This window comes from Taudactylus pleione, unplaced genomic scaffold, assembly GCF_031769625.1.
Source record: "Taudactylus pleione unplaced genomic scaffold, aTauple2 ptg001691l, whole genome shotgun sequence".
Classification (NCBI taxonomy): domain Eukaryota; kingdom Metazoa; phylum Chordata; class Amphibia; order Anura; family Myobatrachidae; genus Taudactylus; species Taudactylus pleione.
In genome coordinates, this window is record NW_028286088.1 from 63441 (window position 1) to 207619 (window position 144179).

General features: G+C 46.3%; 1 protein-coding gene across 6 annotated transcripts; it reads right to left on the reverse strand.

Annotated features, from left to right (window-relative positions):
• Positions 1–3985: 3985 nt before the first annotated feature.
• On the reverse strand, positions 3986–119599 carry MEIOSIN (meiosis initiator). 6 transcript variants are annotated; one of them, XM_088464569.1, is made up of 12 exons: positions 119520–119599; positions 101676–101751; positions 80561–80654; positions 55257–55352; positions 48989–49031; positions 30567–30706; positions 28373–28498; positions 24571–24620; positions 22313–22543; positions 13195–13367; positions 13035–13124; positions 3986–4182 (listed from the first exon to the last, which is right to left on the reverse strand). In XM_088464569.1, exons 1-12 carry the CDS (start codon positions 119570–119572, stop codon positions 4041–4043), a joined length of 1314 nt encoding a protein of 437 aa, XP_088320695.1. In that variant the 5' UTR covers positions 119573–119599; the 3' UTR covers positions 3986–4040. The 6 variants fall into 6 exon arrangements, 5 of the variants coding, with proteins under 5 accessions (XP_088320695.1, XP_088320696.1, XP_088320698.1 ...); XM_088464570.1 differs by having other exon boundaries at positions 119535–119581; XR_015876200.1 differs by having other exon boundaries at positions 4094–4182; positions 13035–13107.
• Between the last annotated feature and the right edge of the window lie 24580 nt (positions 119600–144179).

The window sequence follows — 144179 nt, forward strand, 5'->3', positions numbered from 1 at the left end:
ATGCTGTAACCAATGTAATCAGGGGGCTAGTCTGACTGGTGTGTATATTACTATGCCAGACTCCATGCTGTAACCAATGTAATCAGGGTGCTAGTCTGACTGGTGTGTATATTACTATGCCAGACTCCATGCTGTAACCAATGTAATCAGGGGGCCAGTCTGAGTGGTGTGTATATTACTATGCCAGACTCCATGCTGTAACCAATGTAATCAGGGGGCTAGTCTGAGTGGTGTGTATATTACTATGCCAGACTCCATGCTGTAACCAATGTAATCAGGGGGCTAGTCTGACTGGTGTGTATATTACTATGCCAGACTCCATGCTGTAACCAATGTAATCAGGGGGCTAGTCTGACTGGTGTGTATATTACTATGCCAGACTCCATGCTGTAACCAATGTAATCAGGGGGCTAGTCTGAGTGGTGTGTATATTACTATGCCAGACTCCATGCTGTAACCAATGTAATCAGGGGGCTAGTCTGAGTGGTGTGTATATTACTATGCCAGACTCCATGCTGTAACCAATGTAATCAGGGGGCTAGTCTGACTGGTGTGTATATTACTATGCCAGACTCCATGCTGTAACCAATGTAATCAGGGGGCTAGTCTGAGTGGTGTGTATATTACTATGCCAGACTCCATGCTGTAACCAATGTAATCAGGGTGCTAGTCTGACTGTTGTGTATATTACTATGCCAGACTCCATGCTGTAACCAATGTAATCAGGGTGCTAGTCTGAGTGGTGTGTATATTACTATGCCAGACTCCATGCTGTAACCAATGTAATCAGGGTGCTAGTCTGACTGGTGTGTATATTACTATGCCAGACTCCATGCTGTAACCAATGTAATCAGGGTGCTAGTCTGAGTGGTGTGTATATTACTATGCCAGACTCCACGCTGTAACCAATGTAATCAGGGTGCTAGTCTGACTGGTGTGTATATTACTATGCCAGACTCCACGCTGTAACCAATGTAATCAGGGTGCTAGTCTGAGTGGTGTGTATATTACTATGCCAGACTCCACGCTGTAACCAATGTAATCAGGGTGCTAGTCTGAGTGGTGTGTATATTACTATGCCAGACTCCACGCTGTAACCAATGTAATCAGGGCGCTAGTCTGAGTGGTGTGTATATTACTATGCCAGACTCCATGCTGTAACCAATGTAATCAGGGTGCTAGTCTGACTGGTGTGTATATTACTATGCCAGACTCCATGCTGTAACCAATGTAATCAGGGTGCTAGTCTGACTGGTGTGTATATTACTATGCCAGACTCCATGCTGTAACCAATGTAATCAGGGCGCTAGTCTGAGTGGTGTGTATATTACTATGCCAGACTCCATGCTGTAACCAATGTAATCAGGGCGCTAGTCTGAGTGGTGTGTATATTACTATGCCAGACTCCATGCTGTAACCAATGTAATCAGGGTGCTAGTCTGAGTGGTGTGTATATTACTATGCCAGACTCCATGCTGTAACCAATGTAATCAGGGTGCTAGTCTGAGTGGTGTGTATATTACTATGCCAGACTCCATGCTGTAACCAATGTAATCAGGGTGCTAGTCTGAGTGGTGTGTATATTACTATGCCAGACTCCATGCTGTAACCAATGTAATCAGGGTGCCAGTCTGAGTGGTGTGTATATTACTATGCCAGACTCCATGCTGTAACCAATGTAATCAGGGGGCTAGTCTGACTGGTGTGTATATTACTATGCCAGACTCTGTGCTGTAACCAATGTAATCAGGGTGCTAGTCTGACTGGTGTGTATATTACTATGCCAGACTCCATGCTGTAACCAATGTAATCAGGGGGCTAGTCTGAGTGGTGTGTATATTACTATGCCAGACTCCATGCTGTAACCAATGTAATCAGGGTGCTAGTCTGACTGGTGTGTATTACTATGCCAGACTCCATGCTGTAACCAATGTAATCAGGGTGCTAGTCTGAGTGGAAAGTGTCTCAGGCTCTCCAGGTGTGCAATGCACTGATCAGATTCATATACAAAATGGGCCTCAGACTGCACACCCTGAACATATATATATACAAAAAATGTAGTGTTGTAGACAAGCGATTTACAGTCATCACCCTGAGGCACCTACTGCGCCCATCAAAACGACAGCAGACCTGTTTGTTCTAGTGTGCATGGCAAAAATGCTTCCCACACTGGGGACCGTCCTGCTGAAACGTGAACATTAGGTTTAAAGGCTCCTTAATCGGAGCTGCTTTCTGTGGAATGGAACCAGGGGCGTTTCTAGAGAGGGGGCCCGTGTGCAGTCTGAGCGGTGCACGGCCAGCACCGGAGTTATAGACTCTGGGCACTAGAGTGTGCCCGGAGTCTATAGTGTATGCACAGGGCACTGGGAAAATGGCAGAGGTGGCCATTTTCCCTGTACTGTGCATGCGCAAACGGGAAAATGGCCGCCGCGGCCATTTTCCAGTCGTTTTGACATCGCTGGACCCCCGTGCCAACGTGGGACTCCTGAGAGGTAAGTAATATTATGGGTGCAGGGTGTGCGTTTCGGGGCCCCCCTGGATCCAGAGGCCTGTGTTCCCCGCACCCATTATAAATACATCCCTGAATGGAACATTTCACAATGGCCTCTTATTAACACCATTGCCCCCACCCCACCCCGCATAGGAAAACTGTCCTTCCCCCAGTTATTGGTCTGTATATCAGCCTTAGATAGGGAATGTTGGGGTACCAGTGAACCTCTCGATTCTGCTAGGTGAGAGGAGCCTTTCCCACGTGCCATCCCATGTAATGGTAGTATTAGCAGAATGTAATGGTAGTATTAGCAGAATGTAATGGTAGTATCAGCAGAATGTAATGGTAGTATCAGCAGAATGTAATGGTAGTATCAGCAGAATGTAATGGTAGTATCAGCAGAATGTAATGGTAGTATTAGCAGAATGTAATGGTAGTATTAGCAGAATGTAATGGTAGTATCAGCAGAATGTAATGGTAGTATCAGCAGAATGTAATGGTAGTATCAGCAGAATGTAATGGTAGTATTAGCAGAATGTAATGGTAGTATTAGCAGAATGTAATGGTAGTATTAGCAGAATGTAATGGTAGTATCAGCAGAATGTAATGGTAGTATCAGCAGAATGTAATGGTAGTATTAGCAGAATGTAATGGTAGTATCAGCAGAATGTAATGGTAGTATCAGCAGAATGTAATGGTAGTATCAGCAGAATGTAATGGTAGTATCAGCAGAATGTAATGGTAGTATTAGCAGAATGTAATGGTAGTATTAGCAGAATGTAATGGTAGTATTAGCAGAATGTAATGGTAGTATCAGCAGAATGTAATGGTAGTATTAGCAGAATGTAATGGTAGTATTAGCAGAATGTAATGGTAGTATCAGCAGAATGAAATGGTAGTATCAGCAGAATGTAATGGTAGTATCAGCAGAATGTAATGGTAGTATTAGCAGAATGTAATGGTAGTATTAGCAGAATGTAATGGTAGTATTAGCAGAATGTAATGGTAGTATTAGCAGACCCTGCTACGTAGCTGCAGCTCATGTGCCCTCCTTTGGTGTGTACCCCAGACCAGACAGCTGATGTGTGATGCAGACATTGTGTAAGGAGTCATTCATGGTGATACAATGTATCCAGTACTGAGCAGATGACGCACAGCTTCCTCTGACGCTAAGGTGCATAATATAATAAACCATTCTAGAAGCCCCCATCACCTTCCACCAACAGACGGCTGGTGCCCCCTGGTATATGACATCGTACTGCCCTTGCAGCATATAGGGGGTGAATTTATTGTTGTTGCTGGGTAGCAGGAGGCGGTTTATTCAGCATATCAGCGCTGTTATCAACTTCATGTCTGCGCCTTTGGTAACCCGGTGATTGAACACGCGTCTGTCTGTGTGTGTGTCACGCCCGGGGCCTCAGTCTCTAGTGTTTCTTACAATGGCCGATGCTTATACCTTAGTGCTATGGAGTTACAGACAACTTTATACCAGGAAGTAACATTTATTGAGTAACAACAAGTAACTGAGCTATTATGATGAACAGCGAGCTTAGCGGGCGGGGGGATAGTCAGCCTTCTCCGCCAGCAGAACAGACAGGGGCTTGGGTGGTGAGACCGCCTCGCTTGGAATCTCGGGGGAAGCACATTTCACCGAGCGGTTGTTCAGCAGACTGAACTGCAGAGCTTTCATACTGAGAGGCAATGAGAGACAGACATCAGGATAACAGGGGCGCAGTATGCAGGCAAATTACTCTCACTTTTAAATTGTTCTAATTACTTTGATTAGACTTTGTTTATATATATTTAAATAGTTAGACATGTATGTAATAATAACTGATGTTATAGCTAGAAAGATATACTATTATCATTATATGATCCCATGGATCCATAGATAATTGCTGGATGACGTCATCTGTGGAAATGCTGTATATATTGGAGCCTTTATCAGCTCAGGGAGAGACTGGGGATCGCAGCTCTAGGATGAGATGCAGCTGCAACACGTAACTATAAATGTTTTCTGTCTATTATCTTGAATTTGTACTTTAGTTATTTAAGTATAAGTAAAATTATAATTATTATCATCTAATTCTTGACTGGACATGGAGTGTATCTGTATGGGCCAGCCTTTACGGAGTCTATGTGAGGTTCTGAATTTGTTGTGGACCCGGGGTGGTGATAGGAGCAGACACAGAAGCAGATTTAAACGAAAAAGTGGAGTTTTTAATAAGTGACTGAGAAGACATGGGAATGGCAAACAAAAAGTCCAGGTATAGCACTAAAGTGCACTTAATAACTGTAGTGGGGGTTAATGAGAAAATGTCCAGATAGTGACAGGCAGGAATAGCCCAGTATAAGTATGGTGAGCTAAAACAGAATGCGGGTATGGTGAGCTAAAACAGAATGCGGGTATGGTGAGCTAAAACAGAATGCGGGTATGGTGAGCTAAAACAGAATGCGGGTATGGTGAGATGTAACAGAATGCGGGTATGATGTGGTGTAACTGAATACGGGTATGATGAGGTGTAACAGAATGCAGGTATGGGGAGCTGTAACAGAATACGGGTATGATGAGGTGTAACAGAATGCAGGTATGGTGAGGTGTAACTGAATACGGGTATGATGAGGTGTAACTGAATGCAGGTATGGTGAGCTGTAACTGAATGCAGGTATGATGAGGTGTAACTGAATGCGGGTATGGTGAGGTGTAAAAGAATGCAGGTATGGTGAGATGTAACAGAATGCAGGTATGGTGAGGTGTAACTGAATGCGGGTATGGTGAGCTGTAACAGAATGCGGGTATGGTGAGGTGTAACAGAATGCGGGTATGGTGAGGTGTAACAGAATGCGGGTATGGTGAGGTGTAACAGAATGCGGGTATGGTGAGGTGTAACAGAATGCGGGTATGGTGAGGTGTAACAGAATGCGGGTATGATGAGCTGTAACAGAATGCGGGTAGGATGAGGTGTAACAGAATGCGGGTAGGATGAGCTGTAACTGAATGCGGGTAGGATGAACTGTAACTGAATGCGGGTAGGATGAGCTGTAACTGAATGCGGGTAGGATGAGCTGTAACTGAATGCGGGTAGGATGAGCTGTAACTGAATGCGGGTAGGATGAGCTGTAACTGAATGCGGGTAGGATGAGCTGTAACTGAATGCGGGTAGGATGAGCTGTAACTGAATGCGAGTATGATGAGCTGTAACTGAATGCGGGTATGATGAGCTGTAACTGAATGCGGGTATGGTGAGGTGTAACAGAATGCGGGTATGATGAGGTGTAACAGAATGCAGTGAAGTCCAGCTGGAAGTGAAATGAAGCAAGGTGCAGGGAAACAGCAGGTTCAGGTACTCAGGCAGGTAAGAAGGTATATGGAGGGTGTAGGGTAAGTCCAGCAGTTTGGAGCAGGCAAGGTTCAGGCTAGAAGTGTATACAAGCAGGCAGGTAAGGCACAGGTACTCTCTCTCAGCCGCTGCTGAGAAAAACGTTTCACTGGTAAAGGAAGGAAGGCTCTGGACCTTAATAAATACTCAGTGCCGTGCTGTGACTGGCTGGAATGAGCACATGACCTACCAGGATTGGACAACCGGAATCACATAGCCAGGGGCAAAATGGTGGCGCCCATGCCAACGGAACAGAAACATCGCCAGACCTCACCAGGCCTAGTGACAATGTGCCCGCACAGGACCACGCGCAGCCAATGTCCCTCGCCAAACACCAGCACCGCTGCCAGAGACCCCCCCGCCACAACGACCTCACAGGTAATACCCGGCGGGTACCATGCTGAGTAACCCTGGCCATGACAGTATCGCCCCCTTATGGGTGGCCTCAGGACACTCACCAGGCTTCTCTGGATGGGCAGCATGGAACCTCTTGATGAGTGCAGGAGCATGGACATCTCGGGCATCGGTCCAACAACGTTCCTCTGGGCCATAGCCCCTCCAGTCTAGTAGGTACTGCAAATGTCCTCTGCGGAGACGGGAATCCAAGACCTGGGAGACCTCAAACTCTATGCCCCTCTCAGTCTGGACACGGGGAGAAGCAGGCAGGACTCTGTAGAACTTGTTTAGCACCAGAGGTTTCAACAGAGATACATATGAAAGGAATTGGGGATTTTCAGATGAGGGGGTAGCTGAAGGCGATAAGCCACGTGTAATGTTCTGGTTTAGTTGTGGACCCGGGGTGGTGACAGGAGCAAACACAGAAGCAGATTTAAATAAAAAGGTAGAATTTTTAATGAGTGGCTTAGAAGACATGGGAATGGCAAAAGCAAAAGTCCAGGTTTAGCACTAAAGTGCACTTGATTACTGTAGTGAGGATAATGGTAGAATGTCCAGATAGTGGCAGATAAGAACAGTCCAGGTATGCAGGTTAGTGAACTGAAATAAACACAGGCAGAGGTGATGAGTCCAGCTGGGAGTGAAATGGAGGCAGGGTGTAGGGTGCCAGCAGGCTCAGGCACTCAGGCAGGGGAAAAGGCAGTGGAAGATGCAGGGTAGTCCAGCAGGTTATTTGGAGCGGACAAGCAGGCTGGCAGATAGCGTATACACAGGAACAAGAGGTAAGCACAGAGTACTCCCTCTCAGCTAGGCTGAGATACACGTTGCACTGGCAATGAAGGAAGGCTCTGGACCTTCCTAAATACTGCCAGGCCTCACCAGCCCCAAGTGACTATGTGCCCGCACAGAACCACGCGCAGCCAAAGCCCCTCGCCAAACACCAGCGCCACCGCCAGACCCCCCCCCGCCATAGTGACCTTACAGGTAATACCCGCCGACCACCATGCCGAGAGACCCTGGCCGTGACACCACGAGGTTAATGACCTCTATGATGGAGAAGGGCCCGATGAAGCGTGGAGCAAATTTCATGGATGGCACTCGACGTCGTAGGTTCCGGGTGGACAACCAGACCTAGTCTCCAACTCGCATATGTGGTACTTTCCTACGCCTCTTATCAGCTTGAAATTTGTAACGGGAGGATGCCTTCTCCAGGTCAGAACGAACTTGAGACCAGATTGAAGCAAATCTCCGTACAGTGGGCCTGATTCAGAGCCGGAGGCCCTGACAGAGTGCTCGCTCTGAATCAGGGCCGTCCCTGTTTTTTTAGAGCGGCCTCCTTGCCGCTTGCATAGCTGTCTGTGACCACCCACAGCTATAGCGAGCGGCCAGGAAGATGGTCGCGATGGTCAAGAAAATTCAGCTTTACTTGCAATACAGAACATAAGGCTCTCCAAAATTTTGCTGTGTACTGAACACCACGGTCAGAGACTATATCAGCAGGAAGACGACCATGGAGACGGAAAATATGTTGAATGAACAAGTGAGCCATGTCAGGAGCAGAAGGAATTTCTTTAGTGGTATGTAATGAACCATTTTAGAGAATCAGTCTACTACGACCCAGATGGTAGTGAACCCTTGAGAGTTCGGCAGATCTGTGACGAAGTCCATGGAGAGATGCATTCATGGACACGATGGAATAGGCAGTGGCAATAACTCACCAGCCGGTGCCTGACATGAAGATTTATGCTGGGCACACGAAGAAATAAATTCCAACACGTCTGCTTTCATGGATGGCCACCAATAGCCTCTCTTTAAAAACTCCAAGGTCTTCCGAGTACCTGAGTGACCTGCAAAGCGAGAGGAATGAGCCCAGGTGAGGAGCTGCTTCCTTAACTCCGGGGCCACAAAGGACTTCCCTGTAGGAGGCTGTAACTGTACGGTGGCAAAGACTCTTGACTCCAAAACAGGGGCATCTTGTTGATTCTCTGACTTGTCATCACAGAGGAAAGATCTGGACAGGACATCTGCCTTTTGATTAAGGGCTCCAGACCGGAAGGTCAGGGTGAACTGGAACCGAGCAAAAAATATTGCCTATCGGGCCAAACAAGGACTCACGCACTGAAGATTCTTGAGGAAGAGAAGATTTCTGTGGTCCGTGAAGACAGTGAAGGGAAATTTGGCCCCTTCCAGCAGGTATCTCCATTCTTTTAATGCTAATTTTACTGCTAGAAGTTCTTGTTCACCAATGGCGTCATTTCTCTTGGCAGGAGAAGCTTCTTAGAGAAGAACCCGCAGGGATGAACTCGATTATCATCATAACGCTGGGAGAGAACTGCACCCACGGCCTCTGATGACGCATCCACCTCCACTAGAAATGGCCTATCCAGATCTGGTTGTCGGAAGACTGGAGCTGAAATAAACACCTGTTTTAAAAGTTGGAAGGCAGTCTCTGCCTTAGGTGACCATTGGGCAGGGTTAGCGTCTTTTCGGGTCAATGCAGTAATGGGAGCCAACAATGATGAAAATTCTTTAATAAAACGTCTGTAGTAGTTGGCGAACCCAAGCAATCTCTGGAAGGCTTTTAAAGTTTGAGGACGGGACCAATACAAAATCGCCTGCACCTTCTTGGGGTCCATTTCTAGGCTGGAGCCAGAGATGATGTAACCAAGGAATGGTACACTGGGAACCCCAAATACACATTTCTCTAGTTTGCAATAAAGGTGGTTCTTTCTCAGACGGGACAATACTTCCTTCACATGTTCATGATGTTTAGTTACAGATGACGACAAAATATATATATATCGTCCAGATACACTACAACCAAGACGTACAACAGGTCCCGGAAAATCTCATTAACAAAGTCCTGAAACACGGCAGGGGCATTGCACAACCCAAAGGGCATCATAAGGTATTCAAAGTGTCCATCTCTAGTATTAAAGGCGGTCTTCCATTCATCGCCAGCACGAATGCGGATAAGATTATAAGCCCCTCTCAGATCCATCTTAGAGAATATGATGGACCCTTTAACTCTGTCAAACAATTCTGTGATCAGGGGAAGAGGATACAGATTCTTAATCATTATATCATTGAGGCCCCGGTAATCTATACAAGGTCTTAGGTCTCCGTCTTTCTTGCCAACAAAAAAGAAGCCTGCTCCAGCGGGAGAAAATCTGGTACTGCACGGGTATAGCTGGAGATGGTAACGAATCTGTCTTTCTTACAGGTCGTATTTTGGGAAGACAGGATTTCTGACAGTCAGATCCCCATGAAAGAATCTGCATTGAGCACCAGTCTATCCTGGGATTATGTTGGCGTAACCAGGGTAGTCCTAAGATTATTTCTTGAGCAGCCTCTGGTATCACTAAGAACTTTAAAGACTCGGAGTGGAGTGCCCCAACTCGAACTAATACTGGTTGAGTTTCCTTGGTGACCCTTTAGCTAGAGGACGTCCATCTACAGAAGTCAGGGAAATTGCTTGCTTGAGAGATGAACAAGGAATCTGTAGTTTATCAACTAGGCTGGAAGTCATGAAGTTTCCGGCTGCTCCAGAGTCTAATAGAGCAGAGACAAAGCTAAGGAAATCTTGAAATCTTTAGTATTTGGGGACGGGCAAATAACTCCTAACTTGATGTCCCCAAGGTCAGTTAGGAACAGGCATTTCCCAACTTGCAGGAGGCCACCAGGTGACCCGAATCTCTGCAGTACAGACAGAGGTTTTCTAACATCCTTCTGTGACGTTCCTCTTTGGAGAGATGAGTTTGGTTCACCTGCATGGGCTCCTCATCTATAGGAGGATGGGGTGGACGGGTAGGCAAGGGAGATGTAAATGACCTTTGCTGGTCAGTTCTGTGCTTTTCAGCCTGACGTTCTCTGAAGCGTAGATCAATTTTGTTGCAGAGTGAGATCATATCATTTAATTTGGTAGGAAGCTCACGGGTAATCAGATCATCTTTTAATCGGTCGGACAGACCATGCCAAAAGGTTGAGGTGAGGGCCTCCTCATTCCACTTAAGCTCTGATGCCAAAATTTGAAATTGTACGGCATATTGGCTGACAGGACGGGTTCCTTGTCTCAGGGTCATGATGCTGACACTGTGCGTCCAGGTCCATCGAAAATCCTCCTGAATGAAGATACAAAGTCTGTATAATTATCCAGCAGCGAGTCTGAACATTCCCAGAGTGGGGAGGCCCAATCTAGAGCCGAGCCGGTCAGCAAAGACACAATGTATGCCACTTTGGTTCTAGCGGTGGGGAAGTTATCAGGCTATAACGTAAAGTGTATATCACACTGATTTAAAAAACCATGACAGAGTTTAAGATTGCTGTCAAATTTGCTTGGCATGGGTAGATGTAGACGAGGGGATACCCTGGTCCCTGTATTACCAGGCACAGGAGGAGGTGAAGTTGCTGATACCCCAGGGGTGATTAACGAGGTTTGCAGAGTATCTTGGCGTTTAGACATCTCCTGTAGGAACTGGGCCATTTGATGTTGCATAGCTTCCAGGTTTTCTAAACGACCAGCAATACAGCGAAATAAATCCACTCCAGACTCCTGTTCCGTGGCCGGATCCATGGGGCCAGTGCAAACTGTGAGATTCTGAATTTGTTGTGGACCCGGGGTGGTGATAGAAGCAGACACAGGAGCAGACTTAAATGAAAAAGTGGGGTTTTTAATATGTGACTGAGAAGACATGGGAATGGCAAACAAAAAGTCCAGGTATAGCACTAAAGTGCACTTGATAATTGTAGTGAGGGTTAATGAACAAATGTCCTGATAGTGACAGACAGGAACAGTCCAGTATAAGTATGGTGAGCTAAAACAGAATGCAGGTATGATGAGCTGTAACTGAATACAGGTATGATGAGCTGTAACTGAATGCAGGTATGGTGAGCTGTAACAGATGCAGACAGAGGTAGTGAAGTCCAGCTGGGAGTGAAATGAAGCAAGGTACAGGGAAACAGCAGGTTCAGGTACTCAGGCAGGTAAGAAGGTATATGGAGGGTGCAGGGTAAGTCCAGCAGGTTGGAGCAGGCAAGGTTCAGGCTAGAAGCGTATTACAAGCAGGCAGGTAAGGCACAGGTACTCTCTCTCAGCCGCAGCTGAGAAACACGTTTCACTGGCAAAGGAAGGAAGGCTCTGGACCTTCCTAAATACTCAGTGCCAAGCTGTGACTGGCTGGAATGAGCACATGACCTACCAGGATTGGACAGCCGGAATCACATGGCCGCAGGCAAGATGGCGGCGCCCATGCCAACGGAACGGAAACACCGCCAGACCTCACCATGGCCTAGTGACAATGTGCCCGCACAGGACCACACGCAGCCAATGCCCCTCGCCAAACACCAGCACCGCTGCCAGAGACCCCCCGCCACAACGACCTCACAGGTACGGGTACCATGCCGAGAAATCCTGGCCGTGACAGTCTACACGTGTATGGGCCAGCCTTTACGGGGTCTATTTGTGTACAGGCCAGCCTTTACGGGGTCTATTTGTGTATGGTTCAGCCTTTACGGGGTCTATTTGTGTATGGGCCAGCCTTTACGGGGTCTATATGTGTACAGGCCAGCCTTTACAGGGTCTATTTGTGTATGGTCCAACCTTTACGTAATCTATTTGTGTATGGGCCAGCCTTTACGGGGTCTATATGTGTATGGGTCAGCCTTTACGGGGTCTATTTGTGTATGGGCCAGCCTTTACGGGGATTATTTGTGTATGGGCCAGCCTTTACGGGGTCTATTTGTGTATGAGCCAGCCTTTACGGGGTCTATTTGTGTATGAGCCAGCCTTTACGAGGTCTATTTGTCTATGGGTCAGCCTTCACGGGACCTGTGTGGGATAAGGTTCTGAATTCAAGTATTACTTTGGTTAACGCTTGAAGGAGGAATAGTTACAAGTCCCAAGTGAAAACACAATATAACACTATAGCACCTTAGATAACAGTGTATGAAACACATGTGAGAGACTAAGGTGGTTGACAGGAGGTACAAAAGGGAAGGATTAATACTGTATAAATGTTTTAATTTTGACAAAGGAAACATTGGACATTATCATAAAGCATAGGGTTTATTTTCCTGTTGTTAGTGGTAGATAATACCGTCACAGGCAGAGGCTGAGCTGGGATTAGTTCTGGGCTACATCCGTCATTCCCTGGAAAGGGATTAGTTCTTTTAGACTCGTTGATTATTTTAAGGATCAGTAGATTAGGGGACATAGGACCTGATTCAGAGCCGCTCGCAAGCGGCTTCATGGTCCCCCACTGCGCACGCGCCGCGTCCGGCGTGCGTGAGCCCCATCCAGTGACTGTAGATCAGTCGCTACGGGGCTCGCTACAAGCCAGAACGGCTGTTGATGGTGAGTGACAGCTCGCCCCGTTTTGTAGGAGGGGAGGGGGGGTGGCTGCACAAATGCAGGCATTCCCTTAGGAACGCCTGGCGTTTGTGGGAGGCCCTACTGATATCATTACTGATGTCAGTAGTGGACTTTCTGCTCTATTAGAGCAAGATGTCCACTTGGCCTTGCAATAGCCGAGACCCTACCACAGGGTCTCATCACAAGGCCAATGGTCGCGATAATCGCGACGGCCTCCTAGCCGCTCGCACAAGCTGAGGGAAGTCTCCCACAGCTTAGCGAGCGGTCAGAGAAAAAACGAGGCTCTGAATCAGGCCTATAGTACAAAATCTTATCCCATGTCCAAAATAACAGCAACCACATCGGTCTTCCGGAGAGGCATATCGGACTATGCGCTTAGCCTATACCCCTCTCTCACCAGTAGGGGCGCTTGTCCGCAGCTGACATGACTCTCCACAGCTCGGCCAGATCCTTAGTGGCAGTGGTAGATGCTTTCCCAGGATGAGTCCTAAACATAAAACAAAATATTCAGTGACTTCCTCCCCAATCTTACCCCATGGCTCTGTCCCCCCAGCTACCTGAGGTAAAGTCGTCTGTTCATTCTACAGAACATGATGAATCCATTCACACACTTCTTTCTGAGACGCTGCAGCTGGGAGAGTCCGCGAGGCTGGTTTGTCAGCTCCATCCCTACTCTGACACCATGACTGGGGCTCTCCGTACTGGAGTCATCACTGGATGAGGAGCGTGCCTAGAGGGGACATTCCCTAGTAAATACATGGCACATACTGAACAATGTATAGCCACTCACACAGCACACCCACGTCTAACACTCTCTATGTACTGTGCATATAACAGCCACTCACACAGCACACCCACGTCAAGTACTCTCTATGTACTGTGCATATAACAGCCACTCACACAGCGCACCCACATCTAGCACTCTCTATGTACTGTGCATATAACAGCCACTCACACAGCACATCTACGTCTAGTACTCTATGTACTGTGCATATAACAGCCACTCACACAGCACATCCACGTCTAGCACAATGTACTGTGCATATAACAGTCACTCACACAGCACACCCACGTCTAGCACACTCTATGTACTGTGCATATAACAGCCACTCACACAGCGCACCCACATCTAGCACTCTCTACGTACTGTGCATATAACAGCCACTCACACAGCACATCCACGTCTAGTACTCTCTATGTACTGTGCATATAACAGCCACTCACACAGCACATCCACGTCTAGCACAATGTACTGTGCATATAACAGTCACTCACACAGCACACCCACATCTAGCACTTTCTATGTACTGTGCATATAACAGCCACTGACAGAGCACACCCACGTCTAGCACTCTCTATGGAGCCATATACTTTGCATATAACAGCCACTCACACAGCACAACCACGTCTTGTACTCTCTATGTACTGTGCATATAACAGCCACTCACACAGCACATCCACGTCTAGCACAATGTACTGTGCATATAACAGTCACTCACACAGCACACCCACGTCTAGCACTCTATATGTACTGTGCATCTAACAGCCACTCACACAGCACACCCACGTCTAGCACTCTCTATGTACTGTGCATATAACAGCCAATATAACAGCCACTCACAGAGCACACCCACGTCTAGCACTCTCTATGGAGCAATATACTGTGCATATAACAGCCACTCACACAGCACACCACGTCTAGCACTCTCTATATACTGTGCATATAACAGTCACTCACACAGCACACCCACGTCTAGCACTCTCTATGTACTGTGCATATAACAGCCACTGACAGGGCACACCCACGTCTAGCACTCTCTATCTACTGTGCATATAACAGGCAGTCACACAGCACACCCACGTCTAGCACTCTCTATGTACTGTGCATATAACAGGCAGTCACACAGCACACCCACGTCTAGCACTCTCTATGTACTGTGCATATAACAGCCAATATAACAGCCACTCACAGAGCACACCCACGTCTAGCACTCTCTATGGAGCCATATACTGTGCATATAACAGCCACTCACACAGCACACCCACGTCTTGCACTCTCTATGTACTGTGCATATAACAGGCAGTCACACAGCACACCACGTCTAGCACTCTCTATATACTGTGCATTTAACAGCCAGTCACACAGCACACCCATGTCTAGCACTCTCTATGTATTGTGCATATAACAGCCAGTCACACAGCACACCCACATCTAGCACTCTGTATGTACTGTGCATATAACAGGCAATATAACAGCCACTCACAGAGCACACCCACGTCTAGCACTCTCTATGGAGCAATATACTGTTCATATAACAGCCACTCACACAGCACACCACGTCTAGCACTCTCTATATACTGTGCATATAACAGCTACTCACACAGCACACCCACGTCTAGCACTCTCTATGTACTGTGCATATAACAGCCACTCACACAGCACACCCACATCTAGCACTCTCTATGTACTGTGCATATAACAGCCAATATAACAGCCACTCACAGAGCACACCCACGTCTAGCACTCTCTATGGAGCCATATACTGTGCATATAACAGCCACTCACACAGCACACCCACGTCTTGCACTCTCTATGTACTGTGCATATAACAGGCAGTCACACAGCACACCACGTCTAGCACTCTCTATATACTGTGCATTTAACAGCCAGTCACACAGCACACCCATGTCTAGCACTCTCTATGTATTGTGCATATAACAGCCAGTCACACAGCACACCCACATCTAGCACTATGTACTGTGCATATAACAGCCACTCACACAGCACATCCACATCTAGCACTCTCTATGTACTGTGCATATAAGAGGCAGTCACACAGCACACCCACATCTAGCACTATATGGAGCCATATACTGTGCATATAACAGCCACTCACACAGCACACCCACGTCTTGCACTCTATATGTACTGTGCATATAACAGGCAGTCACACAGCACATCCACGTCTAGCACTCTCTATGTACTGTGCATATAACAGGCAGTCACACAGCACACCCACGTCTAGCACTCTCTATGTACTGTGCATATAACAGTCAGTCACACAGCACACCCACATCTAGCACTATGTACTGTGCATATAACAGCCACTCACACAGCACATCCACGTCTAGCACTATATGGAGCCATATACTGTGCATATAACAGCCACTCACACAGCACACCCACGTCTAGCACTCTCTATATACTGTGCATATAACAGCCAATATAACAGCCACTCACAGAGCAAACAGATGTCTCCAACACTCTCTATGAAGCCATATACTGTGCATATAACAGCCACTCACAGAGCACAAACGTCTAGCACTCTCTATGGAGCCATATACTGTGCATATAACAGCCACTTACAGAGCACACATATGTCTCTTTACTTTCTATGGAGCCATAAACTGTGCATATAACAGCCACTCACACAGCACTCACACATCTCCAGCACTCTCTATGGAGCATAAAAGAAGTTGTTTTACCACACTGAATGGCAAACACAACATTGTTACTTACCATCCATTAAGAAATATTCCTCTGACTAAGGAATCATTAAGTAACGTCATAAAACATGGCCGTAGTGTTGGTGATGACATCATACTGAGCTACAGGTGCTGATGATCAGCAGAGGATACAGATACAGCCATTACTGATAGCACACCGTGTATGTGTAAGGTCAGTGCTGTGTATATATATATATATATATATATATATATATACCTCGCTGTACTGGTGGTGGCATTATACTGAGCTATAGGTGATGATCAGCACAGGATACAGATACAGCCATTACTGATAGCACACCGTGTATGTGTAAGGTCAGTGCTGTGTATATATATATATATATATATATATATATATACCTCGCTGTACTGGTGGTGGCATTATACTGAGCTATAGGTGATGATCAGCACAGGATACAGATACAGCCATTACTGATAGCACACCGTGTATGTGTAAGGTCAGTGCTGTGTATATACAGTTATGTCCATAAATATTGGGACATTGACAGAATTGTCATATTTTGGCCTCTATTCACCACCACAATGGCTTTGAAATGAAACAAACAAGATGTGCTTTACCTGCAGACTTTCAGATGTAATTTGAGGGTAATTACATCCAAATCAGGTGAACGGTGTAGGAATTACAATGGTTTCTATATGTGCCTCCCACTTTTTAAGGGGCCAAAAGTAATGGGAATATCAACTCAAAAGCTATTTCATGGACAGGTGTGGGCTATTCCCTCGTTATTTCATTATCAATTAAGCAGGTAAAAGGTCTGGAGTTGATTCTAGGTGTGACATTTGCATTTCGGAATCAGTTGCTGTCGACTCTCAATATGAGATCCAAAGAGCTGTCACTATCAGTGAAGCCATCATTAGGCTGAAAAATCAAAACAAACCCATCAGAGAGATAGCAAAAACATTAGGTGTGGCCAAATCAACTGTTTGGAACATTCTTAAAAAGAAAGAACGCACCGGAGAGCTCAGCAACACCAAAAGACCCGGAAGACCACGGAAAACAACTGTGGTGGATGACAGAAGAATTATTTCCCAGGTGAAGAAAAACCTCTTCACAACAGTTGGCCAAATCAAGAACACTCTCCAGGAGGTAGGTGTATATGTGTCAAAGTCAACAATCAAGAGAAGACTTCACAAGAGTGAATATAGAGGGTTAACCACAAGATGCAAACCATTGGTGAGCCACAAAAACAGAAAGACCAGATTAGAGTTTGCCAAGCAACATCTAAAAAAGCCATTACAGTTCTGGAACAACATCCTATGGACAGATGAGACAAAGATCAACTTGTACCAGAGTGATGGGAAGAGTATGGAGAAGGAAAGGAACTGCTCATGATCCAAAACATACCACCTCATCAGTGAAGCATGGTGGTGGTAGTGTCATGGAGTGGGCATGTACGGCTGCCAATAGAACTGGTTCCCTTGTATTTATTGATGATGTGACTGCTGACAAAAGCAGCAGAATTAATTCTGAAGTGTTTCGGGCAATATTATATGCTCATATTCGGTCAAATGCTTCAGAACTCATTGGACGGCGCTTCACAGTGCAGATGGACAATGACCCGAAGCATACTGCAAAAGCAACCCAAGAGATTTTTAAGGCTAAAAAGTGCAATGTTATGCAATGGCCAAGTCAATCCCCTGACCTGAATCCGATTGAGCATGCATTTCACTTGATGAAGACAAAACTGAAGGGAAAATGCCCCAAGAACAAGCAGGAACTGAAGACATTTGCAGTAGAGGCCTGGCAGAGCATCACCATGGATGAAACCCAGCGTCTGGTGATGTCTATGCGTTCCAGACTTCAGGCTGTAATTGCCTGCAAAGGATTTGCAACAAAGTATTAATAAGTGAAAGTTAGATTTAGGATTGTTTAGTTTGTCCCATTACTTTTGGCCCCTTAAAAAGTGGGAGGCACATATAGAAACCGTTGTAATTCCTACACCGTTCACCTGATTTGGATGTAATTACCCTCAAATTAAATCTGAAAGTCTGCAGGTAAAGCACATCTTGTTTGTTTCATTTCAAAACCATTGTGGTGGTGAATAGAGGACAAAATATGAAAATTCTGTCAATGTCCCAATATTTATGGACCTGACTGTGTATATATATATATATATATATATATATATATATATATATATATATATATACACCTCGCTGTACTGGTGGTGGTGACATTATATTGAGCTATAGGTGCTGATGATCAGCAGAGGATACAGTCTAGAGCTCAGACACCAGCAATATAATGACTCATTGCTGGTCTGCAATAACAGCCCCTTCCCTCTCACAGTCTCTTGCTATTCCCTCTCACTTCTCAGCACTTCCCTTCCCCTCTCTCTATGGGCTCCTACATACACTGACTGTGCTCCAAGCTCGCCCTCAGGAGATTACAGTGACTTGGACATTACATCGGGATATTAGCTGGACACCCTGTCTAGGCCCAATCATCCCCTTGTCACCGCACATGCATGAATCCATGGAGCAAAGGCACGTGTTGGAGAGACAGCATAGGGCAGGCAATGAGCACCACCTGCATACAGACTAAGGCACTAGTGCTAATGACTTCAGCAGACAAATCTGATGCAGCAATTTAGGGTTACAGGTGGCAAGTGCAGGATTACTGTGTCCTGGCATCTCCTGTATCAGATTCCCTGGCTCTATGTCCGACTCTCTGCCACTTACATCCTGGCTCTATGTCTGACTCTCTGCCACTTACATCCTGGCTCTATGTCTGACTCTCTGCCACTTACATCCTGGTTCTATGTCTGACTCTCTGCCACTTACATCCTGGCTCTATGTCTGACTCTCTGTCACTTACTCCCTGGCTCTCTGTCACTTACTCCCTGGCTCTGACTGACTCTGAAACTTACTCTCTGGTTCTGACCAACTCTCTGCTACTTCCTCCCTGGCTGACTGACTCTCTGCCACTTACTTCCTGGCTCCATGCCTGACTCTCTGCTACTTACTCCCTGGCTCTATGCCACTTATTCCTTTGCTCTGACTAACTTTCTGGCACTTACTCCCTGACTCTCTGCCACTTATTCCCTTGCTCTGACTGACTCTCTGCCACTTACATCCTGGATCTGACTGACTCTCTGCCACTTACTCCCTGGCTCTGTCTGACTCTCTGCCACTTGCTCCATGGCTTTGACTGACTGTGCCACTTACTCCCTGGCACTGACTGATTCTCTACCACTTACATCCTGGCTCTGACTGAGTCTCTGCCACTTCGTCCCTGGCGCTGACTCTCTGGCACTTACATCCTGGATCTGACTGGCTCTCTGCCACTTACTCCCTGGCTCTCTGCCACTTCCTCCCTGGCTCTGTCTGACTCTCTGCCACTTCCTCCCTGGCTCTATGTCTGACTCTCTGCCACTTCCTCCCTGGCTCTATGTCTGACTCTCTGCCACTTATTCCTTTGCTTTGACTAACTTACTGGCACTTACATCCTGGATCTAACTGACTTTCTGCCACTTACTCCCTGGCTCTATGTCTGACTCTCTGCCACTTCCTCCCTGGCTCTGTGTCTAACTCTCTGCCACTTCCTCCCTGGCTCTATGTCTGACTCTCTGCCACTTCCTCCCTGGCTCTATGTCTAACTCTCTGCCACTTCCTCCCTGGCTCTATGTCTGACTCTCTGCCACTTCCTCCCTGGCTCTATGTCTAACTCTCTGCCACTTCCTCCCTGGCTCTATGTCTGACTCTCTGCCACTTATTCCTTTGCTCTGATTAACTTTCTGACACTTACTCCCTGGCTCTGACTGACTCTTTGCCACTTACTCCCTGGCTCTGACTGACCCTCTGGCACTTACATCCTGGCTCTATGTCTGACTCTCTGCCACTTCCTCCCTGGCTCTATGTCTGACTCTCTGGCACTTCCTCCCTGGCTCTATGACTCTCTGCCACTTTCTCCCTGGCTCCATGCCTGACTCTGCCACTTACATCCTGACTCTCTGCCACTTCCTCCCTGGCTCTATGTCTAACTCTCTGCCACTTCCTCCCTGGCTCTATGTCTGACTCTCTGCCACTTATTCCTTTGCTCTGACTAACTTTCTGGCACTTACTCCCTGGCTCTATGGCTGACTCTCTGCCACTTCCTCCCTGGCTTTATGTCTGACTCTCTGTCACTTACTCCCTTGCTCTGACTGACTCTGAAACTTACTCTCTGGTTCTGACCAACTCTCTGCTACTTATTCCGTGGTTCTGACCAACTCTCTGCTACTTTCTCCCTGGCTGACTGACTCTCTGCCACTTACTTCCTGGATCTGACTGACTCTCTGCCACTTACTCCCTGGCTCCATGCCTGACTCTCTGCCACTTACTGCCTGGCTCCATGCCTGACTCTCTGCCACATACTCCCTGGCTCTATGGCTGACTCTCTGCCACTTACTCCCTGGCTCTGACTGACTCTCTGCCACTTATTCCCTTGCTCTGACTGACTCTCTGCCACTTACATCCTGGATCTGACTGACTCTCTGCCACTTACTCCATGGCTTTGACTGACTGTGCCACTTATTCCCTGGCTCTGACTGATTCTCTACCACTTACATCCTGGATCTGACTGACTCCCTGCCACTTACTCCCTGGCTCCATGCCTGACTCTCTGCCACTTACTGCCTGGCTCCATGCCTGAGTCTCTGCCACTTGCTCCCTGGCTCTATGGCTGACTCTCTGCCACTTACTCCCTGGCTCTGACTGACTCTCTGCCACTTACTCCCTTGCTCTGACTGACTCTCTGCCACTTACATCCTGGATCTGACTGACTCTCTGCCACTTACTCCATGGCTTTGACTGACTGTGCCACTTATTCCCTGGCTCTGACTGATTCTCTACCACTTACATCCTGGATCTGACTGACTCCCTGCCACTTCCTCCCTGGCGCTGACTCTCTGGCACTTACATCCTGGATCTGACTGGCTCTCTGCCACTTCCTCCCTGGTTCTATGTCTAACTCTCTGCCACTTCCTCCCTGACTCTATGTTTGACTCTCTGCCACTTATTCCTTTGCTCTGATTAACTTTCTGGCACTTACTCCCTGGCTCTGACTGACTCTTTGCCACTTACTCCCTGGCTCTGACTGACCCTCTGGCACTTACATCCTGCCTCTATGTCTGACTCTCTGCAACTTCCTCCCTGGCTCTATGTCTGACTCTCTGCCACTTCCTCCCTGGCTCTATGACTCTCTGCTACTTTCTCCCTGGCTCTATGCCTGACTCTGCCACTTACATCCTGGCTCTATGTCTGACTCTCTGCCACTTCCTCCCTGGCTCTGTCTGACTCTCTGCCACTTATTCCTTTGCTTTGACTAACTTTCTGCCACTTACATCCTGGCTCTATGTCTAACTCTCTGCCACTTCCTCCCTGGCTCTATGTCTGACTCTCTGGCACTTCCTCCCTGGCTCTATGACTCTCTGCCACTTTCTCCCTGGCTCCATGCCTGACTCTGCCACTTACATCCTGACTCTCTGCCACTTCCTCCCTGGCTCTATGTCTAACTCTCTGCCACTTCCTCCCTGGCTCTATGTCTGACTCTCTGCCACTTATTCCTTTGCTCTGATTAACTTTCTGGCACTTACTCCCTGGCTCTATGTCTGACTCTTTGGCACTTATTCCTTTGCTCTGATTAACTTTCTGGCACTTACTCCCTGGCTCTATGTCTGACTCTTTGGCACTTCCTCCCTGGCTCTATGCCTCTCTGCCACTTTCTCCCTGGCTCTATGCCTGACTCTGCCACTTACATCCTGGTTCTATGTCTGACTCTCTGCCACTTCCTCCCTGGCTCTATGTCTAACTCTCTGCCACTTCCTCCCTGGCTCTATGTCTGACTCTCTGGCACTTATTCCTTTGCTCTGACTAGCTTTCTGGCACTTACTCCCTGGCTCTATGGCTGACTCTCTGCCACTTACTCCATTGTTCTGACTAAGAAACTCTCCAGCTCTTACTCCCTGGTTCTGACTAACTTTCCGGCTGTTACTCTCCAGCTCCGACTGACTACCTCTTTGGCTCTACGTCTCTGGCTATTATTTCTGACCATTCTATGAACTGCATCATTGGCATCCAGGCATTGGAAACCAGTACAGTCAGATCCAGTTTCCATTCTGCCATGACACACCATACATTCACTAGCATTGGGCAAGTATCATTTACCATCAGCCTCTTGACACTGCCTTTAGTTGCAGATACTTGGGGACGTCTGATGAGACTAGACGTGTTGAGTTCAGCCAATGGCCACTGGTTTTGCCTCTTACATTCCGCCACCGTCATGACTTCATTCCGTGGTTGCTGGGTGTGACTCCAAAGTCCAGGAACCCTGATGCCACTCTTACCCTGTGACTGGTAGCTGTGATCCAGCGAGAAGGCAGGGGGAAGAACAGGATCCTAAAAAAGAAGGAGCCAAATGGAAACCACGTCGGTCAGGTGAAATGGGCCCTGAGTATTATGGAATAAACTAATCACAAACACTGCTCGTAGGGCTCTTCCTGCTGACACGTGTTATTACAGTATAATTGTGAGGAAGAACGCCAATGATCGCCACCTACAGACAGTAAGGATGTACTGCGCTACTACAAGTAATATCTGAAAGAGAGAGGACAGGTGCCTGAAGGCTACACGGCAGCGTGGGAGGGTGCACAGGTCGTGTGCAACCGGGGGCAAGAATAGGGAGAGACGGGGGGAACAGGGACAAGTATAGGGAGAGACGGGGGGAACAGGGGGCAAGAATAGGGAGAGACAAGGGGGAACGGGCAAGAATAGGGAGAGATGGGGGGAAGAGGGGCAAGAATAGGGAGAGACGGGGGGAACAGGGGGCAAGAATAGGGAGAGACGGGGGAACTGGCGGCAAAAATAGGGAGAGACGGGGGGAACAGGGGGCAAGAATAGGGAGAGACGGGGGGAACAGGGGCAAGAATAGGGAGAGACGGGGGGGGGACAGGGGCAAGAATAGGGAGAGACGGGGGGGGCAGGGGCAAGAATAGGGAGATACGGGGGGAACAGGGGCAAGAATAGGGAGAGACGGGGGGAACAGGGGCAAGAATAGGGAGAGACGGGGGAACAGGGGCAAGAATAGGGAGAGATGGGTGGTACAGGGGCAAGAATGGGGGAGGTGAGAAGAATGGGGGGAGGTGAGGAGAATAGGGGGAGGTGTGAAGAATGGGGGGAGGTGAGAAGAATGGGGGGAGCTGAGAAGAATGGGGGGAGGTGATAAGAATAGGGAGAGGTGAGAAGAATGGGGGGAGGTGAGAAGAATGGGGGGAGGTGAGAAGAATAGGGGGAGGTGAGAAGAATGGGGGGAGGTGAGAAGAATAGGGGGAGATGAGGAGAATGGGGGGAGGTGAGGAGAATAGGGGGAGGTGAGAAGAATAGGAGGAGGTGAGAAGAATGGGGGGAGCTGAGGAGAATGGGGGGAGCTGAGGAGAATGGGGGGAGCTGAGAAGAATGGGGGGAGGTGAGGAGAATAGGGGGAGATGAGAAGAATGGGGGGAGGTGAGGAGAATAGGGGGAGGTGAGGAGAATGGGGGGAGGTGAGGAGAATGGGGGGAGATGAGAAGAATGGGGGGAGATGAGAAGAATGGGGGGAGGTGAGAAGAATGGGGGGAGGTGAGAAGAATAGGGGGAGGTGAGAAGAATGGGGAGAGGTGAGAAGAATAGGGGGAGGTGAGAAGAATGGGGAGAGGTGTGAAGAATGGGGGGAGGTGAGGAGAATAGGGGGAGGTGAGAAGAATAGGAGGAGGTGAGAAGAATGGGGGGAGGTGAGAAGAATGGGGGGAGCTGAGAAGAATGGGGGGAGGTGATAAGAATAGGGAGAGGTGAGAAGAATGGGGGGAGGTGAGAAGAATAGGGGGAGGTGAGAAGAATGGGGGGAGGTGAGAAGAATAGGGGGAGATGAGGAGAATGGGGGGAGGTGAGGAGAATAGGGGGAGGTGAGAAGAATAGGAGGAGGTGAGAAGAATGGGGGGAGCTGAGAATGGGGGGAGCTGAGGAGAATGGGGGGAGCTGAGAAGAATGGGGGGAGGTGAGGAGAATAGGGGGAGATGAGAAGAATGGGGGGAGGTGAGGAGAATAGGGGGAGGTGAGGAGAATGGGGGGAGGTGAGGAGAATGGGGGGAGATGAGAAGAATGGGGGGAGATGAGAAGAATGGGGGGAGGTGAGAAGAATGGGGGGAGGTGAGAAGAATAGGGGGAGGTGAGAAGAATGGGGGGAGGTGAGAAGAATGGGGGGAGGTGAGAAGAATAGGGGGAGGTGAGAAGAATGGGGAGAGGTGAGAAGAATAGGGGGAGGTGAGAAGAATGGGGAGAGGTGTGAAGAATGGGGGGAGGTGAGGAGAATAGGGGGAGGTGAGAAGAATAGGGGTATAGCACTGCACTAAATAAAAGTTTTATTTTCGGGATAGTGTCACCAGTTTTACCTCAACATCCAGAGAAGACCAGGAGCCAATATGGACATCCTGAAATAAATCTGATATAAGAAAGTCACAAAGTTATTCCAATAAACATTCATTGCAACATTCATCCTATCCCTGACCCCCATGTATACTGATGTACTTTATCCCCATATAATGCTATCCCTGACCCCCATATGTACTGATGTCCTTTATCCCCATATAATGCTATCCCTGACCCCCATATGTACTGTACTGATGTCCTTTATCCCCCATATAATGCTATCCCTGACCCCCATATATACTGATGTCCTTTATCCCCCATATAATGCTATCCCTGACCCCCATATATACTGCTATCCCTGACCCCCATGTATACTGATGTCCTTTATCCCCCATATAATGCTATCCCTGACCCCCATGTATACTGATGTCCTTTATCCCCATATAATGCTATCCCTGACCCCCATATATACTGATGTCCTTTATCCCCCATATAATGCTATCCCTGACCCCCATATATACTGCTATCCCTGACCCCCATGTATACTGATGTCCTTTATCCCCATATAATGCTATCCCTGACCCCCATATATACTGATGTCCCTGACCCTCATATAATGCTATCCCTGACCCCCATATATACTGATATACTTTATCCCCATATAATGCTATCCCTGACCCCCATATATACTGATGTCCTTTATCCCCATATAATGCTATCCCTGACCCCCATATGTACTGATGTCCTTTATCCCCATATAATGCTATCCCTGACCCCCATATGTACTGTACTGATGTCCTTTATCCCCCATATAATGCTATCCCTGACCCCCATATATACTGATGTCCTTTATCCCCCATATAATGCTATCCCTGACCCCCATATATACTGCTATCCCTGACCCCCATGTATACTGATGTCCTTTATCCCCCATATAATGCTATCCCTGACCCCCATGTATACTGATGTCCTTTATCCCCATATAATGCTATCCCTGACCCCCATATATACTGATGTCCTTTATCCCCCATATAATGCTATCCCTGACCCCCATATATACTGCTATCCCTGACCCCCATGTATACTGATGTCCTTTATCCCCATATAATGCTATCCCTGACCCCCATATATACTGATGTCCCTGACCCTCATATAATGCTATCCCTGACCCCCATATATACTGATATACTTTATCCCCATATAATGCTATCCCTGACCCCCATATATACTGATGTCCTTTATCCCCATATAATGCTATCCCTGACCCCCATATATACTGATGTCCTTTATCCCCATATAATGCTATCCCTGACCCCCATGTATACTGATGTCCTTTATTCCCATATAATGCTATCCCTGACCCCCATATATACTGATGTCCATTATCCCCATATAATGCTATCCCTGATCCTCATATAATGCTATCCCTGACCCCCATATATACTGATGTCCTTTATCCCCATATATACCGATGTCCTTTATCCCCATATAATGCTATCCCTGACCCCCATATATACTGATGTCCTTTTTCCCCATATAATGCTATACCTGACCCCCATGTATACTGATGTCCTTTATCCCCATATAATGCTATCCCTGACCCCATATATACTGATGTCCTTTATCCCCCATATAATGCTATCCCTGACCCCCCATGTATACTGATGTCCTTTATCCCCATATAATGCTATCCCTGACCCCCATATGTACTGATGTCCTTTATCCCCATATAATGCTATCCCTGATCCCCATATATACTGATGTCCCTGATCCTCATATAATGCTATCCCTGACCCCCATATATACTGATGTCCTTTATCCCCATATAATGCTATCCCTGACCCCCATGTATACTGATGTCCTTTATCCCCGTATAATGCTATCCCTGACCCCCATATATACTGATGTCATTTATCCCCATATAATGCTATCCCTGACCCCCATGTATATTGATGTCCCTGATCCTCATATAATGCTATCCCTGATCCCCATATATACTGATGTCCTTTATCTCCATATAATGCTATCCCTGATCCCCATGTATACTGATGTCCTTTATCCCCATATAATGCTATCCCTGACCCCCATGTACTGCTGTCTCTGACCTCCCGTATTCTGCTGTTTTTGACCATTATATACTGCTGTCCTTGAACCACATATACTGTTATCCCTGACCCCCATGCAATACAACCCCATGCCCCCATATTGCAGTCCCTGACCCCGATATACTGTACTGCTGGCCCTGACCACCACATACTACTCATATAGTGCTGTACCCGACCCCCATATAATGCTGTCCTGATCCCCCCCGTATACTGCTGTCCCTGATTCCCATATACTGCTGTCCCTGATTCCCATATACTGCTGTCCCTGACCCTTCGTATAACGCTGTCCCTGGCCCCCATATACTGTTGTCCCTGATCCCCCGTATACTCCTGTCCCTGACCCTCCGTATAACGCTGTCCCTGATCCCCTGTATACTCCTGTCCCTGGCCCCCATATACTGCTGTCCCTACACCCTACACCCTTATCCCCATATAATGGTATCCCTGACCCCCATATATACCGATGTACTTTATCCCCATATAATGCTATCCCTGACCCCCATGTATACTGATGTCCTTTATCCCCATATAATGCTATCCCTGACCCCCATATATACTGATGTCCATTATCCCCATATAATGCTATCCCTGATCCTCATATAATGCTATCCCTGACCCCCATATATACTGATGTCCTTTATCCCCATATATACCGATGTCCTTTATCCCCATATAATGCTATCCCTGACCCCCATATATACTGATGTCCTTTTTCCCCATATAATGCTATACCTGACCCCCATATATACTGATGTCCTTTATCCCCATATAATGCTATCCCTGACCCCCATATGTACTGATGTCCTTTATCCCCATATAATGCTATCCCTGATCCCCATATATACTGATGTCCCTGATCCTCATATAATGCTATCCCTGACCCCCATATATACTGATGTCCTTTATCCCCATATAATGCTATCCCTGACCCCCATGTATACTGATGTCCTTTATCCCCGTATAATGCTATCCCTGACCCCCATATATACTGATGTCATTTATCCCCATATAATGCTATCCCTGACCCCCATGTATATTGATGTCCCTGATCCTCATATAATGCTATCCCTGATCCCCATATATACTGATGTCCTTTATCTCCATATAATGCTATCCCTTATCCCCATGTATACTGATGTCCTTTATCCCCATATATACCGATGTCCTTTATCCCCATATAATGCTATCCCTGACCCCCATATATACTGATGTCCTTTTTCCCCATATAATGCTATACCTGACCCCCATGTATACTGATGTCCTTTATCCCCATATAATGCTATCCCTGACCCCCATGTACTGCTGTCTCTGACCTCCCGTATTCTGCTGTTTTTGACCATTATATACTGCTGTCCTTGAACCACATATACTGTTATCCCTGACCCCCATGCAATACAACCCCATGCCCCCATATTGCTGTCCCTGACCCCGATATACTGTACTGCTGGCCCTGACCACCACATACTACTCATATAGTGCTGTACCCGACCCCCATATAATGCTGTCCTGATCCCCCCCCGTATACTGCTGGCCCTGATTCCCATATACTGCTGTCCCTGATTCCCATATACTGCTGTCCCTGACCCTTCGTATAATGCTGTCCCTGGCCCCCATATACTGTTGTCCCTGATCCCCCGTATAACGCTGTCCCTGATCCCCTGTATACTCCTGTCCCTGGCCCCCATATACTGCTGTCCCTACACCCTCATTTATGTATTACCAGTCTCCATGCGCAGAGCTTGTGGGGATTTCCCCTGTAGAACATCAGCGGCAGGAGAGGACAGGAGGGATGGGCTGAGGGCCAGCCATGGGCCTGCTGATGTACAATGTTGTGGGCTCCCGGTTCCTACAGCACAAACAATCTGACTGACTATGAGGCAATTGCGGCAAAATACGGCAGGTGATCATTTCACGTCCTGAAAATCCCCCTCTGTGGAAACTATACTGCTGCTTTTGGAATAGTAAGCATAAAGTAAATGTTTCTAACCTATATACTAGTGAGCTGAGTGTAATAGTCAGGGCTGTCGCAGTCCTCCTTATTCTTATTCTGAGCGCGGTTATTATGTGTCAGTCACCTACAGACAGTGGGGGCCATCCCCACTGTCTGTAGGTGACTGACACATAATAATGTGGCCTATTGGCCATAATAGGAGCTCCGGCCAATCAGGAACCTGCGCCTCATCAGTACTAATCCTGCAGTGCCTCTATGTAACCAGCTGGCTCGCACTTTTATTTCCAACAGTACAGTGGGGCAAAAAAAAATTTGTACAGCCACCGATTGTGCAAGTTGTTGCACTGTAAAAGATGAGAGAGGCCCTTAATTTCCATCATAGGTTACACTGCAACTGTGAGAGACAGAATCAGAACAAAAAATTATTAAACAATTTATTTGTATATTCTTTCGGAAAAAAAATATTTGGACAATCAAAAAGTTTAACTCAATACTTCGTAAAGTAACCTCGTTTGGCAATTACAGAGTTCAAACGTTTCCTGTAGTTCCTGACCAGGTGTGCGCACACTGCAGCAGGTATTTTGGCCCACTCTTCAATGCAAATCTTCTCTAGATGGGTCATGTTTTGAGGCTGTCGCCGGGCAACACGGACTTTCAACTCCCTCCACAGATTTTCTAATGGGTTGAGGTCTGGAGACTGGCTAGGCCAATCCAGGACCTTGAAATGCTTCCTACAGAGCCACTCCTTAGTTGCCCGGGCGGTGTGTTTGGGGTCATTGTCATGCTGGAAGACCCAGCCACGTTGTATCTTCAATGCTCTTACTGAGGGAAGGAGGTTTTTCCCCAAAATCTCACGATACATGTCCCCATTCATCCTCTCTGTAATACGGATCAGCCGTCCTGTCCCCTTTGCAGAAAAGCATCCCCAAAGCATGATGTTTCCACCCCGATGCTTCACAGTGGGTATGGTGTTTTTGGGATGCCACTCATTCTTCTCCCTCCAAACACGGCGTGTGGAGTTTATACCATATAGTTCTATTTTGGTCTCATCTGACCACATGACATTCTCCCAATCCTCCTCTGGATCATCCAGATGGTCACTTGCAAACTTTAGACGGGTCTGGACATGTGCTGGCTTAAGCAGGGGGACCTTTCGGGCGCTGCAGGATTTGAATCCATGACAACGTAGTGTGTTACTAATGGTAACCTTTGTGACTGTGGTCCCAGCTCTCTTGAGGTCATTGACCAGGTCCCCCCATGTAGTTCTGGGCTGATCCCTCACCGTTCTAAAGATCATTGATACCCCACGAGGTGAGATCTTGCATGGAGCCCCTGGTCGAGGGAGATTGTCAGTGATCTTGTATTTCTTCCATTTTTTAATAATTGCGCCAACACTTGATCTCTTCTCACCAAGCTGCTGGCCTATTGTCGTGTAGCTCATCCCAGCCTTGTGCAGGTCTACAATTTAGCCCCTGGTGTCCTTAGAGAGCTCTCTGGTCTTGGCCATGGTGGAGAGGTTGCAGTCTGACTGAGGGTGTGGACAGGTGTCTTTTATACAGGTAACCAGGTCAAACAGGTGCCATTAATACAGGTAACAAGCGGAGGATAGATGACCTTCCTAAAGAAGAAGTAACAGGTCTGTGAAAGCCAGAATTATTGCTGGTTGGTAGGTGTCCAAATATTTATTTTCCGCAAGAATATACAAATAAATTGTTTAAAAATCATACAATATTATTTCTGCAACTTTTTGTTCTGATTCTGTGTCTCACAGTTGCAGTGTAACCTATGATGGGAATTACAGACCTCTCATCTGTTACAGTGCAACAACTTGGCACAATCTGTGTCTGTACAAATACTATTTTGCCTCACTGACAATTACTAATAAGCACATTCTTTTTATCAAAGCAGACTTTAGTTGACTGGAAACGACATCTACGGCAATTAATGCATAGAAGCTACTTACCCTGAGGAGAACCTGGGGAGACCGACACAGAGACCAGCCACGGCCCCGTGTCCCCATTATCAGAGGACGAGGACGACACATAGGGGACCAGCATCTGTCTGCGATCAACGGGAGAGGAGAGGAGACACAAACCTAAATCCCTAACAACGACACGGAGACAGCGGCAATCAGGGATCATCAAACGCTTCACCAGCTCCTCCTCCTTCTATGTATGTATAATGTATGTATCTCACCAGCTCCTCCTCCTTCTATGTATGTATAATGTATGTATGTATAATGTATGTATGTATCTCACCAGCTCCTCCTCCTTCTATGTATGTATAATGTATGTATGTATGTATAATGTATGTATGTATCTCACCAGCTCCTCCTCCTTCTATGTATGTATAATGTATGTATGTATCTCACCAGCTCCTCCTATGTATAATGTATTTATCCATCTCACCAGCTCCTCCTCCTTCTATGTATGTAAAATGTATGTATCTCACCAGCTCCTCCTCCTTCTATGTATAATGTATGTATCTCACCAGCTCCTCCTCCTTCTATGTATGTATAATGTATGTATCTCACCAGCTCCTCCTCCTTCTATGTATGTATAATGTATGTATCTCACCAGCTCCTCCTCCTTCTATGTATGTATCTCACCAGCTCCTCCTCCTTCTATGTATGTATAATGTATGTATCTCACCATCTCCTCCTCCTTCTATGTATGTATCTCACCAGCTCCTCCTCCTTCTATGTATGTATAATGTATGTGTGTATCTCACCAGCTCCTCCTCCTTCTATGTATGTATAATGTATGTATGTATCTCACCAACTCCTCCTCCTTCTATGTATGTATAATGTATGTATCTCACCAGCTCCTCCTCCTTCTATGTATGTATCTCACCAGCTCCTCCTCCTTCTATGTATGTATAATGTATGTATGTATCTCACCAGCTCCTCCTATGTATAATGTATGTATGTATCTCACCAGCTCCTCCTCCTTCTATGTATGTATAATGTATGTATCTCACCAGCTCCTCCTCCTTCTATGTATGTATAATGTATGTAACTCACCAGCTCCTCCTCCTTCTATGTATGTATAATGTATGTATGTATCTCACCAGCTCCTCCTCCTGCTATGTATGTATAATGTATGTATGTATCTGACCAGCTCCTCCTTCTATGTATGTATAATGTATCTATCTCACCAGCTCCTCCTCCTATGTATGTATAATGTATGTATGTATCTCACCAGCTCCTCCTCCTTCTATGTATGTATAATGTATGTATCTCACCAGCTCCTCCTCCTTCTATGTATGTATAATGTATCTATCTCACCAGCTCCTCCTCCTTCTATGTATGTATAATGTATGTATCTCACCAGCTCCTCCTCCTTCTATGTATGTATAATGTATGTATGTATCTCACCAGCTCCTCCTCCTTCTATGTATGTATAATGTATGTATGTATGTATCTCACCAGCTCCTCCTCCTTCTATATATGTATAATGTATGTATGTATCTCACCAGCTCCTCCTCCTTCTATGTATGTATAAATCTCACCAGCTCCTCCTCCTTCTATGTATGTATAATGTATGTATGTATCTCACCAGCTCCTCCTCCTTCTATGTATGTATAATGTATGTATGTATCTCACCAGCTCCTCCTCCTTCTATGTATGTATAATGTATGTATGTATGTATAATGTATGTATGTATCTCACCAGCTCCTCCTCCTCCTATGTATGTATAATGTATGTATCTATCTCACCAGCTCCTCCTCCTTCTATGTATGTATAATGTATGTATGTATCTCACCAGCTCCTCCTCCTTCTATGTATGTATAATGTATGTATCTCACCAGCTCCTCCTCCTCCTATGTATGTATAATGTATGTATGTATCTCACCAGCTCCTCCTCTTTCTATGTATGTATAATGTATGTATCTCACCAGCTCCTCCACCTTCTATGTATGTATAATGTATATATCTATCTCACCAGCTCCTCCTCCTATGTATGTATAATGTATGTATGTATCTCACCAGCTCCTCCTCCTTCTATGTATGTATAATGTATGTATCTCACCAGCTCCTCCTCTTCTATGTATGTATAATGTATGTATGTATGTCACCAGCTCCTCCTCCTTCTATGTATGTATAATGTATGTATCTCACCAGCTCCTCCTCCTTCTATGTATGTATAATGTATGTATCTATCTCACCAGCTCCTCCTCCTTCTATGTATGTATAATGTATGTATGTATCTCACCAGCTCCTCCTCCTTCTATGTATGTATAATGTATGTATGTATCTCACCAGCTCCTCCTCCTCCTATGTATGTATAATGTATGTATCTATCTCACCAGCTCCTCCTCCTCCTATGTATGTATAATGTATGTATCTCACCAGCTCCTCCTCCTTCTATGTATAATGTATGTATGTATCTCACCAGCTCCTCCTCCTTCTATGTATGTATAATATATGTATGTATGTATCTATCTCACCAGCTCCTCCTCCTTCTATGTATGTATAATGTATGTATGTATGTATAATGTATGTATCTATCTCACCAGCTCCTCCTCCTTCTATGTATGTATAATGTATATATCTATCTCACCAGCTCCTCCTCCTTCTATGTATAATGTATGTATCTATCTCACCAGCTCCTCCTCCTTCTATGTATGTATAATGTATGTATGTATCTCACCAGCTCCTCCTCCTTCTATGTATGTATAATGTATGTATGTATCTCACCAGCTCCTCCTTCTATGTATGTATAATGTATTTATGTATCTGACCAGCTCCTCCTCCTTCTATGTATGTATAATGTATGTATGTATCTCACCAGCTCCTCCTCCTTCTATGTATGTATAATGTATGTATGTATCTCACCAGCTCCTCCTCCTTCTATGTATGTATAATGTATGTATGTATATATCTCACCAGCTCCTCCTTCTATGTATGTATAATGTATGTATGTATGTATAATGTATGTATCTATCTCACCAGCTCCTCCTCCTTCTATGTATGTATAATGTATGTATGTATCTCACCAGCTCCTCCTCCTTCTATGTATGTATAATGTATGTATCTATCTCACCAGCTCCTCCTCCTTCTATGTATGTATAATGTATGTATGTATCTCACCAGCTCCTCCTCCTTCTATGTATGTATAATATATGTATCTATCTCACCAGCTCCTCCTTCTATGTATGTATAATGTATGTATCTCACCAGCTCCTCCTCCTTCTATGTATGTATAATGTATGTATCTCACCAGCTCCTCCTCCTTCTATGTATGTATAATGTATGTATCTCACCAGCTCCTCCTTCTATGTATGTATAATGTATGTATGTATCTCACCAGCTCCTCCTCCTTCTATGTATGTATAATGTATGTATGTATCTCACCAGCTCCTCCTCCTTCTATGTATGTATTATGTATGTATGTATGTATCTCACCAGCTCCTCCTTCTATGTATGTATCTCACCAGCTCCTCCTCCTTCTATGTATGTATAATGTATGTATGTATGTATCTCACCAGCTCCTCCTTCTATGTATGTATAATGTATGTATGTATCTCACCAGCTCCTCCTCCTTCTATGTATGTATAATGTATGTATGTATCTCACCAGCTCCTCCTCCTCCTATGGATGTATAATGTATGTATGTATCTCACCAGCTCCTCCTCCTTCTATGTATGTATAATGTATGTATCTATCTCACCAGCTCCTCCTCCTTCTATGTATAATGTATGTATCTATCTCACCAGCTCCTCCTCCTTCTATGTATGTATAATGTATGTATGTATCTCACCAGCTCCTCCTCCTTCTATGTATGTATAATGTATGTATGTATCTCACCAGCTCCTCCACCTCCTATGTATGTATAATGTATGTATGTATGTATAATGTATGTATGTATCTCACCAGCTCCTCCTTCTATGTATGTATAATGTATGTATGTATCTCACCAGCTCCTCCTCCTTCTATGTATGTATAATGTATGTATGCATCTCACCAGCTCCTCCTCCTTCTATGTATGTATAATGTATGTATGTATCTCACCAGCTCCTCCTCCTTCTATGTATGTATAATATATGTATCTATCTCACCAGCTCCTCCTTCTATGTATGTATAATGTATGTATCTCACCAGCTCCTCCTCCTTCTATGTATGTATAATGTATGTATCTCACCAGCTCCTCCTTCTTCTATGTATGTATAATGTATGTATGTATCTCACCAGCTCCTCCTTCTATGTATGTATAATGTATGTATCTATCTCACCAGCTCCTCCTTCTATGTATGTAAAATGTATTTATCCATCTCACCAGCTCCTCCTCCTTCTATGTATGTATAATGTATGTATGTATCTCACCAGCTCCTCCTCCTTCTATGTATGTATAATGTATGTATCTATCTCACCAGCTCCTCCTCCTTCTATGTATGTATAATGTATGTATGTATCTCACTAGCTCCTCCTCCTCCTATGTATGTATAATGTATGTATGTATCTCACCAGCTCCTCCTCCTTCTATGTATGTATAATGTATGTATCTCACCAGCTCCTCCTCCTTCTATGTATGTATAATGTATCTATCTCACCAGCTCCTCCTTCTATGTATGTATAATGTATGTATGTATCTCACCAGCTCCTCCTCCTTCTATGTATGTATAATGTATGTATCTCACCAGCTCCTCCTCCTCCTATGTATGTATAATGTATGTATGTATCTCACCAGCTCCTCCTCCTTCTATGTATGCATAATGTATGTATCTCACCAGCTCCTCCTCCTTCTATGTATGTATAATGTATGTATCTCACCAGCTCCTCCTTCTATGTATGTATAATGTATGTATCTCACCAGCTCCTCCTTTATCTATGTATGTATAATGTATGTATGTATCTGACCAGCTCCTCCTCCTTCTATGTATGTATAATGTATGTATGTATCTCACCAGCTCCTCCTCCTTCTATGTATGTATAATGTATGTATGTATGTATCTCACCAGCTCCTCCTATGTATAATGTATGTATGTATCTCACCAGCTCCTCCTCCTTCTATGTATGTATAATGTATGTATCTCACCAGCTCCTCCTCCTTCTATGTATGTATAATGTATGTATCTATCTCACCAACTCCTCCTCCTTCTATGTATGTATAATGTATGTATGTATCTCACCAGCTCCTCCTCCTTCTATGTATGTATAATGTATGTATGTATCTCACCAGCTCCTCCTTCTATGTATGTATAATGTATTTATGTATCTCACCAGCTCCTCCTCCTTCTATGTATGTATAATGTATGTATGTATCTCACCAGCTCCTCCTCCTTCTATGTATGTATAATGTATGTATGTATCTCACCAGCTCCTCCTCCTTCTATGTATGTATAATGTATGTATGTATCTCACCAGCTCCTCCTCCTTCTATGTATGTGTAATGTATGTATCTATCTCACCTGCTCCTCCTTCTATGTATGTATAATGTATGTATGTATCTCACCAGCTCCTCCTCCTCCTATGTATGTATAATGTATGTATGTATCTCACCAGCTCCTCCTCCTTCTATGTATGCATAATGTATGTATCTCACCAGCTCCTCCTCCTTCTATGTATGTATAATGTATGTATCTCACCAGCTCCTCCTTCTATGTATGTATAATGTATGTATCTATCTCACCAACTCCTCCTCCTTCTATGTATGTATAATGTATGTATGTATCTCACCAGCTCCTCCTCCTTCTATGTATGTATAATGTATGTATCTATCTCACCAGATCCTCCTTCTATGTATGTATAATGTATTTATGTATCTGACCAGCTCCTCCTCCTTCTATGTATGTATAATGTATGTATGTATCTCACCAGCTCCTCCTCCTTCTATGTATGTATAATGTATGTATCTCACCAGCTCCTCCTTCTTCTATGTATGTATAATGTATGTATGTATCTCACCAGCTCCTCCTTCTATGTATGTATAATGTATTTATGTATCTGACCAGCTCCTCCTCCTTCTATGTATGTATAATGTATGTATGTATCTCACCAGCTCCTCCTTCTATGTATGTATAATGTATGTATGTATCTCACCAGCTACACCTCCTTCTATGTATAATGTATGTATCTCACCAGCTCCTCCTCCTTCTATGTATGTATAATGTATGTATGTATCTCACCAGCTCCTCCTCCTTCTATGTATGTATAATGTATGTATCTATCTCACCAGCTCCTCCTCCTTCTATGTATGTATAATGTATGTATGTATCTCACCAGCTCCTCCTCCTTCTATGTATGTATAATGTATGTATCTATCTCACCAGCTCCTCCTCCTTCTATGTATGTATAATGTATGTATGTATCTCACCAGCTCCTCCTCCTTCTATGTATGTATAATGTATGTATGTATGTATAATGTATGTATGTATCTCACCAGCTCCTCCTCCTCCTATGTATGTATAATGTATGTATGTATGTATATATCTCACCAGCTCCTCCTCCTTCTATGTATGTATAATGTATGTATATATCTCACCAGCTCCTCCTTCTATGTATGTATAATGTATGTATGTATGTATAATGTATGTATGTATCTCACCAGCTCCTCCTCCTCCTATGTATGTATAATGTATGTATGTATCTCACCAGCTCCTCCTCCTTCTATGTATGTATAAGGTATGTATGTATCTCACCAGCTCCTCCTCCTTCTATGTATGTATAATGTATGTATGTATCTCACCAGCTCCTCCTCCTTCTATGTATGTATAATGTATGTATCTATCTCACCAGCTCCTCCTCCTATGTATGTATAATGTATGTATCTCACCAGCTCCTCCTCCTTCTATGTATGTATAATGTATGTATGTATCTCACCAGCTCCTCCTCCTTCTATGTATGTATAATGTATGTATCTCACCAGCTCCTCCTCCTTCTATGTATGTATAATGTATGTATCTCACCAGCTCCTCCTCCTTCTATGTATGTATAATGTATGTATGTATCTCACCAGCTCCTCCTCCTTCTATGTATGTATAATGTATGTATGTATCTCACCAGCTCCTCCTCCTTCTATGTATGTATAATGTATGTATCTATCTCACCAGCTCGTCCTATGTATAATGTATTTATCCATCTCACCAGCTCCTCCTCCTTCTATGTATGTATAATGTATGTATGTATCTCACCAGCTCCTCCTCCTTCTATGTATGTATAATGTATGTATCTCACCAGCTCCTCCTCCTTCTATGTATGTATAATGTATGTATCTCACCAGCTCCTCCTCCTTCTATGTATGTATAATGTATGTATGTATCTCACCAGCTCCTCCTCCTTCTATGTATGTATAATGTATGTATGTATCTCACCAGCTCCTCCTCCTATGTATGTATAATGTATGTATGTATCTCACCAGCTCCTCCTCCTATGTATGTATAATGTATGTATCTCACCAGCTCCTCCTTCTTCTATGTATGTATAATGTATGTCACCAGCTCCTCCTCCTCCAATGTATGTATAATGTATGTATCTGACCAGCTCCTCCTCCTATGTATGTATAATGTATGTATCTCACCAGCTCCTCCTTTATCTATGTATGTATAATGTATGTATGTATCTGACCAGCTCCTCCTCCTTCTATGTATGTATAATGTATGTATGTATCTCACCAGCTCCTCCTCCTTCTATGTATGTATAATGTATGCATCTCACCAGCTCCTCCTCCTTCTATGTATGTATAATGTATTTATGTATCTCACCAGCTCCTCCTCCTCCTATGTATGTATAATGTATGTATCTCCCCAGCTCCTCCTCCTTCTATGTATAATGTATGTATCTCACCAGCTCCTCCTCCTTCTATGTATGTATAATGTATGTATGTATCTCACCAGCTCCTCCTCCATCTGTGTATGTATGTATGTATGTATCTCACCAGCTCCTCCTCCTTCTATGTATGTATAATGTATCTATCCATCTCACCAGCTCCTCCTCCTTCTATGTATGTATAATGTATGTATCCATCTCACCAGCTCCTCCTCCTTCTATGTATGTATAATGTATGTATCTATCTCACCAGCTCCTCCTCCTTCTATGTATGTATAATGTATGTATCTCACCAGCTCCTCCTCCTTCTATGTATGTATAATGTATGTATGTATCTCACCAGCTCCTCCTCCTTCTATGTATGTATAATGTATGTATGTATCTCACCAGCTCCTCCTCCTTCTATGTATGTATAATGTATGTATGTATCTCACCAGCTCCTCCTCCTTCTATGTATGTATAATGTATGTATGTATGTATAATGTATGTATGTATCTCACCAGCTCCTCCTCCTTCTATGTATGTATAACGTATGTATGTATCTCACCAGCTCCTCCTCCTTCTATGTATGTATAATGTATGTATGTATGTATGTATCTCACCAGCTCCTCCTCCTTCTATGTATGTATCTCACCAGCTCCTCCTCCTTCTATGTATGTATAATGTATGTATCTCACCAGCTCCTCCTCCTTCTATGTATGTATCTCACCAGCTCCTCCTCCTTCTATGTATGTATAATGTATGTATGTATGTATCTCACCAGCTCCTCCTCCTTCTATGTATGTATCTCTCACCAGCTTCTCCTCCTATGTATGTATAATGTATGTATCTATCTCACCAGCTCCTCCTCCTTCTATGTATGTATAATGTATGTATGTATCTCACCAGCTCCTCCTTCTATGTATCTATAATGTATGTATGTATCTCACCAGCTTCTCCTCCTATGCATAATATATGTATCTCACCAGCTCCTCCTCCTTCTATGTATGTATAATGTATGTATCTCACCAGCTCCTCCTCCTTCTATGTATGTATAATGTACAGTATATATGCATCTATCTAGCCCATGGTATCATGCATTGTGCAAACAGCTATCGCCTATTATCTTGGATCTCTAACTCTTTGGTGAGTGATCTCAGAGAAGTGAATGTCATGAATAGTGAAAAGACATAATTAAGAAAAGGGTGATACACGAGCGTGTTTCGCCGATGTCTCTGGCTTCCATAGTGGCCAAATGGCATCACTGCTAACAGAGAAGTATATTTCTTCATCCATCTCAGAGAATGTGGAACATGTTATCACATATATTTGGCAGCATTCGGTCACCAACTTCTGAATAAACCTTTTCTGTCATTAAACAAATGCAATCAGTAGCCTGTGATTAGCTATATTTAACCACCACAACGGACAAGTTTTCTATGGCTTTTTTGAGTGAATTAGCTGATGAACATGTGCTTCAACTTATCCAAAATGATTTCATCAAAAATATTTGTAAAAAATATGAGATATGGTAAGAACTTACCTTTGTTATCTCTATTTCTACGAAGTCCATAGGGTTCCACAGGATACCTTGGGGTATAGGTGATGACGTCAGGCATCGGGCACCATAGAGTTAAGTTTTCAGCCTCCCAGGATGCACTAGGGTCCCCCTCCTATACCCCGCCCCTGAGCCAAGGCATCTCAGTTACGTACCAAGCCATAGGCCGGAGGAGGAGAAGGAAGAGAGAGAAAAAAGATCTGGACACACACAAGAATCACATTCTCACCAGAGGGAGACGGAAAAACCGGTGACCAGAGTAAAGCCCATCTGCAGCACAGGTGCGACAGGGCGGGAGTCCTGTGGAACCCTATGGACTTCGTAGAAATAGAGATAACAAGGGTAAGTTCTTACCATATCTTATTTTCTACTTCAGGGTCCATAGGGTATCCACAGGATACCTTGGGGATGTCCCAAAGCAGTATCCTTTAAGGGTGGGGACGCTCCTGTGCTGAAAGGAGAATCCGCCGCCCGAAGGAAGCAACCTGAGAGGCAAAGTTGTCAAACGCGTAATACCTCACAAAGGTATGGATAGAGGACCACGTGGCAGCCTTGCAGATCTGGACTGCAGAGGCACCACGTCGAGCTGCCCACTAACGACCCACAGACCTAGTGGAATGAGCCCTCACAAAGGATGGAAGCGGAAGGCCCTCATGAAGATAAGCTTCTGAAATTGCCATACGAATCCAACCTGCCAAAGTTTGCTATGAAGCAGGCCAACCCTTTTTACGGAAGCCATAGAGGACAAACAAGGCGTCCGACTTCCTAAACGAAGAAGTGTGGTCAACATAAATCCTTAAGGCCCGCACAACGTCCAAAGTGGCCTCACCCACTGAAAGATCAGGTGAGTTAAAAGCCGGCACAACGATTTCCTCGTTGATATGGAAACGTGAAACAACTTTGGGAAGAAATTCAGGACGAGTGCGCAGCACTGCCCTGTTCCCATGAAAAATCAGGAAAGGGGGTCTACAGGAGAGAGCCCCTAAGTCAGAAACACGTCTGGCCGAAGTGATGGCCAGAAGGAAAATTGTTTTAGCTGTCAGCCATTTAAGGTTCACTGAGCCCAGTGGTTCAAACGGCGGTCCCTGGAGAGCCCTCAGGACCACAGCTAAATCCCAAGGCGCCACAGGTGGAACAAAGGGCGGCTGAATTCGAAGAACACCTTGCATAAAGGTGCGCACATCAGGGATTGTAGCAATCCTACGATGGAACCAGACGGACAGGGCAGACACCTGCACCTTCAGAGAAGCAAGGCGAAGCCCATGGTCTAGTCCCGCCTGTAGGAAAGCTAACACTCTAGACAGACGGAACTCCCAAGGTGCATAACCTCTCAGTCGACACCACTGGAAGAACGTATGCCACACACGATGGTATATCCTTGCAGAAGATGTTTCTGAGCTGCTAGCATAGTTCGTACTACAGAGCTGGAAAAACCCCTGGACCTTAACATGGCCGTCTCAACAGCCACAACGTCAAAGACAGCAGAGTCAGGTCCGGGTGAAGACAAGGACCCTGTGACAGTAGGTCCGGTCATAGTGGCAACTGCAGAGGAATGTCCACGGACAGACCCTGAAGGTCTGAGAACCAGTGCCGCCTGGGCCACGCGGGAGCTATCAACAGGAGCGTACCTCCTTCCTGTTTGAATTTCCGGATTACCCGTGGAAGAAGGGAAAACGGAGGAAAGAGATAAGCAAACCGGAACGTCCACTGGACGGACAGAGCATCCACCAGAGACGCCTTTTCGTCTCTTGTGCGAGACCCGTACAACGGCAACTTGTTGTTGTGCCGTGACTCCATGAGGTTGATCTCTGGAAGACCCCACCTATCCACCAGAAGTTGAAAGACGTCCTGGTGCAGAGACCACTCCCCCGGATGAACGTCCTGGCGACTGAGAAAGTCCATCTCCCAGTTTAGGACTCCCGGGATGAATACTGCTGATATGGGCGGGAGATTGCGCTCCGCCCAGACCAGAATGCGGGACACCTCTACGAGTGCCACCCGACTTCAGGTTCCTCCTTGCCGATTTATGTAGGCCACGGTGGTGGCGTTGTCCGACTGGACCTGCACGGGGTGACCTTGGAGAACCCGATGTGCCTGCTGGATAGCATTGAAAACCGCACGGAGTTCCAAGGTGTTTATTGGAAGCTCCTTTTCCGTCTGAGTCCATCTGCCCTGGAACAAGTGTGGACCCGTGACCGCTCCCCAGCCCCGGAGGCTGGCGTCCTTTGTCCTTGTTGTGAGGGGTCGTCTGCAACCGCCAGGCTAGGGCCAGGCGAACCTCCGGAGTGAGCACCATCGTCTGGGACTTTAGACTCTGAGGCAGTCCATTCCATTTGGACAGGATCAATTGCTGCAGAGGTCTGGAGTGAAACTGGGCATATTCCACCATGTCGAATACGGACACCGTGGAGCCCAGTAACCTCATCGCCGAGTGCAGAGACACACGGCGACTCTGCAGGCAACTTCGCACCCTCAACTGTAAGGCAGAGATCTTTTCCCCCGTCACAAAGATCCTCTGCTGTCTGGAGTCCAATAAGGCTCCGAGTTGCAGAATCCTCTGAGACGGGATCAGGGTGGACTTTTGCCAGTTTATTAACCAGCCGTGCCGTTGCAGTACTGCAATCGTCAGATCCAAGTGGAGTAGAAGGAGCTCTGGAGACCCTGCTACCAACACAAGGTCGTCTAGGTACGGCAACATGCGGACTCCGTGCAGCCGCAGGAACGCCGCCATGACCGCCATAACCTTGGTGAACACACGTGGTGCTGTCGCCAGGCCAAAATGTAGCTCCCGGAACTGAAAGTGATCGTTGCGGATTGCAAACCTGAGGAACTGTTGATGACGCAAAAGAATAGGGACATGCAGGTAAGCGTCCTGTATGTCCAACGACACCATGTAATCCCCAGGTTCCAGCGCCAGAATGATGGACCGCAGGGTCTCCATCCGAAACCGCGGCACCCGCAAGGAATTGTTGAGGACTTTGAGGTTGAGAATCGGACGGTACGACCCATTGGGCTTCTGCACCAAAAATAGATTGGAATAGAAACCCTGGCCCCTCTGGGAGACTGGAACAGGCACTATAACTCCAGCCTGGAGCATAGTGTGCAAAACCTTCCGCAGTTCCATGGCTTTGTTCTGGTCTAAGGGAAGACCCGTGGTGAAGAATCGGGATGGGGGCCTGTGCCGAAAGGAGAGGGCATACCCGTGAGAAATCACCTCGTGAACCCAAGTGTCTGTCGTAGTCACCGACCAATACTGGGCGAACTGCAGCAGGCGGCCTCCCACTTTGGGATCCCCCAAAGGGAGGCCCGGACCGTCAGGCCGCAGGTTTGTCATCAGACTTAGGGGCCGGACGTCTGGCACTCCAGGCCTGTTTCCTGGGCTTGGCCGATTTCTTGGGGCCAGCCTGTCGGGGCAAGGACTGTGCTTTAGGCCTACCCTGGGCCCTGTAAGGCCGAAAGGACAACGTACCCGAACTGGAAGGGACTGCAGCAGACGGGAGACATGCAGACTTGGCTGCTGCCAGCGTGGCCACAATTTTGTCCAGATCCGGACCAAATAGGACTTCTCCATTAAAGGGCAAAGCTTCCAAGCCCTTTTTGGAATCAGCGTCCGCCTTCCAGGATCGCAACCATAAGGTGCGACGAGCAGCAACAGCTGCCGAAGAAATTCGAGATGTGAGGGTACTGATATCCATGGCCGCTTCATTGATGTAAGTGGCCGAATCCCGGAGATTGCCTACCAACTCGGCCTGTTCAGCCGAACAGTCGGAATCCAAAGACGCCTCCAAACTACCAGCTCCATAGCTCTGGCTACCCAACATACGGCCATAGCCGGTCTGGATGCCCCACCCCCCCTCCCCGCGAGGGAATAAATGGACTTTAGGCAGATCTCCACCTTACGGTCCGTAGCATCCTTCAAGGAAGACATGGAGGGCATGGGCAATGTGGCACTTCGGACTAGGCGTGTCACATGAGAATCCACCTGAGGAGGGGATTCCCACTTACAAAAATAATTGTCCGCAAACGGGTAAGCCACCGCTAAGCGTCTTCGAGGCTGATACCGTTTACCAGGGTGTTTCCACGCCTCCTCTAAATGGTCTAACTAACTGACCCGAAAGAGGAAACACTGTGGCGTCACCCTTAATATCCTTAAAAAAGGCATATTTGTACTTGGACACCGGAGGATCTTCATCCTCAATCACTAAAGCCGTGCGGACTACACGAATAAGGCCATGAATATAAACCTTGGACTTAGCATCCGACTCTTTAGTACGGAGAGGTTCCTGGTCCGAAAGATCCAGAATCTCCCCATCATCGGTCGTCACGTCGTCATCCTCATAAGGAGCGGACAGAGACGCCACCGGCCTCTTATGTGGCCGCAACACAGACTCCCCTTGTAACACGTCCGACAAATGCTGTACCGAATATGTCAGTGAATTAAACCACGCAGACTCCTGTGAGACCTGGGGAGGGGAAATAGGGAGACTGTGGGGTACCATCAGTTGTCTCAGGAACCCCTGCATGGGTGACGACACCACTGACTGCTGGGACAATCCCATCTGTGAAAACGCAGGTGGTGGAGCTAACTGGCCCACTAAGGTTGTAAGCGCTTTGGCGAAACAAGCCAAGGGCGGTTCCTGTACCGGAGCCGTGACAGTAATTGGCAGCGCCAATAAATAACACACCCCTCCGCGTTACCCTCCCCCTCCGCTATTGGTACCTTGCAAGTAGTACACAGAAGCTGGAGAGGAAATTCACTCTCAGACATGATGGTAAGTATGTGACCCCTCTCACTAATACTCGTTAGTATAGTGGGAGAACCGCCCTGCAATCACCGCACCGCAAGGGCTTTAGCAGAAGAAGAGCAGGGACAGTGAAATGGCTGACAGTAGAAAGCGAAAGTACAGGCAGCAGCGCTAGCAGAAGTCACATACAACGCAGAAGAATTAATTCCTGCACTATCAGCGCTGATCCTCAACTACACAGACAAGGAGCCTGGTAGGACACATCGCTGCATACACAGACCTTAATCCAACGGATGAGAGGTATGCAGGGGGACCCAGACCGCGATGCCACCGATCAACAGCTTCCAGCAGCATTCACCATGCTTCATGAAAGATGGCCACCGAGGAGCAAAGACGAGGCCGGCCTGGGGGAGGAGCGCTGCCACAGGGCCAATCGGCAGGTGCAGAGAGGGCTGTGTGCAGCGGGGGAGGCGCCGGCTGTGTACAGGGAAGGCGCGCTCCCCTGGCATGCAATTAACCCCTGGGACGCCGCAGCGCTACCGCTCAGCTCGCTGTCCCAGGGGGGTAGTGGAAGCGCAGGTTAGTTACCGGGCTCCACGCTGCAGCCAGTCCCCAGGGAGCCCCCTGCCTGGGGACTCTGGACCATGTATCAGCAGGGAGCCACCGCGGGACTCCGCTCCTTACCTGCTGCCCCCTTGAATCCGGCCATGGTCCAAAACATCTGGGGTCACCGCTAGCTGTGACCCCAGATGCTTACCAGCATCCCCGGATCAGTACCGGTGTTCTGGTACCGGCGGGGTGTAGGGAAGACAGCATGGACGTCAGTAGTGACTGTCCATGCTGTATACTTCCAGATGTGCAGCCACAGCTGCCACGAAAAAAACTTCAGGGGCTATCCTTAGCCCCCCTCTACACAGGTGTTACGACTCCGAGCCGGGCACCAACGTTAACTGGTATGCCTTGGCTCGGGGGCGGGGCATAGGAGGGGGACCCTAGTGCATTCTGGGAGGCTGAAAACTTAACTCTATGGTGCCCGATACCTGACGTCATCACCTATACCCCAAGGTATCCTGTGGATACCCTATGGACCCTGATGTAGAAAAATAGTTTTTTAAACATCGGATCACCACCATCGGAACATTGCGACAATAAGAAATAGATTCACTCCAGGCGCTACCAAATTGTCAGTATGTAAAAACCTCTAAATAAGTCACCACAACTTATAATAAAAACAAACAGAGGTGATATATCCTTGTGTCAATATTGTCCACACAATGATATTTATATTCTCTGGTCCGGAATATTCCCGTATTCAATTAGAAGCGAAAAGCAGAGATCCGCGAAAAAGTATCGCCGATTGCGACTTTTCACCAGCCGAAAAAGTATCGCTGTATTCAATTCCATTCACTTTTCGCGCATGCAAAACGCAATGCACTGTAATAGGTGGAGAAAAGAAGTGCAACATTTTTGTTTGGGGGTGCAAAGGTGGGGAAACCACTCAGTACCCTTGGGTCAGCCCCCCCAATGGACAACTGTGTCCAAAAAAAAGCCCAACTTAAGAACACCCCAAAAATGTACTTTGAATTTGGGGGTGAAAAAGTGCAAAGTGGGGGGGAAAGTTTGCAAACTAGCAAAATAAGGTTCTGGGGGTGCACTAAGGAGGGGTCAAGTGTTTTGGGGATCGCAGGTGTTTTTTTTGGGGTGCAAATTTCACTTTATTTAAAACTTCACTTTAGAGACATAAGAATATACTAGCACCCATTTCCAGGTTCCCCAAATCTGCCAGAACTTCTTACTTTCTCCAAAAAAATCCTGCTTTACGCCATTCTTCACCACTTGTGCAAAGACGCTAATTAGTGCCAATTATGTGACATAAAGTACAGTACCCCAAACAGTCTTATTAGGGCTAAACGGGCATCACTACATTCCTCCCCAATGTTACGGCAGCTTATTGCGGGGGGTTCCTGCTCATTACCCCGATTCTGACACCACTTCTCGCGTCTGAACCTGGCGTGTGTCCGTTTTTGCGTACATTAAAATTGAATACGGCGAATAGAGGGGGCGCGCACAATGAGTTTCCGCAGCTAAAAGACGTGATGTAGGCGAAAACTCAGGCGAAACTTTATCGCGGGTGCAAAACTAACTGAATACCGCCCTAAGTGTCTCTTAAATGGGACCAATGTTACTCATAATCATATTTATGGTGTTAGAGTAACATTGCTCCCATATAAGAGACACTGACTTGTGGAAGAATATTCTGGACTAGAGAACGGAACATTGCGACCACCGCGACTTTCATTCTCACAGCGGCTTCAGGCACCAGGTAAACTTTAGGGGGTTTATTGACTTACTTTCTCAGCGGCTGCTAATCTCTGCAGCTGCTGGGTGGGGGGTCCTGCTGTGCTGACTGACCAGCACTCACCGGCAGCACACCAGCCAATGGGGGAGGGTGCAGGGGAGCTGAGAGACCGGAAGGAGCCTTTGAGAGCAGCAGCTGCGGGAAGATTCTCTACCTGCAGCCGCCCTCACTGTTTATCTGACCGCCCGCAGTATAGTGACCAGCTCAGATAGCGCACGGCCTGGTGTGACTGGGAAAATGTGAGCATGCCAGGCAAGCGGCTAAGGATATGTCTCTGGTTTGGTTCCCTAAAGCTGCAGAGGCTCCAGATGACAGTACAGTAATATCAGCGCAAATGTCACATTTGGGGGTTTGAGTCAGGACCCGTGGACTAGGCCGACAAGTCGCAGAGGAATAGTGGTGGTAATATCAAAGGTCTACTCATGGGTGAAAGCCGTGTGGTAAATGCCTGGTGCCCTCAGAGAGGTCAGTGACACTGGCAAGGCCCTCAGTCTGCCCCTGGAACCAATGGAGTGGAACTCAGCCCCTTACCCTGAATACAGGGATAAGGAGCTGGATCCAGTGTTTGAGAAGTCAGGACACGGAGCAGCGAGTAATACAGGTAATCGGTAGTATGTCTGGAATCTGCTGACAGATGCTGCAAACCGATGACCAGAGCTGGGTCACCGGAGCCTGAACCCACAAAGAGGAATAGAGGCCCAGTCCCCAATAACCGGAGACTTAACACAAACCCCAACACTCTAAGGGCCTGATTCAGAGCCGAACGCTGTGACCAGAGCGCTCGCTCTGAATCAGTGCCCTCCTCCATGAAAATGGAGCGGCCTCCTGGCCGCTCGCATAGCTGTGGGTGACCACCCACAGCAAATGCGAGCGTCCATGATGATGGTTGCGATGGTCTTGACCATCGCGACCATCAGGCTTGCGATGGAGACCCTGAGGTAGGGTCTCGCTGCTGCAAGCCCTGGAGTGATTTTGGCTCTATCAGAGCCAAAATCACTCCCACTGACATCACTAGAGATGTCAGTGGGGCCGGCTTCAGACGGTAGGCGTTCCCATGGGAACGCCTCCGTCTGGCAGGCACGCCCACCAAAGGGGGCGTGCTGTCAATCAACATCGACAGCACGTCCCCTATGGTGCGAGACCCGGAGCGATGGAGAACCCGTCGCTCGCCGGGTCTCGCGCATGCGCACGACGGAGCTCCCTCCGTCGTGCGCATGCGCAGTGGGGGAACATTGACCCGCTTGCGAGCATCCTGCGCTCGCGAGCGGGTCTGAATGACCCCCTAAGACAGGACCCTCAGGGCAACAACCACCATCGATAGTGGTACCGATGGTATAGTGAGTAGAGAGTCCCAAATAGTCTGTCAGGAGCTGCGATGCTGAGTAATATAATTGCAGAGCAGAAAGGTACAATGAGAAGTACAGGCAGTCATGTGAGCACAGCAGACAGGCAGAGACTGGATACCGGTGCAGGAATAGAATGTCAGCTCTCTGGGACAGAGTGACGCACCTTAATAAGGCAGCGCGAGCATGACTAAAGGTGCGCACACACTACACGATATGCTCCCTGAGCGATATTGTGTAGTGTGTCTCCGGCAGGGTGTGCTCGGTGTCGTTCATGACATTGAGCACACCCGCTGAACGATATCATTAACGATATCGTTCAGCTCCGGGCTCTCTCCCCCATTCCCCAACATGCATGTATGGCCTGCATGTTAACCCGATCAACGATGATGACGAACGACCCGCGGGAATGCGCGTCGTCGTTATCGTTCATCGTTTTTGTGTTAAAAATGGGCGATAAAGTGGACGACTGAACGATAACGATATCGTTATCGTTCAGTCGTCCACTTTAATCGCCCAGTGTGTACCCACCTTAAGTCCCGGATGTGTGACAGGGAGGGAGGGAGGAATGCATGGGTCAGACAGATACTGAGGACACACAACTTTATACAACTATAACATACTGTACATTTTACCTCTTCATCACTTCAGACTGTGGCCCCTGTTTCTTCACAGACCCTAAAATGTAAAACAGAGAATTATACCCGGCAGCCTCCACAATACACACAACCTCAGCCTCTTACTTCTGCCTTTGTGTCTTCACATCCCGCAAACGTCTTGGAGAAGGGACAATGGTGGACCCAGGGAATGGTTGGGCAGATTGCGCAAGTGACTGGTGACAGTGGATGCTCTTATTGTGTTTTATACATATGGAAGCAACCAGACAGCAACCTCCACCGGCCTCTCAGAAACACAGCCATGCAGCGTGGCACACTGATTGGGGAATGGCACTGGTCACCCACCAATCACACTGCACCAAGGGTCGAGGCTATGCCCCAATTTCCCCAACACACACACTTGTCCCCCATTCTGAGTCCACCACTGGTCTAAGCTCTGAACAGGACATACTCAGCCGCACTAATGCTGGGTACACACTACACCATGTGCACCCAACGCAACATCAACAGCAATGCGGCCCTGCAAATGCATGCACACTTGCCGATGCCAGGTCCGACGGACGGACGGGAAGCTACGTGTCATGCTGCGTCCAGTATGGCATTGCTAGTAACATCCCTCGTTGACCCGCGGGAGTGCGCATATCATGGGTACACACTAGACAATATATCTGATATGTCGCTCCAATCCGCGAGATCTGACAACATATTGTCTAGTGTGTACCCAGCTGCAGGGTTTAGCGCTGCTCACAACATGGACTGATACAGAGCTACTTCCCCTCCAAAACCAGATGGCAGTCACTGATACAGAGCTACTTCCCATTCATACCCAGATGGCAGTCACTGATACAGAGCTACTTCCCATCCATAACCAGATGGCAGTCACTGATACAGAGCTGATTCCCATTCATAACCAGAGGGCAGTCACTGATACAGAGCTACTTCCCATTCATAACCAGATGTCAGTCACTGATACAGAGCTACTTCCCATCCATAACCAGATGGCAGTCACTGATACAGAGCTACTTCCCATTCATAAACAGATGTCAGTCACTGATACAGAGCTACTTCCCATCCATAACCAGATGGCAGTCACTGATACAGAGCCGATTCCCATTCATAACCAGATGGCAGTCACTGATACAGAGCTACTTCCCATTCATAACCAGATGGCAGTCACTGATACAGAGCTACTTTCCATCCATAACTAGGACTGATACAGAGCTACTTCCCCTCCATAACCAGGACTGATACAGAGCTACTTCCCCTCCATAACCAGGACTGATACAGTTACTTCCTCTCCATAACTAGGACTGATACAGGGTTACTTCCCCTCCATAACCAGGTGGAAGTCACTGATACAGAACTACTTCCCCTCCATAACCAGGTTGTAGTCACTGATACAGAGCTACTTCCCCTCCATAACCAGGTTGTAGTCACTGATACAGAACTACTTCCCCTCCATAACCAGGTTGTAGTCACTGATACAGAGCTACTTCCCCTCCATAACCAGATGGCAGTCACTGATACAGAGCTACTTCCCATTCATACCCAGCTGGCAGTCACTGATACAGAGCTACTTCCCATCCATAACCAGATGGCAGTCACTGATACAGAGCTGATTCCCATTCATAACCAGAGGGCAGTCACTGATACAGAGCTACTTCCCATTCATAAACAGATGTCAGTCACTGATACAGAGCTACTTCCCATCCATAACCAGATGGCAGTCACTGATACAGAGCCGATTCCCATTCATAACCAGATGGCAGTCACTGATACAGAGCTACTTCCCATTCATACCCAGAAGGCAGTCACTGATACAGAGCTACTTCCCATTCATAACCAGATGGCTGTCACTGATACAGAGCTACTTCCCATCCATAACTAGGACTGATACAGAGCTACTTCCCCTCCATAACCAGGTCTGATACAGAGCTACTTCCCCTCCATAACCAGGACTGATACAGAGCTACTTCCCCTCCATAACCAGGACTGATACAGAGCTACTTCCCCTCCATAACCAGGACTGATACAGAGCTACTTCCCTTCCATAACCAGGACTGATATTTACTTCCTCTCCATAACTAGGATTGATACAGGGTTACTTCCCCTCCATAACCAGGTGGAAGTCACTGATACAGAACTACTTCCCCTCCATAACCAGGTTGTAGTCACTGATACAGAGCTACTTCCCCTCCATAACCAGGTTGTAGTCACTGATACAGAACTACTTCCCCTCCATAACCAGGTGGAAGTCACTGATACAGAGCTACTTCCCATTCATACCCAGATGGCAGTCACTGATACAGAGCTACTTCCCATTCATACCCAGATGGCAGTCACTGATACAGAGCTACTTCCCATTCATACCCAGATGGCAGTCACTGATACAGAGCTACTTCCCATTCATAACCAGATCGCAGTCACTGATACAGAGCTACTTCCCATCCATAACTAGGACTGATACAGAGCTACTTCCCCTCCATAACCAGGACTGATACAGAGCTACTTCCCCTCCATAACCAGGACTGATACAGAGCTACTTCCCCTCCATAACCAGGACTGATACAGAGCTACTTCCCTTCCATAACCAGGACTGATAGTTACTTCCTCTCCATAACTAGGACTGATACAGGGTTACTTCCGATCCATAACCAGGTGGAAGTCACTGATACAGAGCTACTTCCCCTCCATAACCAGGTGGAAGTCACTGATACAGAGCTACTTCCCCTCCATTACCAGGTGGAAGTCACTGATACAGAACTATTTCCCCTCCATAACCAGGTTGTAGTCACTGATACAGAACTACTTCCCCTCCATAACCAGGTTGTAGTCACTGATACAGAGCTACTTCCCCTCCATAACCAGGTTGTAGTCACTGATACAGAGCTACTTCCCCTCCATAACCAGGTTGTAGTCACTGATACAGAACTACTTCCCCTCCATAACCAGGTTGCAGTCACTGATACAGAACTTCTTCCCCTCCATACCCAGATGGCAGTCACTGATACAGAACTACTTCCCCATCATAACCAGGTTGCAGTCACTGATACAGAGCTACTTCCCCTCCATAACCAGGTTGCAGTCACTGATACAGAGCTACTTACAGACCGGCCGCCGTCAATCACATAAACACTGAAATAAGGATACACTGTAGCAATTACTGGGCTGATTATAATAGGATTGTATGCAGGAGCGTTAGCTGATTAATGGCTTCAAATGCTCTGGCAAAGGTAAATTGGGAGGTCGGCATTTTGGATATAGAGGTGGACATAGAAGCGCACGCAGTACATATACACATAGAATGTGACGGCAGATAGGAACCACTTGGCCCATCTAGTCTGCCCCTTTTCATGTATCCTTTTGGCAACCTCAACCCTATTTGCTCCTTACGTCTCTATTAAGAATATTCTTAAGCTTATCCCAAGCGTGTTTACATTGTTCCACCGTTTTAGCTTCAACCACCTCTGATGGAAGGCTATTCCACTTATCCACTACCCTTTCTGTGAAGTCATTTTTCCATTCTCCCATCAGATGTGGTTGAAGCTAAAACGGTAGCGTCTATTGCCGGGTCGCCTACCAACGCCTTCCCTTGTGTAAATCTGTGCGGCCGAATGTGCTAGGCCTGAAACGCCCGAGCTCAGCATCCGTACACGCAGTAATACCGATCTGCACAGTGTGTACAGGGGGCGCACTCATGGCTCCGAGGGGCTGCAGAGAGATCAGCACAGTGTGTACAGGGGGCGCACTCATGGCTCCGAGGGGCTGTAGAGAGAGCTGCACAGTGTGCAGGGGGCGCACTCATGGCTCCGAGGGGCTGCAGAGAGATCTGCACAGTGTGTACAGCGGGCACACTCATGGCTCTGAGGGGCTACAGAGAGATCAGCACAGTGTGTACAGGGGGCGCACTCATGGCTCTGAGGGGCGGCAGAGAGATCAGCACAGTGTGTACAGGGGGCGCACTCATGGCTCCGAGGGGCTGCAGAGAGATCTGCACAGTGTGTACAGGGGGCGCACTCATGGCTCCGAGGGGCTGCAGAGAGATCTGCACAGTGTGTACAGGGGGCGCACTCATGGCTCCGAGGGGCTGCAGAGAGATCTGCACAGTGTGTACAGGGGGCGCAGTCATGGCTCCGAGGGGCTGCAGAGAGATCTGCACAGTGTGTACAGGGGGCGCACTCATGGCTCCGAGGGGCTGCTCTGCACAGTGTGTACAGGGGGCGCACTCATGGCTTCGAGGGGCTGCTCTGCACAGTGTGTACAGGGGGCGCACTCATGGCTCCGAGGGGCTGCTCTGCACAGTGTGTACAGGGGTCGCACTCATGGCTCCGAGGGGCTGCAGAGAGATCAGCACAGTGTGTACAGGGGGCGCACTCATGGCTGCTCTGCACAGTGTGTACAGGGGGCGCACTCATGGCTTCGAGGGGCTGCTCTGCACAGTGTGTACAGAGGGCACACTCATGGCTCCGAGGGGCTGCTCTGCACAGTGTGTACAGGGGGCGCACTCATGGCTCCGAGGGGCTGTAGAGAGATCAGCATAGTGTGTACAGGGGGCGTACTCATGGCTCCGAGGGGCTGTAGAGAGATCAGCACAGTGTGTACAGGGGGCGCACTCATGGCTCCGAGGGGCTGTAGAGAGACCTGCACAGTGTGTACAGGGGGCGCACTCATGGCTCCGAGGGGCTGCAGAGAGATCTGCACAGTGTGTACAGGGGGCGCACTCATGGCTCCGAGGGGCTGCAGAGAGATCTGCACAGTGTGTACAGCGGGCGCACTCATGGCTCCGAGGGGCTGCAGAGAGATCTGCACAGTGTGTACAGGGGGCGCACTCATGGCTCCGAGGGGCTGCAGAGAGATCTGCACAGTGTGTACAGGGGGCGCAGTCATGGCTCCGAGGGGCTGCAGAGAGATCTGCACAGTGTGTACAGGGGGCGCACTCATGGCTCCGAGGGGCTGCAGAGAGATCTGCACAGTGTGTACAGGGGGCGCACTCATGGCTCCGAGGGGCTGCAGAGAGATCTGCACAGTGTGAACAGGGGGCGCACTCATGGCTCCGAGGGGCTGCAGAGAGATCTGCACAGTGTGAACAGGGGGCGCACTCATGGCTCCGAGGGGCTACAGAGAGATCTGCACAGTGTGTACAGGGGGCGCACTCATGGCTCCGAGGGGCTGCAGAGAGATCTGCACAGTGTGTACAGGGGGCGCACTCATGGCTCCGAGGGGCTGCAGAGAGATCTGCACAGTGTGTACAGGGGGCGCACTCATGGCTCCGAGGGGCTGCAGAGAGATCAGCACAGTGTGTACAGGGGGCGCACTCATGGCTCCGAGGGGCTGTAGAGAGATCAGCACAGTGTGTACAGGGGGCGCACTCATGGCTCCGAGGGGCTGTAGAGAGATCAGCACAGTGTGTACAGGGGGCGCACTCATGGTTCCGAGGGGCTGCAGAGAGATCTGCACAGTGTGTACAGGGGGCGCACTCATGGCTCCGAGGGGCTGCAGAGAGATCTGCACAGTGTGTACAGGGGGCGCACTCATGGCTCCGAGGGGCTGTAGAGAGATCAGCACAGTGTGTACAGGGGGCGCACTCATGGCTCCGAGGGGCTGCAGAGAGATCTGCACAGTGTGTACAGGGGGCGCACTCATGGCTCCGAGGGGCTGCAGAGAGGTCTGCACAGTGTGTACAGGGGGCACACTCATGGCTCTGAGGGGCTGCAGAGAGATCTGCACAGTGTGTACAGCGGGCACACTCATGGCTCCGAGGGGCTGCAGAGAGATCTGCACAGTGTGTACAGGGGAAGCACTCATGGCTCCGAGGGGCAAAAGACAGATCTGCACAGTGTGTACAGGGAGCGCACTCATGGCTCCGAGGGGCTGCAGACAGATCTGCAGTGTGTACAGGGGGCGCACTCATGGCTCCGAAGGGCTGCAGACAGATCTGCAGTGTGTACAGTGGGCGCACTCATGGCTCCAAGGGGCTGCAGAGAGATCAGCACAGTGTGTACAGGGGGCACATTCATGGCTCCGAGGGGCTGCAGACAGATCTGCACAGTGTGTACAGGGAGCGCACTCATGGCTCCGAGGGGCTGCAGACAGATCTGCAGTGTGTACAGGGGGCGCACTCATGGCTCCGAGGGGCTGCAGACAGATCTGCACAGTGTGTACCCAGCTTTGGAATCAGAGATTAGATCACAGACCCCCAGATGGGCACCGGTGTCTCACAGTATCCCCGGCTCTCTTCCACACATATGGAAACATCATTACACATAGGAACAAATGGAGGTCTCACCCTTAGGCCGGCATCTCTTACTAGGTCTCGGGTGACATCTTCCTCGCTTGCGTGTGACAGTAGCTGGGCATCTCGGGGTCCACAGGGGCAAGAAGGCTACAGGGATAATAAAACATATTAGCGCTATCTGTGGCCTCCTTCCCATATCTGTATACCTAACTCAGCACTAAGCATCCCTTACTATGTCTCCTCATTCCCTGTATCTGTATACCTAACTCAGCACTAAGCATCCCTTACTATGTCTCATCATTCCCTGTATCTGTATACCTAACTCAGCACTAAGCATCCCTTACTATGTCTCCTCATTCCCTGTATCTGTATACCTAACTCAGCACTAAGCATCCCTTACTATGTCTCCTCATTCCCTGTATCTGTATACCTAACTCAGCACTAAGCATCCCTTACTGTGTCTCATCATTCCCTGTATCTGTATACCTAACTCAGCACTAAGCATCCCTTACTGTGTCTCATCATTCCCTGTATCTGTATACCTAACTCAGCACTAAGCATCCCTTACTGTGTCTCATCATTCCCTGTATCTGTATACTTAACTCAGCACTAAGCATCCTTTACTGTGTCTCATCATTCCCTGTATCTGTATACCTAACTCAGCACTAAGCATCCCTTACTATGTCTCCTCATTCCCTGTATCTGTATACCTAACTCAGCACTAAGCATCCCTTACTGTGTCTCATCATTCCCTGTATCTGTATACCTAACTCAGCACTAAGCATCCCTTACTGTGTCTCATCATTCCCTGTATCTGTATACCTAACTCAGCACTAAGCATCCCTTACTGTGTCTCATCATTCCCTGTATCTGTATACTTAACTCAGCACTAAGCATCCTTTACTGTGTCTCATCATTCCCTGTATCTGTATACCTAACTCAGCACTAAGCATCCCTTACTATGTCTCATCATTCCCTGTATCTGTATACCTAACTCAGCACTAATCATCCCTTACTATGTCTCATCACTCCCTGTATCTGTATACCTAACTCAGCACTAAGCATCCCTTACTGTGTCTCATCATTCCCTGTATCTGTATACCTAACTGAGCACTAAGCATCCCTTACTATGTCTCATCATTCCCTGTATCTGTATACCTAACTCAGCTCTAAGGATCCCTTACTACGTCTCATCATTCCCTGTATCTGTATACCTAACTCAGCACTAAGCATCCCTTACTGTGTCTCATAACTCCCTGTATCTGTATACCTAACTCAGCACTAAGCGTCCCTTACTATGTCTGATCATTCCCTGTATCTGTATACCGTAACTCAGCACTAACCATCCTTTACTGTGTCTCATCATTCCCTGTATCTGTATACCGTAACTCAGCACTAAGCATCCCTTACTGTGTCTCATCATTCCCTGTATCTGTATAACTAACTCAGCACTAAGCATCCCTTACTGTGTCTCATCATTCCCTGTATCTGTATACCTAACTCAGCACTAAGCATCCCTTACTATGTCTCCTCATTCCCTGTATCTGTATACCTAACTCAGCACTAAGCATACCTTACTATGTCTCATCATTCCCTGTATCTGTATACCTAACTCAGCACTAAGCATCCCTTACTATGCCTCATCACTCCCTGTATCTGTATACCTAACTCAGCACTAAGCATCCCTTACTATGTCTCATCATTCCCTGTATCTGTATACCTAACTCAGCACTAAGCATCCCTATGTCTGAACCTTCCCTGTATCTGTATACCTAACTCAGCACTATGCATCCCTTACTGTGTCTCATCATTCCCTGTATCTGTATACCTAACTCAGCACTAAGCATCCCTTACTATGTCTCCTCATTCCCTGTATCTGTATACCTAACTCAGCACTAAGCATCCCTTACTGTGTCTCCTCATTCCCTGTATCTGTATACCTAACTCAGCACTAAGCATCCCTTACTATGTCTCATCATTCCCTGTATCTGTATACCTAACTCAGCACTAAGCATCCCTTACTGTGTCTCATCATTCCCTGTATCTGTATACCTAACTCAGCACTAAGCATCCCTTACTATGTCTCATCATTCCCTGTATCTGTATACCTAACTCAGCACTAAGCATCCCTTACTATGTCTCATCATTCCCTGTATCTGTATACCTAACTCAGCACTAAGCATCCCTTACTATGTCTCATCACTCCCTGTATCTGTATACCTAACTCAGCACTAAGCATCCCTTATCATTCCCTGTATCTGTATACATAACTCAGCACTAAGCATCCCTTACTATGTCTCATCATTCCCTGTATCTGTATACCTAACTCAGCACTAAGCATCCCTTACTATGTCTCATCATTCCCTGTATCTGTATACCTAACTCAGCACTAAGCATCCCTTACTATGTCTCATCATTCCCTGTATCTGTATACCTAACTCAGCACTAAGCATCCCTTACTATGTCTCATCATTCCCTGTATCTGTATACCTAACTCAGCACTAAGCATCCCTTACTATGTCTCATCATTCCCTGTATCTGTATACCTAACTCAGCACTAAGCATCCCTTACTATGTCTCATCATTCCCTGTATCTGTATACCTAACTCAGCACTAAGCGTCCCTTACTATGTCTCATCATTCCCTGTATCTGTATACCTAACTCAGCACTAAGCGTCCCTTACTATGTCTCATCATTCCCTGTATCTGTATACCTAACTCAGCACTAAGCATCCCTTACTATGTCTCATCATTCCCTGTATCTGTATACCTAACTCAGCACTAAGCATCCCTTACTATGTCTGATCCTTCCCTGTATACCTAACTCAGCATTAATCATCCCTTACTATGTCTGATCACTCCCTGTATCTGTATACCTAACTCAGCACTAAGCATCCCTTACTATGTCTGATCCTTCCCTGTATCTGTATACCTAACTCAGCACTATGCATCCCTTACTATGTCTCCTCATTCCCTGTATCTGTATACCTAACTCAGCACTATGCATCCCTTACTATGTCTCATCATTCCCTGTATCTGTATACCTAACTCAGCACTAAGCATCCCTTACTATGTCTCATCATTCCCTGTATCTGTATACCTAACTCAGCACTAAGCGTCCCTTACTATGTCTGATCATTCCCTGTATCTGTATACCTAACTCAGCACTAATCGTCCCTTACTATGTCTCATCATGCCCTGTATCTGTATACCTAACTCAGCACTAAGCATCCCTTACTATGTCTCATCATTCCCTGTATCTGTATACCTAACTCAGCACTAAGCATCCCTTACTATGTCTCATCATTCCCTGTATCTGTATACCTAACTCAGCACTAAGCATCCCTTACTGTGTCTCATCACTCCCTGTATCTGTATACCTAACTCAGCACTATGCATCCCTTACTGTGTCTCATCATTCCCTGTATCTGTATACCTAACTCAGCACTAAGCATCCCTTACTATGTCTCCTCATTCCCTGTATCTGTATACCTAACTTAGCACCAAGCATCCCTTACTATGTCTCATCATTCCCTGTATCTGTATACCTAACTCAGCACTAAGCATCCCTTACTATGTCTGATCACTCCCTGTATCTGTATACCTAACTCAGCACTAAGCATCCCTTACTATGTCTGAACCTTCCCTGTATCTGTATACCTAACTCAGCACTATGCATCCCTTACTGTGTCTCATCATTCCCTGTATCTGTATACCTAACTCAGCACTAAGCATCCCTTACTGTGTCTCCTCATTCCCTGTATCTGTATACCTAACTCAGCACTAAGCATCCCTTACTGTGTCTCATCATTCCCTGTATCTGTATACCTAACTCAGCACTAAGCATCCCTTACTGTGTCTCATCACTCCCTGTATCTGTATACCTAACTCAGCACTAAGCATCCCTTATCATTCCCTGTATCTGTATACCTAACTCAGCACTAAGCATCCCTTACTGTGTCTCCTCATTCCCTGTATCTGTATACCTAACTCAGCACTAAGCATCCCTTACTGTGTGTCATCACTCCCTGTATCTGTATACCTAACTCAGCACTAAGCATCCCTTACTGTGTCTCATCACTCCCTGTATCTGTATACCTAACTCAGCACTAAGCATCCCTTATCATTCCCTGTATCTGTATACCTAACTCAGCACTAAGCATCCCTTACTATGTCTCATCATTCCCTGTATCTGTATACCTAACTCAGCACTAAGCATCCCTTACTATGTCTCATCATTCCCTGTATCTGTATACCTAATTCAGCACTAAGCATCCCTTACTATGTCTCATCATTCCCTGTATCTGTATACCTAACTCAGCACTAAGCATCCCTTACTATGTCTCATCATTCCCTGTATCTGTATACCTAACTCAGCACTAAGCATCCCTTACTATGTCTCATCATTCCCTGTATCTGTATACCTAACTCAGCACTAAGCATCCCTTACTGTGTCTCATCATTCCCTGTATCTGTATACCTAACTCAGCACTAAGCATCCCTTACTGTGTCTCATCATTCCCTGTATCTGTATACCTAACTCAGCACTAAGCATCCCTTACTATGTCTCCTCATTCCCTGTATCTGTATACCTAACTCAGCACTAAGCATCCCTTACTATGTCTCATCATTCCCTGTATCTGTATACCTAACTCAGCACTAAGCATCCCTTACTATGCCTCATCACTCCCTGTATCTGTATACCTAACTCAGCACTAAGCATCCCTTACTATGTCTCATCATTCCCTGTATCTGTATACCTAACTCAGCACTAATCGTCCCTTACTATGTCTCATCATGCCCTGTATCTGTATACCTAACTCAGCACTAAGCATCCCTTACTATGTCTCATCATTCCCTGTATCTGTATACCTAACTCAGCACTAAGCATCCCTTACTATGTCTCATCATTCCCTGTATCTGTATACCTAACTCAGCACTAAGCATCCCTTACTGTGTCTCATCATTCCCTGTATCTGTATACCTAACTCAGCACTAAGCATCCCTTACTGTGTCTCATCATTCCCTGTATCTGTATACCGTAACTCAGCACTAAGCATCCCTTACTGTGTCTCATCATTCCCTGTATCTGTATACCGTAACTCAGCACTAAGCATCCCTTACTGTGTCTCATCATTCCCTGTATCTGTATAACTAACTCAGCACTAAGCATCCCTTACTGTGTCTCATCATTCCCTGTATCTGTATACCTAACTCAGCACTAAGCATCCCTTACTATGTCTCCTCATTCCCTGTATCTGTATACCTAACTCAGCACTAAGCATCCCTTACTATGTCTCATCATTCCCTGTATCTGTATACCTAACTCAGCACTAAGCATCCCTTACTATGTCTCATCATTCCTTGTATCTGTATACCTAACTCAGCACTAAGCATCCCTTACTGTGTCTCATCACTCCCTGTATCTGTATACCTAACTCAGCACTATGCATCCCTTACTGTGTCTCATCATTCCCTGTATCTGTATACCTAACTCAGCACTAAGCATCCCTTACTATGTCTCCTCATTCCCTGTATCTGTATACCTAACTTAGCACTAAGCATCCCTTACTATGTCTCATCATTCCCTGTATCTGTATACCTAACTCAGCACTAAGCATCCCTTACTATGTCTGATCACTCCCTGTATCTGTATACCTAACTCAGCACTAAGCATCCCTTACTATGTCTGAACCTTCCCTGTATCTGTATATCTAACTCAGCACTATGCATCCCTTACTGTGTCTCATCATTCCCTGTATCTGTATACCTAACTCAGCACTAAGCATCCCTTACTGTGTCTCCTCATTCCCTGTATCTGTATACCTAACTCAGCACTAAGCATCCCTTACTGTGTCTCATCATTCCCTGTATCTGTATACCTAACTCAGCACTAAGCATCCCTTACTATGTCTCATCATTCCCTGTATCTGTATACCTAACTCAGCACTAATCATCCCTTACTATGTCTCATCATTCCCTGTATCTGTATACCTAACTCAGCACTAAGCATCCCTTACTGTGTCTCATCACTCCCTGTATCTGTATACCTAACTCAGCACTAAGCACCCCTTACTGTGTCTCATCACTCCCTGTATCTGTATACCTAACTCAGCACTAAGCATCCCTTATCATTCCCTGTATCTGTATACCTAACTCAGCACTAAGCATCCCTTACTATGTCTCATCATTCCCTGTATCTGTATACCTAACTCAGCACTAAGCATCCCTTACTATGTCTCATCATTCCCTGTATCTGTATACCTAACTCAGCACTAAGCATCCCTTACTATGTCTCATCATTCCCTGTATCTGTATACCTAACTCAGCACTAAGCATCCCTTACTATGCCTCATCACTCCCTGTATCTGTATACCTAACTCAGCACTAAGCATCCCTTACTATGTCTCATCATTCCCTGTATCTGTATACCTAACTCAGCACTAAGCATCCCTTACTATGTCTCATCATTCCCTGTATCTGTATACCTAACTCAGCACTAAGCATCCCTTACTATGTCTCATCATTCCCTGTATCTGTATACCTAACTCAGCACTAAGCATCCCTTACTATGTCTCATCATTCCCTGTATCTGTATACCTAACTCAGCACTAAGCATCCCTTACTATCTCATCACTCCCTGTATCTGTATACCTAACTCAGCACTAAGCATCCCTTACTATGTCTCATCATTCCCTGTATCTGTATACCTAACTCAGCACTATGCATCCCTTACTATGTCTGATCCTTCCCTGTATACCTAACTCAGCATTAATCATCCCTTACTATGTCTGATCACTCCCTGTATCTGTATACCTAACTCAGCACTAAGCATCCCTTACTATGTCTGATCCTTCCCTGTATCTGTATACCTAACTCAGCACTATGCATCCCTTACTATGTCTCATCATTCCCTGTATCTGTATACCTAACTCAGCACTAAGCATCCCTTACTATGTCTCATCATTCCCTGTATCTGTATACCTAACTCAGCACTATGCATCCCTTACTATGTCTCATCATTCCCTGTATCTGTATACCTAACTCAGCACTATGCATCCCTTACTATGCCTCATCATTCCCTGTATCTGTATACCTAACTCAGCACTATGCATCCCTTACTGTGTCTCATCATTCCCTGTATCTGTATACCTAACTCAGCACTAAGCATCCCTTACTATATCTCATCATTCCCTGTATCTGTATACCTAACTCAGCACTAAGCATCCCTTACTATGTCTCATCATTCCCTGTATCTGTATACCTAACTCAGCACTATGCATCCCTTACTATGTCTCATCATTCCCTGTATCTGTATACCTAACTCAGCATTAATCATCCCTTACTATGTCTGATCACTCCCTGTATCTGTATACCTAACTCAGCACTAAGCATCCCTTACTATGTCTGATCCTTCCCTGTATCTGTATACCTAACTCAGCACTATGCATCCCTTACTATGTCTCATCATTCCCTGTATCTGTATACCTAACTCAGCACTATGCATCCCTTACTATGCCTCATCATTCCCTGTATCTGTATACCTAACTCAGCACTAAGCATCCCTTACTATATCTCATCATTCCCTGTATCTGTATACCTAACTCAGCACTAAGCATCCCTTACTATGTCTCATCATTCCCTGTATCTGTATACCTAACTCAGCACTATGCATCCCTTACTATGTCTCATCATTCCCTGTATCTGTATACCTAACTCAGCACTAAGCATCCCTTACTATGTCTGATCCTTCCCTGTATCTGTATACCTAACTCAGCACTAAGCATCCCTTACTATGTCTCATCATTCCCTGTATCTGTATACCTAACTCAGCACTAAGCATCCCTTACTATGTCTCATCATTCCCTGTATCTGTATACCTAACTCAGCACTAAGCATCCCTTACTATGCCTCATCACTCCCTGTATCTGTATACCTAACTCAGCACCAAGCATCCCTTACTATGTCTCATCATTCCCTGTATCTGTATACCTAACTCAGCACTAAGCATCCCTTACTGTGTCTCATCACTCCCTGTATCTGTATACCTAATTCAGCACTAAGCATCCCTTATCATTCCCTGTATCTGTATACCTAACTCAGCACTAAGAATCCCTTACTATGTCTCATCATTCCCTGTATCTGTATACCTAACTCAGCACTAAGCATCCCTTATCATTCCCTGTATCTGTATACCTAACTCAGCACTAAGCATCCCTTACTATGTCTCCTCATTCCCTGTATCTGTATACCTAACTTAGCACTAAGCATCCCTTACTGTGTCTCATCATTCCCTGTATCTGTATACCTAACTTAGCACTAAGCATCCCTTACTGTGTCTCATCATTCCCTGTATCTGTATACCTAACTCAGCACTAAGCATCCCTTACTATGTCTCATCACTCCCTGTATCTGTATACCTAACTCAGCACTAAGCATCCCTTATCATTCCCTGTATCTGTATACATAACTCAGCACTAAGCATCCCTTACTATGTCTCATCATTCCCTGTATCTGTATACCTAACTCAGCACTAAGCATCCCTTACTATGTCTCATCATTCCCTGTATCTGTATACCTAACTCAGCACTAAGCATCCCTTACTATGTCTCATCATTCCCTGTATCTGTATACCTAACTCAGCACTAAGCATCCCTTACTATGTCTCATCATTCCCTGTATCTGTATACCTAACTCAGCACTAAGCATCCCTTACTATGTCTCATCATTCCCTGTATCTGTATACCTAACTCAGCACTAAGCATCCCTTACTATGTCTCATCATTCCCTGTATCTGTATACCTAACTCAGCACTAAGCGTCCCTTACTATGTCTCATCATTCCCTGTATCTGTATACCTAACTCAGCACTAAGCGTCCCTTACTATGTCTCATCATTCCCTGTATCTGTATACCTAACTCAGCACTAAGCATCCCTTACTATGTCTCATCATTCCCTGTATCTGTATACCTAACTCAGCACTAAGCATCCCTTACTATGTCTGATCCTTCCCTGTATACCTAACTCAGCATTAATCATCCCTTACTATGTCTGATCACTCCCTGTATCTGTATACCTAACTCAGCACTAAGCATCCCTTACTATGTCTGATCCTTCCCTGTATCTGTATACCTAACTCAGCACTATGCATCCCTTACTATGTCTCCTCATTCCCTGTATCTGTATACCTAACTCAGCACTATGCATCCCTTACTATGTCTCATCATTCCCTGTATCTGTATACCTAACTCAGCACTAAGCATCCCTTACTATGTCTCATCATTCCCTGTATCTGTATACCTAACTCAGCACTAAGCGTCCCTTACTATGTCTGATCATTCCCTGTATCTGTATACCTAACTCAGCACTAATCGTCCCTTACTATGTCTCATCATGCCCTGTATCTGTATACCTAACTCAGCACTAAGCATCCCTTACTATGTCTCATCATTCCCTGTATCTGTATACCTAACTCAGCACTAAGCATCCCTTACTATGTCTCATCATTCCCTGTATCTGTATACCTAACTCAGCACTAAGCATCCCTTACTGTGTCTCATCACTCCCTGTATCTGTATACCTAACTCAGCACTATGCATCCCTTACTGTGTCTCATCATTCCCTGTATCTGTATACCTAACTCAGCACTAAGCATCCCTTACTATGTCTCCTCATTCCCTGTATCTGTATACCTAACTTAGCACCAAGCATCCCTTACTATGTCTCATCATTCCCTGTATCTGTATACCTAACTCAGCACTAAGCATCCCTTACTATGTCTGATCACTCCCTGTATCTGTATACCTAACTCAGCACTAAGCATCCCTTACTATGTCTGAACCTTCCCTGTATCTGTATACCTAACTCAGCACTATGCATCCCTTACTGTGTCTCATCATTCCCTGTATCTGTATACCTAACTCAGCACTAAGCATCCCTTACTGTGTCTCCTCATTCCCTGTATCTGTATACCTAACTCAGCACTAAGCATCCCTTACTGTGTCTCATCATTCCCTGTATCTGTATACCTAACTCAGCACTAAGCATCCCTTACTGTGTCTCATCACTCCCTGTATCTGTATACCTAACTCAGCACTAAGCATCCCTTATCATTCCCTGTATCTGTATACCTAACTCAGCACTAAGCATCCCTTACTGTGTCTCCTCATTCCCTGTATCTGTATACCTAACTCAGCACTAAGCATCCCTTACTGTGTGTCATCACTCCCTGTATCTGTATACCTAACTCAGCACTAAGCATCCCTTACTGTGTCTCATCACTCCCTGTATCTGTATACCTAACTCAGCACTAAGCATCCCTTATCATTCCCTGTATCTGTATACCTAACTCAGCACTAAGCATCCCTTACTATGTCTCATCATTCCCTGTATCTGTATACCTAACTCAGCACTAAGCATCCCTTACTATGTCTCATCATTCCCTGTATCTGTATACCTAATTCAGCACTAAGCATCCCTTACTATGTCTCATCATTCCCTGTATCTGTATACCTAACTCAGCACTAAGCATCCCTTACTATGTCTCATCATTCCCTGTATCTGTATACCTAACTCAGCACTAAGCATCCCTTACTATGTCTCATCATTCCCTGTATCTGTATACCTAACTCAGCACTAAGCATCCCTTACTGTGTCTCATCATTCCCTGTATCTGTATACCTAACTCAGCACTAAGCATCCCTTACTGTGTCTCATCATTCCCTGTATCTGTATACCTAACTCAGCACTAAGCATCCCTTACTATGTCTCCTCATTCCCTGTATCTGTATACCTAACTCAGCACTAAGCATCCCTTACTATGTCTCATCATTCCCTGTATCTGTATACCTAACTCAGCACTAAGCATCCCTTACTATGCCTCATCACTCCCTGTATCTGTATACCTAACTCAGCACTAAGCATCCCTTACTATGTCTCATCATTCCCTGTATCTGTATACCTAACTCAGCACTAATCGTCCCTTACTATGTCTCATCATGCCCTGTATCTGTATACCTAACTCAGCACTAAGCATCCCTTACTATGTCTCATCATTCCCTGTATCTGTATACCTAACTCAGCACTAAGCATCCCTTACTATGTCTCATCATTCCCTGTATCTGTATACCTAACTCAGCACTAAGCATCCCTTACTGTGTCTCATCATTCCCTGTATCTGTATACCTAACTCAGCACTAAGCATCCCTTACTGTGTCTCATCATTCCCTGTATCTGTATACCGTAACTCAGCACTAAGCATCCCTTACTGTGTCTCATCATTCCCTGTATCTGTATACCGTAACTCAGCACTAAGCATCCCTTACTGTGTCTCATCATTCCCTGTATCTGTATAACTAACTCAGCACTAAGCATCCCTTACTGTGTCTCATCATTCCCTGTATCTGTATACCTAACTCAGCACTAAGCATCCCTTACTATGTCTCCTCATTCCCTGTATCTGTATACCTAACTCAGCACTAAGCATCCCTTACTATGTCTCATCATTCCCTGTATCTGTATACCTAACTCAGCACTAAGCATCCCTTACTATGTCTCATCATTCCTTGTATCTGTATACCTAACTCAGCACTAAGCATCCCTTACTGTGTCTCATCACTCCCTGTATCTGTATACCTAACTCAGCACTATGCATCCCTTACTGTGTCTCATCATTCCCTGTATCTGTATACCTAACTCAGCACTAAGCATCCCTTACTATGTCTCCTCATTCCCTGTATCTGTATACCTAACTTAGCACTAAGCATCCCTTACTATGTCTCATCATTCCCTGTATCTGTATACCTAACTCAGCACTAAGCATCCCTTACTATGTCTGATCACTCCCTGTATCTGTATACCTAACTCAGCACTAAGCATCCCTTACTATGTCTGAACCTTCCCTGTATCTGTATATCTAACTCAGCACTATGCATCCCTTACTGTGTCTCATCATTCCCTGTATCTGTATACCTAACTCAGCACTAAGCATCCCTTACTGTGTCTCCTCATTCCCTGTATCTGTATACCTAACTCAGCACTAAGCATCCCTTACTGTGTCTCATCATTCCCTGTATCTGTATACCTAACTCAGCACTAAGCATCCCTTACTATGTCTCATCATTCCCTGTATCTGTATACCTAACTCAGCACTAATCATCCCTTACTATGTCTCATCATTCCCTGTATCTGTATACCTAACTCAGCACTAAGCATCCCTTACTGTGTCTCATCACTCCCTGTATCTGTATACCTAACTCAGCACTAAGCACCCCTTACTGTGTCTCATCACTCCCTGTATCTGTATACCTAACTCAGCACTAAGCATCCCTTATCATTCCCTGTATCTGTATACCTAACTCAGCACTAAGCATCCCTTACTATGTCTCATCATTCCCTGTATCTGTATACCTAACTCAGCACTAAGCATCCCTTACTATGTCTCATCATTCCCTGTATCTGTATACCTAACTCAGCACTAAGCATCCCTTACTATGTCTCATCATTCCCTGTATCTGTATACCTAACTCAGCACTAAGCATCCCTTACTATGCCTCATCACTCCCTGTATCTGTATACCTAACTCAGCACTAAGCATCCCTTACTATGTCTCATCATTCCCTGTATCTGTATACCTAACTCAGCACTAAGCATCCCTTACTATGTCTCATCATTCCCTGTATCTGTATACCTAACTCAGCACTAAGCATCCCTTACTATGTCTCATCATTCCCTGTATCTGTATACCTAACTCAGCACTAAGCATCCCTTACTATGTCTCATCATTCCCTGTATCTGTATACCTAACTCAGCACTAAGCATCCCTTACTATCTCATCACTCCCTGTATCTGTATACCTAACTCAGCACTAAGCATCCCTTACTATGTCTCATCATTCCCTGTATCTGTATACCTAACTCAGCACTATGCATCCCTTACTATGTCTGATCCTTCCCTGTATACCTAACTCAGCATTAATCATCCCTTACTATGTCTGATCACTCCCTGTATCTGTATACCTAACTCAGCACTAAGCATCCCTTACTATGTCTGATCCTTCCCTGTATCTGTATACCTAACTCAGCACTATGCATCCCTTACTATGTCTCATCATTCCCTGTATCTGTATACCTAACTCAGCACTAAGCATCCCTTACTATGTCTCATCATTCCCTGTATCTGTATACCTAACTCAGCACTATGCATCCCTTACTATGTCTCATCATTCCCTGTATCTGTATACCTAACTCAGCACTATGCATCCCTTACTATGCCTCATCATTCCCTGTATCTGTATACCTAACTCAGCACTATGCATCCCTTACTGTGTCTCATCATTCCCTGTATCTGTATACCTAACTCAGCACTAAGCATCCCTTACTATATCTCATCATTCCCTGTATCTGTATACCTAACTCAGCACTAAGCATCCCTTACTATGTCTCATCATTCCCTGTATCTGTATACCTAACTCAGCACTATGCATCCCTTACTATGTCTCATCATTCCCTGTATCTGTATACCTAACTCAGCATTAATCATCCCTTACTATGTCTGATCACTCCCTGTATCTGTATACCTAACTCAGCACTAAGCATCCCTTACTATGTCTGATCCTTCCCTGTATCTGTATACCTAACTCAGCACTATGCATCCCTTACTATGTCTCATCATTCCCTGTATCTGTATACCTAACTCAGCACTATGCATCCCTTACTATGCCTCATCATTCCCTGTATCTGTATACCTAACTCAGCACTAAGCATCCCTTACTATATCTCATCATTCCCTGTATCTGTATACCTAACTCAGCACTAAGCATCCCTTACTATGTCTCATCATTCCCTGTATCTGTATACCTAACTCAGCACTATGCATCCCTTACTATGTCTCATCATTCCCTGTATCTGTATACCTAACTCAGCACTAAGCATCCCTTACTATGTCTGATCCTTCCCTGTATCTGTATACCTAACTCAGCACTAAGCATCCCTTACTATGTCTCATCATTCCCTGTATCTGTATACCTAACTCAGCACTAAGCATCCCTTACTATGTCTCATCATTCCCTGTATCTGTATACCTAACTCAGCACTAAGCATCCCTTACTATGCCTCATCACTCCCTGTATCTGTATACCTAACTCAGCACCAAGCATCCCTTACTATGTCTCATCATTCCCTGTATCTGTATACCTAACTCAGCACTAAGCATCCCTTACTGTGTCTCATCACTCCCTGTATCTGTATACCTAATTCAGCACTAAGCATCCCTTATCATTCCCTGTATCTGTATACCTAACTCAGCACTAAGAATCCCTTACTATGTCTCATCATTCCCTGTATCTGTATACCTAACTCAGCACTAAGCATCCCTTATCATTCCCTGTATCTGTATACCTAACTCAGCACTAAGCATCCCTTACTATGTCTCCTCATTCCCTGTATCTGTATACCTAACTTAGCACTAAGCATCCCTTACTGTGTCTCATCATTCCCTGTATCTGTATACCTAACTCAGCACTAAGCATCCCTTACTATATCTCATCATTCCCTGTATCTGTATACCTAACTCAGCACTAAGCATCCCTTACTATGTCTCATCATTCCCTGTATCTGTATACCTAACTCAGCACTATGCATCCCTTACTATGTCTCATCATTCCCTGTATCTGTATACCTAACTCAGCACTAAGCATCCCTTACTATGTCTCATCATTCCCTGTATCTGTATACCTAACTCAGCACTAAGCATCCCTTACTATGCCTCATCACTCCCTGTATCTGTATACCTAACTCAGCACCAAGCATCCCTTACTATGTCTCATCATTCCCTGTATCTGTATACCTAACTCAGCACTAAGCATCCCTTACTGTGTCTCATCACTCCCTGTATCTGTATACCTAATTCAGCACTAAGCATCCCTTATCATTCCCTGTATCTGTATACCTAACTCAGCACTAAGAATCCCTTACTATGTCTCATCATTCCCTGTATCTGTATACCTAACTCAGCACTAAGCATCCCTTATCATTCCCTGTATCTGTATACCTAACTCAGCACTAAGCATCCCTTACTATGTCTCCTCATTCCCTGTATCTGTATACCTAACTTAGCACTATGCATCCCTTACTATGCCTCATCATTCCCTGTATCTGTATACCTAACTCAGCACTAAGCATCCCTTACTATATCTCATCATTCCCTGTATCTGTATACCTAACTCAGCACTAAGCATCCCTTACTATGTCTCATCATTCCCTGTATCTGTATACCTAACTCAGCACTATGCATCCCTTACTATGTCTCATCATTCCCTGTATCTGTATACCTAACTCAGCACTAAGCATCCCTTACTATGTCTGATCCTTCCCTGTATCTGTATACCTAACTCAGCACTAAGCATCCCTTACTATGTCTCATCATTCCCTGTATCTGTATACCTAACTCAGCACTAAGCATCCCTTACTATGTCTCATCATTCCCTGTATCTGTATACCTAACTCAGCACTAAGCATCCCTTACTATGCCTCATCACTCCCTGTATCTGTATACCTAACTCAGCACCAAGCATCCCTTACTATGTCTCATCATTCCCTGTATCTGTATACCTAACTCAGCACTAAGCATCCCTTACTGTGTCTCATCACTCCCTGTATCTGTATACCTAATTCAGCACTAAGCATCCCTTATCATTCCCTGTATCTGTATACCTAACTCAGCACTAAGAATCCCTTACTATGTCTCATCATTCCCTGTATCTGTATACCTAACTCAGCACTAAGCATCCCTTATCATTCCCTGTATCTGTATACCTAACTCAGCACTAAGCATCCCTTACTATGTCTCCTCATTCCCTGTATCTGTATACCTAACTTAGCACTAAGCATCCCTTACTGTGTCTCATCATTCCCTGTATCTGTATACCTAACTCAGCACTAAGCATCCCTTACTATGTCTCCTCATTCCCTGTATCTGTATACCTAACTCAGCACTAATCGTCCCTTACTATGTCTCATCATTCCCTGTATCTGTATACCTAACTCAGCACTATGCATCCCTTACTGTGTCTCATCATTCCCTGTATCTGTATACCTAACTCAGCACTAAGCATCCCTTACTATGTCTCCTCATTCCCTGTATCTGTATACCTAACTTAGCACTAAGCATCCCTTACTATGTCTCATCACTCCCTGTATCTGTATACCTAACTCAGCACTAAGCATCCCTTACTATGTCTGATCACTCCCTGTATCTGTATACCTAACTCAGCACTAAGCATCCCTTACTATGTCTGAACCTTCCCTGTATCTGTATATCTAACTCAGCACTATGCATCCCTTACTATGCCTCATCATTCCCTGTATCTGTATACCTAACTCAGCACTAAGCATCCCTTACTATGTCTCATCATTCCCTGTATCTGTATACCTAACTCAGCACTATGCATCCCTTACTATGCCTCATCATTCCCTGTATCTGTATACCTAACTCAGCACTAAGCATCCCTTACTATGTCTCATCATTCCCTGTATCTGTATACCTAACTCAGCACTAAGCATCCCTTACTATGTCTCATCATTCCCTGTATCTGTATACCTAACTCAGCACTATGCATCCCTTACTATGTCTCATCATTCCCTGTATCTGTATGCCTAACTCAGCACTAAGCATCCCTTACTATGTCTGATCCTTCCCTGTATCTGTATACCTAACTCAGCACCAAGCATCCCTTACTATGTCTCATCATTCCCTGTATCTGTATACCTAACTCAGCACTAAGCATCCCTTACTGTGTCTCATCACTCCCTGTATCTGTATACCTAACTCAGCACTAAGCATCCCTTATCATTCCCTGTATCTGTATACCTAACTCAGCACTAAGAATCCCTTACTATGTCTGATCCTTCCCTGTATCTGTATACCTAACTCAGCACTAAGCATCCCTTACTATGTCTCATCATTCCCTGTATCTGTATACCTAACTCAGCACTAAGCATCCCTTACTATGTCTCATCATTCCCTGTATCTGTATACCTAACTCAGCACTAAGCATCCCTTACTATGTCTCATCATTCCCTGTATCTGTATACCTAACTCAGCACTATGCATCCCTTACTATGTCTCCTCATTCCCTGTATCTGTATACCTAACTCAGCACTAAGCATCCCTTACTGTGTCTCATCACTCCCTGTATCTGTATACCTAACTCAGCACTAAGCGTCCCTTACTATGTCTCATCACTCCCTGTTTCTGTATACCTAACTCAGCACTAAGCATCCCTTACTATGTCTCATCATTCCCTGTATCTGTATACCTAACTCAGCACTAAGCATCCCTTACTGTGTCTCATCACTCCCTGTATCTGTATACCTAACTCAGCACTAAGCGTCCCTTACTGTGTCTCATCACTCCCTGTTTCTGTATACCTAACTCAGCACTAAGCATCCCTTACTATGTCTCATCATTCCCTGTATCTGTATACCTAACTCAGCACTAAGCGTCCCTTACTGTGTCTCATCACTCCCTGTATCTGTATACCTAACTCAGCACTAAGCGTCCCTTACTATGTCTCATCATTCCCTGTATCTGTATACCTAACTCAGCACTAAGCGTCCCTTACTATGTCTCATCGTTCCCTGTATCTGTATACCTAACTCAGCACTAAGCGTCCCTTACTATGTCTCATCGTTCCCTGTATCTGTATACCTAACTCAGCACTAAGCGTCCCTTACTATGTCTCATCGTTCCCTGTATCTGTATACCTAACTCAGCACTAAGCATCCCTTACTATGTCTCATCATTCCCTGTATCTGTATACCTAACTCAGCACTAAGCGTCCCTTACTATGTCTCATCACTCCCTGTATCTGTATACCTAACTCAGCACTAAGCATCCCTTACTATGTCTCATCATTCCCTGTATCTGTATACCTAACTCAGCACTAAGCATCCCTTACTATGTCTCATCATTCCCTGTATCTGTATACCTAACTCAGCACTAAGCGTCCCTTACTATGTCTCATCATTCCCTGTATCTGTATACCTAACTCAGCACTAAGCATCCCTTACTGTGTCTCATCATTCCCTGTATCTGTATACCTAACTCAGCACTAAGCATCCCTTACTGTGTCTCATCATTCCCTGTATCTGTATACCGTAACTCAGCACTAAGCGTCCCTTACTGTGTCTCATCATTCCCTGTATCTGTATACCTAACTCAGCACTAAGCGTCCCTTACTATGTCTCCTCATTCCCTGTATCTGTATACCTAACTCAGCACTAAGCATCCCTTACTATGTCTGATCACTCCCTGTATCTGTATACCTAACTCAGCACTAAGCGTCCCTTACTATGTCTCATCACTCCCTGTTTCTGTATACCTAACTCAGCACTAAGCATCCCTTACTATGTCTCATCATTCCCTGTATCTGTATACCTAACTCAGCACTAAGCGTCCCTTACTGTGTCTCATCACTCCCTGTATCTGTATACCTAACTCAGCACTAAGCGTCCCTTACTGTGTCTCATCACTCCCTGTTTCTGTATACCTAACTCAGCACTAAGCATCCCTTACTATGTCTCATCATTCCCTGTATCTGTATACCTAACTCAGCACTAAGCGTCCCTTACTATGTCTCATCGTTCCCTGTATCTGTATACCTAACTCAGCACTAAGCGTCCCTTACTATGTCTCATCGTTCCCTGTATCTGTATACCTAACTCAGCACTAAGCATCCCTTACTGTGTCTCATCATTCCCTGTATCTGTATACCTAACTCAGCACTAAGCATCCCTTACTGTGTCTCATCATTCCCTGTATCTGTATACCGTAACTCAGCACTAAGCATCCCTTACTGTGTCTCATCATTCCCTGTATCTGTATACCTAACTCAGCACTAAGCGTCCCTTACTATGTCTCCTCATTCCCTGTATCTGTATACCTAACTCAGCACTAAGCATCCCTTACTATGTCTGATCACTCCCTGTATCTGTATACCTAACTCAGCACTAAGCGTCCCTTACTATGTCTCCTCACTCCCTGTATCTGTATACCTAACTCAGCACTAAGCATCCCTTACTATGTCTGATCATTCCTTGTATCTGTATACCTAACTCAGCACTAAGCATCCCTTACTGTGTCTCATCATTCCCTGTATCTGTATACCTAACTCAGCACTAAGCATCCCTTACTATGTCTGATCCTTCCCTGTATCTGTATACCTAACTCAGCACTAAGCATCCCTTACTGTGTCTCATCATTCCCTGTATCTGTATACCTAACTCAGCATTAATCATCCCTTACTATGTCTCATCATTCCCTGTATCTGTATACCAAACTCAGCACTAAGCATCCCTTACTGTGTCTCATCATTCCCTGTATCTGTATACCTAACTCAGCACTAAGCATCCCTTACTATGTCTCATCATTCCCTGTATCTGTATACCTAACTCAGCACTAAGCATCCCTTACTATGTCTCCTCATTCCCTGTATCTGTATACCTAACTCAGCACTAAGCATCCCTTACTATGTCTGATCCTTCCCTGTATCTGTATACCTAACTCAGCACTAATCGTCCCTTACTATGTCTCATCATTCCCTGTATCTGTATACCTAACTCAGCACTAAGCGTCCCTTACTGTGTCTCATCACTCCCTGTATCTGTATACCTAACTCAGCACTAAGCGTCCCTTACTGTGTCTCATCACTCCCTGTTTCTGTATACCTAACTCAGCACTAAGCATCCCTTACTATGTCTCATCATTCCCTGTATCTGTATACCTAACTCAGCACTAAGCGTCCCTTACTATGTCTCATCGTTCCCTGTATCTGTATACCTAACTCAGCACTAAGCGTCCCTTACTATGTCTCATCGTTCCCTGTATCTGTATACCTAACTCAGCACTAAGCGTCCCTTACTATGTCTCATCGTTCCCTGTATCTGTATACCTAACTCAGCACTAAGCATCCCTTACTATGTCTCATCATTCCCTGTATCTGTATACCTAACTCAGCACTAAGCGTCCCTTACTATGTCTCATCACTCCCTGTATCTGTATACCTAACTCAGCACTAAGCATCCCTTACTATGTCTCATCATTCCCTGTATCTGTATACCTAACTCAGCACTAAGCATCCCTTACTATGTCTCATCATTCCCTGTATCTGTATACCTAACTCAGCACTAAGCGTCCCTTACTATGTCTCATCATTCCCTGTATCTGTATACCTAACTCAGCACTAAGCATCCCTTACTGTGTCTCATCATTCACTGTATCTGTATACCTAACTCAGCACTAAGCATCCCTTACTGTGTCTCATCATTCCCTGTATCTGTATACCGTAACTCAGCACTAAGCATCCCTTACTGTGTCTCATCATTCCCTGTATCTGTATACCTAACTCAGCACTAAGCGTCCCTTACTATGTCTCCTCATTCCCTGTATCTGTATACCTAACTCAGCACTAAGCATCCCTTACTATGTCTGATCACTCCCTGTATCTGTATACCTAACTCAGCACTAAGCGTCCCTTACTATGTCTCCTCACTCCCTGTATCTGTATACCTAACTCAGCACTAAGCATCCCTTACTATGTCTGATCATTCCTTGTATCTGTATACCTAACTCAGCACTAAGCATCCCTTACTGTGTCTCATCATTCCCTGTATCTGTATACCTAACTCAGCACTAAGCATCCCTTACTATGTCTGATCCTTCCCTGTATCTGTATACCTAACTCAGCACTAAGCATCCCTTACTATGTCTGATCCTTCCCTGTATCTGTATACCTAACTCAGCACTAAGCATCCCTTACTGTGTCTCATCATTCCCTGTATCTGTATACCTAACTCAGCATTAATCATCCCTTACTATGTCTCATCATTCCCTGTATCTGTATACCTAACTCAGCACTAAGCATCCCTTACTGTGTCTCATCATTCCCTGTATCTGTATACCTAACTCAGCACTAAGCATCCCTTACTATGTCTCATCATTCCCTGTATCTGTATACCTAACTCAGCACTAAGCATCCCTTACTATGTCTCCTCATTCCCTGTATCTGTATACCTAACTCAGCACTAAGCATCCCTTACTATGTCTGATCCTTCCCTGTATCTGTATACCTAACTCAGCACTAAGCATCCCTTACTGTGTCTCATCATTCCCTGTATCTGTATACCTAACTCAGCACTAAGCATCCCTTACTATGCCTCATCATTCCCTGTATCTGTATACCTAACTCAGCACTAAGCATCCCTTACTGTGTCTCATCATTCCCTGTATCTGTATACCTAACTCAGCACTAAGCATCCCTTATCACTCCCTGTATCTGTATACCTAACTCAGCACTAAGCATCCCTTACTGTGTCTCATCATTCCCTGTATCTGTATACCTAACTCAGCACTAAGCATCCCTTACTATGCCTCATCACTCCCTGTATCTGTATACCTAACTCAGCACTAAGCGTCCCTTACTATGTCTGATCCTTCCCTGTATCTGTATACCTAACTCAGCACTAAGCATCCCTTACTATGTCTCATCATGCCCTGTATCTGTATACCTAACTCAGCACTAAGCATCCCTTACTATGTCTCATCATGCCCTGTATCTGTATACCTAACTCAGCACTAAGCATCCCTTACTATGTCTCATCACTCCCTGTATCTGTATACCTAACTCAGCACTAAGCATCCCTTACTATGCCTCATCACTCCCTGTATCTGTATACCTAACTCAGCACTAAGCATCCCTTACTGTGTCTCATCATTCCCTGTATCTGTATACCTAACTCAGCACTAAGCATCCCTTACTATGTCTCATCATTCCCTGTATCTGTATACCTAACTCAGCACTAAGCATCCCTTACTGTGTCTCATCATTCCCTGTATCTGTATACCGTAACTCAGCACTAAGCATCCCTTACTATGTCTCATCATTCCCTGTATCTGTATACCTAACTCAGCACTAAGCATCCCTTACTATGTCTCATCACTCCCTGTATCTGTATACCTAACTCAGCACTAATCATCCCTTACTGTGTCTCATCATTCCCTGTATCTGTATACCTAACTCAGCACTAAGCATCCCTTACTATGTCTCATCATTCCCTGTATCTGTATACCTAACTCAGCACTAAGCATCCCTTACTATGTCTCATCATGCCCTGTATCTGTATACCTAACTCAGCACTAAGCATCCCTTACTATGTCTCATCATTCCCTGTATCTGTATACCTAACTCAGCACTAAGCATCCCTTACTGTGTCTCATCATTCCCTGTATCTGTATACCTAACTCAGCACTAAGCATCCCTTACTATGTCTCATCATTCCCTGTATCTGTATACCTAACTCAGCACTAAGCATCCCTTACTGTGTCTCATCATTCCCTGTATCTGTATACCTAACTCAGCACTAAGCATCCCTTACTATGTCTGATCCTTCCCTGTATCTGTATACCTAACTCAGCACTAAGCATCCCTTACTGTGTCTCATCATTCCCTGTATCTGTATACCTAACTCAGCACTAAGCATCTCTTACTATGTCTCATCACTCCCTGTATCTGTATACCTAACTCAGCACTAATCATCCCTTACTGTGTCTCATCATTCCCTGTATAATTTGTTATCTCAATGTCATCCCTTCTGCATGGAAATGTGGCAGAATGTACAGTAGTTACGTGTAGCACTACATATGTGCATGCTGGCACTTGTGGTGCCAGCATGCAGTAGCATTATTTCAGACCGCCCTTGAAGAGCATTATTTAGCGTTATTTATGTACTCGCACTCTGACGGGTAAGGGCAGTGGAGTAAAGCACTTAAAAATCAGCTTTGGCAAAAGGTCTCTTATTAAATGGGAAGGTTTATATGCCGGTCAGAGCTCGGGCTGCAGCTTTACAATTGGACGGCTTTGATATGCGGCTTTCACTATGCAGTTTCAGAAACCGTTTCGTAAATATCCAAATAATGCAATTCTGCTTTTCTCCATTGTGTTACTTTATGGAACACATTTGGGAGCATTTAAGGTATCACAATCTGTTATATATTAGCAGACTGACTGTTATTAGGGTTATTAGGTGACACTTTTGGCGCCATTCAGTTTAGAAGTAGGAGAAATTTCCGCCTTGCAGGGGGCAGATGTAATATGTGCAGCAGAGATTCGGAATTGGGAGGAGGGGGGTCTAGATTAATTCTAAACTGCAGTGTAAGAATGACGCTGTCCAGCGCTTATCAGCTACATGTAACAGCAGCCAGTTTAGAATTCTGAAGAAGCCACCGAAGTTAATAGACAGGCAGAGAGATGCGCTAATAGGACGCATCCACTAGCAGAGCAAAAAACCACTGCGCCATTATCACATTATAATCATGCAGTGGTTTCACCGTCTGTGCTGTGCAGGCTCCCTCCATCATCTGTGAACATGCCCATTCCGATTGGCTGGCTTGGCCACCCGATGATTGATGTCGGAAACAACCAGCGGGAGCGCGCGTCGCCGGTCGTTTCCGACATAAAAGTGTACGATTTGTGCACGTTTACTGAGCGATTGGGCGATTACGATGTCGTAATCGTGCAATCGCTCAGTAATATCAGCATATGGCTGTGCGCCTTAAGACCGGAGACTTATCTGAGAGGTACCAGCTGGTGATCACCACTCCTTTTATGTTTATCTTTTTATCTTTTAAAGTTTACATTTATGTAGAAGCGGCCAGACGTAAATCAGCGCAGTACTGCCGTTTCTTTCAGAGATTATAAAAGACCTGTTGTCTTATAAATATTTAGTGGCTGGATATATGTGGATTTATGGAACGTACTTTGCTAACATGTGCAAACTAAAGTCTGACAGCACCATTCACTACAAGCTGAAAACTTTGTATACAGTTGTGAAATGTTTTTTGCAGCAAACTCTGCGGGGTAAATTTACTAAAGTGAGAGTGTTTAGAAGAGAGTTTTAAAAGTGATGTTGCCCATAGCAACCAGAGTCTAGCTATTATCTACTAGAAGGTGCTAGTTAAATGTAAAGCAGAATCTGAATGGTTGCTATAGGCAACATCCCTTCTAAAACTCTCTTCTAAAAACTCTCACTTTAGTAAATTTACCCCTACTTGTGCTAATACAATATTGCTTTTACTAAACCTGCTTTGTACAAATATAATGTTGTATATACGAACACGGGACTAACACCGAATTACTGCTGCTTTCATCAATGCTGGACATATGGGTTTGATGGTCTTGGCTTAATGAAAGTGTCAGTCACTGTGAAATAAATGATAAAGCTATACCATACTAACAACATTTCTGGCAGATAAAATACTAAGCTAAACATTAGCAATTTTGTGATCCGGTTATATTAAAGGAGTGTGAGAAGCTTGCACAAATAATGAATGGTTTTTTATATTTGTAACACCGGCCGGTGCTATTGTATTAATAAATATTGTTTTAGATTCATTAATTAAAGTATCTTTTTTTGATTAACGCTGTTTTCCTTTGTATATATTTCTTTGTTTTCTATAGGGCTGAGCATATCCCTATAATAAATAGCAGCTTTTGAATAGATAGAGATATTATTATCTTTGTAGACTTACATTTGTGGCCAATATTGAGTGAGAATAGCATCGGGTCTGTTTGTTCACAGTGTTTTGGTACTCTCTGTCACATAACTGCCCCACTCTGTTCACCCTGTCACATAACTGCCCCTCTCTGTTCACCCTGTCACATAACTGCCCCTCTCTGTTCACCCTGTCACATAACTGCCCCTCTCTGTTCACCCTGTCACATAACTGCCCCTCTCTGTTCACCCTGTCACATAACTGCCCCTCTCTGTTCACCCTGTCACATAACTGCCCCTCTCTGTTCACCCTGTCACATAACTGCCCCTCTCTGTTCACCCTGTCACATAACTGTCCCTCTCTGTTCACCCTGTCACATACCTGCCCCTCAGCCCATCCTGTCACATACCTGCCCCTCTCCATCCATCCTGTCACATAACTGCCCCTCTCCATCCATCCTGTCACATAACTGCCCCTCTCCATCCATCCTGTCACATACCTGCCCCTCAGCCCATCCTGTCACATACATGCCCCTCTCCATCCATCCTGTCACATACCTGCCCCTCAGCCCATGTCGGCACATAACTGCCCTTCCCTACACATCCAGTCATATAAATGCCCCTTCTCTGCCCATCCTGTCACCTAACTGCCCCTTTCTGCCCATCCTGTCACCTAACTGCCCCTGTCAGCCCATAATGTCACCTAACTGCCCCTGTCCGCCCATCCGGTCACCTAACTGCCCCTGTCCGCCCATCCTGTCACATAACTGCCTCTGTCCGCCCATCCTGTCACCTAACTGCCCCTCTTACCCCTGTGGCTGCTGTGTGGAATCAGCCTGTTCTGTGCATCTTGGATCCTCAGTTGCAGAAAAGTGATGTATAAGATGATGTGAAGGAGCAGGCTCTGCGTGATATACACAACACATAACAAGATGATACATCTATAGCTATATACAGACACAGCTCAGGGAAGACCGTACCATTCATTTATATGTAACACTGGGCCTGAGTCACTGCCATTTGCAACTGCGATTACGCAAGCAAGCGGCCGTTTGCTGCATGCTGTGCACGCCCTGCGTGAACCAGCCACTACGCAGTGAGACTGACAGGAAGCACTATTTGTGGATGGTGACGGGGAAGAAGGGGGGGGGGGGTGGAGAAACGCAGGTGTGTCAGGGTGTTTCAACGCCGTTGCATGGACGCTCATAAATTATACACTGCGATACCGTATGCAGTCTGAGTACTCATAGCGTGATCGGAAGGTTAGTAATTCCTGAGAAAGGTCAGAGCCTGTGTAAGTGTATGTGAGGATGTGATGGTACTCCGTGTTACTGATGGTATCTCAGTCTTGTGTAGTCACTGTGTGTGATGAGGTTAGTAATTCCTGAGTAAGGTCAGAGCCTGAGTAAGTGTGTGTGAGGCTGTGATGGTACTCCATGTTACTGATGGTGTCTCAGTCTTGTGTAGTCACTGTGTGTGATGAGGTTAGTAATTCCTGAGTAAGGTCAGAGCCTGTGTAAGTGTGTGTGAGGCTGTGATGGTACTCCATGTTACTAATGGTATCTCAGTCTTGTGTAATCACTGCGTGTGATGAGGTTAGTAATTCCTGAGTAAGGTCAGAGCCTGTGTAAGTGTGTGTGAGGATGTGATGGTACTCCATGTTACTGATGGTCTCTCAGTCTTGTGTAATCACTGTGTGTGATGAGGTTAGTAAATCCTGAGTAAGGTCAGAGCCTGTGTAAGTGTGTGTGAGGATGTGATGGTACTCCATGTTACTGATGGTATCTCAGTCTTGTGTAATCACTGTGTGTGATGAGGTTAGTAATTCCTGAGTAAGGTCAGAGCCTGTGTAAGTGTGTGTGAGGCTGTGATGGTACTCCATGTTACTGATGGTATCTCAGTCTTGTGTAATCACTGCGTGTGATGAGGTTAGTAATTCCTGAGTAAGGTCAGAGCCTGTGTAAGTATGTGTGAGGATGTGATGGTACTCCATGTTACTGATGGTCTCTCAGTCTTGTGTAATCACTGCGAGTGATGAGATTAGTAATTCCTGAGTAAGATCAGAGCCTGTGTAAGTGTGTGTGAGGCTGTGATGGTACTCCATGTTACTGATGGTGTCTCAGTCTTGTGTAATCACTGTGTGTGATGAGGTTAGTCATTCCTGAGTAAGGTCAGAGCCTGTGTAAGTGTGTGTGAGGATGTGATGGTACTCCATGTTACTGATGGTCTCTCAGTCTTGTGTAATCACTGCGAGTGATGAGATTAGTAATTCCTGAGTAAGATCAGAGCCTGTGTAAGTGTGTGTGAGGCTGTGATGGTACTCCATGTTACTGATGGTGTCTCAGTCTTGTGTAATCACTGTGTGTGATGAGGTTAGTCATTCCTGAGTAAGGTCAGAGCCTGTGTAAGTGTGTGTGAGGATGTGATGGTACTCCATGTTACTAATGGTGTCTCAGTCTTGTGTAGTCACTGCGTGTGATGAAGTTAGTAATTCCTGAGTAAGGTCAGAGCCTGTGTAAGTGTGTGTGAGGATGTGATGGTACTCCATGTTACTGATGGTGTCTCAGTCTTGTGTAATCACTGTGTGTGATGAGGTTAGTAATTCCTGAGTAAGGTCAGAGCCTGTGTAAGTGTGTGTGAGGCTGTGATGGTACTCCATGTTACTGATGGTGTCTCAGTCTTGTGTAGTCACTGTGTGTGATGAGGTTAGTAATTCCTGAGTAAGGTCAGAGCCTGTGTAAGTGTGTGTGAGGCTGTGATGGTACTCCATGTTACTGATGGTCTCTCAGTCTTGTGTAATCACTGCGTGTGATGAAGTTAGTAATTCCTGAGTAAGGTCAGAGCCTGTGTAAGTGTGTGTGATGATGTGATGGTACTCCATGTTACTGATGGTCTCTCAGTCTTGTGTAGTCACTGTGTGTGTATTGAGGTTAGTAATTCCTGAGTAAGGTCAGAGCCTGTGTAAGTGTGTGTGAGGCTGTGATGGTACTCCATGTTACTGATGGTGTCTCAGTCTTGTGTAATCACTGTGTGTGATGAGGTTAGTAATTCCTGAGTAAGGTCAGAGCCTGTGTAAGTGTGTGTGAGGCTGTGATGGTACTCCATGTTACTGATGGTCTCTCAGTCTTGTGTAATCACTGTGTGTGATGAGGTTAGTAATTCCTGAGTAAGATCAGAGCCTGTGTAAGTGTGTGTGAGGATGTGATGGTACTCCATGATACTGATGGTCTCTCAGTCTTGTGTAGTCACTGTGTGTGATGAGGTTAGTAATTCCTGAGTAAGATCAGAGCCTGTGTAAGTGTGTGTGAGGATGTGATGGTACTCCATGTTACTGATGGTCTCTCAGTCTTGTGTAATCACTGTGTGTGATGAGGTTAGTAATTCCTGAGTAAGGTCAGAGCCTGTGTAAGTGTGTGTGAGGATGTGATGGTACTCCATGTTACTGATGGTATCTCAGTCTTGTGTAATCACTGCGTGTGATGAGGTTAGTAATTCCTCAGTAATTCAGAGCCTGTGTAAGTGTGTGTGAGGCTGTGATGGTACTCCATGTTACTGATGGTCTCTCAGTCTTGTGTAATCACTGTGTGTGATGAGGTTAGTAATTTCTGAGTAAGGTCAGAGCCTGTGTAAGTGTGTGTGAGGCTGTGATGGTACTCCATGTTACTTATGGTATCTCAGTCTTGTGTAATCACTGCGTGTGATGAGGTTAGTAATTCCTCAGTAAAATCAGAGCCTGTGTAAGTGTGTGTGAGGATGTGATGGTATTCCATGTTACTGATGGTCTCTCAGTCTTGTGTAGTCACTGTGTGTGATGTGGTTAGTAATTCCAGAGTAAGGTCAGAGCCTGTGTAAGTGTGTGTGAGGCTGGGATGGTACTCCATGTTACTGATGGTCTCTCAGTCTTGTGTAATCACTGCGTGTGATGAGGTTAGTAATTCCTGAGTAAGGTCAGAGCCTGTGTAAGTGTGTGTGAGGATGTGATGGTACTCCATGTTACTGATGGTCTCTCAGTCTTGTGTAATCACTGCGTGTGATGAGGTTAGTAATTCCTGAGTAAGGTCAGAGCCTGTGTAAGTGTGTGTGAGGATGTGATGGTACTCCATGTTACTGATGGTCTCTCAGTCTTGTATAATCACTGCGTGTGATGAGGTTAGTAATTCCTGAGTAAGGTCAGAGCCTGTGTAAGTGTGTGTGAGGATGTGATGGTACTCCATGTTACTGATGGTGTCTCAGTCTTGTGTAATCACTGCGTGTGATGAGGTTAGTAATTCCTGAGTAAGGTCAGAGCCTGTGTAAGTGTGTGTGAGGATGTGATGTACTCCATGTTACTGATGGTCTCTCAGTCTTGTGTAGTCACTGTGTGTGATGTGGTTAGTAATTCCAGAGTAAGGTCAGAGCCTGTGTAAGTGTGTGTGAGGCTGGGATGGTACTCCATGTTACTGATGGTCTCTCAGTCTTGTGTAATCACTGCGTGTGATGAGGTTAGTAATTCCTGAGTAAGGTCAGAGCCTGTGTAAGTGTGTGTGAGGATGTGATGGTACTCCATGTTACTGATGGTGTCTCAGTCTTGTGTAATCACTGTGTGTGATGATGTTAGTAATTCCTGAGTAAGGTCAGAGCCTGTGTAAGTGTATGTGAGGATGTGATGGTACTCCGTGTTACTGATGGTATCTCAGTCTTGTGTAGTCACTGTGTGTGATGAGGTTAGTAATTCCTGAGTAAGGTCAGAGCCTGTGTAAGTGTGTGTGAGGCTGTGATGGTACTCCATGTTACTGATGGTATCTCAGTCTTGTGTAATCACTGCGTGTGATGAGGTTAGTAATTCCTGAGTAAGGTCAGAGCCTGTGTAAGTGTATGTGAGGATGTGATGGTACTCCATGTTACTGATGGTGTCTCAGTCTTGTGTAGTCACTGTGTGTGATGAGGTTAGTAATTCCTGAGTAAGGTCAGAGCCTGTGTAAGTGTGTGTGAGGATGTGATGGTACTCCATGTTACTGATGGTATCTCAGTCTTGTGTAATCACTGCGTGTGATGAGGTTAGTAATTCCTGAGTAAGGTCAGAACCTGTATAAGTGTGTGTGAGGATGTGATGGTACTCCATGTTACTGATGGTGTCTCAGTCTTGTGTAGTCACTGTGTGTGATGAGGTTAGTAATTCCTGAGTAAGGTCAGACCCTGTGTAAGTGTGTGTGAGGCTGTGATGGTACTCCATGTTACTGATGGTGTCTCAGTCTTGTGTAATCACTGCGTGTGATGAGGTTAGTAATTCCTGAGTAAGGTCAGAGCCTGTGTAAGTGTGTGTGAGGATGTGATGGTACTCCATGTTACTGATGGTCTCTCAGTCTTGTGTAATCACTGCGTGTGATGAGGTTAGTAATTCCTGAGTAAGGTTAGAGCCTGTGTAAGTGTGTGTGAGGATGTGATGGTACTCCATGTTACTAATGGTATCTCAGTCTTGTGTAATCACTGCGTGTGATGAGGTTAGTAATTCCTGAGTAAGGTCAGAGCCTGTGTAAGTGTGTGTGAGGATGTGATGGTACTCCATGTTACTGATGGTATCTCAGTCTTGTGTAATCACTGTGTGTGATGAGGTTAGTAATTCCTGAGTAAGGTCAGAGCCTGTGTAAGTGTGTGTGAGGATGTGATGGTACTCCATGTTACTGATGGTATCTCAGTCTTGTGTAATCACTGCGTGTGATGAGGTTAGTAATTCCTGAGTAAGGTCAGAGCCTGTGTAAGTGTGTGTGAGGATGTGATGGTACTCCATGTTACTGATGGTTTCTCAGTCTTGTGTAATCACTGTGTGTGATGAGGTTAGTAATTCCTGAGTAAGGTCAGAGCCTGTGTAAGTGTGTGTGAGGCTGTGATGGTACTCCATGTTACTTATGGTATCTCAGTCTTGTGTAATCACTGCGTGTGATGAGGTTAGTAATTCCTCAGTAAAATCAGAGCCTGTGTAAGTGTGTGTGAGGATGTGAGGGTATTCCATGTTACTGATGGTATCTCAGTCTTGTGTAATCACTGCGTGTGATGAGGTTAGTAATTCCTGAGTAAGGTCAGAGCCTGTGTAAGTGTGTGTGAGGATGTGAGGGTACTCCATGTTACTGATGGTCTCTCAGTCTTGTGTAGTCACTGTGTGTGATGTGGTTAGTAATTCCAGAGTAAGGTCAGAGCTTTATAAGTGTGTGTGAGGATGTGATGGTACTCCATGTTACTGATGGTATCTCAGTCTTGTGTAGTCACTGCGTGTGATGAGGTTAGTAATTCCTGAGTAAGGTCAGAGCTGTGTAAGTGTGTGTGAGGCTGTGATGGTACTCCATGTTACTGATGGTATCTCAGTCTTGTGTAGTCACTGTGTGTGATGAGGTTAGTAATTCCTGAGTAAGGTCAGAGCCTGTGTAAGTGTGTGTGAGGATGTGATGGTACTCCATGTTACTGATGGTCTCTCAGTCTTGTGTAATCACTGCGTGTGATGAGGTTAGTAATTCCTCAGTAAAATCAGAGCCTGTGTGTGTGTGAGGATGTGATGGTACTCCATGTTACTGATGGTCTCTCAGTCTTGTGTAGTCACTGTGTGTGATGTGGTTAGTAATTCCTGAGTAAGGTCAGAGCCTGTGTAAGTGTGTGTGAGGATGTGATGGTACTCCAGGTTACTGATGGTGTCTCAGTCTTGTGTAATCACTGCGTGTGATGAGGTTAGTAATTCCTGAGTAAGGTCAGAGCCTGTGTAAGTGTGTGTGAGGATGTGATGGTACTCCATGTTACTGATGGTGTCTCAGTCTTGTGTAATCACTGCGTGTGATGAGGTTAGTAATCCCTGAGTAAGGTCAGAGCCTGTGTAAGTGTGTGTGAGGCTGTGATGGTACTCCATGTTACTGATGGTATCTCAGTCTTGTGTAATCACTGCGTGTGATGAGGTTAGTAATTCCTGAGTAAGGTCAGAGCCTGTGTAAGTGTGTGTGAGGATATGATGGTACTCCATGTTACTGATGGTGTCTCAGTCTTGTGTAGTCACTGTGTGTGATGAGGTTAGTAATTCCTGAGTAAGGTCAGACGCTGTGTAAGTGTGTGTGAGGATGTGATGGTACTCCATGTTACTGATGGTGTCTCAGTCTTGTGTAATCACTGTGTGTGATGAGGTTAGTAATTCCTGAGTAAGGTCAGAGCCTGTGTAAGTGTGTGTGAGGATATGATGGTACTCCATGTTACTGATGGTGTCTCAGTCTTGTGTAATCACTGTGTGTGATGAGGTTAGTAATTCCTGAGTAAGGTCAGAGCCTGTGTAAGTGTGTGTGAGGATATGATGGTCCTCCATGTTACTGATGGTGTCTCAGTCTTGTGTAATCACTGTGTGTGATGAGTTTAGTAATTCCTGAGTAAGGTCAGAGCTGTGTAAGTGTGTGTGAGGATGTGATGGTACTCCATGTTACTGATGGTCTCTCAGTCTTGTGTAATCACTGTGTGTGATGAGGTTAGTTATTCCAGAGTATGGTCAGAGCCTGTGTAAGTGTGTGTGAGGATGTGATGGTACTCCATTTTACTGATGGTGTCTCAGTCTTGTGTAGTCACTGTGTGTGATGAGGTTAGTAATTCCTGAGTAAGGTCAGAGCCTGTGTAAGTGTGTGTGAGGATGTGATGGTACTCCATGTTACTGATGGTGTCTCAGTCTTGTGTAGTCACTGCGTGTGATAAGGTTAGTAATTCCTGAGTAAGGTCAGAGCCTGTGTAAGTGTGTGTGAGGCTGTGATGGTACTCCATGTTACTGATGGTCTCTCAGTCTTGTGTAATCACTGTGTGTGATGAGGTTAGTAATTCCTGAGTAAGGTCAGAGCCTGTGTAAGTGTGTGTGAGGCTGTGATGGTACTCCATGTTACTGATGGTCTCTCAGTCTTGTGTAATCACTGTGTGTGATGAGGTTAGTAATTCCTGAGTAAGGTCAGAGCCTGTGTAAGTGTGTGTGAGGCTGTGATGGTACTCCATGTTACTGATGGTATCTCAGTCTTGTGTAGTCACTGTGTGTGATGAGGTTAGTAATTCCTGAGTAAGGTCAGAGCCTGTGTAAGTGTGTGTGAGGCTGTGATGGTACTCCATGTTACTGATGGTATCTCAGTCTTGTGTAATCACTGTGTGTGATGAGGTTAGTTATTGCTGAGTAAGGTCAGAGACTGTGTAAGTGTGTGTGAGGCTGTGATAGTACTTCATGTTACTGATGGTCTCTCAGTCTTGTGTAGTCACTGTGTGTGATGAGGTTAGTAATTCCTGAGTAAGGTCAGAGCCTGTGTAAGTGTGTGTGAGGATGTGATGGTACTCCATGTTACTGATGGTATCTCAGTCTTGTGTAATCACTGTGTGTGATGAGGTTAGTAATTCCTGAGTAAGGTCAGAGCCTGTGTAAGTGTGTGTGAGGATGTGATGGTACTCCATGTTACTGATGGTCTCTCAGTCTTGTGTAATCACTGTGTGTGATGAGGTTAGTAATTCCTGAGTAAGGTCAGAGCCTGTGTAAGTGTGTGTGAGGCTGTGATGGTACTCCATGTTACTGATGGTATCTCAGTCTTGTGTAGTCACTGTGTGTGATGAGGTTAGTAATTCCTGAGTAAGGTCAGAGCCTGTGTAAGTGTGTGTGAGGATGTGATGGTACTCCATGTTACTTATGGTATCTCAGTCTTGTGTAATCACTGCGTGTGATGAGGTTAGTAATTCCTCAGTAAAATCAGAGCCTGTGTAAGTGTGTGTGAGGATGTGATGGTACTCCATGATACTGATGGTCTCTCAGTCTTGTGTAGTCACTGTGTGTGATGTGGTTAGTAATTCCTGAGTAAGGTCAGAGCCTGTGTAAGTGTGTGTGAGGATGTGATGGTACTCCATGTTACTGATGGTCTCTCAGTCTTGTGTAATCACTGTGTGTGATGAGGTTAGTAATTCCTGAGTAAGGTCAGAGCCTGTGTAAGTGTGTGTGAGGCTGTGATGGTACTCCATGTTACTGATGGTATCTCAGTCTTGTGTAGTCACTGTGTGTGATGAGGTTAGTAATTCCTGAGTAAGGTCAGAGCCTGTGTAAGTGTGTGTGAGGATGTGATGGTACTCCATGTTACTTATGGTATCTCAGTCTTGTGTAATCACTGCGTGTGATGAGGTTAGTAATTCCTCAGTAAAATCAGAGCCTGTGTAAGTGTGTGTGAGGATGTGATGGTACTCCATGATACTGATGGTCTCTCAGTCTTGTGTAGTCACTGTGTGTGATGTGGTTAGTAATTCCTGAGTAAGGTCAGAGCCTGTGTAAGTGTGTGTGAGGATGTGATGGTACTCCATGTTACTGATGGTATCTCAGTCTTGTGTAGTCACTGTGTGTGATGAGGTTAGTAATTCCTGAGTAAGGTCAGAGCCTGTGTAAGTGTGTGTGAGGATGTGATGGTACTCCAGGTTACTGATGGTGTCTCAGTCTTGTGTAATCACTGCGTGTGATGAGGTTAGTAATTCCTGAGTAAGGTCAGAGCCTGTGTAAGTGTGTGTGAGGATGTGATGGTACTCCATGTTACTGATGGTGTCTCAGTCTTGTGTAATCACTGCGTGTGATGAGGTTAGTAATCCCTGAGTAAGGTCAGAGCCTGTGTAAGTGTGTGTGAGGCTGTGATGGTACTCCATGTTACTGATGGTATCTCAGTCTTGTGTAATCACTGCGTGTGATGAGGTTAGTAATTCCTGAGTAAGGTCAGAGCCTGTGTAAGTGTGTGTGAGGATGTGATGGTACTCCATGTTACTGATGGTATCTCAGTCTTGTGTAATCAATGCGTGTGATGAGGTTAGTAATCCCTGAGTAAGGTCAGAGCCCGTGTAAGTGTGTGTGAGGCTGTGATGGTACTCCATGTTACTGATGGTATCTCAGTCTTGTGTAATCACTGTGTGTGATGAGGTTAGTAATTCCTGAGTAAGGTCAGAGCTGTGTAAGTGTGTGTGAGGCTGTGATGGTACTCCATGTTACTGATGGTATCTCAGTCTTGTGTAATCACTGTGTGTGATGAGGTTAGTAATTCCTGAGTAAGGTCAGAGCCTGTGTAAGTGTGTGTGAGGATGTGATGGTACTCCATGTTACTGATGGTATCTCAGTCTTGTGTAATCACTGTGTGTGATGAGGTTAGTAATTCCTGAGTAAGGTCAGAGCCTGTGTAAGTGTGTGTGAGGATGTGATGGTACTCCGTGTTACTGATGGTCTCTCAGTCTTGTGTAATCACTGTGTGTGATGAGGTTAGTAATTCCTGAGTAAGGTCAGAGCCTGTGTAAGTGTGTGTGAGGCTGTGATGGTACTCCATGTTACTGATGGTCTCTCAGTCTTGTGTAATCACTGTGTGTGATGAGGTTAGTAATTCCTGAGTAAGGTCAGAGCCTGTGTAAGTGTGTGTGAGGCTGTGATGGTACTCCATGTTACTGATGGTATCTCAGTCTTGTGTAATCACTGCGTGTGATGAGGTTAGTAATTCCTGAGTAAGGTCAGACCCTGTGTAAGTGTGTGTGAGGATGTGATGGTACTCCATGTTACTGATGGTGTCTCAGTCTTGTGTAATCACTGTGTGTGATGAGGTTAGTAATTCCTGAGTAAGGTCAGAGCCTGTGTAAGTGTGTGTGAGGATATGATGGTACTCCGTGTTACTGATGGTATCTCAGTCTTGTGTAATCACTGTGTGTGATGAGGTTAGTAATTCCTGAGTAAGGTCAGAGCTGTGTAAGTGTGTGTGAGGATATGATGGTACTCCATGTTACTGATGGTGTCTCAGTCTTGTGTAATCACTGTGTGTGATGAGGTTAGTAATTCCTGAGTAAGGTCAGAGCCTGTGTAAGTGTGTGTGAGGATGTGATGGTACTCCATGTTACTGATGGTTTCTCAGTCTTGTGTAATCACTGCGTGTGATGATGTTAGTAATTCCTGAGTAAGGTCAGAGTCTGTGCAAGTGTGTGTGTGAGGCTGTGATGGTACTCCATGTTACTGATGGTTTCTCAGTCTTGTGTAATCACTGTGTGTGATGAGGTTAGTAATTCCTGAGTAAGATCAGAGCCTGTGTAAGTGTGTGTGAGGCTGTGATGGTACTCCATGTTACTGATGGTATCTCAGTCTTGTGTAATCACTGCGTGTGATGATGTTAGTAATTCCTGAGTAAGGTCAGAGTCTGTGCAAGTGTGTGTGTGAGGATGTGATGGTACTCCATGTTACTGATGGTGTCTCAGTCTTGTGTAGTCACTGTGTGTGATGAGGTTAGTAATTCCTGAGTAAGATCAGAGCCTGTGTAAGTGTGTGTGAGGCTGTGATGGTACTCCATGTTACTGATGGTATCTCAGTCTTGTGTAATCACTGTGTGTGATGTGGTTAGTAATTCCTGAGTAAGGTCAGAGCCTGTGTAAGTGTGTGTGAGGATGTGATGGTACTCCATGTTACTGATGGTATCTCAGTCTTGTGTAATCACTGTGTGTGATGAGGTTAGTTATTGCTGAGTAAGGTCAGAGCCTGTGTAAGTGTGTGTGAGGATGTGATGGTACTCCATGTTACTGATGGTATCTCAGTCTTGTGTAATCACTGTGTGTGATGAGGTTAGTAATTCCTGAGTAAGGTCAGAGCCTGTGTAAGTGTGTGTGAGGATGTGATGGTACTCCGTGTTACTGATGGTATCTCAGTCTTGTGTAATCACTGTATGTGATGAGGTTAGTAATTCCTGAGTAAGGTCAGAGCCTGTGTAAGTGTGTGTGAGGCTGTGATGGTACTCCATGTTACTGATGGTATCTCAGTCTTGTGTAATCACTGTGTGTGATGAGGTTAGTAATTCCTGAGTAAGGTCAGAGCCTGTGTAAGTGTGTGTGAGGCTGTGATGGTACTCCGTGTTACTGATGGTCTCTCAGTCTTGTGTAATCACTGTGTGTGATGAGGTTAGTAATTCCTGAGTAAGGTCAGAGCCTGTGTAAGTGTGTGTGAGGCTGTGATGGTACTCCATGTTACTGATGGTATCTCAGTCTTGTGTAATCACTGCGTGTGATGAGGTTAGTAATTCCTCAGTAAAATCAGAGCCTGTGTAAGTGTGTGTGAGGATGTGATGGTACTCCATGATACTGATGGTCTCTCAGTCTTGTGTAGTCACTGTGTGTGATGTGGTTAGTAATTCCTGAGTAAGGTCAGAGCCTGTGTAAGTGTGTGTGAGGATGTGATGGTACTCCATGTTACTGATGGTATCTCAGTCTTGTGTAGTCACTGTGTGTGATGAGGTTAGTAATTCCTGAGTAAGGTCAGAGCCTGTGTAAGTGTGTGTGAGGATGTGATGGTACTCCAGGTTACTGATGGTGTCTCAGTCTTGTGTAATCACTGCGTGTGATGAGGTTAGTAATCCCTGAGTAAGGTCAGAGCCTGTGTAAGTGTGTGTGAGGCTGTGATGGTACTCCATGTTACTGATGGTATCTCAGTCTTGTGTAATCACTGCGTGTGATGAGGTTAGTAATTCCTGAGTAAGGTCAGAGCCTGTGTAAGTGTGTGTGAGGATGTGATGGTACTCCATGTTACTGATGGTATCTCAGTCTTGTGTAATCAATGCGTGTGATGAGGTTAGTAATCCCTGAGTAAGGTCAGAGCCTGTGTAAGTGTGTGTGAGGCTGTGATGGTACTCCATGTTACTGATGGTATCTCAGTCTTGTGTAATCACTGCGTGTGATGAGGTTAGTAATTCCTGAGTAAGGTCAGACCCTGTGTAAGTGTGTGTGAGGATGTGATGGTACTCCATGTTACTGATGGTGTCTCAGTCTTGTGTAATCACTGTGTGTGATGAGGTTAGTAATTCCTGAGTAAGGTCAGAGCCTGTGTAAGTGTGTGTGAGGATATGATGGTACTCCATGTTACTGATGGTGTCTCAGTCTTGTGTAGTCACTGTGTGTGATGAGTTTAGTAATTCCTGAGTAAGGTCAGAGCTGTGTAAGTGTGTGTGAGGATGTGATGGTACTCCATGTTACTGATGGTCTCTCAGTCTTGTGTAATCACTGTGTGTGATGAGGTTAGTTATTCCAGAGTATGGTCAGAGCCTGTGTAAGTGTGTGTGAGGATGTGATGGTACTCCATTTTACTGATGGTGTCTCAGTCTTGTGTAATCACTGTGTGTGATGAGGTTAGTAATTCCTGAGTAAGGTCAGAGCCTGTGTAAGTGTGTGTGAGGCTGTGATGGTACTCCATGTTACTGATGGTGTCTCAGTCTTGTGTAGTCACTGTGTGTGATGAGGTTAGTAATTCCTGAGTAAGGTCAGAGCCTGTGTAAGTGTGTGTGAGGATGTGATGGTACTCCATGTTACTGATGGTGTCTCAGTCTTGTGTAGTCACTGTGTGTGATGAGGTTAGTAATTCCTGAGTAAGGTCAGAGCTGTGTAAGTGTATGTGAGGATGTGATGGTACTCCATGTTACTGATGGTATCTCAGTCTTGTGTAATCACTGCGTGTGATGAGGTTAGTAATTCCTGAGTAAGATCAGAGCCTGTGTAAGTGTGTGTGAGGCTGTGATGGTACTCCATGTTACTGATGGTCTCTCAGTCTTGTGTAATCACTGCGTGTGATGAGGTTAGTAATTCCTGAGTAAGATCAGAGCCTGTGTAAGTGTGTGTGAGGCTGTGATGGTACTCCATGTTACTGATGGTCTCTCAGTCTTGTGTAATCACTGCGTGTGATGAGGTTAGTAATTCCTGAGTAAGGTCAGAGCCTGTGTAAGTGTGTATGAGGCTGTGATGGTACTCCATGTTACTGATGGTATCTCAGTCTTGTGTAATCACTGTGTGTGATGTGGTTAGTAATTCCTCAGTAAAATCAGAGCCTGTGTAAGTGTGTGTGAGGCTGTGATGGTACTCCATGTTACTGATGGTATCTCAGTCTTGTGTAGTCACTGCGTGTGATAAGGTTAGTAATTCCTGAGTAAGGTCAGAGCCTGTGTAAGTGTGTGTGAGGCTGTGATGGTACTCCATGTTACTGATGGTATCTCAGTCTTGTGTAGTCACTGCGTGTGATAAGGTTAGTAATTCCTGAGTAAGGTCAGAGCTGTGTAAGTGTGTGTGAGGATGTGATAGTACTCCATGTTACTGATGGTCTCTCAGTCTTGTGTAATCACTGTGTGTGATGAGGTTAGTAATTCCTGAGTAAGGTCAGAGCCTGTGTAAGTGTGTGTGAGGATGTGATGGTACTCCATGTTACTGATGGTCTCTCAGTCTTGTGTAGTCACTGCGTGTGATAAGGTTAGTAATTCCTGAGTAAGGTCAGAGCCTGTGTAAGTGTGTGTGAGGCTGTGATGGTACTCCATGTTACTGATGGTCTCTCAGTCTTGTGTAATCACTGTGTGTGATGAGGTTAGTAATTCCTGAGTAAGGTCAGAGCCTGTATAAGTGTGTGTGAGGCTGTGATGGTACTCCATGTTACTGATGGTGTCTCAGTCTTGTGTAATCACTGTGTGTGATGTGGTTAGTAATTCCTGAGTAAGGTCAGAGCCTGTGTAAGTGTGTGTGAGGCTGTGATAGTACTCCATGTTACTGATGGTATCTCAGTCTTGTGTAATCACTGCGTGTGATGAGGTTAGTAATTCCTGAGTAAGGTCAGAGCCTGTGTAAGTGTGTGTGAGGATGTGATGGTACTCCGTGTTACTGATGGTATCTCAGTCTTGTGTAGTCACTGTGTGTGATGAGGTTAGTAATTCCTGAGTAAGGTCAGAGCCTGTGTAAGTGTGTGTGATGATGTGATGGTACTCCATGTTACTGATGGTCTCTCAGTCTTGTGTAATCACTGTGTGTGATGAGGTTAGTAATTCCTGAGTAAGGTCAGAGCCTGTGTAAGTGTGTGTGAGGATGTGATGGTACTCCATGTTACTGATGGTATCTCAGTCTTGTGTAATCACTGTGTGTGATGAGGTTAGTAATTCCTGAGTAAGGTCAGAGCCTGTGTAAGTGTGTGTGAGGCTGTGATGGTACTCCATGTTACTGATGGTGTCTCAGTCTTGTGTAATCACTGTGTGTGATGTGGTTAGTAATTCCTGAGTAAGGTCAGAGCCTGTGTAAGTGTGTGTGAGGCTGTGATAGTACTCCATGTTACTGATGGTATCTCAGTCTTGTGTAATCACTGCGTGTGATGAGGTTAGTAATTCCTGAGTAAGGTCAGAGCCTGTGTAAGTGTGTGTGATGATGTGATGGTACTCCATGTTACTGATGGTATCTCAGTATTGTGTAATCACTGTGTGTGATGAGGTTAGTAATTCCTGAGTAAGGTCAGAGCCTGTGTAAGTGTGTGTGAGGCTGTGATAGTACTCCATGTTACTGATGGTATCTCAGTCTTGTGTAATCACTGCGTGTGATGAGGTTAGTAATTCCTGAGTAAGGTCAGAGCCTGTGTAAGTGTGTGTGAGGATGTGATGGTACTCCATGTTACTGATGGTATGCTAGACAATGTAATAAGCATGTACTACACACAGACACAATCGCTGAGCTCCTACCCTCCAGTCACTGTGAGGAGCTCTGCTAGACAATGTAATAAGCATGTACTACACACAGACACACTCACTGAGCTCCTACCCTACAGTCACTGTGAGGAACTCTGCTAGACAATGTAATAAGCATGTATTACGCACAGACACAATCACTGAGCTCCTACACTACAGTCACTGTGAGGAACTCTGCTAGACAATGTAAAAAGCAAGTATTACACACAGACACACTCACTGAGCTCCTGGCCTACAGTCACTATGAGGAACGCTGCTAGACAATGTAATAAGCATGTATTACGCACAGACACAATCACTGAGCTCCTACCCTACAGTCACTATGAGGAGTTCTGCTAGACAATGTAATAAGCATGTACTACACACAGACACACTCACTGAGCTCCTGCCCTACAGTCACTGTGAGGAGTTCTGCTAGACAATGTAATAAGCATGTATTACACACAGACACACTCACTGAGCTCCTACCCTACAGTCACTGCGAGGAGCTCTGCTAGACAATGTAACAAGCATGTATTACACACAGACACACTCACTGAGCTCCTACCCTACAGTCACTGTGAGGAGCTCTGCTAGACAATGTAATAAGCATGTACTACAGACAGACACAATCGCTGAGCTCCTACCCTCCAGTCACTGTGAGGAGCTCTGCTAGACAATGTAATAAGCATGTACTACACACAGACACAATCGCTGAGCTCCTACCCTCCAGTCACTGTGAGGAGCTCTGCTAGACAATGTAATAAGCATGTATTACACACAGACACACTCACTGAGCTCCTACACTACAGTCACTGTGAGGAGCTCTGCTAGACAATGTAATAAGCATGTACTACACACAGACACACTCACTGAGCTCCTGGCCTACAGTCACTATGAGGAACGCTGCTAGACAATGTAATAAGCATGTATTACGCACAGACACAATCACTGAGCTCCTACCCTACAGTCACTATGAGGAGTTCTGCTAGACAATGTAATAAGCATGGATTACGCACAGACACAATCACTGAGCTCCTGGCCTACAGTCACTGTGAGGAGTTCTGCTAGACAATGTAACAAGCATGTATTACACACAGACACACTCGCTGAGCTCCTACCCTCCAGTCACTATGAGGAGTTCTGCTAGACAATGTAATAAGCATGTACTACACATAGACACACTCACTGAGCTCCTACACTACAGTCACTGTGAGGAGTTCTGCTAGACAATGTAATAAGCATGTACTACACACAGACACACTCACTGAGCTCTTACCCTACAGTCACTGTGAGGAGTTCTGCTAGACAATGTAACAAGCATGTATTACACACAGACACACTCACTGAGCTCCTACCCTACAATCACTGTGAGGAGCTCTGCTAGACAATGTAATAAGCATGTATTACACACAGACACAATCGCTGAGCTCCTACCCTCCAGTCACTGTGAGGAACTCTGCTAGACAATGTAATAAGCATGTATTACGCACAGACACAATCACTGAGCTCCTGGCCTACAGTCACTGTGAGGAGTTCTGCTAGACAATGTAACAAGCATGTATTACACACAGACACACTCGCTGAGCTCCTACCCTCCAGTCACTATGAGGAGTTCTGCTAGACAATGTAATAAGCATGTACTACACACAGACACACTCACTGAGCTCCTACCCTACAGTCACTGTGAGGAACTCTGCTAGACAATGTAATAAGCATGTATTACACACAGACGCACTCACTGAGCTCCTACCCTACAGTCACTGTGAGGAACTCTGCTAGACAATGTAATAAGCATGTACTACACACAGACACACTCACTGAGCTCCTACCCTACAGTCACTGTGAGGAGTTCTGCTAGACAATGTAATAAGCATGTACTACACACAGACACACTCACTGAGCTCCTACACTACAGTCACTATGAGGAGTTCTGCTAGACAATGTAATAAGCATGTACTACACACAGACGCACTCACTGAGCTCCTGCCCTACAGTCACTGTGAGGAGTTCTGCTAGACAATGTAATAAGCATGTACTACACACAGACACACTCACTGAGCTCCTGCCCTACAGTCACTGTGAGGAACTCTGCTAGACAATGTAATAAGCATGTATTACACACAGACGCACTCACTGAGCTCCTACCCTACAGTCACTGTGAGGAACTCTGCTAGACAATGTAATAAGCATGTACTACACACAGACACACTCACTGAGCTCCTACCCTACAGTCACTGTGAGGAGTTCTGCTAGACAATGTAATAAGCATGTACTACACACAGACGCACTCACTGAGCTCCTAAACTACAGTCACTATGAGGAGTTCTGCTAGACAATGTAATAAGCATGTATTACACACAGACACAATCGCTGATAGTGTTCCTTCTAGCTCCGGCGGGAGGCAGGGCGCCGGAGCTAGAGAGGGCATGCACGCGCGCGCGCATCCGAGAAGGGGGCGTGGTCATCGGAAAAGGGGGCGTGTCTATAAGACGCGTCCCCTTTTCGTCACTCTTGGGGGCGTGCCCGGCACTTGCGGACACGCCGGGCAGCCCCCAAGCCCTGCAGACAGGGAGAATAGATGCCGGGCGCATGCGCCCGGCGTCTATTCTCCGGCGGTGAACGGGTCACCGCATGTTTCTCCACCCGCGGGACACTGCGTCCCGCGGGTGAGAACGGCTCCCGCAGGCTGTGAGGGCAGGGCGCTTTTTGCCCTCCTCCTGGAGGGCAGGGTGCTTTTTGCCCTCCAGAAGGAGGGCAGGGCGCCGCGCCCCGCTAAAATAGCCTAGCGGGAACGCTACGCTGAGCTCCTACCCTACAGTCACTGTGAGGAACTCTGCTAGACAATGTAATAAGCAAGTACAACACACAGACGCACTCACTGAGCTCCTACCCTACAGTCACTGTGAGGAGTTCTGCTAGACAATGTAATAAGCATGTATTACACACAGACACACTCACTGAGCTCCTACCCTACAGTCACTGTGAGGAGTTCTGCTAGACAATGTAATAAGCAAGTATTACACACAGACACACTCACTGAGCTCCTACCCTACAGTCACTGTGAGGAGTTCTGCTAGACAATGTAATAAGCATGTACTACACACAGACACACTCACTGAGCTCATACCCTACAGTCACTGTGAGGAGTTCTGCTAGACAATGTAATAAGCATGTATTACACACAGACACACTCACTGAGCTCCTACCCTACAGTCACTGCGAGGAGCTCTGCTAGACAATGTAACAAGCATGTATTACACACAGACACACTCACTGAGCTCCTACCCTACAGTCACTGTGAGGAGCTCTGCTAGACAATGTAATAAGCATGTACTACAGACAGACACAATCGCTGAGCTCCTACCCTCCAGTCACTGTGAGGAGCTCTGCTAGACAATGTAATAAGCATGTACTACACACAGACACAATCGCTGAGCTCCTACCCTCCAGTCACTGTGAGGAGCTCTGCTAGACAATGTAATAAGCATGTATTACACACAGACACACTCACTGAGCTCCTACACTACAGTCACTGTGAGGAGCTCTGCTAGACAATGTAATAAGCATGTACTACACACAGACACACTCACTGAGCTCCTGGCCTACAGTCACTATGAGGAACGCTGCTAGACAATGTAATAAGCATGTATTACGCACAGACACAATCACTGAGCTCCTACCCTACAGTCACTATGAGGAGTTCTGCTAGACAATGTAATAAGCATGGATTACGCACAGACACAATCACTGAGCTCCTGGCCTACAGTCACTGTGAGGAGTTCTGCTAGACAATGTAATAAGCATGTACTACACATAGACACACTCACTGAGCTCCTACACTACAGTCACTGTGAGGAGTTCTGCTAGACAATGTAATAAGCATGTACTACACACAGACACACTCACTGAGCTCTTACCCTACAGTCACTGTGAGGAGTTCTGCTAGACAATGTAACAAGCATGTATTACACACAGACACACTCACTGAGCTCCTACCCTACAATCACTGTGAGGAGCTCTGCTAGACAATGTAATAAGCATGTATTACACACAGACACAATCGCTGAGCTCCTACCCTCCAGTCACTGTGAGGAACTCTGCTAGACAATGTAATAAGCATGTATTACGCACAGACACAATCACTGAGCTCCTGGCCTACAGTCACTGTGAGGAGTTCTGCTAGACAATGTAACAAGCATGTATTACACACAGACACACTCGCTGAGCTCCTACCCTCCAGTCACTATGAGGAGTTCTGCTAGACAATGTAATAAGCATGTACTACACACAGACACACTCACTGAGCTCCTACCCTACAGTCACTGTGAGGAACTCTGCTAGACAATGTAATAAGCATGTATTACACACAGACGCACTCACTGAGCTCCTACCCTACAGTCACTGTGAGGAACTCTGCTAGACAATGTAATAAGCATGTACTACACACAGACACACTCACTGAGCTCCTACCCTACAGTCACTGTGAGGAGTTCTGCTAGACAATGTAATAAGCATGTACTACACACAGACACACTCACTGAGCTCCTACACTACAGTCACTATGAGGAGTTCTGCTAGACAATGTAATAAGCATGTACTACACACAGACGCACTCACTGAGCTCCTGCCCTACAGTCACTGTGAGGAGTTCTGCTAGACAATGTAATAAGCATGTACTACACACAGACACACTCACTGAGCTCCTGCCCTACAGTCACTGTGAGGAACTCTGCTAGACAATGTAATAAGCATGTATTACACACAGACGCACTCACTGAGCTCCTACCCTACAGTCACTGTGAGGAACTCTGCTAGACAATGTAATAAGCATGTACTACACACAGACACACTCACTGAGCTCCTACCCTACAGTCACTGTGAGGAGTTCTGCTAGACAATGTAATAAGCATGTACTACACACAGACGCACTCACTGAGCTCCTAAACTACAGTCACTATGAGGAGTTCTGCTAGACAATGTAATAAGCATGTATTACACACAGACACAATCGCTGATAGTGTTCCTTCTAGCTCCGGCGGGAGGCAGGGCGCCGGAGCTAGAGAGGGCATGCACGCGCGCGCGCATCCGAGAAGGGGGCGTGGTCATCGGAAAAGGGGGCGTGTCTATAAGACGCGTCCCCTTTTCGTCACTCTTGGGGGCGTGCCCGGCACTTGCGGACACGCCGGGCAGCCCCCAAGCCCTGCAGACAGGGAGAATAGATGCCGGGCGCATGCGCCCGGCGTCTATTCTCCGGCGGTGAACGGGTCACCGCATGTTTCTCCACCCGCGGGACACTGCGTCCCGCGGGTGAGAACGGCTCCCGCAGGCTGTGAGGGCAGGGCGCTTTTTGCCCTCCTCCTGGAGGGCAGGGTGCTTTTTGCCCTCCAGAAGGAGGGCAGGGCGCCGCGCCCCGCTAAAATAGCCTAGCGGGAACGCTACGCTGAGCTCCTACCCTACAGTCACTGTGAGGAACTCTGCTAGACAATGTAATAAGCAAGTACAACACACAGACGCACTCACTGAGCTCCTACCCTACAGTCACTGTGAGGAGTTCTGCTAGACAATGTAATAAGCATGTATTACACACAGACACACTCACTGAGCTCCTACCCTACAGTCACTGTGAGGAGTTCTGCTAGACAATGTAATAAGCAAGTATTACACACAGACACACTCACTGAGCTCCTACCCTACAGTCACTGTGAGGAGTTCTGCTAGACAATGTAATAAGCATGTACTACACACAGACACACTCACTGAGCTCCTACCCTACAGTCACTGTGAGGAGTTCTGCTAGACAATGTAATAAGCAAGTATTACACACACACACTCACTGAGCTCCTGCCCTACAGTCACTGTGAGGAACTCTGCTAGACAATGTAATAAGCAAGTATTACACACAGACACACTCACTGAGCTCCTGCCCTACAGTCACTGTGAGGAACTCTGCTAGACAATGTAATAAGCATGTATTACACACCGACACACTCACTGAGCTCCTACCCTACAGTCACTGTGAGGAGTTCTGCTAGACAATGTAATAAGCATGTATTACACACCGACACACTCACTGAGCTCCTACCCTACAGTCACTGTGAGGAGTTCTGCTAGACAATGTAATAAGCATGTATTACACACCGACACACTCACTGAGCTCCTACCCTACAGTCACTGTGAGGAGCTCTGCTAGACAATGTAATAAGCATGTACTACACACAGACACACTCACTGAGCTCCTACCCTACAATCACTACAAGGAGGACAGGAGTAATTATAAAAGTATTTAGCTCTATTAAGGCAAAGTCACTTTCTGAAAGCCTCTAAGCATACCGGACAGCGGTTTCGCACACCGTATGGTATAACGCGGACGTATAATGGTGGCTTCCTAGGAACTGAACAACTGGTAAGGCACATGTCATACATCTGTCTTGTTAATGGAAACTTATCTAGACCTGGACACCGTGCTCCGGCTTCAGTGCTCCCGGCAGTGTCTGTGCCAGCTCCTCTATATCCAGGGGTCGTTTGTGCCTTAAAGGAGAGAAAACTCGCTATTACTCAGTGCCTTTAGCTGCCCACTCACTTCCCAATGCTGCCATCTCCACCCCACTTAGTGCACAGACAGTGGCTGATGCGGAGTTGGCAAAAAACTTTACACCTTGGCAAAACCATGTAGCACTGCGGGTGGGGCAAAGCTAACGTGCAGAGTGTGGGATACAGAGAAGCCAGAATTTACCCTGCATGTACATAATACATGTATGTGCCCCCTGCAGTGTAATAATAAAGCTGCCCAGCATGTGTGGGATACATACAGAGCAGCCAGTAATTAGTTGCTTTTTTTCTTTGCTTCCAATGTATAGTTATTACAGTAAGAGTGTTTAGAAGTGGAGATGTTTCCCATATCGACCAATCAGATGCTACTGTACCTAACATTTAACTAGCACCTAGAAGAGAAGAGCTGAAATCTGATTGGTCTCTATGGGAAACATCTACACTTCTAAAAAGCCGCATTTTAGTAAATATATCCCCTCAGAACTTACCTTTGTTAACTCTCTTTCCTTGAAGTCCATAGGGTCCACAGGCAGACCTTTGGGTGTAGGTGATGGAACTGAATCCGGGCACCATGCAGTTAAAGCTTTCAGCTCCCAGGAAGCATTGGGTTCACTCTCCCTATACCCCGCCCCCGATCCAGAAGCACCTCAGTTTGTAATAAGCCAAAGGCCGGAGGGGGATAAGGGAGAAGGAAGACTGGAACACAAGAATCACACACAGAGAAGGAGATGGGAAACCGGTGACCAGTAAGAGAGCCCATATGAAGCCAGGTGCCTCAGGGCGGGTGTCCTGTGGACCCTATGGACTTCGAAGAAACAGTTAACAAAGGTAAGTTCTTACCATAACTCTCATTTTCTTCTTCAGGGTCCATAGGCTCCACAGCTAGACCTTGGGGATGTCCCAAAGAAGACCTTTTAAGGGTGGGGATGCTCCTGCGCTGAGAGGAGCATCCGGCGCCCAAAGGAAGCATCCTGAGAGGAGAGTTATCAAAGGCATAGAACCTCAAAAAGGTCTGGACAGAAGACCACATGGCTGTCTTACACAGCTAAACAGCTGAGGCAGTTCAAATCCCGATGCCGGCAGCCCAATGGGTGAAAATCCAGACAGCGCAGGTAAATATACTCTCCCTACACCTCGCCCCCCCTAACCCTCCCCTTAGTGGTGCCTTACCCTAACCTCCCCGCCTAGTGGCTAACCCTAACCCCCCCTCCCGCACCCTAAACTTAACCCTCCCAGGGGGGTGCCCAATCCTAACCTTCCCCGTAGTACCTAAACCTAACCACCCCTTCCCCTAGCCTAACCTTCCCCGGGGGGGGTGGGGGAAGTGGCTAACCCTAGGTCACTCCGGGGGTCCCTAAACCTTAACCCCCCCATCACCGGCTAAGTGTACACTCACCTCCGGGCAGAGGACGCCTATGTTAGATCCCTTGCCGGGATTACAGTGTCGGTATTAAGACAGGCGGCCATGCGGAGGCCTCACCTGCCGAGAGGTCTGGTGACTGAAAGGCTGGGACTATAATTTCCTCATTAATGTGGAAACTAGAAACAACTTTAGGAAGGAACCCAGGGCTAGTACGAAACACAGCCCTGCCCTGGTGAAATATCAGGAAGGGGGAGCGACAAGAGAACGCCCCAACTCTGACACTCTTCTGGCGGACGCTATAGCCAGAAGAAAAAGTCTTTGCTGTTAACCACTTGAGTTCCACCGAATCTAGGGGTTCAAATGAAGGACCCTGGAGGGCCCAAAGAACCACTGCCAAGTTCCAAGGAGCCACTGGGGAGACAAAGGGAGGTTGAATCCAGAGGACCACCTGGAGGAAGGTGCAGATATCCGGTAACGGAGCAATTCTATGTTGGAAGCATACTGACAGAGCAGATACATGCACTTTCAGTGAAGCCAGGCAGAGGCCAAGGGCCAATCCAGCTTGAAGGAAGGCCAGGACTCCTAAACACCTGAGGGTCGTAATCTCTGCGACAACACCATTGGCAATATGTATGCCACACTCTGTGGTAGATCCTAGCTGAAGTTGGCTTACGCGCTCTAAGCATTGTGTTGATGACAGAGCTAGAGAATCTTTTGGACCTTAGGAGGGATGTCTCAAGAGCCACGCCGTCAAAGACAGACGATCCAATTTTGGATAAAGGCAAGGACCCCGAGACAACAGGTCCGGACGTTGAGGCAATAGGAACAGAGTGTCGATGAAGAGACTCAGAAGAACTGAGGGCCTGATTCAGAGCCGGACGCTCTGACAGAGCGCTCGCTCTGAATCAGGGCCGGCCTTCTGGTTTTTTTTAGAGCGGCCTCCTGGCCGCTCGCATAGCTGTGGGTGACCACCCACAGCTATAGCGAGCGGCCAGGAAGATTGAGGTAGGGTCTCGTTGCCGCAAGCCCCAGAGAGCTTTCGGCTCTAACAGAGCCGAAAACTCTCCCACTGACATCACTTGTGATGTCAGTGGGGTTGGCCCCAGACGGGAGGCGTTCCCATGGGAACGCCTCCGTCTGGGCAGCCACGCCCCGGTCCGCCCCCTTTGGTACGAGACCCGGAGCGAAGGTTTGCCCATCGCTATCCGGGTCTCACGCATGTGCACGACGGAGCCGGCTCCGTCGTGCGCACTGGGCCACCATCGACCTGCTTGCGAGCGCTCAGCGCTTGCGATCGGGTCTGAATCAGGCCCTGAGTACTAATAACGACTGGGCCAGGCTGGAGCCACCAGCAAGACAGTGCCTCCATCTTCTTTGAACTTCCGAAGAACTCGAGGAAGGGAGACTGGAGGAAACAGGTACGCAAACTGGAAGGTCAACCTCACTGACAAGAGTGTCCACCAAGGTTGCCTCAGCATCTCTTGTTCTGGACCCGTACACTGGCAGTTTGTGATTGTGTCGGGAGGCCATGAGGTCCACCTCTGGGAGGCCCTATTTGTTCACTAGGAGTTAAAATACTTCTTGATGAAGAGACCATTCCCCTGGATGCATGTTGTGACGGCTGAGGAAGTCTGCTTCCCAATTGAGAACTCCCGGAATGAACACTGCCAAAATGGCCGGGAGGTGACACTCTGCCCATGTCAGAATGCGTGACACTTCTGTCATTGCTGCCCAACTTCGAGTGCCTCCTTGATGGTTGATGTAAGCTACAGTGGTGGCGTTGTCGGACTGAACCTGCTCTAGTTTTCCGAGAAGTATGTGTTTTGCCATCTCGTGGGCCCTGTACAAGGCCCGACGTTCCAATGTGTCGATTGGAAGTATTGCTTCGACTGCTGGCCAATGACCCTGAAAAAAGTGCAGACCTATCACTGCGTCAGAGCCCTGTAGACTGGCGTTCGTTAGGAGTACCCAGTCTGGGATCCAAAAGGGGTGAGACGTCAGTAGCCACCAAGACAAAGATAGACACCTCCGGAGAGAGCACTATTGTCTGAGCTTTGATCCGCTGGGGCAATCCATTCCCATCTCGAAAGGATCAGCCTCTGCAGAGGCCTGGAGTGAAACTGAGCATATTCCACCATGTCGAAGGTCTACACCATGGATCCCAGAACCTGCACCGCTGAGTGTATTGACACCCGGCGACTGTGTGTCACGGCCAGAGTATTTCAGCATGGCGCTAGGCGGGTGTTACCTGTGAGGTCGTTGTGGCGCGGGCTGTCGGGTGGCGGAGCTGGTGTCTGGCAGGGGGCTTTGGCTGCGCGCGTTGTTGTGCAGGCCTGTTGTCACTCTGTGCTGGTAAGGCCTGGCGGCGTCTCCATTCCGTTTGGCATGGGCGCCGCCATTTTGGCTTCTGGCCATGTGAGGCGGCTGGCCAATCCTGGTGAGTCACATGTTCCCTCCGGCCAGTAACAGCACGGCATGGGTTATTTAGGAAGGGTCAGTGCCTTCCTTCTTTGCCAGTGCAATGTGTATCTCAGCCTAGCTGAGGGAGTTCTCTGTGCTTATCCTGTTCATGTGAAATTCGCTGTCTGCCAGTCTGCCTGTCAGCTCCTAGCTTCCGCTGGACTACCCTGCTTCCTCCACCACCCTTGCCCATACCCGAGTGCCTGAGCCTGCTGACATCCTGCTCATTTGCCTTAGTTTACTACCTGCATACCTGGCTTATTATTTCCTGCATCACTACCTGCATACCTGGTTGATTATTCCAGTCTCACTACCTGCACACTTGGACAGTTCTAATTGTTTCTACTTGGACATTAAACCATTACTCCCACCACAGAACTCTAGTGCACGTTTATATATACCTGGACTTTTATTTACTGCCATATTTTATGTCTACTCAAGTACGTATTAAAAAAACTAGTTTTATATTCAAACCCACTTCTGTGATCGCTCCTGCTACCACCCCGGGTCCACAAACAACAAAGAACATAACACTGTGGAGGCATCTGCGTATATGTAGTTGTAACAAGGAGATCTTGTCTGAAGTCAGAAAAATCTGCTGTTGAGAATCGAGGAGGGCCCCCAGATGAATCATCCTCTGCAAGGGATTCAGGAAGGACTTTTTCCAATTGATAAACCACCCGTGCGCCTGTAGAAAGGCAATAGACTGCTGCAGGTGGTGGCGAAGCACTTCTGGAGAACCTGCCAACAGAAGGAGGTCGTCCAGGTATGATAGTAGCCGAATACCCTGATTCCGCAAATGGGCTGCCATGATGGCCATAACTTTGGTAAACACCCTTGGAGCTGTGGATAGGCCAAAGGGTAGCGCCCTGAACTGGAAGAGTTGCTGATGAGGAGTTGTAGGGACATGTAGGTATGCGTCCTGAATATCCAGCGATACCATAAAATCCCCAGGTTCTATAGCCAGTATGATGGAGCGCAAGGTTTCCATCCTGAACCTGGGTACCCTAAGGAATTTGTTCAGGGATTTGAGGTTGATAGGCCGATGAGATACATTCGGCTTCTGCACCAGAAAGACAGTAGAATAATAACCAGTCCCTCGCTGGGATAGTGGGACTGGCACAATTACCCCTGCCTGCAGGAAGGATCCGTAAGGCCCTGTTCTTGTCTGAAGAAGGGCCTGTGCAGAAAAACTGGTGAGGGGGGTCTTCGAAGGAATGAGAGGGCGTATCCGTGAGAGACCACTTCTTACCCAAGCGTCCTTGGTGGTTTGATTCCAGAACTGGGCAACTTAAGTTGGCCTCCAACTCTGGCGTCCCCCAGAGGGATGCCCGCCCCGTCAAGCCGAGGGTTTATCCTCTGTTTGGAGGCCGACGTCTTGTATTCCAAGCCTGTTTTCTTAGGGTTGACGGCCTTTTTGGCAGTGGACTGTCTAGGAAAGGACTGCTCTTTAAATTTACCTTGGGGACGAAAGGACCTAAAGGAGGAGGAACCAGGATTATGTACAAATACTAGCAGGGAAGCAATATACTGGTCCTGTCTTATGCTTGGGTAAGCTGCAGGGACCTGCTGCCTAAAGATGGCACAGTGCAGCAGGCAACAGTATGTGACCGACCTCACAAATATTGTATATATGTATGAGGTTATACATGAACCACCCTAACAACACCTGTATTAGGGCATGAAATAGAGAAAGGTATAGCCATAAGCTGACAGTAGAGAAGAGACTTATCCCAAAGAAACCGGAATATCCCGCACAGGAATAATAACCAGTGTTATATTTCACATCTATAAGTAAAACCAGCAACAGGTACCATATATATCATATCTTATATCATAATTTTATCATAAGATAAATTTTATATGCTGGAGGTGCTCCCTGGAATTAAGTAACTAGAACTCAAAAAGTAACAATTGGAAAAACCAATTTAGCCACTTAACTGACGAATTCTTTTTCCAAAAACCGCTCCAAAATTGTCGGTTTCTTTTATGATTGAATTAGGTCACGTACATAATTTTAAACTTATCCATCACTATTTTATTTGAAAAAAATATTTTTTTAGAACACAGTATAACATAAAAATAGCAATTTTTATGTTATACTGTAGTGATGGCCATTGACGGCTGTAGCATCGATGGTTCAACCATCGTTAGAAGCCATCAATTGTTTCGCGATTGGTCGAGGAGATCTGTGTAGACCACAACTGGCGATGTTTCCTAAACATCGTTTGAGGATTACCATCGATGGTGCAACATTGATGGCCACCAGCAATGGCAAACCACTTGTTTTCAGCCAGACCATCGATGGTCAGTTGCCATCCCTAATCGGAGGCTCTGCGATATCGATCTTATATATAACTGCTGCTTACACACACGTGTGTGTGTGTATATATATATATATATATATATATACATACACATATGTGTGTATATATATACACACGTGTGTATATATATATATATATTCACACATATGTATATATATACACGTGTGTATATATATATATATATATACAGTGTTCTATCTAGCTCCGGCGGGAGGCAGGGCGCCGGAGCTAGAGAGGGCATGTCCGTGCGCGCGCCGAAGTAGCGCGCGTGACCGAGAATAGGGCATGGTCATCGAAAAGGGGGCGTGTCTATAAGACGCGTCCCCTTTTCGTCACTCTTGGGGGCGTGCCCGGCACTTACGGACACGCCGGGCTGCCCCCAAGCCCTGCAGACAGGGAGAATAGATGCCGACCCGTGGGTGAAGACGGTTCCCGCAGGCTGTTAGGGCAGGGTGCTTTTTGCCCTCCTTCTGGAGGGCAGGGTGCTTTTTGCCTTCCAAAAAGAGGGCAGGGCGCCGCGCCGCGCCCTGCTAAAACTGCCTAGCGGGAACGCTATATACATATGTGTATATATATTTTTTTTACAACTTTATGTATACAGTCAGGTGCATAAATATTGGGACATTGACAGAATTTTCATATTTTGGCCTCTATTCACCACCACAATGGCTTTGAAATGAAACAAACAAGATGTGATTTACCTGCAGACTTTCAGATTTAATTTGAGGGTAATTACATCCAAATCAGGTGAACGGTGTAGGAATTACAATGGTTTCTATATGTGCCTCCCACTTTTTAAGGGGCCAAAAGTAATGGGACTATCAACTCAAAAGCTATTTCATGGACAGGTGTGGGCTATTCCCTCGTTATTTCATTATCAATTAAGCAGGTAAAAGGTCTGGAGTTGATTCTAGGTGTGACATTTGCATTTGGAATCAGTTGCTGTCGACTCTCAATATGAGATCCAAAGAGCTGTCACTATCAGTGAAGCCATCATTAGGCTGAGAAATCAAAACAAACCCATCAGAGAGATAGCAAAAACATTAGGTGTGGCCAAATCAACTGTTTGGTACATTCTTAAAAAGAAAGAATGCACCGGAGAGCTCAGCAACACCAAAAGACCCGGAAGACCACGGAAAACAACTGTAGTGGATGACAGAAGAATTATTTCCTTGGTGAAGAAAAACCCCTTCGCAACAGTTGGCCAAATCAAGAATACTCTCCAGGAGGTAGGTGTATATGTGTCAAAGTCAACAATCAAGAGAAGACTTCACAAGAGTGAATATAGAGGGTTCACCACAAGATGTAAACCATTGGTGAGCTACAAAAACAGGAAGACCAGATTAGAGTTTGCCAAACAACATCTAAAAAAGCCATTACAGTTCTGGAACAACATCCTATGGACAGATGAGACAAAGATCAACTTGTACCAGAGTGAATGGAAGAGAAGAGTATGGAGAAGGAAAGGAACTGCTCATGATCCAAAACATACCACCTCATCAGTGAAGCATGGTGGTGGTAGTGTCATGACGTGGGCATGTATGGCTGCCAATGGAACTGGTTCCCTTGTATTTATTGATGATGTGACTGCTGACAAAAGCAGCAGAATGAATTCTGAAGTATTTTGGGCAATATTATATGCTCATTATCAGTCAGAACTCATTGGACGGCGCTTCACAATGCAGATGGGCAATGACCCGAAGCATACTGCAAAAGCAACCAAAGAGTTTTTTAATGCTAAAAAGTGGAATGTTATGCAATGGCCAAGTCAATCCCCTGACCTGAATCTGATTGAGCATGCATTTCACTTGATGAAGACAAAACTGAAGGGAAAATGCCCCAAGAACAAGCAGGAACTGAAGACATTTGCAGTAGAGGCCTGGCAGAGCATCACCAGGGATGAAACCCAGCGTCTGGTGATGTCTATGCGTTCCAGACTTCAGGCTGTAATTGCCTGCAAAGGATTTGCAACAAAGTATTAAAAAGTGAAAGTTAGATTTAGGATTGTTTAGTTTGTCCCATTACTTTTGGCCCCTTAAAAAGTGGGAGGCACATATAGAAACCATTGTAATTCCTACACCGTTCACCTGATTTGGATGTAATTACCCTCAAATTAAATCTGAAAGTCTGCAGGTAAAGCACATCTTGTTTGTTTCATTTCAAAGCCATTGCGGTGGTGACTAGAGGCCAAAATATGAAAATTCTGTCAATGTCCCAATATTTATGCACCTGACTGTAAATATATTGCCCGATCACTGTGGCCAGCAGTGATCGGGGCACTTGAGGTGGAGCTGAGGCTGGAGAAGGGTGGGCGGGGGCAGCAGGGGACATGGCAGCAGCCGCGGCTATCAGAGCCGCTGCTGCTGCTCCACCTCCTACACTGTATTCCGGAGCCGCAGCGGGTGGGTGTCCCGCTAGCGGCCCGGAGACATAGCAGCGGCTACCAGAGCTGCAGCTGCTGGTACACAGTGATCTCACTGTTCCGGAGCCTCAGCGGGTGGGTGTCCCGCTAGCGGCCCGGAGATAGAGCAGCGGTGGTGGCTACCAGAGCCGCCGCTACTGCTTCTGACGGTCCGTCTGCCCGATCACTGCTGGCCACAGTGATCGGGTCACAGCAGCAGCGGCTACATGAGCCGTGGCTTCTAGGGGGGTGCCGCCGGGGCCCGATCACTGTGGCCAGCAGTGATCGGGACACAAAGGAGGAGGAGGCGCAGGTGTAGAGTGACCAGTAGGTCCCTCTGAGGTGGGCGGCTGCTGGAAGTTAACTTCCAGCAGCCGCCCACTGTGTGTTTCTGACTAGTCGTATCAGATACGACCATGTCAGGGAAAGCCCACTCTGGTAGGGTCGTATCTGATACGACCGTGCCAGGCAAGTGGTTAATATAAAAGTTATATATTTTATTATATATATATATATTATTTATTATTTTTATTCATATTCTTATATTTATTTATTTTTTTAGTATATTGTTTAGTCATTTATAGGATTAATACTTAATATATGGAACATTGGCCCTCATTCAGAGCCGTACGCTCTGAGCAGAGCGCACGCTCTGAATGAGGGCCGGCCTCCATGAAAATGGAGCGTCCTTCTGGACGCTCGTATAGCTGTGGGTCACCACCCACAGCCTATACGAGTGTGCATTTTGATGGCCGCGATGGTCGAGAGACATCACTAGTGATGTCAGTGGGCCGGCTTTTGACGGGAGGCGTTCCCGTGGGAACGCCCCCGTCAGGGAGGCACGCCCCCGGCACGCCTACCAAAGGGGGCGTGCTGTCAATCAACATTGACAGCACGCCCCCTTTGATCAGACACAACGAGCGAAGGACTTTCCTTCGCTCGTCGCGTCTGGCGCATGCACACGACGGAGCTCCCTCCGTCGTGCGCATGCTCAGTCCAGAACATCGACCCACTTGCGAGCGGACAGCCGCTCGCGAGTGGGTCTGAATCAGGCCCATTGTTTCATCTTACTTAACATATGGTATATCAAACGTGAAATTGAAATTTATGTTGATATATCAATGATCTGACTTTCATGTATGATTCTGGTTTCAATGGGATTCAAACTGATTATCATTATTACTGTTATTCTTATTTATATATTTTTATTTATCAGCTGCTGTATAATTGGTGTGTTCTCTCCATTATAGGGTAGATTCTGCATGTACTTTGTTTAAATTTGGCAGTTAAATGATATTTGTTTCTTTCACAATATTAATTCTTTTTTTTTTCCCTTGTGACCTATAACAGAAAGTAAATGCCCCCATACATCAGCAATTGATTGCAGCAATCGTGCAATTTGCAATCGATTGTGCATAAAAATCTTTCCCTTTTTCAATCGATTGCAGAATTGCCTCAATCGATTGAAAGAGGGAAAGATTTTTATACACAATCGATTGAAAGAGGGAAAGATTTTTATACACAATCGATTGCAAATTGCATGATTGCTGCAATCAATTGCTGATGTATGGGAGCCTTTACAAATATGTATCACATAATTATTTAAGTGATTATTTGATTGCCAATTTATGTTGTTTTAAACGTTTGAGCAAGCTTACAAGATGAATGTTACATTTCTATTATACCATTCTAATCTCACACGTGCTGTATATGATGATATAAGAACATTTTTGTTCTATTGTTATCATTATAATTTATGTAAACTGCTGGTTAATTATCCAGACCATTCTCACATGTGAATAATCTGACATTAGAAGCCTATTTAGGACAGACCTGGATATGCAGCCTGAGGCTGTATGGTGAACAAGCCCGTTGTGGTGAAACACGTGTCCAGTCAGTCACTCCCCTCTGCAGGAGGGAGCAGCACGGTAGCACAGTGTCAGGCACAATCCTTTGGTCATTGTAACTCAGGTACTCTTCTTCGGGTGGGTCGTGACCTGGTCCGGTGGCGCATTCAGATTTCTGCAATACTTTCAGCACCAGACACTGCCTAACACCACGTATGGATCAGTGTCCCCCACCTCTCCCTTATTTTCTATCGGAGTTATTCCTAATCCCTCTCTCATCCAGGTATCCGCTCATAGAAGACCCTGGACAGCAGAGGGGACCAGGTACTAGTACTCCGTACTTACTATTGTAATTTCTATGGGGTTATGTGACACAACATGATATTATATGCCTATAGTAACTAATAATATATAAGTATGTCATCCGGGATTGCTATCCTGATATAAATCAGTATCAGGTCATCTGGGATATTTACGCCTACAGGGTGGTCTTTGCTCTCCCCTTTTTTCAGAGTACTCTGCTAGCATTTCATGTGTATATTTATATATTTTTGGTTACATTGAGGTAGTATCCAACCCGGCAATAGGATTAAATCATTTGTTGCCAGCCGGCATCGTTTGTGTTTGGCCATACATGGTATATGAATTTGGGATTATACTCAGCAGACACACTACTATCACACTCAATGTATAGATTTATCGCAAATGACCGAGTAGTTATTATTACATACAGTTCTAATTTATTAGTTATTTCCAATTATTATTTACAATTTTTATGTCATACGAACTGTACCTGACCCTGCTATTATAATATATTATGTACCCATCAGGAGCTATATGAGCATAGGAATTCACACAAGCATAGTCACCACATACTTTATGCTAATTCTTATAATAGGTCTGTTTTTATAAATTCATGAGATTAATTGCTAAGGGAGCTCAATTAGTTTATAAATGAGCACAACAAATCCCTATTCTTTTATTGGAGATATATTAAAAGCTAATTTTTAATTATACTAACAAATCATTTATGTACAAAAGTGCCCCACGAAGGAATCACTATACTGATGAGTGATGATTGGTTTTTCCAATTATTGTTACTTTTTGAGTAGAGAAGAGACACAGACAGGCAGCGCTAGCACAAGTCACATTCAATGCAGGAATTGCTGCAAATTAGCCCTACACTCAACTACACAGACTCAGCGCAACATGAACAAAATGGCCGCTGGAGACCTCAGAGGGGGCGTGGCTGGAGAAGAGCTCAGAGAAGCCAGACTTTAGAGGAAAGGCGCCCCCCAGGCTGATTATTAACCCCTGGGACACTGGTTTCCTGCACCAAAATGTCCCTGGTGGTCTAGTGGATCGCGATGGCTGGTGCCTGTATCCACACTCAGCACCTCCGGTCTGTCCCTGAGACCAGAGGTATTGACTACCGTAACACGTAGGTCACTGCAAGCAGCGACCCGCCTTGCCTGTCCCTTAAAGTACAATTCAAACTGGGTCCTCTCTGGGGACCCTGGCTAGCGTTGACCCCCGGCATGCCCGCCGAGATCCCCAGATCGGTACTGGCGTCGCGGCCCAAAGGGATGACGGAGCGGCAGCACAGACGTCCCTCGGACAGTCTGCTGCTGCGCACTCAAGATGAAGTAAAATTAAACTAAAATAACAAGCTTATGGGCTGCCTAAGCGACTCCGGCCGGGCACCAATGAAAGTGAGGCGCCTCTGGCTCGGGGGCAGGGTATAGGCAGAGTGGACCCAACGCATTCTGGGAGCTGAAATCTTTAACTGCATGGTGCCCGGATTCAGTTCCATCACCTACACCCCAAGGTCTCCCTGTGGAGCCTATGGACCATGAAGAAGAAAGACACATTATACGATAATTGGTAGCCATGATGAGCAATCATTTAGATGAGACTGATCGGGAGTAACATGGTTTTGCAAGGTGACAGGGACATCTATATATAAATGAATGCAATCTTTATCACTCAATGTACAGCAAAAGCACCAGGCATGCTGCCCCCAGGTACTACTTACTGCCATTATTGGAGAGGGGTGGTAGGTCAAGGATAGGGTTGGGTTAGTGTCCAAACCTTAAGGGCCTGATTCAGGTAAGGACGGTATTGCACAGCCGCAAGGATATAGTATGGGGGAGGGGTGCTAAGCAAATAATGTGTAGGGGATAATAGGAGTGGGGGAAGGGGTGATGATATACTATGGGGGAGGGGTGCTAAGCATATAGAATGTGTAGGGGATAATAGGAGTGGGGGAAGGGGTGATATAGTATGGGGGAGGGGTGCTAAGCATATAGAATGTGTAGGGGATAATAGGAGTGGGGGAAGGGGTGATGATATACTATGGGGGAAGGGTGCTAAGCATATAGAATGTGTAGGGGATATTAGGAGTGGGGGGAGGGGTGCTAAGCATATAGAATGTGTAGGGGATAATAGGAGTGGGGGAAGGGGTGATGATATAGTATGGGGGAGAGATTCTGGGGATATAGAATGGATAATGGGAGTGGGGGAAGGGGTAAGGATATAGTATGGGGAGAGATTCTGAGGATATAGAATGGATGGGGATAATAGGAGTGGGGGAAGGGGTGAGGATATAGTATGGGGAGAGATTCTGAGGATAGAGATTTGATGGGGATAATAATAGGAGTGGGGGAAGGGGTGAGGATATAGTATGGGGGAGAAATTCTGAGGTTAGAGAATGGATGGGGATAGTAGGAGTGGGGGAAGGGGTGAGGATATAGTATGGGGAGAGATTCTGAGGATAGAGAATGGATGGGGATAGTAGGAGTGGGGGAAGGGGTGAGGATATAGTATGGGGGAGAAATTCTGAGGTTAGAGAATGGATGGGGATAGTGGGAGTGGGGGAAGGGGTGAGGATATAGTATGGGGAGAGATTCTGAGGATAGAGAATGGATGGGGATAATAGGAGTGGGGGAAGGGGTGATGATATAGTATGGGGGAGAGATTCTGAGGCTATAGAATGTGTAGGGATAATAGGAGTGGGGGAAGGGGTGAGGATATAGTATGGGGGAGAAATTCTGAGGTTAGAGAATGGATGGGGATAGTAGGAGTGGGGGAAGGGGTGAGGATATAGTATGGGGGAGAGATTCTGAGGATAGAGAATGGATGGGGATAATAATAAGAGTGGGGGAAGGGGTGAGGATATAGTATGGGGAGAGATTCTGAGGATATAGAATGGATTGAAGATAATAATAAGAGTGGGGGAAGGGGTGAGGATATAGTATAGGGGAGAGATTCTGAGGATAGAGAATGGATGGGGATAATAATAGGAGTGGGGGAAGGGGTGAGGATATAGTATGGGGGAGAGATTCTGAGGATAGAGAATGGATGGGGATAATAGGAGTGGGGGAAGGGGTGAGGATATAGTATGGGGGAGAGATTCTGAGGATAGAGAATGGATGGGAATAATAATAGGAGTGGGGGAATGGGTGAGGATATAATATGGGGGAAATATCTGAGGATATAGAATGGATTGAAGATAATAATAGGAGTGGGGGAAGGGGTGAGGATATAGTATGGGGGAGAGATTCTGAGGATATAGAATGTGTATGGATAATAGGAGTGGGGGAAGGGGTGAGGATATAGTATGGGGGAGAAATTCTGAGGTTAGAGAATGGATGGGGATAGTAGGAGTGGGGGAAGGGGTAAGGATATAGTATGGGGAGAGATTCTGAGGATATAGAATGGATTGAAGATAATAATAGGAGTGGGGGAAGGGGTGAGGATATAGTATGGGGGAGAGATTCTGAGGATATAGAATGTGTAGGGATAATAGGAGTGTGGGAAGGGGTGAGGATATAGTATGGGGGAGAGATTCTGAGGTTAGAGAATGGATGGGGATAATAATAGGAGTGGGGGAAGGGGTGAGGATATAGTATGGGGGAGAGATTCTGAGGATAGAGAATGGATGGGGATAATAATAGGAGTGGGGGAAGGGGTGAGGATATAGTATGGGGGAAATATCTGAGGATATAGAATTAAGATAATAATAGGAGTGGCGGAAGGGGTGAGGATATAGTATGGGGGAGAGATTCTGAGGATATAGAATGTGTAGGGATAATAGGAGTAGGGGAAGGGGTGAGGATATAGTATGGGGGAGAGATTCTGGGGATAGAGAATGGATGGGGATAATAATAGGAGAGGGGGAAGGGGTGAGGATATAGTATGGGGGAGAAATTCTGAGGATAGAGAATGGATGGGGATAATAGGAGTGGGGGAAGGGGTGAGGATATAGTATGGGGGAGATTCTGAGGATAGAAAATTGATGCGGATAATAATAGGAGTGGGGGAAGGGGTGAGGATATGGAACGGGAGAGGGATAAGAATAGGAGTGGATGAGAGGTGGTGATGATATAGAGAATGGGGTGTAATTATAACAATACAGAATGGGGGTGACAATATAAGGTGGGGAGGAAATAATAGGAGTGGGGGAGGGGTGTGAATATAGTATGGGTGGAGGGATAATAATAGGAGTGGGGGAAGGGGTGAGGCTATAGTATGGTGGAGGGATGAGAGGTGGTGATGATATAGAGAATGGGGTGTAATAATAACAATATAGAATGGGGGTGAGAATATAGGAGAGTTGGGGAGAAAATAATAGGAGTGGGGGAGGGGGTGTGAATATAGTATGGGTGGAGGGATAATAATAGAGTGGGGGAAGGATAAGAATAGGAGTGGATGAGAGGTGATGATTTAGAGAATGGGGTGTAATAATAGCATAGACTGGGGGGTGAGATTATAAGGTGGGGAGAAAATAATAGGAATGGGAGAGCGGTGTGAATATAGTATGGGTGGAGGGATAATAATAGGAGTGGGGAGGGGTGTGAATACAGTATGGGTGGAGGGATAATAATAGGAGTGGGGGAGGGGTGTGAATATAGCATGGGTGGAGGGATAATAATAGGAGTGGGGGAAGGGGTGAGGATATGGTACGGGGGAGGAATAAGAATGGATGAGAGGTGGTGATGATAACAATATAGATTAAGGGTGAGAATATAAAGTGGGAAGGAAATAATAGGAGTGGGGGTGTGAATATAGTATGGGTGAAGGGATAATAATAGGAGTGGGAGAAGGGGTGATGCTATCGTATGTGGGAGGGATAATAGGAGTGGATGAAAGGAGGTGTAATATTAACAATATAGAATGCGGGTGAGAATATAAGGTGGGAAGGAAATAATAGGAGTGGGCGAGGGTGTGTGAATATAGTATGGGTGGAGGGATAACAGGAGTGGGGGGAAGATATGGAACGGGAGAATAAGAACAGGAGTGGATGAGAGGTGGTGATGATATAGAGAATGGGGTATAATAATAACAATATAGAATGGGGGGTGAGAATATAAGGTGCAGAATAGGAGTGGTGGAGAGGTGTGAATATAGTATGGGGGAGGGATAACAATAAGAATGGATGAGAGGTGGTGAGGATATAGAGAATAGGGTGTAATAATAATATAGAATGGGGGGTGAGAATATAAGGTGGGGAGGAAATAGGAGAGTGGGAGGGGTGTGAATATAGTATGGGTGGAGGGATAATAATAGGTGAGGGGGAAGGGGTGAGGTTATAGTATGGGGGAGGGATAACAATAAGAATAGATGAGAGATGTGATGATATAGAGAATGGGGTGTAATAATAACAATATAGAATGGGGGGGTGAGAATATAAGGTAGGGAGGAAATAGGAGTGGGGGAGGGGTGTGAATATAGTATGGGTTGAGGGATAAAAATAGGAATGTGGGAGGGGTGTGAATATAGTATGGGTGGAGGGATAATAATAGGTGAGGGGGAAGGGGTGAGGCTATAGTATGGGGTAGGGATAACAATAAGAATGGATGAGAGGTGGCGATGATATAGAGAATGGGGTGTAATAATAACAATATAGAATGGGGGGTGAGAATATAAGGTGGGGAGGAAATAGGAGTGTGGGAGGGGTGTGAATATTGTATGGGTGGAGGGATAATAATAGGAGTGGGGGGAAGATATGGAACCGGAGAATAAGAATAGAAGTGGATGAGAGGTGGTGATGATATAGAGAATGGGGTGTAATAATAACAATATAGAATGGGGGGTGAGAATATAAGGTGGAGAATAGGAGTGGGGGAGAGGTGTGAATATAGTATGGGGGAGGGATAACAATAAGAATGGATGAGAGGTGGTGATGATATAGAGAATGGGGTGTAATAATAACAATATAGAATGGGGGGTGAGAATATAAGGTGGGGAGGAAATAGGAGAGTGGGAGGGGTGTGAATATAGTATGGGTGGAGGGATAATAATAGGTGAGGGGGAAGGGGTGAGGTTATAGTATGGGGGAGGGATAACAATAAGAATGGATGAGAGGTGGCGATGATATAGAGAATGGGGTGTAATAATAACAATATAGAATGGGGGGTGAGAATATAAGGTGGGGAGGAAATAGGAGTGTGGGAGGGGTGTGAATATTGTATGGGTGGAGGGATAATAATAGGAATGTGGGAGGGGTGTGAATATAGTATGGGTGGAGGGATAATAATAGGTGAGGGGGAAGGGGTGAGGCTATAGTATGGGGTAGGGATAACAATAAGAATGGATGAGAGGTGGCGATGATATAGAGAATGGGGTGTAATAATAACAATATAGAATGGGGGGTGAGAATATAAGGTGGGGAGGAAATAGGAGTGTGGGAGGGGTGTGAATATTGTATGGGTGGAGGGATAATAATAGGAGTGGGGGGAAGATATGGAACGGGAGAATAAGAATAGAAGTGGATGAGAGGTGGTGATGATATAGAGAATGGGGTGTAATAATAACAATATAGAATGGGGGGTGAGAATATAAGGTGGAGAATAGGAGTGGGGGAGAGGTGTGAATATAGTATGGGGGAGGGATAACAATAAGAATGGATGAGAGGTGGTGATGATATAGAGAATGGGGTGTAATAATAACAATATAGAATGGGGGGTGAGAATATAAGGTGGGGAGGAAATAGGAGAGTGGGAGGGGTGTGAATATTGTATGGGTGGAGGGATAATAATAGGTGAGGGGGAAGGGGTGAGGCTATAGTTTGGGGTAGGGATAACAATAAGAATGGATGAGAGGTGGTGATGATATAGAGAATGGGGTGTAATAATAACAATATAGAATGGGAGGGGGCGAGAATATAAAAAAAAACAACAGGTGGGTAGGAAATAATAGGAGAGGGGAACTGGTGATGACGTGGTATAATGGGTATATAATCTCCCTGAGGCGGTACATATCAGCCACTTAGAGATGCAGGTAAATAGCTGGCACCCCTGAGACGTGTGTCCCAGCGTCGGCCATAGAGGAAGGCTGTGTGATCATACCCTGGACGCACACACCTGGCCCGGTGCCGCTGCCGGACTCTGGGCTTCATCATACAGAGACGCCGGAGGTTAAAAATAAGTAATAAATTATAATATTATAAGGCTGAGCCAAGAACACTTAAATAATGCAGGTGTCTCCCAACAAAGAGCAGCAGGTGCCGAGCGCCAGCCATTATAACGGAGACCAGATCACGCTTTCACAGATATTAGACACATGAAAGATGGCGCCTCAGCCGGAGACCGAGCCAAGGATCATTGCTGCCTCTCGTAAGTTAGTATGCCATAATTCAGTAAGCCACGCCTCCCCATACAGTCCCCGCCCACATAAATAGGCGGGAAACCTTCGTTAGTGACGTAAGAGCGAGAGGAGGGCAGCAATCATGGAGTGCGAATTGTAATATTACACCCACATATATCACCTACCTACCTGTCATGCCCTGCCTATTACTGCTACTAATAATAATATAACAGTCCCCTATATATCACTCCCCCATATATCATGTCCCCTTCCTGTCATGCCCTGCCTATTACTGCTACTAATAATAATATAACATTCCCCTATATAGTACACCCCCATATATCATGTCCCCTTCCTGTCATGCCCTGCCTATTACTGCTACTAATAATAATATAACATTCCCCTATATAGCACTCCCCCATATATCAAGTCCCCTTCCTGTCAGGCCCTGCCTATTACTGCTACTAATAATAATATAACATTCCCCTATATATCACTCCCCCATATATCATGTCCCCTTCCTGTCATGCCCTGCCTATTACTGCTACTAATAATAATATAACAGTCCCCTATATATCACTCCCCCATATATCATGTCCCCTTCCTGTCATGCCCTGCCTATTACTGCTACTAATAATAATATAACATTCCCCTATATAGCACTTCCCCATATATCATGTCCCCTTCCTGTCAGGCCCAGCTTATTACTGCTACTAATAATATAACATTCCCCTATATAGCACACCCCCATATATCATGTGCCCTTCCTGTCAGGCCCAGCTTATTACTGCTAATAATAATATAACATTCCCATATATAGCACACCCCCATATATCATGTCCCCTACCTGACAGGCCCTGCCTATTACTGCTACTAATAATAATATAACATTCCCCCTATATAGCACTTCCCCATATATCAAGTCCCCTACCTGACAGGCCCTGCCTATTACTGCTACTAATAATAATAATATAACATTCCCATATATAGCACCCCCCCCATATATCATGTCCCCTTCCTGTCATGCCCTGCCTATTACTGCTACTAATAATAATATAACATTCCCATATATAGCACTCCCCCATATATCATGTCCCCTTCCTGTCATGCCCTGCCTATTACTGCTACTAATAATAATATTACAGTCCCCTATATAGCACCCCCCCATATATCATGTCCCCTTCCTGTCATGCCCTGCCTATTACTGCTACTAATAATAATAATATAACATTCCCATATATAGCACCCCCCCCATATATCATGTCCCCTTCCTGTCATGCCCTGCCTATTACTGCTACTAATAATAATATAACATTCCCATATATAGCACTCCCCCATATATTATGTCCCCTTCCTGTCATGCCCTGCCTATTACTGCTACTAATAATAATATTACAGTCCCCTATATAGCACCCCCCCATATATCATGTCCCCTTCCTGTCATGCCCTGCCTATTACTGCTACTAATAATAATATTACAGTCCCCTATATATCACTCCCCCATATATCATGTCCCCTTCCTGTCATGCCCTGCCTATTACTGCTACTAATAATAATATAACATTCCCATATATATCACTCCCCAATATATTATGTCCCCTTCCTGTGAGGCCCTGCCTATTACTGCTACTAATAATAATATTACAGTCCCCTATATAGCACTTCCCCATATATCAAGTCCACTTCCTGTCAGGCCCTGTTTATTACTGCTACTAATAATAATATAACATTCCCCTATATAGCACTTCCCCATATATCAAGTCCCCTTCCTGACAGGCCCTGCCTATTACTGCTACTAATAATAATATAACAGTCCCCTATATAGCACACCCCCATATATCATGTCCCCTTCCTGTCAGGCCCTGCCTATTACTGCTACTAATAATAATATTACAGTCCCCTATAATGCACTTCCCCATATATCAAGTCCCCTTCCTGTCAGGCCCTGCCTATTACTGCTACTAATAATAATATAACATTCCCCTATATAGCACACCCCCATATATCAAGTCCCCTTCCTGTCAGGCCCTGTTTATTACTGCTACTAATAATAATTTAACATTCCCATATATAGCACACCCCCATATATCATGTCCCCTTCCTGTCAGGCCCTGCCTATTACTGCTACTAATAATAATATAACAGTCCCCTATAATGCACTTCCCCATATATCAAGTCCCCTTCCTGTCAGGCCCTGCCTATTACTGCTACTAATAATAATATAACATTCCCCTATATAGCACACCCCCATATATCAAGTCCCCTTCCTGTCAGGCCCTGTTTATTACTGCTACTAATAATAATTTAACATTCCCCTATATAGCACACCCCCATATATCAAGTCCCCTTCCTGTCAGGCCCTGCCTATTACTGCTACTAATAATAATATTACAGTCCCCTATATAGCACAGCCCCCATATATCATGTCCCCTACCTGACAGGCCCTGCCTATTACTGATACTAATAATATTACACCCCCATATATCATGTCCCCTTCCTGTCAGGCCCTGCCTATTACTGCTACTAATAATAATATAACAGTCCCCTATATAGCACACCCCCATATATCATGTCCCCTTCCTGTCAGGCCCTGCCTATTACTGCTACTAATAATAATATAACAGTCCCCTATATAGCACTCCCCCATATATCATGTCCCCTTCCTGTCAGGCCCTGCCTATTACTGCTACTAATAATATAACATTCCCCTATATAGCACTTACCCATATATCTTGTCCCCTTCCTGTCAGGCCCTGCCTATTACTGCTACTAATAATATAACATTCCCCTATATAGCACACCCCCATATATCATGTCCCCTTCCTGTCAGGCCCTGCCTATTACTGCTACTAATAATAATATAACATTCCCCTATATAGCACACCCCCATATATCATGTCCCCTTCCTGTCAGGCCCTGCCTATTACTGCTACTAATAATAATATAACAGTCCCCTATATAGCACTCCCCCATATATCATGTCCCCTTCCTGTCAGGCCCTGCCTATTACTGCTACTAATAATATAACATTCCCCTATATAGCACTTACCCATATATCTTGTCCCCTTCCTGTCAGGCCCTGCCTATTACTGCTACTAATAATATAACATTCCCCTATATAGCACACCCCCATATATCATGTCCCCTTCCTGTCAGGCCCTGCCTATTACTGCTACTAATAATAATATAACAGTCCCCTATATAGCACTCCCCCATATATCATGTCCCCTTCCTGTCAGGCCCTGCCTATTACTGCTACTAATAATATAACATTCCCCTATATAGCACACCCCCATATATCATGTCCCCTTCCTGTCAGGCCCTGCCTATTACTGCTACTAATAATAATATAACATTCCCCTATATAGCACACCCCCATATATCAAGTCCCCTTCCTGTCAGGCCCTGCCTATTACTGCTACAGGTTGAGTCTCCCATATCCAAAATGCTTGGGACCAGGGGTATTTTGGATAACGGAATATTCCGTATTTTGGAATAATTGCATATCATAATGAAATATCTTGGGAATGGGACCCCAATATACACACAGAATGTATATATGCACCTTATACACATAGCCTGCAGCTCATTTTATACAATATTTTGAATAATGTTGTGGCTCAAGCAAAGTTTGTGTACATACATGAAATAAATTTATGTTTTATTTACACCCTATACACACAGCCTGAAGGTAATTTTATACCATATTTTTAATAATTTGTGCCTTAGACAAAGTTTGTGTACATTGAACCATCAAAAGGTTTTATTATCTCAGTCATGCCAAAATTATTCCGTAATTCAGAATATTCCGTATTTCGGAATATTTGGATATGGGAGACTCAACCTGTACTAATAATAATATATTATTATTATATAACAGTCCCCTATATAGCACTTCCCCATATATCATGTCCCCTTCCTGTCAGGCCCAGCTTATTACTGCTACTAATAATAATATAACAGTCCCCTATATAGCACACCCCCATATATCATGTCCCCTTCCTGTCAGGCCCTGCCTATTACTGCTACTAATAATAATATAACAGTCCCCTATATAGCACTCCCCAATATATTATGTCCCCTATATAGCAGACCCCCAGCATGTCCCCTTCCTGACTAATTAATGGCAGTGAATGAGAATAAATGTGTACAGTACGGGCGTGAGGACAATGCACCCACAGGCTCTGATTAGGCGTTCGGACTGTACACTGCACAAAAACACGGCACACAGACTTCAGCAAATGTTTTTATAGGTTCTCAGACGGTGGGAAAGCAGCCAGCTGCCGCCACCGATGGGGTACACATGGAGACCGGGGGACCAGATTATACACCATTCACTGACAATTTGCAATTTATATATGACGACAATTGCTCGCTGCACAAATATTTATTTGCATCTGGGATGATATCAGCTGGAACCCGTCTGGCGTTTGTTTGCAAAGCTCCTCACATCTGACTGTTTTCACTTTGCTGATATAAACATCTGACAGTTTCATCCATTAAAGGCGGCTGCTGTCTCCGCAGGAAAAAGTGACCTTTACTTTCCTGTAAGTGTCTTGTAGCTGCTACTAATGTTACTGCACTTCATTGTCTGCGGCTACCAAAATGCAGGCGCGTTATGGGAGCGATGCAGGCACAGCGGCCGCCATGAGTGCTGGCTCAGTCTGCCTCCTGTCATGTGCGCGTATAATGCAGCAGCCGCCATGAATGCTCTCAGTCTCCCTCCTGTCATGTGCGCGTATAATGCAGCAGTCGCCATGAATGTTCTCTGTCTGCGTTTTGTCATGTGCGCGTATAATGCAGCAGCCGCCATGAATGCTCTCAGTCTGCGTTTTGTCATGTGCGTCTATAATGCAGCAGCCGCCATGAATGTTCTCAGTCTGCGTTGTGTCATGTGCGCGTATAATGCAGCAGCCGCCATGAATGTTCTCAGTCTGCGTTGTGTCATGTGCGCGTATAATGCATCAGCCGCTATGAATGCTCTCAGTCTGCGTTTTGTCATGTGCGCGTATAATGCAGCAGCCGCCATGAATGTTCTCAGTCTGCGTTTTGTCATGTACGCGTATAATGCAGCAGCCGCCATGAATGCTCTCAGTCTGCGTTTTGTCATGTACGCGTATAATGCAGCAGCCGCCATGAATGCTCTCAGTCTGCTTTTTGTCATGTGCGCGTATAATGCAGCAGCCGCCATGAATGCTCTCAGTCTGCGTTTTGTCATGTGCGCGTATAATGCAGCAGCCGCCATGAATGTTCTCAGTCTGCGTTTTGTCATGTGCGTGTATAACGCAGCAGCCGCCATGAATGTTCTCAGTCTGCGTTTTGTCATGTGCGCGTATAATGCAGCAGCCGCCATGAATGTTCTCAGTCTGCGTTTTGTCATGTGCGCGTATAACGCAGCAGCCGCCATGAATGGTCTCAGTCTGCGTTTTGTCATGTGCGCGTATAACACAGCAGCCGCCATGAATGCTCTCAGTCTGCGTTGTGTCATGTGCGCGTATAATGCAGCAGTCGCCATGAATGTTCTCTGTCTGCGTTTTGTCATGTGCGCGTATAATGCAGCAGCCGCCATGAATGCTCTCAGTCTGCGTTTTGTCATGTGCGTCTATAATGCAGCAGCCGCCATGAATGTTCTCAGTCTGCGTTGTGTCATGTGCGCGTATAATGCAGCAGCCGCCATGAATGTTCTCAGTCTGCGTTGTGTCATGTGCGCGTATAATGCAGCAGCCGCTATGAATGCTCTCAGTCTGCGTTTTGTCATGTGCGCGTATAATGCAGCAGCCGCCATGAATGTTCTCAGTCTGCGTTTTGTCATGTACGCGTATAATGCAGCAGCCGCCATGAATGCTCTCAGTCTGCGTTTTGTCATGTACGCGTATAATGCAGCAGCCGCCATGAATGCTCTCAGTCTGCTTTTTGTCATGTGCGCGTATAATGCAGCAGCCGCCATGAATGCTCTCAGTCTGCGTTTTGTCATGTGCGCGTATAATGCAGCAGCCGCCATGAATGTTCTCAGTCTGCGTTTTGTCATGTGCGTGTATAACGCAGCAGCCGCCATGAATGTTCTCAGTCTGCGTTTTGTCATGTGCGCGTATAATGCAGCAGCCGCCATGAATGTTCTCAGTCTGCGTTTTGTCATGTGCGCGTATAACGCAGCAGCCGCCATGAATGGTCTCAGTCTGCGTTTTGTCATGTGCGCGTATAACACAGCAGCCGCCATGAATGCTCTCAGTCTGCGTTGTGTCATGTGCGCGTATAATGCAGCAGTCGCCATGAATGTTCTCTGTCTGCGTTTTGTCATGTGCGCGTATAATGCAGCAGCCGCCATGAATGCTCTCAGTCTGCGTTTTGTCATGTGCGTCTATAATGCAGCAGCCGCCATGAATGTTCTCAGTCTGCGTTGTGTCATGTGCGCGTATAATGCAGCAGCCGCCATGAATGTTCTCAGTCTGCGTTGTGTCATGTGCGCGTATAATGCAGCAGCCGCCATGAATGCTCTCAATCTGCGTTTTGTCATGTGCGCGTATAATGCAGCAGCCGCCATGAATGTTCTCAGTCGGCGTTTTGTCGTGTACGCGTATAATGCAGCAGCTGCCATGAATGCTCTCAGTCTGCGTTTTGTCATGTGCGCGTATAATGCAGCAGCCGCCATGAATGCTCTCAGTCTGCGTTTTGTCATGTGCGCGTATAATGCAGCAGCCGCCATGAATGCTCTCAGTCTGCGTTTTGTCATGTGCGCGTATAATGCAGCAGCCGCCATGAATGCTCTCAGTCTGCGTTTTGTCATGTGCGCGTATAATGCAGCAGCCGCCATGAATGCTCTCAGTCTGCGTTTTGTCATGTGCGCGTATAATGCAGCAGCCGCCATGAATGTTCTCAGTCTGCGTTTTGTCATGTGCGCGTATAATGCAGCAGCCGCCATGAATGTTCTCAGTCTGCGTTTTGTCATGTGCGCGTATAACGCAGCAGCCGCCATGAATGTTCTCAGTCTGCGTTTTGTCATGTGCGCGTATAATGCAGCAGCCGCCATGAATGTTCCCAGTCTGCGTTTTGTCATGTGCGCGTATAATGCAGCAGCCGCCATGAATGGTCCCAGTCTGCGTTTTGTCATGTGCGCGTATAATGCAGCAGCCGCCATGAATGTTCTCTGTCTGCGTTTTGTCATGTGCGCGTATAATGCAGCAGCCGCCATGAATGCTCTCAGTCTGCGTTTTGTCATGTGCGCGTATAATGCAGCAGCCGCCATGAATGTTCTCAGTCTGCGTTTTGTCATGTGCGCGTATAATGCAGCAGCCGCCATGAATGCTCTCAGTCTGCGGTTTGTCATGTGCGTGTATAACGCAGCAGCCGCCATGAATGCTCCCAGTCTGCGTTTTGTCATGTGCGCGTATAATGCAGCAGCCGCCATGAATGTTCTCAGTCTGCGTTTTGTCATGTGCGTGTATAATGCAGCAGCCGCCATGAATGTTCTCTCAGTCTGCGTTTTCTCATGTGCGCGTATAATGCAGCAGCCGCCATGAATGTTCTCAGTCTGCGTTTTGTCATGTGCGCGTATAATGCAGCAGCCGCCATGAATGTTCTCAGTCTGCGTTTTCTCATGTGCGCGTATAATGCAGCAGCCGCCATGAATGCTCTCAGTCTGCGTTTTGTCATGTGCGTGTATAATGCAGCAGCCGCCATGAATGCTCTCAGTCTGCGTTTTCTCATGTGCGCGTATAATGCAGCAGCCGCCATGAATGGTCTCAGTCTGCGTTTTGTCATGTGCGCGTATAATGCAGCAGCCGCCATGAATGGTCTCAGTCTGCGTTTTGTCATGTGCGCGTATAATGCAGCAGCCGCCATGAATGCTCTCAGTCTGCGTTTTGTCATGTGCGTGTATAATGCAGCAGCCGCCATGAATGTTCTCAGTCTGCGTTTTGTCATGTGCGTGTATAATGCAGCAGCCGCCATGAATGTTCTCAGTCTGCGTTTTGTCATGTGTGTGTATAATGCAGCAGCCGCCATGAATGTTCTCAGTCTGCGTTTTGTCATGTGCGTGTATAATGCAGCAGCCGCCATGAATGTTCTCAGTCTGCGTTTTGTCATGTGCGCGTATAATGCAGCAGCCGCCATGAATGCTCTCAGTCTGTGTTTTGTCATGTGCGCGTATAATGCAGCAGCCGCCATGAATGTTCTCTCAGTCTGCGTTTTGTCATGTGCGCGCATAATGCAGCAGCCGCCATGAATGTTCTCAGTCTGCGTTTTCTCATGTGCGCGTATAATGCAGCAGCCGCCATGAATGTTCTCAGTCTGCGTTTTGTCATGTGCGCGTATAATGCAGCAGCCGCCATGAATGTTCTCTCAGTCTGCGTTTTGTCATGTGCGCGTATAATGCGGCAGCCGCCATGAATGTTCTCTCAGTCTGCGTTTTGTCATGTGCGCGTATAATGCGGCAGCCGCCATGAATGTTCTCTCAGTCTGCGTTTTGTCATGTGCGCGTATAATGCGGCAGCCGCCATGAATGTTCTCAGTCTGCGTTTTGTCATGTGCGCGTATAATGCAGCAGCCGCCATGAATGTTCTCAGTCTGCGTTTTGTCATGTGCGCGTATAATGCAGCAGCCGCCATGAATGTTCTCAGTCTGCGTTTTGTCATGTGCGCGTATAACGCAGCAGCCGCCATGAATGTTCTCAGTCTGCGTTTTGTCATGTGCGCGTATAACGCAGCAGCCGCCATGAATGTTCTCAGTCTGCGTTTTGTCATGTGCGCGTATAATGCAGCAGCCGCCATGAATGTTCCCAGTCTGCGTTTTGTCATGTGCGCGTATAATGCAGCAGCCGCCATGAATGGTCTCAGTCTGCGTTTTGTCATGTGCGCGTATAATGCAGCAGCCGCCATGAATGTTCTCTGTCTGCGTTTTGTCATGTGCGCGTATAATGCAGCAGCCGCCATGAATGCTCTCAGTCTGCGTTTTGTCATGTGCGCGTATAATGCAGCAGCCGCCATGAATGTTCTCAGTCTGCGTTTTGTCATGTGCGCGTATAATGCAGCAGCCGCCATGAATGCTCTCAGTCTGCGGTTTGTCATGTGCGTGTATAACGCAGCAGCCGCCATGAATGCTCCCAGTCTGCGTTTTGTCATGTGCGCGTATAATGCAGCAGCCGCCATGAATGTTCTCAGTCTGCGTTTTGTCATGTGCGTGTATAATGCAGCAGCCGCCATGAATGTTCTCTCAGTCTGCGTTTTCTCATGTGCGCGTATAATGCAGCAGCCGCCATGAATGTTCTCAGTCTGCGTTTTGTCATGTGCGCGTATAATGCAGCAGCCGCCATGAATGTTCTCAGTCTGCGTTTTCTCATGTGCACGTATAATGCAGCAGCCGCCATGAATGCTCTCAGTCTGCGTTTTGTCATGTGCGTGTATAATGCAGCAGCCGCCATGAATGCTCTCAGTCTGCGTTTTCTCATGTGCGCGTATAATGCAGCAGCCGCCATGAATGGTCTCAGTCTGCGTTTTGTCATGTGCGCGTATAATGCAGCAGCCGCCATGAATGGTCTCAGTCTGCGTTTTGTCATGTGCGCGTATAATGCAGCAGCCGCCATGAATGCTCTCAGTCTGCGTTTTGTCATGTGCGTGTATAATGCAGCAGCCGCCATGAATGTTCTCAGTCTGCGTTTTGTCATGTGCGTGTATAATGCAGCAGCCGCCATGAATGTTCTCAGTCTGCGTTTTGTCATGTGTGTGTATAATGCAGCAGCCGCCATGAATGTTCTCAGTCTGCGTTTTGTCATGTGCGTGTATAATGCAGCAGCCGCCATGAATGCTCTTAGTCTGCGTTTTGTCATGTGCGCGTATAACGCAGCAGCCGCCATGAATGTTCTCTCAGTCTGCGTTTTGTCATGTGCGCGTATAACGCAGCAGCCGCCATGAATGTTCTCTCAGTCTGCGTTTTGTCATGTGCGCGTATACTGCAGCAGCCGCCATGAATGTTCTCTCAGTCTGCGTTTTGTCATGTGCGCGTATACTGCAGCAGCCGCCATGAATGTTCTCAGTCTGCGTTTTGTCATGTGCGTGTATAATGCAGCAGCCGCCATGAATGTTCTCAGTCTGCGTTTTGTCATGTGCGCGTATAATGCAGCAGCCGCCATGAATGCTCTCAGTCTGTGTTTTGTCATGTGCGCGTATAATGCAGCAGCCGCCATGAATGTTCTCTCAGTCTGCGTTTTGTCATGTGCGCGCATAATGCAGCAGCCGCCATGAATGTTCTCAGTCTGCGTTTTCTCATGTGCGCGTATAATGCAGCAGCCGCCATGAATGTTCTCAGTCTGCGTTTTGTCATGTGCGCGTATAATGCAGCAGCCGCCATGAATGTTCTCTCAGTCTGCGTTTTGTCATGTGCGCGTATAATGCGGCAGCCGCCATGAATGTTCTCTCAGTCTGCGTTTTGTCATGTGCGCGTATAATGCGGCAGCCGCCATGAATGTTCTCTCAGTCTGCGTTTTGTCATGTGCGCGTATAATGCGGCAGCCGCCATGAATGTTCTCAGTCTGCGTTTTGTCATGTGCGCGTATAATGCAGCAGCCGCCATGAATGCTCTCAGTCTGCGTTTTGTCATGTGCGCGTATAATGCAGCAGCCGCCATGAATGCTCTCAGTCTGCGTTTTGTCATGTGCGCGTATAATGCAGCAGCCGCCATGAATGCTCTCAGTCTGCGTTTTGTCTTGTGCGCGTATAATGCGGCAGCCGCCATGAATGTTCTCTCAGTCTGCGTTTTGTCATGTGCGCGTATAATGCGGCAGCCGCCATGAATATTCTCTCAGTCTGCGTTTTGTCATGTGCGCGTATAATGCAGCAGCCGCCATGAATGTTCTCAGTCTGCGTTTTGTCATGTGCGCGTATAATGCAGCAGCCGCCATGAATGTTCTCAATCTGCGTTTTGTCATGTGCGCGTATAATGCAGCAGCCGCCATGAATGCTCTCAGTCTGCGTTTTGTCATGTGCGCGTATAATGCAGCAGCCGCCATGAATGTTCTCAGTCTGCGTTTTGTCATGCGCGTGTATAATGCAGCAGCCGCCATGAATGCTCTCAGTCTGCGTTTTGTCATGTGCGCGTATAATGCAGCAGCCGCCATGAATGCTCTCAGGCTGCGTTTTGTCATGTGCGCGTATAATGCAGCAGCCGCCATGAATGTTCTCAGTCTGCGTTTTGTCATGTGCGCGTATAATGCAGCAGCCGCCATGAATGTTCTCAGTCTGTGTTTTGTCATGTGCGTGTATAATGCAGCAGCAGCCATGAATGCTCTCAGTCTGCGTTTTGTCATGTGCGTGTATAACGCAGCAGCCGCCATGAATGTTCTCAGTCTGTGTTGTGTCATGTGCGCGTATAATGCAGCAGCTGCCATGAATGTTCTCAGTCTGCGTTTTGTCATGTGCGCGTATAATGCAGCAGCCGCCATGAATGTTCTCAGTCTGCGTTTTGTCATGTGCGCGTATAATGCAGCAGCCGCCATGAATGTTCTCTGTCTGCGTTTTGTCATGTGCGCGTATAATGCAGCAGCCGCCATGAATGTTCTCAGTCTGCGTTTTGTCATGTGCGTGTATAATGCAGCAGCCGCCATGAATGCTCTCTGTCTGCGTTTTGTCATGTGCGTGTATAATACAGCAGCCGCCATGAATGTTCTCAGTCTGCGTTTTGTCATGTGCGCGTATAATGCAGCAGCCGCCATGAATGTTCTCTCAGTCTGCGTTTTGTCATGTGCGCGTATAATGCAGCAGCCGCCATGAATGTTCTCAGTCTGCTTTTTTGTCATGTGCGCGTGTAATGCAGCAGCCGCCATGAATGCTCTCAGTCTGCGTTTTGTCTTGTGCGCGTATAATGCAGCAGCCGCCATGAATGCTCTCAGTCTGCGTTTTGTCATGTGCGCGTTCAATGCAGCAGCCGCCATGAATGTTCTCAGTCTGCGTTTTGTCATGTGCGCGTATAATGCAGCAGCCGCCATGAATGTTCTCAGTCTGCGTTTTGTCATGTGCGCGTATAATGCAGCAGCCGCCATGAATGATCTCAGTCTGTGTTTTGTCATGTGCTTGTATAATGCAGCAGCCGCCATGAATGTTCTCAGTCTGTGTTTTGTCATGTGCGCGTATAATGCAGCAGCCGCCATTAATGCCATTAAACCCGCGTCTTTGCCCTGGTGGTCCTACGCTACATGATAAATCCACTTTGGCTCAAATATTCAAGTATTTGTAATGGGTTCCAGCATCTGGCTTGGATCCTGGGAGATGTGACCACGGAAGAGCACGTGACCGGAGACAGCCACAGACATGTCAGCGGGTCTCGATTTTGAAGGATCCAGTCCCCGCTGCCCAAAGCAGCGGAAATCAGCAGCAGGTGTAGGGGCAGAGGTGGCGTGTGCCCACCATCGTCTCACGTGGAGAGTGGTGGAGGACCTGAGTACTTACAGATTCAGGCCCTGCCAATTACAGCTGGTCAAATTGAAAATGGTGTCACAAGCGAGCCAATCACAGTTTGCCGTATCATCAATACAAGATGGCCACGTCGAGCTAATCGCAACTCGCTGCGTCATCACTCTGCCCCCTTGTTCCTGGCTTATGTTAGCCAACACAAGGGGCCGAGAGGCAGTTGGGTGTTGAATAGAATGTCTAGAGCTCCTGAAGAAGAAAGAAGCCAAAAGACGCCGGAAGCCCTGGAGGGCGCCAGCCATCGCAAAAGAGCTAAAACAGGACCCTGCCCACTGGGAGAAGAGAAAAGACCCGCTGCCAGTCAGAAGTGAGGTCAGTGAAGAGACCGGAAGTCTTGAGGGAGCAGTGTGCGACGCAAAACAGATAATGGCTCCCCAGGTGAAGACCACAGGAAGCACACAGACAACGGCTTTGTTCAGCCGCAAACTACAGGTATGGGTCCGTGAGCAGTAGTTGCAAACTTCACCTTCTGCATCCAACCTGGAGTGTCATCGACGGCCTGAAATTGAGAATGAGTGTCTGAGGTAAGCAGGGCTGGATTTCCCACTAGGCAACCTAGGCGCTCGCCTAGGGCCCGGTGGGACCCCAGGGGCCTGTGGATGACCAATCAAAGCTCTCCCAGGGGAGCGCTGCGCGAGGTCCCACGTACACTCCCGGGGGAGCGCTGCGCGAGGTCCCACGTACACTCCCGGGGGAGCGCAGCTCGAGGTCCCACGTACACTCCCGGGGGAGCGCTGCTCGAGGTCCCACGTACACTCCCGGGGGAGCGCTGCTCGAGGTCCCACGTACACTCCCGGGGGAGCGCTGCGCGAGGTCCCACGTACACTCCCGGGGGAGCGCTGCGCGAGGTCCCACGTACACTCCCGGGGGAGCGCAGCGCGAGGTCCCACGTACACTCCCGGGGGAGCGCAGCTCGAGGTCCCACGTACACTCCCGGGGGAGCGCTGCTCGAGGTCCCACGTACACTCCCGGGGGAGCGCTGCTCGAGGTCCCACGTACACTCCCGGGGGAACGCTGCGCGAGGTCCCACGTACACTCCCGGGGGAGCGCTGCGCGAGGTCCCACGTACACTCCCAGAGTCCCCCGCGCCGCTGTCTGCTCTGTGCTCTCTTGGACCTCTCTCTTGGACACCCAGCCCCCGCTGCTCCAACTAGCAGCGGCCCGCCCCAACAGCCACATGAGCCACGCTGCCCACCAGCAGCAGCACCCAGCAAGGCCAGGCAGCCAGGGTATTACCCTGATGAGCTGCCTGCAAGAAAATGTAAAGGCTGCATATAACACAGTAGGTCAAGATACACATATATATGTATTTATACTGTATATATGATATGAATATGCGTATCTTGTCCTAGTGACACCTACTGTGATATATGCATAGTTTTTACAATGTCACTAGATGATTATATATATATATATATATATATATATATATATATATATTGTGACACAGTTAGGTTAGGGGTCCCTCTCCTGGGTAGAGGTCTCCTTCCTTACACACACACACAGCAGCAGGGAAGCAGCACACCAGTCTGGATGCAAGTACAAGCTGGTTGGTGCCATTCTTTATTGTACAATGTCAGAAATAACATAAAGAAAACATAAACATAAATCCTAGCCCTGTCGGGGCACTAACTTCACAGGTAGTTCCCTCACTACCAGAACCTGGCAGGGCCTAATGCCCTCACCAGCAACAAGGGCACAGCACAACACTCACAGTTAGGTTTTCAAGTGTCTCTGAGCAAACTCCCTGTCTGCTCTCCCAGGTGAGACAATCAGCCCTCAACACACTAGGCTTATATTGGCCACTCTCAGGTGGAAACCCTAACAAGCCTGTTACCAGGCTAAGAGAACCAAAACCTGGAGTGGCCATGGGTGGAGCCCTCCCTCTCCTCTCACCCACAACCCCCAGGTCCCAAACTGGCTTTTCAAAAAGCCGAGACTCAAGCCTGCTACACTGCAGACTTTCTCCTGGAGGTTTAAAACACATAAGACAGGAATCTGGGACAAATGTACCTGCCACAGACCACTTTACCAATGATCCTATCACATATCCCCCCCCTTTGTTTCAACCTGTGGGGCGGAAGAACTGAAGCCCCCAAACAATGAATGCGTGACAACGCGTCAGCATTGGCCAGCTGGCTTCCTGGCCTGTGTTCCACTGAAAATTTTAAAGTTTGTAACGCCAAGAACCATCTCGTAATTCTCGCATTACTGTCTTTATTTTCGGACATCCACTTCAAAGGGGCATGGTCAGTGATCAATTTGAACTTTCTTCCAACCAAGTAGTACCTGAGAGCCTCTAACGCCCACTTTATGGCCAACGCCTCCTTCTCCACTGTGGCATAGTTTCTCTCATGTACATTCAACTTTCTGCTTAGATAGAAAATAGGGTGTTCCTCACCCTCCTTGTTCTGGGACAGGACCGCTCCTATACCTACTTCTGATACATCGGTTTGTACTATGAATTCCCTGTCAAAATTAGGAGTCATCAGGACTGGTTGGGAACACAATGCTACTTTCAACTCCTGAAAAGCTTTCTCCGCCTCAGGACTCCATTCTACCATGACTTTTTGTTTGCCTTTGGTCAGGTCAGTAAGTGGGACTGCCATGGTGGCAAAGTTGGGTATAAACCTCCTGTAGTACCCCGTAATTCCCAAGAAGGCTCTCACCTGCTTCTTATTCAGAGGCCGTGGCCAGTTTTGTATGGCATCAACTTTATTGAGCTGAGGCTTTATCAGGCCTCTGCCAATGGTGTATCCCAGATATTTTACTTCCTCCATGCCTAGACAACACTTTTTTGGGTTGGCTGTCAAACCTGCCTTATAGATGGAGTCCAAAACTGCTTGTACCCTGGGTAAGTGAGACTGCCATTCAGGACTATGAATGACCACGTCATCCAGATAAGCAGCCGCATACCGTCTATGGGGCCTTAGAATCCTGTCCATCATTCTTTGGAAGGTAGCAGGTGCCCATGTAGCCCGAAAGGCAACATCTTGTACTGAAACAAGCCCTCTGGCGCTGAAAAAGCTGTCTTTTGTTTGGCGCTCTCGGTTAACGGTACTTGCCAATACCCTTTGGTTAGGTCAAGAGTGGTTAAATACCTTGCCGTCCCTAGTCTCTCAATCAATTCATCCACTCTTGGCATCGGATTTTGAAACACTGTTCAACTTTCGGAAGTCATTGCAGAAACGCACACTCCCGTCAGGCTTTGGAATCAACACAATGGGACTTGACCATTCACTATGTGATTCTTCAATAACCCCTAACTCTAGCATATTTTTAATTTCTTTCGACACCGACTCTCTTTGTGCTTCTGGCAACCTATAGGGCTTTAGATTAACTTTAACCCCTGGGTCAGTGATGATGTCATGTTTAATGACCGAGGTTTTCCCAGGTACGTCAGAGAACAGCACCCTATTTCTGATCAGAAACTCCTTGACCTCTTGTTGTTGAATTGCCGACAGGGTTTTTGCCACTGTCACTTCGGGAACTAAGGGTCCTGGATTTACTGGAGGGGCTCGGACGGCCGACAGTGCCGTTCTATCTTTCCAGGGCTTTAACAGATTTATATGGTATATCTGTTCCGGCTTTCTTTTCCCCGGCTGGTAAACTTTGTAATTGACCTGCCCCACTCTTTCTAAGATTTCAAAGGGCCCTTGCAATTTAGCCAAAAGTTTATTTTCCACAGTGGGAACCAATACTAACACTCTGTCCCCAGGAGCAAAGCTGCGTAACCGAGCATTGCGGTTGTATACCCTCTGCTGTGCCTGTTGAGCCTGTTCCAGGTGCTCTCTCACTATCGGCACTACCGCAGCAATTCTCTCCTGCATTTGAGAAACATACTCAATCACGGTTTTGTAAGGACTAGACTGCCCCTCCCATGTCTCTTTGGCAATGTCTAGTAACCCCCTTGGGTGTCTCCCATACAACAAGTCGAAGGGTGAAAACCCGGTGGAGGACTGGGGAACTTCTCTTATGGCCAACAATAAATACGGCAATAAGTAATCCCAATCCCTACCATCCTTGTCGACCACTTTCCTAAGCATGTGTTTTAACGTCTTGTTAAACCTCTCGACCAGCCCATCGGTTTGGGGGTGATAAACCGAAGTTCTTAACTGTTCAATTTTGAACAGGCGACATAACTCTTTCATGACTTTTGACATAAACGGTGTACCCTGGTCAGTTAGTATCTCCTTGGGTATACCCAGCCTGCTAAAGACATGAACTAGCTCTCTGGCAATGGTCTTGGTTGACATATTGCGCAACGGGATCGCTTCCAGGTACCTGGTAGCGTAATCCATTATGACCAGAATATACTGGTGTCCCCTGGCAGACTTCATTAAGGGTCCAACCAAATCCATCGCTATTCTTTCAAACGGCACCTCTATAATAGGCAATGGAACTAGTGGACCCTTAAAATGTGGCCTGGGAGCATGATACTGACACTCAGGGCAGGATGCGCAAAAGTCAGACACCTCTTTATGAAGCCCGGGCCAGAAAAACCTCTGCATTATTCGCTCAGTGGTTTTCTCTACCCCTAGATGGCCTGCCGTTATATGACCATGGGCCAGATCCAACACTGTTCTTCTGTAGGCTTTGGGAACTATTAGTTGTTCCACAATATCTTCCCCCTTCTTAGTCACCTGATATAACAAATCCTGACACATTGCCATGTGGGGATAGGACAAAGTACTATCAGGGTCTACGGGTTTACCATCAACTACTTTTACATTCTCCCTGGCTTTTACCAAAGTAGGGTCATTCAACTGCTCCACGGCAAAGACCTCTCTTCTGACCTCTAAATCAGGCAGACGATCACTTGGCCCAACAACACTTCCCACCTCAATGGGAGGCACATCAGTTGGCAGGCCACCGTCACGTTCCGCATTCTCTAGTTCGCCAACCATAGTAGAAAAAGGGAATAACTCTGACTCAGAAGAAACTCCCTCCTCCACTACATCGACAACCTTCTCAAATGGATCGGGGTTGTTCACCTCTGGAACAAAACGGCTTTCCCACAATTTCCAGAAGTGAGCAAAGTCTCTCCCCAATATTGCATTGTACACCAGACCATGCACCAAACCCACAGAAACTATAGCAGAGCCACATGGTGTCTCGATGTTCACCTCGGCCGTAACATAATATCGAGTATCCCCATGTATGCAGGTCACACCAACAGTTTTCCCTGTATGCCTCAAGGGGTTCACCAGCTCAGCTTTTATAAGTGTCACCAAGCTACCAGAGTCTAACAGTGCCTCTACTCGGTTGCCATCTACAGTGAGTACACACATGTGCTTATCAGTCTCAGCCTGCCGGTCAGCCGTACAGGCTGTCTGTGAAAAGAAAGACCCCCTGCGGTAGACATGAGCAGTATCACATTGCATAGGTTCAGTTGTAAGTGAACAATTAGCGGCAATATGGCCAAAGCCACCACATCGGAAACACTGAGTCATATTAATGTCTAGTCGTTTACGGGGCAAGAACCTTCCTGGCCTGGCAGGCCTGTCTCCAGGTTCTACACCCTCAGTCTTAGGTACATTCCACTGCCCAGCACCCTTCTCCCCTGGAACAGTCTTACCAGTGTCTGTGGGAGTTCGCCGGTGCGCCATCGGGGCTCGGTGGGGCATACTCATCAGCTCCTCAGCCGCCACGTACCTCTCCACCAGCTCGACCAACTGGTCCGCGGACTTAGGGTCTGCATGGCTCACCCACTTGCGCAGAGTCACAGGTAATGATCGCAGGTACCGGTCCATCACGACCCTTTCCACGATCTGTGGTCCCGTCAGCGTCTCGGGCTGTAGCCATTTTGAGGACAGATGGACGAGATCATGCATCTGTGAACGTGGAGGCTTGTCCCTATGGAACTCCCAGCGGTGGACCTGTTGGGCACGAACAAAGGTGGTGACTCCCAAGCGAGTTAGGATCTCCTGTTTTAGTTTTTTATAGTCCTTGGCATCAGCCAGGCATAAATCGAAATATGCTTTTTGTGGCTCCCCAGACAAAAAAGGTGCCACCAGACTTGCCCACTGCTCCTTGGGCCAACTCTCCCTTTCGGCCGTTCTTTCAAATGCAGCGAGATAGGCCTCCACATCATCGCCCGAAGTCATCTTTTGAAGGAAGTGACTGGCTCGTACGGAGTGAGTGGGGGTGGGAGGATCAGTAGCAACATCTCTGGGCCGGGCGACCAGGTGCTGTACCACCTCTCTTATGGCCTGGCTGTTTTCCGCTAAGGCCTGGCGGGTTTCCTCAATGGAGACCTGTTGAAGTCTGTTAGTCTCCTGCTGAGCTGCTGTAGCTTCCTGCTGAGCCCTGGTAGATTCCTGCTGAGCTGCTGTAGCTTGGAGCAAGGCCTTAATAATGTCCTCCATTTTGTCCTGGGGTGCAGGTTGGAAGCTGAACCTTGCCTCTCTGAGCATTGGCTGATGCCTCCTCTATGGGACTCCAAGGACACAGTGTTATTTCCACACTCACAAATTGGGTGTCTGTCCCTTTAATTTTTAAATGGAAAGTTTTCCTCTTGCTGCAACTTTAGTGTGTGTGGTTGCCTGCATTCTCCACCATATTGTGACACAGGTTAGGGGGTCCCTCTCCTGGGTAGAGGACTCCTTCCTTACACACACACACACAGCAGCAGGGAAGCAGCACACCAGTCTGGATGCAAGTACAAGCTGGTCGGCGCCAGTCTTTATTGTACAATGTCAGAAATAGCAAAGAAAACATAAACATAAATCCTAGCCCTGTCGGGGCACTAACTTCACAGGTAGTTCTCTCACTACCAGAACCTGGCAGGGCCTAATACCCTCGCCAGCAACAAAGGCACAGCACAACACTCACAGTTAGGTTTTCAAGTGTCTCTGAGCAAACTCCCTGTCTGCTCTCCCAGGTGAGACAATCAGCCCTCAACACACTAGGCTTATATTGGCCACTCTCAGGTGGAAACCCTAACAAGCCTGTTACCAGGCTAAGAGAACCAAAACCTGGATTGGCCGTGGGTGGAGCCCTCCCTCTTCTCTCACCCACAACCCCCAGGTCCCAAACCGGCTTTTCAAAAAGCCGAGACTCAAGCCTGCTACACTGCAGACTTTCTCCTGGAGGTTTAAAACACATAAGACAGGAATCTGGGACAAATGTACCTGCCACAGACCACTTTACCAGTGATCCTATCACAATATATATATATATATATATATATAATAAAATATAATGGGGAAGTTGAATATAAGGAGGAAAAACAAAAAAATTATATAAATATACATGAATCAGGAACTCATATATAGTGCTATGGAGGGGTCCCCAAACTGGTGTCTTGCCTAGGGCCCCATAAGGTCTAAATCCAGGTCTGATGCATGCTGGGTGACGGCTTTGTGATTGCAGTCATTAGCATATTTTTGCAGCAGACCTCCGTGTAATTGCAGCTGCGATCAAAATAGTGATCTGTAGTGAATGAGGCCCATGTAGCAGAGATCAGATAAAAGAATGAGGAAAAGGCCACTTGTACCAGGGATCATGTACCTGGGAATGGAGGGTGTACCAGGGATCGTGTACCGGGGATCGTGTACCTGGGAATGGAGGGTGTACCGGGGATCGTGTACCTGGGAATGGAGGTTGTACCGGGGATCGTGTACCTGGGAATGGAGGGTGTACCAGGGATCGTGTACCTGGGAATGGAGGGTGTACCAGGGATCGTGTACCTGGGAATGGAGGGTGTACCAGGGATCGTGTACCTGGGAATGGAGGGTGTATCGAGGATCGTGTACCTGGGAATGGAGGGTGTACCGGGGATCGTGTACCTGGGAATGGAGGGTGTACCGGGGATCGTGTACCTGGGAATGGAGGGAGTATCGGGGATCGTGTACCTGGGAATGGAGGGTGTACCGGGGATCGTGTACCTGGGAATGGAGGGTGTACCAGGGATTGTGTACCTGGGAATGGAGGGTGTACCAGGGATCGTGTACCTGGGAATGGAGGGCATTTTCAAAAATACTGAACGGGTTAGTCGTGGGAAGCGAGAACAAAAATCTCTCATCCGCTGTAACCATGTAAGTTCCTTGCCTTCAGGTTCACCAGTCTCATATAGGAGACAAATAGAAGTGGTACCTATCAAATGGCCCTGTGCTTGGAAGAACAGATCATTAAACTCCCGCTCTGTGACTGACATCCCCAGAGCTCCCACACTCAATATAAAGAAAACTACAGGCACTCCGGTATGCCCAATCAGGTCTGTCCTTTGTAATGCCAGATCTATAAGAAACAAGACTGCCACAATTGCTGACCTTATTGAATCTGCAGATCTTGCCTGTATTACAGAGACTTGGCTAGATGAAAATGCAGCATCAATCTAGGAAGCTGCAGTTCCAACAAATTATTCTGTCATTCACAACCCAAGACTTAACCGCAGGGGAGGGGGAGTGGCAATCTGCTTTAGAAAAGCACTTAAACTTAGGGTCCACCCATTGGAAATGACTCATTTGAGTGCATCGCTGCTCGGAGTTCTACAGAATTAGGATTCAGAGTACTTCTCGTTTACCGCCCCCCTGGAGATGGAAAGATATTTCTACAAGAATTTGCAGATATTGTTGCTGGACTAGTTCTGGAGCATCAAAGATGGCTGATCCTTGGGGATTTCAATGCATGGGTTGATGATGAGCTCTCACACCTTGGCCAAGATCTCCTGTGCACAATGAATGCTCTGGGCCTCACACAAGTCATCCCTTCGGCTACTCATATAAGTGGTCACACTCTTGATCTTGTCTTCCAGATTGGATTAGATGTCTCTGACCTAAATATAAACCCAGTCACGTGGTCAGACCACCACTCAATTCACTTCTCAGTTGCAACCCCTCAAAATAGAACTTTACCCATGGAGTTGACAAGGTATTGTCCAAGGAGGGGCATGATTCCCCAGGCTCTTGCAGCAAACCTGGATCTTTCTGCGGTAATGGGGGCCTGTGAAGATCCTTGTTCCCTTGTCCATTACTATAACAGGGATGTGAAAGCTGCAATGGATATAATTTCCCCTGTGCGTAAACGACCCCTCATACCACACCGTCAAGCCCCTTGGTTTGACAATAGTGTTAGTGAACTCAAGAAAAGGGGGCGTAGACTTGAAAGACGATGGAGGAAGATGAACCTGGTAGAGGATAAGTTAACACTAATCAAACATATAAGAGAATATCAATCAACAATCACCCATAAGAAAATAGAGTTCCTTTCAAATGAGATCAAGGCAGCAAACAATAGGCCGGCTCAGCTTTTCCGTACAGTGGAGATGCTTTGCAAACCAGCATGCCTGCAGCATGATGAAACCCTCTCCCAGTCAAGATGCAATGAGCTTGTAAAATTCTTTGCAGATAAAGTATCCTCCATCCCGGCTGGAATCCCCACAGTGCCATCAAAGGAGTGCCAAACTACCAAGCCTGCCAAGGTAAGCCACCTGTCTCCCTGGAACAGCTTTGACATAATGGATGCAAAAGACATTGCTAAAATTATCAGAATGTTGCGACCCACCACCTGTGATCTGGACCCTGCCTCAACCAAGCTTCTCATAGGGTGTATAGACATTATTGGCCCTGTAATTGCAAAAATAGTTCAATGCTCTTTGCAAACAGCCTTTTTTCCAGAACCACTAAAGGAAGCAATGGTTAGACCACTTCTTAAAAAACCTAATTTAGACCCCGACTGCATGACCAACTATAGACCAGTATCAAACCTTCCTTTTCTAGGAAAGGTCATTGAGAAAGTGGTGGCAATGCAACTGGAAACCCACCTGTCTACCCATGATATTTATGATCCATTCCAGTCAGGATTCAGGAGAAGACATAGCACTGAAACAGCTCTGGTATGTGTGCTTAATGATCTTCTGATGGCAAGAGACAGAGGTGATTGTTCAATCTTAATCCTTCTGGATCTCTCAGCAGCATTTGATACTGTGGACCATGGGATTCTAATTGAGCGCCTGAAAAATTTCTGTGGACTGGATGGCACAGTCCTTAGATGGTTCGAATCATTTCTCACTGGCAGGTCACAGAGAGTTTCTTCTGGAGTAAACTCTTCATCACCAGTATCACTTCCATGTGGTGTCCCACAGGGTTCTATACTATCTCCCATGCTTTTTGCAGCATACACGCTGCCACTGGGTGAAATAATCAGACGTCATGGCCTGGTTTACCACTGCTGTGCAGATGATACACAACTGTACCCGTCCTTTGCTCCAGGTACAAATGACCCAATAACAACCCTAAATGGCTGCCTAGCTGAGCTTCAGGAGTGGATGAGTGCCAGTTGGCTGCGACTGAACCCTGATAAAACAGGTTCTTATGATAGGTCACAGGACAGGGCAACAGCATAGCCAACCAACAGGACTTACGCTTGGGGGTTCAGAATTACAAAACACTAAACATGTGCGGAATCTTGGTGTTGTCCTGGATAGTGGCTTGACACTTAAACATCAGGTATCAGCCACAATCAAATCCTCACTCTTTCATCTGAGGAACATAGCCAGAATCAAGCACTTAATTCCCTCAGAAGATCTGCCTAAAGTCATACATGCATTTATATCATCACGCCTAGATTACTGCAACGCCCTCTACCTCGGTCTCCCAGCAAAAGAATTACACCGCTTGCAGATGGTACAAAACGCAGCTGCCAGGCTATTAACCAACCAGCAAAAAGTATGGTAGTTGCTCAATCAGCTTAATATACTACAGGTGCTTGTAAAGGGCGGGGTTTACACTGAGCACAGGAAAAAGAAAATTGCCCCCCAGCACACTGCAGATAAATCAAAAATACTTGAATCCTACATAATAGAAATTCAGAGGTATTGGTTTACATACATTTGCAAATATATGAATAAGTGCTGGGCCAAACGTCAAGGCTCCTCTATACCAGCGTCCCTAAAATTGAGGGGTTCACGTCCGAGAAGCAAGGCACCCCAAAAAAGTGTAAACCCCGCCCTTTACAAGCACCTGTAGTATATTAAGCTGATTGAGCAACTACCATACTTTTTGCTTGCAGTCTGGAGGCATGAAGGCAGTCAGCATTAGGAGGAGGTGCTGATCCTTATAGTGCCATGTGGAGGTTTTTTGGGGTACCTCCAAGGTAAGTTAGCTCTCAGCTCATACATGTGCTGTTATCATGCAGTACATCAATTTGTTATTATATGACCCAGAGTGGGTGCTACTATTATGTAGCAATAATTATTTTGGGGTGAGCGTTTGGGAGTGGGGCCCCCGGGATTGCTCTGGCTGGACCTTGCTCATGGCATCACCACTTAATTAACATAGAATACTTTTTCACTTTTTTTTTTTTTATGCGTTTGTGTATTATTATGTCATTTTAATTCTTTTACTTCTCATTAACACTTATTGATTTATCTTTACACACCTATCCTTTAACACTTCACTATCACCTTTTTTCCTCTTTTCGTGTGATGCCCTGGGGGTGGTCCTTGGCTGGAATTTTTTGGGGTGCCTTGCTTCTCGGACGTGAACCCCTCAATTTTAGGGACGCTGGTATAGAGGAGCCTTGACGTTTGGCCCAGCGCTTATTCATATATTTGCAAATGTATGTAAACCAATACCTCTGAATTTCTATTATCATGTAGGATTCAAGTATTTTTGATTTATCTGCAGTGTGCTGGAGGGCAATTTTCTTTTTCCTATTAACCAACCAGCCCCGTTCCAGCCACATAACACCCATTCTCTACTCCCTTCACTGGCTGCCTGTCAGATGGCGAATTGCTTTCAAGATTGGATTAATAACTTACAAAGCCCTTCATGACCATGGCCCAGGGTACCTGAAGCAGCTTCTGATTCCCTACTGTCCCACTCGATTACTGCGATCCGTTGACGAAGGACTATTAACAGTACCTAGAATCTCACGGAATTCGTCTGGCGGTCGAGCTTTCAGTTTTGTGGCTCCAACCTTATGGAACTCACTTCCCCGCACAGTTCGAGAGGCCTCCACTCT

Coding starts and splice junctions, on each gene's coding strand:
- MEIOSIN (XM_088464569.1), bottom strand. CDS start 119,572: ATGATGAAGCCCAGAGTCCGGCAGCGGCACCGGGCCAGGTGTGTGCGT. Junction 80,655..101,675: donor AGCCGGAGCACGGTGTCCAG/GTCTAGATAAGT, acceptor TATATCACGCAG/AGCCTGCTCCTTCACATCAT. Junction 28,499..30,566: donor CTCCCCAGGTTCTCCTCAGG/GTAAGTAGCTTC, acceptor TTTGTGCTGTAG/GAACCGGGAGCCCACAACAT.